The sequence below is a fragment of the Capra hircus genome, chromosome 18 (genome assembly GCF_001704415.2).
Source record: "Capra hircus breed San Clemente chromosome 18, ASM170441v1, whole genome shotgun sequence".
Taxonomy (NCBI): domain Eukaryota; kingdom Metazoa; phylum Chordata; class Mammalia; order Artiodactyla; family Bovidae; genus Capra; species Capra hircus.
In genome coordinates, this window is record NC_030825.1 from 18,525,200 (window position 1) to 18,668,418 (window position 143,219).

Below are 143,219 nucleotides of genomic sequence, written 5' to 3' on the forward strand. Positions count from 1 at the left end.
GTCACTGCCCAAGACCACAGGTCGTGCTTATCCCCGAAGGTGAGCTGGTGACATGAGCAGTGTGCGGTAGTGGTCCTGCAATCAGATTCTGGAGTTGTACAGCCTGGGTTCAAGTCAAAGATCCACTCTCTAGGCGACTGAATGGACTTTGCTGAGCCTGTTTTCATGCCTGTACGTTAAATATACAAATCATCACACCCATCATCGTGGGGTTGCTATAAGAATTGATAGAAGTAGTCAATTAATAGATAGAAGTAATCAAGTAAATCGATGTAATTGATAGAAGAAGATTCAGTACCTGATTTAAAGAGGTACTCAGTCTCTATTCGCTTTTATCGTTGTCTTTCCTCCCAGATACTGTCCTGAGGGTCGGTGAGCAGACACCTAAAAGGGGCGGAGCTTTGGGGGATAGTTCATTGACCACCTCCCCCAAGGCCCCGCCTCCATCACCACAGCCACAGCTGATTGGACAAGAGGTGGGACCTGGCCCAGGAGAAGCCATCTATTGGCAGTTGAGCAGAGCCTGTCAGATTCTTCCCGGAGAATTTGAACAGGGAGGGGTCAGCCTGTTAGGTAGGGTAAGTCAATGATTCTCTGAAGAAGAAAAGCAGAGGTGAGAGAAACAAAAGTTTCCTCAGAAAGATATTGGGAGTGAGGGCCCCTGGTTTGGGCTTCCCACGTGATTTCCGAGTAGGCAAGGCTGTTGGGAATCTCCTGACTTTGGAGCCTCTGAGATGAATCCTGCAAAGAAGCACAAACATACATACACACATGTGCACTCCTTTCTACTTTTTCTTTGCAGTTCCCCTCCCACATCTGAACAACTTCCAAAATGGTAAATCCCAAAGGAGACTAAATTTGTTGAGTGGGTGCAAAAGCTGAGAAACAGAGATGAATCGTTCTGGACCACAGAATTTTTGGAGAGGGCAGAGAGAAGAGGTGGCTGGCTTTCGGAGAGAAAATACTGGTGCACAGATCTCATGGGGAATTTCATAAAGTGTCTGCACTGTGGTATGAGATCTTAAGAGCAAAACTTCATTAAAATCACCTCATTCACCATCTCAGTTCTGCTCGCTTCCTTGTCAGCTCCGTTCTTATAGGGTCTGCCCTCCATGGCTGGCAAGACAGCGGCTGCAACAGCTCCTAGAGCCACAGCAGCCCTTAATCACAGCCAACAGGTGTCTTGGTTTGGGCTCTCCCAGAAACAGACCCTGAGACGGGGATTTGAATATGAGTGGTTTATTGGGAAGTGATCACAGGAAACAGTGGTCGGAGAATGGGGAAGTGAGCCAGGGAAGGAAAAGAAGCCAATAAAGGGTGTGTTACTGAGCCAGTTATCTCCGCAGACGTCCAGAGCCTAATCTCACTGGGGAGCTGTGAGAAACAGGGCAGAGTGTGCACCCAGAAGGAAACTGCAACATTTGTCGACCAGCCCCCATCAGCCGTTGGTTGAGGGCTGCTCCAGCGCTGGGCCTAGGACTCCTTACATTTTGCACACGAGGCATGCTACTCTTCTCATCCCAGCCCCAGCCGCTCCCTGGTTACACTGATTCTGTTACTCAGGCCTACAGCACAATGGACTCAGGCAGAGTTCCATGAACTGGCAGTTGGAAGTTCAGCCAGTGTTTATGGAAATGACAGATGCCAAGGGGCTCTGGTAGGGGCACAGATAGTAGCTACCCCAGCAAAAGTCTCACTGTTATCTTAAAGGTTCTGACTGGGTCATATGTTAACCTCTGAACCAATCACTGAGGCCAGAGGGCTGTGCTATGCTAATTACCTTAGGCACGGGAACAGGGAGATGAGAGGGTAGGAGGCGTGAGAAGTTGGTGAGAAGGTGTTCCTTCTGTATTTCATTGAAATGGGTGAGGGTGGACACCAGCAGCTCCCAGAAAATAAGGTGAATGGATGCTAGGCGGCCAGAGAAACAAAAGACGCGCGGGACCACTCCTCAAAACTAAATTGGAAGGTAAGAAAGTTGTGTTTGGCTTCTCAGAAGTGATTCTGACCGAGCCTCTGAGCTGGTCACTTGCCCTTATCAAAGGATAAAACATTAATTGAGGAGGACTTCCCTGGTGGTCCAGAGGTTAAGACTCCACTTTGCAGGGGACACAGGTTCAATCCCTGGTCAGGGAACTAAGATTCTACGTGCCACAGAGCAACTAAGCCCTACAACTACTAAGTCTATGCCACAACTAGAGGGTCTGTGTGCTACAACAAAAGACCCCACGTGCGGCAACTAAGACCAGACACAACTAAATAAATAAAAATAAATATTTAAAAAGCACTAATTGAATACTGACTTTTTCACTCTGCCAGGCTCTGAGCGTGCACACATGAAAAGGTGTCACTTGTGGTCTCTGAGAGCTTCTGGGCAAGGGTAGCAGTGGGGGGGTGGGGGTGAGAATGACAATGACTACTGTTTCAACTACCATCTCTTCATATTTGTTCATGATATGGCCCTGACTGCAATACACACAGTTTTTATGACCCATCAAGCAAAACTTAAAACCACCAGTTAAATTATGTTATACCATGGGTTGTGATTTCTTCCAATTTCAGGAATAGGAAATGTTAAGAAAAAAAAAGTCCATCTTAGCACTGATGGATTTCAGTAACACTTTTATAGTTCATAAAGGGTTTTTCACAGACATTATGCTGTCAGATGCATGCTATTAATACAAACCTAGTAGGGGTAATATCATCACTATTTCCATCCCAGGAAACCATCAGAAAGATCAAGTGACTTGCCCAAGGTCCTTAATAAGCTACTAAATGGTGAAAATAAGATTCTGTCTAGTGGCAGAGCCAAGATATCATCAAGCATGCTTGGCAAACTTCTTTGAGTCCTGACTCTTCTCTTTTACCAAAGGTGGACTCCTCCCACCTTAGATTCCTTCCTGGTCAAAACTGACAGGAAGCCCAACCAGCAGCACACCACCCACCCACATACCTACACTTGAGATATTTCCATTTCCAGAACCCTTACCCCTTAGAATATCTTCAATTAGAAGTGCTTGGTAATGGTTTATTTGATAATTTCCTCACACATTTGCCTAAATGATCTCAGGTTAAAAACCAGGGTTGGCTTCGTGAGCAAGCGGTCCCAGGATAGATGGTTATTCTACAGGACTGCCACCAGAGGGCAGCTCTGCCTGGCGACAGTGGTAAACAGGAGGTTAACCGCAGAGGGCTGCACATGTCTCCGGACCCCATCTGAGAACAGCAAATGATGCTTACTGCCAACCCTTACTAAGCCAGTTTTGTACTAAGTACTTTCCATGCATCAACACACTGAATTATCACCTATGAGGTCGCTATGTTTATTACCCCATCCTACAGATGAGAAACCTGAGGCTTTGCAGAAGTTAAGTAAGGGGGACAAGGTCATACAACTAGAAAGGGGTAAGCCATGTATCTGTTCTATGAAACCCCGAGCCTCCTGATGTCAGGGCTGTGTCTTATTCTTGTCTGAGGCCCCCACAGACTCTAACACAATCACTATTTGCTGGATGAAAATCTGTTGACGTGAGAGTCTTGGGGCTCAGGGGCTGTCACTGCACCCCCCACCCTCCCGCCCACTAGTCCCTGCCCCCGGAGGAGATCTCTAGGCTCAGTTCAGGCAATACCTCCTCCAGGTGTGCTGCTCATTCGATGGCGATTCTTAGCGCTTGTCCAGGCTCTGTGGTGCCAGAATCTCAGGGACCACAACTCACCAGCAGAAGAGAGAGCTTTAGATTTGTCAGTGGCTTGGCAGTTCTGAACTCTCATCCCATAGGTTGCGATCTCTGTCACTTGAACGAGTGGCTGGCTATGCAGTTGAGGGGGCAGGGTGGGAGAGCACATGTAATGAGCACATGTAATTCAGCAACCATCACTGGGTGTCCACTGTGAACAAATACCAGGTAAGTACCTTGAGGGAGATAGAGGCAAGGGTGACACAACCTCCTCACCCCAATCCCCTCTTGGAAGAAGAAACCAATGACAGCCAGAAGAAGGAACACAGAAGGAAGTCCTGCCTACCTGAAGAAAGAACCCCAACCCTCCAATCATTTGGGCAACAAAAATGTATTACGCACATGCTAAGTGCCAGCTGCAGGGGACCTACCAGTAAACAAAACACCTCTTGGCCTCATGAAGCTCTCAGTCTAATGGGGAGACATAATGCATAAATATGTCGTTGCAAACGTGATGTATTTAAAAGAAACAGGAAATGCACAGAGTGCTATGAAAGAAACTAAAAGGGACTCGTGTCAGCAGGGTTTAGGGGGTTATCTTTCTGAGAAAGATAAAAAAGAACTTACTGTATGAAAAATGTGGAAACAGCTTTCCAGAATAAGGGAAAAGCAAGTATGAAGGTCATGTATATAGAAGAATGTGGCATGTTCAAGACTAAACTTAGGGATATTGGGTGGGAGGTAGGCGGGAGGTTCAAGACGGAGGGGACATATATATATATATATATATACCTGTGGCTGATTCATGCTGATGTATGGCAGAAAGCAGGAGGTAGGCGGGAGGTTCAAGACGGAGGGGACATATATATATATATATATATATATATATATATATATACCTGTGGCTGATTCATGCTGATGTATGGCAGAAAGCAGCACAGCATTGTAAAGCAATTATCCTTCAATTAAAAATAAATAAATTGTTTTAAAAAGAAAAAAACATTAGGGATATCATGTCTGGAGTGTAATGAGTCAAAATGGATTGTGGCAGAAGATTGGGTCAGAGAGGAGGGCCCAGGGAAAATACTTAGGTTTTATTTTATTTTTTTCTACTATTTTTGGGTTGCACTGAATGGCATAAGAAATCTTAGTTCCCTGACCAGGGACCAAACTCATGCCTTCTGCAATAGAAGTGCAGAGTCTTAACCTTGGACCACCAGGGAGTTCCCCCCAAAGCCGAGGTTTCATCTGAGTGTAAAGGAAGGCCACCAAAGGGTTGTGAACAGAGGGATGGTGCAGCCCAAGCTAATCCGTGTTTATCAGGTCACTCTCGCGGTCAGGGGGAGAATGGATGGAGAGTGAGGCAGAGTTGAAGCTGGGAAACATGGCAGCTCTCATAAGTTAATGTCAAGGACGTATAGATGAGTGGGCTGTTTCCTCCTAATAGGGGATCTGGGGGAAGGCTTTGAGGAGGGGATTTTACCCCGAGTGAAAGCTGAAGAGGCAAGAATAAACGAAAAGGCTGCATTCCAAGTTTTTTCCTCTTGAGTAAAGGGAAAACTTGTTTTTCCTTTTTCTGCCTCAGAAATGAAAAAGAGATGGGCGTTCATCAATCTGTACTTTCCAAATCACCTACATGGAGATTTAAACAATTATAACAAAGCATCAGCGGTTCCAAGTGAGAATAACATGTCAAATGACAATGTCAAATTTGGCACAAACAGATCTGGCTGAGCCTCACAAATTTTATCCTGGGGCTGACAGTGTCAGCAATTCCAAGTCTGATCCCCAGCTGCCTCTGAAAGACAAGATCACAGGAGAGAAAGAGGCAGAAAAAGCCTCCCTGGTTGCATTTCCCTGAGCAAACGGGCACGTTTGCCTCTGGGGTGAGCAGGGCAGTATCGACTAAACCAATCAGAACATGATTAGCCAGAAAGAATCTGTCAGCTCTTCACTGGTGACCAGTCTCATGAGGGCCAAGAGTTCACATTTTGTGAAACCTGTTGGGTTCACTAAACATCTAATGTTTTGGTTCACCTAGGTATTGCCTGCCAGCCAAGTCTGCACAGCAATGTGCCTCTAGCCCACATCCCTCTCAGGACAGGCACTAGCCCTCCTTGATGTCCGTGTCCTCCCCTCACTGGGCCCTCACAACAGCAGTCCCCTCAAAGCAAGTACAAAAACTGAGTTTAGAGACTATTTTGTTTTTGCTTCTAATGAACTGCTTTGCCTATCCAGCACCCACTCTCCAATCCTGTGATAACAGCATCCTAATTTTTCTTGGGGACCTCAACTTAAGCCACGTGGATTAGGAGGTACAGGCCTCCCATCTAAATCCCAGGGGTGGATTTATGATCTAGATTTGACCTGTTATTGAAATCCACCACCATCAGGGCCACCTCCTGCCCCTTCATAGTGATTGGTTCAGAGTAGGCACGTGATCTAAATCCATTCAGTCAGAAAACCCCATGACTTTTTGCTGGACCCCTGGGGGAAGGAGCACTCTCTTTTCTCTGAATTGGGGTCTATGAAGATGTCAGCCTGGAGCTGCTGGATGGAGGTCATTAGGGCCTATCTGAGAACAGGACCAGAACAGAGGAAACAGCCCAAAGACAGAGAAAGCCTCTTACCTTGTGACATCATTTGAGCTTCTGAATGGAGCCATGCTTAAAGCTTAACCTCATTAGGGGTGGGTTTCCGACACCAACAAAGAGCATTCTGATTCCCAGGTGAAGGTTAAGGAATACAAGGATAAGGACTAGACCCTCTGATTTCTATCCGAGGGGCTCTCACCCTGTATCATTTTCCAAGTAACTTTATCCAACCACATACCCAAACCTGACTAATCTGTATGGCTTTACAATTTACTGAAGATGGATATTTTTAAAACAAAAACATCTGATCACAGCATTGTTTAATCTAACTGGATCACAGAGCCATGGAAGGGCCCCTGGAGATCATATCATTGAGTGGTTTTCAAAGATTTTTTAGCAACTTCTTATTTCAAATGAAATATTAAGCAGGGCTCCCTCCTGTGTACAGGAAATAAAGCAGTGTCGTGTTACTGCAAGTGTATTTTATCTTTTAAGTTAAAAGTGTTAACATTTAACGTTTACTTTTTAATAATCAGTGACCTAAATTTCAATGTGTTTGTTTCTAAGTTATAAAAATTGGTTAAATAGGAAATCGATAGAAAAAATCAATGAAACAAAAAGCTTATTCTTTGAAAAGATCAATAAAACCAATACACCTCTAGTCAGGCTAGTAAAAAGAGAAAAAACACAAATTACTAATGTCAGAAATGAAAGCGGGGCATCATTACAGCTCCTACAGACATTAAAAGGATAATAAAGGGATACTATGAACAACTCTATGCCCACAAACTTGAGAGTCTAGATAAAATGCACCAATTCCTTAAAAGACACAATTTTGCCAAACTCACTAAAGAAGAAATAGACCATCTGAATAGGTCCATATCTATTAAAGACATTGAATCAATCATTAAAAGCTTCCAGAAGAGAAAACCTTCCAGAAGAGAAAGCCTCAGGCCCAAATAGGTTCACTGGCCAAATCTACCAGACATTTAAAGGAAGAAGTTATACAAATTCTCTGCAACCTCTTTTAGAGGACAGAACAGAGGGATGACCCCCTAACTCATTCTATAAGGCCGGCATTATTCTAATAACTAACACCAGTCAAAGACATTACAAGAAAAGAAAACTACACACCAATATCTCTCATGAACATAGATATAAAAATCCCAATAAAATATTAGTAAATAGAATCCAATAATAAATAAAAAAATTATACTCTACAACCAAGTGGGATTTATCCCAGGAACACAAGACTAATTCAATCTTCAAAAACCACTTAACATAGGGGACTTTCTGGTGGCCCAATGGTTAAGACTTTGCCTTCCAATGCAAGGGGTATGGGTTTGATCTCTGGTCAGTGAGCTAAGATCCCACATGCCTCTCAGCCAAAAAAAAAAAAAAAACAAAACAAAACATAAAACAGAAGCAATACTGTAACAAAGTCAATAAAGACTTCAAAAATGATCCACATAGAAAAATTTTTTTCAAATCACTGAATTGATGCTTTTGAACTGTGGTGTTGGAGAAGACTCTTGAGAGTCACTTAGACTGCAAGGAGATCCAACCAGTCCATTCTGAAGGAGATCAACCCTGGGATTTCTTTGGAAGGACTGATGCTAAAGCTGAAACTCTAGTACTTTGGCCACCACATGCGAAGAGTTGACTCATTGGAAAAGACTCTGATGCTGGGAGGGATTGGGGGCAGGAGGAGAAGGGGACAACAGAGGATGAGTTGGCTGGATGGCATCACCGACTCGATGGATGTGAGTCTGAGTGAACTCCAGGAGATGGTGATGAACAGGGAGGCCTGGTGTGCTGAAATTCATAGGGTCGCAAAGAGTCGGACACGACTGAGCTACCGAACTGAACTGAACTGAACTGAACTGAACATAATCCATCAAATGGACAGGCTAAAGAAGAAAAATAACATCATCACATCAACAGACAGAAAAAAAAAGCATTTGACAAAATCCAACACCCATTCATGATTTTTAAAATCTCAGTGGGGATTTCCCTGGTGGCTCCCCTTGTGGCTCAGTTGGTAAAGGATCTACCTGCAGTGCTGGCGACCTGGGTTGGGAAGATCCCCTGGAGAAGGAAACGGCTACCCACTCCAGTATTCTGGCCTGGAGAATTCCAAGGACTGTATTGTCCATGGGGTCGCAGAGTCGGACATGAATGAGCGACTTTCACTTTCACTTTCCAGTGGTTAAGAATCTACCTGTCAATGCAGGGGACATGGGTTTGATCCCTGGTTGGAGAAGATCTCACATGCCACAGAGCAACTAAGCCTGTGCACCACAACTACTGAGCTCACAGGCCGCAACTACTGAAGCCTGCTCGCCTGGAGCCCATGCTCTGCAGCAAGAGGAGCCACCATAATGAGGGGCCTGCACACTGCAACTAGAGAGCTGCCCCCCACTTGCCACCACTAGAGAAAGCTCCTGCACAGCAATGGAGACTCAGTGCAGCCGCCACCATAATGAGGGGCCTGCACACCGCAACTAGAGAGCAGCCCCCCACTTGCCACAACTAGAGAAAGCTCCTGCACAGCAATGCAGACTCAGTGCAGCCACCACCATAATGAGGGGCCTGCACACCGCAACTAGAGAGCAGCCCCCCACTTGCCACCACTAGAGAAAGCCCCTGCACAGCAATGGAGACTCAGTGCAGCCAAAAAAAAAAAAATAATAGATTAGTAAATTCCAAAATAAACACGTAAAAATTTTAAACTCTCAGTAAACTAGGAACAAAGGGGAACTTCTTCATCTTGACAAAAACTATCTACCAAAAAATCGACAGCTAACAGCATACCTAATGGTGAGACACTCAGAGCTTTCCCTCTAAGAACAGGTACAAAGCAAGGATGTCTCAACACTCCTTTTCAACATTTGTATTGGAAGTTATAACCAATGCAATAAGACAAGACAAGAAAATACAGATTTGGAAGAAAGAAACTGTCTTTATTTACAGATTACATGATCATCTGGGTAGAAAATCTGAAAGGACTGAAAAAAAAAGCTGGAACTAATAAATGATCATAGCAAGGTTGCAGGAAGCAAGGTCGATATACAAAGGTCAATCCTTTTCCTATACACTAGTAATAAACAAGTAGAATCTGAAATTAAAAACACGAGACCATTTATATTAGCATTTCCCCCCAAATGAACTACTTACATATAAATCTAAAAATATATGTACAAGATTTATACAAGGAAAACTAAAAAACTCTTATGAAAGGAATCAAAAAAGAACTAAATAAATGGAGATATATTTCATATTCACAAATAGGAAGATTCACTATTGTCAAGATGTCAGTTGTCCCCAAATTGATGTATACATTCAATGTAATTCCAATCAAAATTGCAACAAATTATTTTATGGATATTGACAAACTGATTCTAGAGCTTATATGAAGAGGCAAAAAACCCAAAGTAGTCAACACAATACTAAAGAAGAACAAAATTGGAAGACTGAACAACTCAACTTCAAGACTTACCATTAAGCTACAGTAATCAAGAGGGTGGGCTTCACAGTGGCTCAGCAGTAAAGAATCCACCTGCAATGCAGGAGACACGAGAAGATCCCCTGGAGGATGGCATGACAACTCCCTGCAGCATTCTGGCCAGGAAAGTCCCATGGACAGAGAAGACTGGCAGGCTACAGTCCATAGGGTCACAAATAGGCAGGACTGAAGCCACTGAACATGCATGCACGCAGTCAAGTCAGTGTGATCTTGATGAAAGTACAGACAAATAGATCAATGGAACTGATAACACAGAAATAGATCCACATAAATATAACCACTGATAGGAGGAAAGGTAGTAAAGTGGAGAAAATGGTCCTAGGACTTCCCTGGAGGTCCACTGGTTAAGATGCTCTGCTTCCAATGCAGGCAGAACGAATCCCTGGTCAGGGAACTGAGATCCCACATGCCACACAGCATGCCCCTTCCCCCCCCAAAAAAATCCCTAGAACAATTGAACAGTCACATGTTTGTTCGGTGAAAAAAATGAATCAGGACACAGACTTTACATCCTTCACAAAAACTGACTTTGTGTTTTCTGTTTGATCAAGGGTTCTGGGTTTGTCATGGCAGAAGTGTTAGTCACTGAGTCGTGGGCCATTCAGTCTCGCTGTTTGAAACCCCATGGACTGTAGCCCACCAGGCTCCTCTGTCCATGGAATTCTCCAGGCAAGAATACTGGAAAGGGTTGCTGTTGCCTTCTCCAGGGGATCTTCCCGACCCAGGGCTCAAAACCAGGTCTCCCACATTGCAGGCGGATTCTTTACCATCTGAGCCGTGAGGGAAGCCCTGTCATGGCAGAATCTGAGCCCAGATGACTTTTGGGTTATCAGCAATGGGCACCATGGCTTGGACTCATGGCACTTGAGCAGCTCTGGAGCCACGAGGACAGAGGCAGCCCAGGCTCTCTGCAGGGACAGATGCCACCTGCCACCTCTCCTTTGTTCACTCAGAGGCAGGCGCCTGGGGCAACTCCCTGTGACCGTGAACAACTCTGAGAGTTGCACTGTCAACAGCCTGCCACAGCGAATCACTTCAGGCCACTGCATCCCCAAAGATCTGCCCCCCGACCCCACCTCAGCCCCCTCTGGGCCTCTCCCAGCAGCAGGAACAAGCTGATGCCAGGTAAGCCCGTCCCTGCTGCCAAACCGGAGCGTCTGCTGCAGCCCCTGGGGCTCTGAGCTTGGGAAATGCCACCTCCCTTCCCTTCCTACAGGGACAGAGTACAGGGCACACTCAGAGCATCCAGGAGAGTGGGCCCTTTCCCACCCGTGACACCGTGCAAGAAGCCTTTTCACGCCTCACTTACCCTGACCCTCCCACCCACCACACAGACAGTGCAGGTCTGTTTCTACCCATTCCTCAGAGGAGAAAACTGAGGTTGAGACAAATGAAGAGAAGAGAAGTGTAGCCCGAGGACTATTGGTCATGGGAGTTCCTCGCCCTGCCTCACTGCTGCATGAGGGGGTCTTTGGGAAGCACAGCAGGGCAGAGGTGGGGGTCACGGGAGCCCCCGATGTTCAGGGCTTTCAGCAGAACCTGGATCAGGGGGTCGGCTCCCAGGAAGCCCTTTTCATCTGTCAGCTGTAAGGGAATTCCTGTAAAGGGTCAGCATTGGCTCTCCCAGAACTGCCCCAACCAGGGGAGGCTACACTCTACCCCAGGATGTCAGCTGTCCTACCTCAGGTATCCAGGACGTCAGCTGTGTCCCTCTCCACAGGAGTGCCAAGACTGGAAGGCCCCGCTGTGGTGGGAGCCTGGTGCACCTCAGGGTGATGAGTCTGCTCAGGGCCTGGCCTGCCTCGGCCTCAGACCCACCAGGCCACTGCAGAGAGGCCCGGGCCTGAGAGAGCGGGCAGAGGCCGTTTCCTGGGAATGCCACACCCCCCAGTGGCCAGCCTTCCTCGGTGCTCTCTCCTCCTCCTCCGAGACTCTCCCAGAGGGGGCCACCCGTTACCTCCAGTACTAAACCAAAGGAGACCCTCAGGGGAGGAGGGGGGAAGAGAATCATCATCAAAAACATTCCTTCATCCCAAAAACTACTGCTTCAGGGCCCGCGCCTAGCCCACCCCACACTGAGTGAGAGGGAGACAGGCCCAGGCCCTGTCCTCAAGGAGCTGGGAGTCCAGTGTGGAGAGTGAGGGAACGGGCACACACATGGGTAACAGATACGTGACTCCACAGAGAGAAGCCTGGCCAGGCGGGGCTGAGAAGTCAGAGGTGCCACTGTGGGTCTCCTTCCAGAAGCTTTCCTCAGGCAGTCACGCTGGAAACCAGGCCGACATAAGGGCAGGGGCCAGGCCAGGAGCTGAGGGGAGAGTGTGCTAGGAACAGGGACGGGCAGAGGCTATGGTTTTAGGCAGAAGCAAGCCTGGCACGTCAGAACCAGGGAGGGGGCTGGTGTGGCAGGACCACGGCAATGTCGGGCGGGGAGCGGGAGTTAGAGAGCTGGAAAGAGAACGAGGCCAGGTCAGACCCTGAAAGCCGAGGTAAGCGTGTGGCTCTGACTCTGAGGGAGGTGGAGAAGCATGAGGCAGTTCTGAGCAGGGGAGTAACATTATCTGAATCTCATTTCTAAAGGATCATCTTCAGTTCAGTTCAGTTCAGTTCAATCACTCAGTCGTGTCCGACTCTTGCAACCCCATGGACTGCAGCGCACTAGGCTTCCCTGTTCGGTCACCAGCTCCCGGAGCTTATTCAAACTTAACGTCCATCGAGTCTGCGATGCCATCCAGCCATCTCACCCTCTGTCACCCCTTCTCCTTCCGTCTTCAATCTTTCCCAGCATCAGGGTCTTTTCCAAAGAGTCGGTTCTTTGCATCAGGTGGCCGAAGTATTGATGTTTCAGCTTCAGCATCAGTCCTTCCAATGAACATTCAGGATTGATTTCCTTTAGGATGGACTGGTTTGATCTCCTTGCTGTCCAAGGGACTCTCAAAAGTCTTCTCCAACACCCAGTTCAAAAGCATCAATTCTTCGGCACTCAGCTTTCTTTATGGTCCAATTCTCACATCCATACATGACTACTGGAAAAACCATAGCTTTGACTAGATGAACCTTTGTTGGCAAAGTAATGTCTCTGCTTTTTAATATGCTAAGTCAGTCATAACTTTTCTTCCAAGGAGAAAATGTCTTTCAATTTCATGGCTACAGTCACCATCTGCAGCGATTTTGGAGCCCCCCAAAAATAAAGTCTGTCACTGTTTCCATTGTTTCCCCATCTATTTGCCATGAAATGATGGGACTGGATGCCATGATCTTAGTTTTCTGGGATATTTTATACTCAGTCATAAAAAGGAACAAAATTGCTACATTTATAGAAACCAAGAGGTTGTCATACAGAGTGAAGTGAGTCAGAAAAACAAATATCACATATTAACATATATATACATATATATATGCTGCTGCTAAGTCGTTTTAGTTGTGTCCGACTCTGTACGACCCCATGGACAGTAACCCACTGGGCTTCCCCATCCCTGGGATTCTCCAGGCAAGAACACTGGAGTGGGTTGCCATTTCCTTCTCCAATGCGTGAAAGTGAAAAATGAAAGTGAAATCGCTCAGTCGTGTCCAACTCTTATCGACTCCATGAACTGTAGCCTACCAGGCTCCTCCGTCCATGGGATTTTCCAGGCAAGAGCACTGGAATGGGGTGCCATCGCCTTCTCCATAGATATATACATATATATGAAAATGGCATAAAATGGTTTAGATGATCTTATTTGCAACTAAGAAATAGAGACACAGATGTATAGAAAAAACATATGGACACCAAGGTGGGAAAGGGAAGATGGGATGAATTGGGAGATTGGGATTGACATATATACACTATTGATACTATGTATAAAATAGATAACTATAGCCGTCTAGTAAAGGCTATGGTTTTTCCAGTGGTCATGTATGGATGTGAGAGTTGGACTGTGAAGAAAGCTGAGCAGCACCAAAGAATTGATGCTTTTGAAATGTGGTGTTGGAGAAGACTCTTGAGAGTCCCTTGGACTTCAAGGAGATCCAACCAGTCCATTCTGAAGAAGATCAGCCCTGGGATTTCTTTGGAAGGAATTATGCTAAAGCTGAAACTCCAGTACTTTGGCCACCTCATGCGAAGAGTTGACTCATTGGAAAAGACCCTGATGCTGGGAGGGATTGGGGGCAGGAGGAGAAGGGGACAACAGAGGATGAGATGGCTGGATGGCATCACTGACTCGATGGACATGAGTTTAAGTGAACTCCGGGAGTTGGTGATGGACAGGGAGGCCTGGCGTGCTGCGATTCATGGGGTCACAAAGAGAGGAACACGACTGAGCTGAACTGAACTGAACTGAGCTACTGTATAGCTCAGGGAACTCTACTCAATGCTCTACAATGAACTAAATGGGAAGGAAAGCCAAAAAAAGACGGGCTATAAATAAACATATAGCTGATTCACTTTGCTGTACAGCAGAAACTAACACAATATTGTAAAGCAGCCAGACTCCAACAAAAATTAATAAATAAATAAAGGATCATAGGACATTTTAAAGTTAATATTAGCAGCTGACATTTATTGAGCAACTCCATTCCAGGTCTTACTCTTGGTGTTTTTTCACCCCGACTCCCACCCAATAGCTATGGGACATAGGTGACTCCTGTCTGGTTCTGATGCTGCTCCTGTAAGACACACACACTATATCCTCCTCTAGGTGTTGCAGGGAAGACACTGAGGAAGGATCTGGGTGGGTTATGGGTGCACAGCCCATGCTCAACCAGTGTCACAGCCATTATTCATGCCCAAAGCATCAAGGCTGTGTGTTCTCAGGATCTGCTGAAGTGTGTCAGGCAGATCCACTGTGGAAAGAGAAGCCACCCACCCTGCCTCCGTGATGGAGCTGCAGCGAACCAGGCTGCAAGGGAGGTGACAGAGGCCCACAGACCTTGTAAGGTACTGGGTGGGACTAAGCAAGGTACAGAGACAGCCGTGTCCTCTCCCAAGATCGTCCGCCTCCTCTGCCACCAAGAAGGATGCACAAGAGAGAAGCTCCCTGTCCTCATGAGGGACAACTGGCTAGTGCCAAGAAGCCTCCCCTTAGGTCAGAACCATGATGCTACACAAATCCCGACATTCAGCCAAGAGAGAGTTGGGCCACCGAGTTGAGCAGTCATTTTTTACCGATCCAGTTCCCCTGGCTCCATAAACAGTAAAGTTACTTCCTTTCTTAAACTGACCTTCTGGGGCTTCCCTGGTGGTCCAGTGGTTAGGAATCCACCTGTCAGTACAGGGGACACAGGTTCGATCCCTGGTCTGGGAGGATCTCACACGCTGCTGGACAGCCAATCCTGTGCACCGCAACTAGAGCTGGAAGCCGAGAGCCTGCAAGCTGCAGCTACTGACGCCCGTGAGCCTAGAGCCTGTACTCTGTAACAAGAGAAGCCAGTGCAATGAGAAGGCCCCCAGTGAGGACCACAGCTAGAGTGTAGCCCCCACTCACAGCAGCTAGAGAAAGCCCGCACCCAGCAATGAAGACCCAGCATGGCCCAACAATAAATACATCGATGACTTACTTTATGATCTTCTTCAAGGCACAAACATCCATTTCTACATGTTTATGTGAGCACATACATCCTCTTCTGGAATTGGCTTTTATCTAACGCTCTTCCAAACAGGAAGGAAAAGACTTCGGAAATTATCCAACCCCCTTTTTGAAGAGCGCTGTGACCTAACGGTTAGAATGTGGGGTTTGGAGGTAGGTAGACAAGGATTTAGATCCCAGACAGGCAAGCTGTGTAATCATACATAAACCACTTGACTTCTCCATGCCTCAGTTTCCTCACCTGTGGGATAGGGATAAGAGTGTTCCTCTTGGGACTTCCCTGACAGTCCAGTGGCTAAGACTCCATGCTTCTAATGCTGGGGGTGCAGGTTCAATCCCTGGTCAGGGAACTAAGATTCCACACGTCCCATGGCACTGCCAAAAAAAAAAATCAATATCAAAGATAAAGACATGTCTCAATAAAACTAAATAGAGTGCTCCTCTCACCTGGCCAGAAGAGGATAAACGGGGCTAGGCAGCATAGGGAACACTCCAGCCAAGTCCTGTTCCCAGGCAACTGCTCAATTTCTGTCATTTCTGTCCTTCTGATTGAGATATGTAGTAGGCTCAGACAGTTTCCCTGTTTGCGATGATATTTGTATGAGCTTTTTATTGCTATACAACAAGCTGCTCTAAAACCTCGTGGTTCACGTGAACATACATTAATTACCTCACAGTTTCTGTGGGTCAGGAGTCTGAGCACAGCTTCCCCGGGTCTTCTGCTTTGGAGTCTCTCCAAGGCTGAGTCAGGGAGTGAGCCGGGGCTGAGTTCTCATCTGAATGTTCTGCTGAGGAAGGATTCACTTTGAAGCTCAGCGAGTTGTTGGCAGAACCAACGTCTCATGGGCTGCAGGACTGATGGCCTCAGTGCTTGCTGGTTATTGGTTGGAGGTTTCCCTTCATTCCTTGCATGTGAGCCTCTTCAACTGTGCAGCTTGCTTCACCAAAGCATGCAAGCCAAGAAGTCAACAGAGTTGGCTAATAAGATGAAACACCCGATCTTCTGGGACTGAATCACAGAAGTGACGTCTTATCACTTTGGCCACATTCTACAGTCAGAAGTCAGTCTCTGGGCCAGTCCACACTCAGCTGGAGTATGTGACGACCAGGAGGCAGGAGTCTTTAGCTCAGACAGACTGTAAAATGGCTTAGTTCAACTAGAATTTTCTGGTGACTTTTCTGTGCCAGGTACTGTCCTTGAGCTGGGAATTAAAAAGTAGATGAGCTGGGGTTTCTGTCTCCCAGGAATCTTTCTCTTTGAGGCATTTTTCTGCTTTGAGTTCTTACCCATTTTTCCCTGCTGTGAAGACTTTTGGACCTAGGTAAGATCTCTGTTGAGGGAAGGAAGGAAATTACAAACTCTTTAATGAAGTTGAGGTAACCAGACCTTTTCCCTCCATCAGAGGGTGCTCAGAGGGAAGACACATGAACCAAGGGTGAGCTGGTTCTGAGGGGCATTTGCAGCATAGTGGTCACTGTGTTGGGTACTGTGGACACAAAGGTGCCATGCTCCCCTGGTCCTAACCCTGCCTGGTGGAGCACACTGGGGGGTGGGGAGAAGGCAGGTAAACTCACAGGTTCAGCCTGGAGGGAGGCCAGATCCATAGGCGGAGTTGGCATAGCGGTCCTCCTTAAAACAAAAAAGAGTTACAGCTTTGAAAAGGTTGAAAAGCTGCACCAAAGCTTTGCATCCAGTCCCATCACTTCATGGCAAATAAGTGAGGAAACAGTGGAAACAGTGACACACTTATTTTCTTGGGCTCCAAAATCACTGCCGATGGTGACTGCAGTCATGAAATTAAAGATGCTTGCTCCTTGGAAGAAAAGCTATAACAAATCTAGACAACATATTAAAAAGCAGAGACATTACTTTGCCGATAAAGGTCTGTCTAGTCAAAGCTATAGTTTTTCCAGTAGTCGTGTATGGATGTGATCCTAAGAATTGATGCTTTTGAACTGTGCTGGAGAAGACTCTTGAGAGTCCCTTGGACTGCACAGAGATCAAACCAGGCAATCCTAAAGGAAATCAGTCCTGAATATTCATTGGAAGTACTGATGCCGAAGCTGAAGCTCCAGTACTTTGGCCACCTGATGTAAAGAACTGACTCATTTGAAAAGACCCTGATGCTGGGAGAGATTGAAGGCAGGAAGAGAAGGGGACAACAGAGAATGAGATGGTTGGATGGCATCACCAACTCAATGGACATGAGTTTGAGCAAGCTCCAGGAGTTGGTGATGGTCAGGGAAGTGTGCTGCAGTCCATAGGGTTACAAAGAGTTGAATATGACTAAGTGACTGAACTGAACTGAACTGAACTGAAGCTTTGGTCTACACTAGGGGGCATTGGTGGCTTGATTTTAGAGCAACAGAGGTTCCCTTCTCCAACACAACCCCTTTCCTCCACTCTGACCTCTGCCTCAGAGATGCCAGAGCAGATTGTTACAAAGAGGTAACAGATACAAACTTTTATCCTTTGTAAAAAAAAAATCAGTTCCCCTCCTCTAAAGCAACCTCAGCTTCCCTGGCTAACCACTGGACTCTGATGGGGACGGCCAGTCACAGACTCTAATTCCTCTTAGCCATAGGGATGGACTTGGTATCCAAGCTTGATCCATCTCCCAATCCTTTGCCTATAAAACATGTGACCCAAACTAAGCCAATCAGGGACCTTCCCTGGAATTTTTTCCTGGATGATGCTGACAGGGAAGAGACCCTTTTCCCAATCAGTCAGGATAAAGCTGCTGGAAACTATGTTTTCAGTCATGTAAGAAAAGAAAATGGAGCCCAACACAGAAGGATGAGACAAAGAAAGAGAGTATCAAACGCCTGGCTCCTATTTTTCTTCAGGGAAGCTTTACTCCTCCCTTCCTGGACATGTGACCCACTAATCTTTTTATTCATCTGAAATAATTCAAACTGGGTTTCTATCATTCTTTGACCACAGTTCAGTTCAGTCGCTCAGTCGTGTCCGACTCTTTACGACCCCATGAATTGCAGCACACCAGGCCTCCCTGTCCATCACCATCTCCTGGAGTTCACTCAGACTCACATTCATCGAGTCCGTGATGCCATCCAGCCATCTCATCCTCTGTTGTCCCCTTCTCCTCCTGCCCCCAATCCCTCCCAGCATCAGGGTCTTTTCCAATGAGTCAACTCTTCACATGAGGTGGCCAAAGTACTGGAGCTTCAGCTTTAGCATCAGTCCTTCCAAAGAAATCCCAGGGTTCATCTCCTTCAGAATGGACTGGTTGGATCTCCTTGCAGTCCAAGGGACTCTCAAGAGTCTTCTCCAACACCACAGTTCAAAAGCATCAATTCTTCGGCGCTCAGCCTTCTTCACAGTCCAACTCTCACATCCATACATGACCACAGGAAAAACCATAGCCTTGACTAGACGGACCTTAGTCGGTAAAGTAATGTCTCTGCTTTTGAATATACTATATAGGTTGGTCATAACTTTTCTTCCAAGGAGTAAGCGTCTCTGACCACAGGACCCTAAATTACAGGTCTACCACTTAACCGTTGCAGTTCAAGTGAAAGCTACACATCTTTCTGGGAGAAGTGATCCAGAGGTCGAAACTCTTAAGTATAAATGACTGATGTCAGTTCCTTTCTTGTGAGTATAGGTTTATCTGGAAACACACAGTGCACTGTAAGCCTAAACATAGAGACAGTCAAGACGCCTTTCATCATATTCACAAATAAAAAGAGCTTATGATTCAGATTTAGAAAACCTGGATTTGAATCCTGGCCCTACCAGTAAGCGGCAACTTAGTTCATTTCTCTGGGCATCCATTTCCTCATGTGTAAAATGGGAATATATTTCTCCTTTTCTACCTTACAAGGTTGTCATGTCAAAAAATATCAACATTATTTTGTCTCTCTTCAGCCATCATCCCTGGGTGCGGTCTCTTAAACACATCTTAATATTCAGGTAAATGCCAATGAGCAAAACTGTGAATAACTCATCTCATGAGTAGGGTTCAGCATCTAAGCATAAAGTCAAGGAGAAGCAGGGCTTAAAGCAGGAAAGAGGAGTGGACCTACATTAACAGATCAGTAGTGTTAGTCTGGACCTCTGCTTCGTGGGGATCCAGATTATTTTCATCATTTTTTCAATCTAATTTCTAAACTTTCTTTCATTTCAAAAAATAATAAATATGCAAGTGAGAAAATTTTCCAAAAATATAGAGAAGCGTAAAACCAAACCAATCAACTCCACTCAGTCCTAGTCTCCTGAGATAACCACTATTAACAGTTCTTGTGCATCCGTCACAGCCTTTTTATCCAGATACCAACGTTTATTTCCATAAATGCACCTTACTGAATACACTCTGCTCCATACTTTGTTGGTATTGTTTTAATTAAGGTCTTGAAGGTCTTTACATATCATTATATAAGTTTGTTTTGTTCTGTTTTAGAGATTAGAATCCTTCCGCTACCAATGTTCTGGGTTTCCTGGGTCTGGCGTCCAGTACAGGATTCAACAAACGTTAAAATGAAGATAGACGCTAGGGAAAGCGGGAGAGAAGGGAGGAGTCAGAAAGGAAGTAAGGGGATAAAAAGATAAGAAAAAGGAGGAAAGGAAGCAGGGGCAAAGAGGAGGGAGAGAGGGAAGGAATCAAGACAGGAAAGGAAGAGATAGAGAGGAAAGGAGGCCGACAGAAAAACGGGGATCTCAGAGCGGTGGACCCCGCCCTGGCCCCACCCACGAGCCGGACTCCGCCCCCAGGCCTCAGGGTGCAATGCCACCTCCAGCCGCGAGGGGCCGCCACGCCCAGCCGACCACTCTCTGCGCGCGCGGCAGGCCCTCTCTCCCGCTTCCGCGCCGGCCGCTCGCCAACCTGCCGCCGCTCTGCGGCTCCGGCTGGGTCTCGCGCGCTCGGGCGCGGCTGGGTCTATTTGTGAGGGGGCCTCGCGCCGCTGGGCGCACGCCGTCCCCCTGCCTCGCGGCGCGGGGTCTCGCGGGCCCCGCTCCCGCCCTCCGCTCGCCTGGCCCGGACCGGAAGCGGCGCCGCACGGCCTGGGCCTGGCGCGGGGGGCGGGCACCGGGGCCCGATCGGACATGGGCAAGAAGCACAAGAAGCACAAGTCGGACAAACACCTCTACGAGGGTGAGGAGTGGGCCACGTGGGGGGCGGCGAGCCCACTGCCCTTCGGTGGAGTTTTCATGCCTTCGAGACAACTCTCCAGCTTCCGAGGCGGGCCGGGGGTCGCACCTCCCGCGGGCAGGCCTGGGCCCGCGAAGGGGGCGCGGCCCGCCTGAGCCGCGCCAGACCCCCCCAGGCGGGGCGGCGTTCGAACCCGGGACCTCCGGCCGGGGCGGGTCTCCGGTTGGGAGGTGTGAGGCGGGCCGGGGAGCGTTCGGGGCGTCCACTTGGCGAGTGTCCGTCATTCAACAGGTGCGTCGAGGGGCGCCCACTGCGTGCCATTGGCCGCCTCTGCCTGTGCGCCTCAGACTGACTCTCCCTACCCAGTTTTACTCTGCGTTGTGGATACTGCCCGGAGAGGCTCTCCTTTAATCGAGACTCTTTCGTTTCGTTTAAGAGTATGTAGAGAAGCCCCTGAAGCTAGTCCTCAAAGTGGGAGGGAACGAAGTTACCGAGCTCTCCACGGGCAGCTCTGGGCACGACTCCAGCCTCTTTGAAGACAAAAACGATCATGACAAACACAAAGAGAGAAAGCGGAAAAAGAGAAAGAAAGGAGAGAAGCAGATTCCAGGGGAAGAAAAGGGGAGAAAACGGAGACGTGTAAAGGTAAAATGTCGTTGCGTTGCTTCAGCTTTGAAGGTGGTACTTTTCTGAGCGTTGCCGCCTCCCCCTGCCAACCTCACTGTATTTTTCCTTTGTGTCAAATGAGATGCTGAAACGTCTATAAAATCGGGCTGACTTTGAGGGCAGAATAGAAACATGAGTCATCTATGAGTTTCAGGTGAGTGAACAGCTAAGTCCTCATTTTCAGGAGCTGCTTCAAAGAGTGGTTTTTCCATCTAGGAAAGGTAAAAGTCATGCTCTAGCAAAGCTTAGTGTTCGACGTTTGTGGAAAACAGTCATTTCAAAATTAAATGTGTTGTCACAGAGCACCAGATTTGAGCCCCCTGCGTCATACACCAAATTCCCACTGACTGTCCAATTTTACATGTGGTAATGTAAATGTTTCAGTGTGCTCTCTTAATTCACACTACCCTCTTCTTCCCTTTCTCAGAGCTGGGAGGGAGGTTCAAGAGGGAAGGGATATATGTATACCTGTGGCTGATTGATGTTGATACGGGGCAGAAACCAACAGAATATTGTAAAGCAATTAACCTCCAATTAAAAATAAATTTTTTAAAAAAGTATATGGGGTCTGCTGCTGCTAAGTCACGTCAGTCGTGTCCGACTCTATGCAGCCGCATAGACGGCTTCCCACCAGGCTCCCCTGTCCCTGGGATTCTCCAGGCAAGAACACTGGAGTGGGTTGCCATTTCCTTCTCAAATGCATGAAAGTGAAAAGTGAAAGTGAAGTTGCTCAGTCGTGTCCGACTCGTCTCAATTCCATGGACTGCAGCCTACCAGGCTCCTCCGCCCACAGGATTTCCCAGGCAAGAGTACTGGAGTGGGGTGCCATTGCCTTCTCCAAAATGGGATTCAAATTTTGTTCTGAAATACCGTAATGACAAATACATAATGAACAACTTTCAACTTTTAAGACAAAGTCTGAGTCTGTTGAAGAGATAATTTGATCAGAAACCTTCAAGGGATATGACAGCAGTAACAAAAATGAGCATTTTCTTAACCATATGCAGTTACTAGAAAGGAAGAAAGAAACTGACTGCCATCTCTGTTTGTCATCTGGATAAAATAGTAATAATAAACTTTCCTTCCAGGGATGATCACATATGTACCTGGAATTCTCCTCGACTACTTCTGCACTTCCCAAATTTAACCTGTCACCAAGTGACTTATTGAATCATTTACTGAACTTGAAGCTAAATTTCTGTAGACTTATTTTTATATTTTTCTAATATTTATATATACAACAGGAATGTTCTAGACCATGTGATTAAACACATTAAGTGAAGTGAGTGAAGTCGCTCAGTCGTGTCCGACTCTTAGTGAGCCCATGGACTGTAGCCTACCAGGCTCCTCCATTCATGGGATTCTCCAGGCAAGAGTACCAGAGTAGGGTGCCATTGCCTTCTCCAAAGTCTCTTTTTGGAATTTCCTATTTATGTCTTTCTGCTCCAGTGTTTATTGCCTTTGTCTACCTGCATTGGAGAAGGAGACTGTGACAATACATAGAACTTTCAAATGTTTTTTCCCTAAATTGTAAAAGCCATGTATGCATATGATTTTTTTTAATTCAAGTAATACAGAAGTGAACAAGAAGGACGAGAGAAAAAGTTTTCCTCACTCAGGTATCTCATTTAGTCATTTCTCTCCAGAAGTAACCAGTTTTGTTGTGGGGGGATTGTTTTTTAATTATTCATTATTACAGGATAAAGTAGTTTATGAGCATAGTTTTAAAAAGTCAAGAGTACTATTAATACATTTAAACAAAACCAGACTCCTGTTCCATCCTTCCCAAACTTTTTAGTTTTTTCTTTGGATATTTATCTCCATTTCTAAGTGTTGGTTTATGTTGCTGTTTACTAATTTTATTTGTACATCTTTTATTGACATTATGTTACAGAAGATGAGAATTTAAATTAATGTCCTTATATAGCTCCATGCCCCCAGTTTCCCTTCCTGCATTCTCCCACTGTGGATACATCTCAGTTCTTAGTAAATTCAGTATTCAGTGTTCATTTCTAATTATTGTTTATTGGAGACAAATGTAATATACAAATACAAGTCTGCTATTGACCAGTTGGCTAATTGCTTTCATTTGTTTGGTTGTTAAGTACTAATTCTTCAAACTCTTAACAGATTTGTAAAAGCCACCTAGCTTCTGTTTTTCACGTGGGCAAACACGCCCCCCTTTTTTTTTTTTTTTTTTTTGAAACATCCGTCTTGCATCCATCCATCTCTGTCACTACCTGCTCTAATCTGGATTAGTTGATTAGACCTCCTGGAACTCCTTTTCCTGCTTTTGGATCCCATATCTTTCTCTTGATTTACTCCTTCGTTGTGGTGGAGTCTTAACTGTACAAACCCCCTAAGAAAGCATTCATAGAAGGTAGATAAGTTCTTACGTGTTTGAAAAATTTTATTGTACTCTCATTTACTCTCCTCATAGATATTAATCTCTATGATTAATGGTTTGACTCAGCATGGAACTCCAAATTGGAAGTTATTTTATGCCTGAATTTTGAAAGCATTGCTTGTTTTTCACTTCCAGATTTGCTGCTGAGAAGTCTGTTTCCTTCAGATTCTTAGTTCTTTGAACATGGCCATTATGTGGTCTCTGAAAACGTTTAGAATCTTTCCATTGTCTTCAGTGCTCTGTTACTTTCGGTTCCGAGATGTTTGCTTGAAGTATTTCTATGATAATTTCCTTTCCTCCGTTCTCTCTCCGCTCTTTCCAGGGCCCCTGCTATTAGATGTTGGACTCCTCAACTGGTTCTCTAATTTTCTCGTGTGTTTTCTTTTTTCTCCTCTGCTTTTTTGTGTTCTTCTTTCAAAGAGAGTTCCTGAACTTTGTCCTCTGGCTCTGGTCTTCAGTATTATTTCAGATCTTGTATTTTGAGTTTCCAAGAACTTTTTCATATTCTCTAACCATCCTTGTTTGAATAGCATCCTGTTCTTTTTACATGTGGTATCTTTTTTTCTCTGATATATAAATTGATGGGGTTTTTTTTCTTTTAAGTTTTCTTTTTCTCCTTGCATTGTCTCTATTTTCCCCTCAAGTTCCTTCAGTTTATTTATTCCATCTCTTCCTTTAGCGTCAGAACCATCATTTAGTTATGTTAGGCCTTTGTAATCTATTTTTTATTTAAATGTGAAGCGCAGAAGGGCAGATTATGTGCTTTGTGCCTAGACAAAGTTTGTCAGCTGATAGACTTCACTGTGGGCATCACTAACAGGGACCTGATCACTTCAATCAGGAACCACCAAAGTTTTACCCTTTCCCAGGTTTCTGGGGTTAGAACTTTTTTCACAGGTGTCTCCTTCCTTGCAGGCAGGAGGTATCTTGTTTTCTCTGATCTGGAGACTCCTCCACTTGCCTTTCATCTCCCAAATGTGGTGACATCTTTTATCCTCTGTGGTCTCCTCTACTCTTTCTTCCCACCATCTCATTTAACTGGAAATTGAAGTAACTCCTTTTAACCACTTCTGGTTTTAGCTCTGGCAGTTACTGCTGTTATGCCAGCTAATATACTTTTCATTTCTTGTTTTATCAATTATCATCTTTTTATTAAATACACTGAATTTGATTATATTGCTGTACCATATTTTATATAACTTTTATTTATTATTTTTTAAGACATAGAAATTGAAATTTAGTGCTTTATTGCTGAACAAAAACATAATTGAGTTCTTTATATATACTATTTACCAATATTGTTCTTACCCACTGAAACCTACAATGAGTTTTTTTTTAATATAAATTTATTTATTTTAACTGGAGGCTAATTGCTTTACAATATTGTATTGGTTTTGCCATACATCAACATGAATCCCCCACGAGTGTACACGTGTTTCCCATCCTGAACCTCCCTCCCACCTCCCTCCCCATACCATCCCTCTGGGTCATCCAAGTGCACCAGCCCCGAGCATTCTGTATCCTGCATCAAACATGGACGGGCTATTCGTTTCATATATGATATTATACATGTTTCAATGCCATTCTCCCAAATCATCCCACCCTCTCCCTCTCCCACAGAATCCCAAAGACTGTTCTATACATCTATGTCTCTTTTTCTGTCTCACATACAGGGTTATCATTACCATCTTTCTAAATTCCATATATATGCGTTAGTATACTGTATTGGTGTTTTTCTTTCTGGCTTACTTCACTCTGTATAATAGGCTCCAGTTTCATCCACCTCATTAAAACTGATTCAAATGTATTCTTTTTAATGGCTGAGTAATACTCCATTGTGTATATGTATCACAGCTTTCTTATCCATTCATCTGCTGATGGACATCTAGGTTGCTTCCCTGTCCTGGCTATTATAAACAGTGCTGCGATAAACATTGGGGTACACGTGTCTCTTTCAATTCTGGTTTCCTCGGTGTGTATGCCCAGCAGTGGGATTGCTGGGTCATAAGGCAGTTCTGTTTCCAGTTTTTTAAGGACTCTCCACACTGTTCTCCATAGTGGCTGTACTAGTTTGCATTCCCACCAACAGTGTAAGAGGGTTCCCTTTTCTCCACACCCTCTCCAGCATTTCTTGCTTGTAGACTTTTGGTAGCAGCCATTCTGACTGGCATGAAATGGTACCTCATTGTGGTTTTGATTTGCATTTCTCTGATAATGAGTGATGATGAGCATCTTTTCATGTGTTTGTTAGCCATCTGTATGTCTTCTTTGGAGAAATGTCTGTTTAGTTCTTTGGCCCAGTTTTTGATTGGGTCGTTTAATTTACTGGAATTGAGCTGCAGGAGTTGCTTGTATATTTTTGAGATTAGTTCTTTGTCAGTTGCTTCATTTGCTATTATTTTCTCCCATTCTGAAGGCTGTCTTTTCACCTTGCTTAGAGTTTCCTTTATTGTGCAGAAGCTTTAAGTTTTAATTAGGTCCCATTTGTTTATTTTTGCTTTTATTTCCAGTATTCTGGGAGGTGGGTCATGGAGGATCCTGCTGTGGTTTATGTCGGAGAGTGTTTTGCCTATGTTCTCCTCTAGGAGTTTTATAGTTTCTGGTCTTACGTTTAGATCTTTAATCCATTTTGAGTTTTATTTTTGTATATGGTGTTAGAAAGTGTTCTAGTTTCATTCTTTTACAAGTGGTTGACCAGTTTTGCCAGCACCACTTTTCAAAGAGATTGTCTTTTCTCCATTGTATATTCTTTCCTCCTTTGTCAAAGAGAAGGTCTCCATAGGTGCATGGATTTATCTCTGGGCTTTCTATTTTGTTCCTTTAATCTATATTTCTATCTTTGTGCCAGTACCATACTGTCTTGATGACTGTGGCTTTGTAGTAGAGCCTGAGTCAGGCAGGTTAATTCCTCCAGTTCCATTCTTCTTTCTCAAGATTGCTTTGGCTGTTTGAGGTTTTTTGTATTTCCATACAAATTGTGAAATTATTTGTTCTAGCTCTGTGAAAAATACCATTGGTAGCTTGATAGGGATTGCTTTAAATCTGTATATTGCTTTGGGTAGTATACTCTTTTTCACTGTATTGATTCTTCTGATCCATGAACACGGTATATTTCTCCATCTATTGTCCTCTTTGATTTCTTTCATCAGTGTTTTATAGTTTTCTATATATAGGTCTTTAGTTTCTTTAGGTAGATATATTCCTAAGTATTTTATTCTTTTCGTTGCAATGGTGAATGGAATTGTTTCCTTAATTTTTCTTTTCTCATTATTAGTGTATAGGAATGCAAGGGATTTCTGTGTGTTGATTTTATATCCTGCAGCTTTACTATATTCATTGATTAGCTCTAGTAATTTTCTGGTGGAATCTTTTTCTATGTAGAGGCTCATGTCATCTGCAAACAGTGAGAGTTTTACTTCTTCTTTTCCAATTTGGATTCCTTTTATTTCTTTTTCTGCTCTCATTGCTGTGGCCAAAACTTCCAAAACTATGTTGAATAGTAGTGGTGAAAGTGGGCACCCTTGTCTTGTTCCTGACTTTACGGGAGATGCTTTCAGTTTTTCACCATTGAGGATAATGTTTGCTGTGGGTTTGTCATATATAGCTTTTATTATGTTGAGGTATGTTCCTTCTATTCCTACTTCCTGGAGAGTTTTTATCATAAATGGATGTTGAATTTTGTCAAAGGCTTTCTCTGCATCTATTGTGATGATCACATGGCTTTTATTTTTTAATTTGTTAATGTGGTATATTACATTGATCGATTTGCGGATATTGAAGAATCCTTGCATCCCTGGGATAAAACCTACTTGGTCATGGTGTATGATCTTTTTAATTATTTTATATAACTTTTAAATGTTACAGGTAATGCTGCAGTGAACCTCACTGTTCACATCTCTTTGTATCCTTTTATAGGGCTATCTTCAAGATAGGTTCCGGCAGGTCTCTCCCTCTGCCCTTTCTTGACTGTGGCTTTGAGTGTCATTAGCCACCTGTATCAGAGAAGGCAATGGCACCCCACTCCAGTACTCTTGCCTGGAAAATCCCATGGACAGAGGAGCCTGGTAGGCTGCCATCTATGGGGGTCGCACAGAGTCGGACACGACTGAGCAACTTCACTTTCACGCACTGGAGAAGGAAATGGCAACCCACTCCAGTGTTGTTGCCTGGAGAATCCCAGGGACGAGGGAGCCTGGTGGGCTGCCGTCTATGGGGTCGCACAGAGTCAGACACGACTGAAGCGGCTTAGCAGCAGCAGCAGCCACCTACATATTTTTATTTCATTGCAATTTAAGATGCTTTTGCATCTACCATTTCATGTGGACATAATACCCTGCAGAGTAGAGCAGGTAGGTTAATGATTTCCCCTGTGAAAGTGAAAAGTGAAAGTTGCTCAGTCCCATCTGACTCTTTGCAACCCCGTGGACTATACAGTCCATGGAATTCTCTAGGCCACAATACTGGAGTGGGCAGCCTTTCCCTTCTCCAGGGGATCTTTCCAACCCAGGGATTGAATCCACATCTCCCGCACTGCAGGCGGATTCTTTACCAGCCGAGCCACCAGGGAAGCCCAAGAATACTAGAGTGGGTAGCCTATCCCTTCTCCAGGGGATCTTCCTGACCCAAGAATCGAACCAGGGTCTTTTGCATTGCAGGCGGATTCTTTACCAATTGCGCTGTGAGGGAAGCACTGTATAAAGGGTAAAGTGGAAACTCAAAGAAGTGAAGTGAATTTGCCCAGGTCCCACTCTCCCAGGTCTCAGGGAGAACCATGAGACATTTCTGGGGTGTCATTGGTTCTGTAGAAGCTTTTTGGGTTATCCCTTTTTTTCAAACTGGACTGGGGAGGGGGACGGAACACTACAGAAGAACACCTCTCTCCAAGCTGTGCTCTGGATCTCCAGGGAGTTTTAGTAACAGCAGCTACCCCTGTTTTTTTCTTGGGGAAGGTTAGCTTCGTGACACCTGTGGGTCTGAAAGGGGCTAGAGTATATGTGGTTCTGAGGAACTGGTGGCTCTTCTGTCAGTTCCAATAGCAGAAAGGAGGAAAGGCACAAGAAAAGAATAAAACATGCCCTTGCCCTTTTCTTTTTTTTTTTTTGAGGATAATTGTTTTATAATATTGTGTTCGTTTCTGCCATACATCAACAAGAATCAGCCACCTAGGTGTGTGCGTGCTCAGTCATGTCTGACTCTTTGTGACCCCATGGACTGTAGCCTGCCAGACTCTTCTGTCCATGGGATTTCCCAGGCATGGATACTGGAGTGGGTTGCCATTTCCTTCTCCGGGGATCTTCCCGACCACAGGTATACATACGTGCCCTCTCTTCTGAACCCCCTTCCATCTCCCTCTCCATTCCACCCCTCTAGGTTGTCACAGAGCACTGAATTGAGCTTCCTGTGTCACACAGCAAATTTCTACTTGCTATCTATTTTACATATGGTAATGTAGATGTTTCCTTTCTATTCTCTCAGTTGGTCCCACCCTCTCCTTCCCTCACTGTCCTCAAATCTGTTCTGTAAATCTGCCTCTCCATTGCTGTCCTGCAAATAGGTTCATCAGTACCATCTTTCTAGATTCCATTTACATTCATTAATGTACGATATTTGTCTTTTTCTGACTTCTTTCACTCTGTATAATAGTCTCTAGGCTCATCCACCTCATTAGGACTGACTCAAATGTGTTCTTTTTTATGGTTGGATAATATTTCGTTGTATAAATATACCACGATTTCTGTATTCATTCATCTGTTGATGGACATCTAGGCTGCTTCTATATCCTAGCTTTTGTAAAAAGTGCTTCAGTGAACATTGGGATACATGGGTCTCTTAATTACGATTTTCTCAGGGTGTATGCCCAGTAGTGGGATTGGTGGATCACATGGTAGTTCTGTTCTGGTTTTCTAAGGAGTTTCTATACTATTCTCCATAGTGGCTGTATCAACCTACATTCTCACCAACAGTGCAAGAAAGTTCCCTTTTCTCCATATCTTCTCTACCATTTCTTGATTGTAGTTTTTTTAATGATGGCCATTCTGACCAGTGTGTGGTGATACCTCATTGTAGTTTTTATTTGCATTTCTCTGAATAGGCAAATGAGCAATGCTGAGCATCTTTTCATCTGTTTGTTGGCCATTTGTATGTCTTCTTTGGAGAAATGTCTGTTTAGATTGTCTTCCCATTTTTTGATTGGATTGTCTGTTTTTCTGATATTGAGCTGCATGAGCTGCTTATATATTTTGGAGGTTAATCCTTTGTCAGTGTCATTTGCTGTTATTTTTCTTCCATTTTGAGGGTTGTCTTTTAATCTTGTTTATTGTTTCCTTTGCTGTGCAAAAGCTTTTAACTTTAATTAAGTCCCATTTGTTTACTTTCGTTTCAATTTCCATTACTCTAGGAGGTATGTCAAAGAGGATCTTGCTGTGATGTATGTAAAGAGTGTACTGCCTATATTTTCCTTTAAGAGCTTTATAGTTTCTGGCCATACATTTAAATCTTTAATCCATTTTGAGTTTTTTTTGTGTGTGGTTAAAGTGTTCTAGTTTCATTCTTTTACATGTAGCTGTCAAGTTTTCCCAGCACCACTTATTAAAAAAGCTCTCTTTTCTCTGTTGTATCTCCTTGCCTCCTTCCAAGATAAGTGCCCATAGGTGTGTGGTTTATCTCTGGGCTTTCCATCTTGTTCCATTGGTCTATATTTTTATTTTTGTGCCAGTACCATACTGTTTTAGTGTATCTTTGTAGTATAATCTGAAGTCAGGAAAGTTGATTCCTCCGGCACCATTCTTCTTTTTCAAGATTCCTTTGGCTGTTCAAGGTCTTTTTCATTCCCATACAGATAGTGAATTTTTTTGTTCTAGTTCTGTGAAAAATACCATTGGTAGTTTTATAGAGATTGCATTGAATCTGTAGTTTACTTTGGGTTATCGTCATTTTCACCATATTGATTCTTCTAATCCAGTAACATGGTATATCTCTCCATATGCTTGTGTCTTCTTTTATTTCTTTCATCAGTGTCTTATACTTTTCTGCAAACAGGTCTTTTGTCTCTTGAGGTAAATTTATCCCTAGATATTTTATTCTTTTTGTTGCAGTGGTGAATGGGCTTGTTTCCTTAACTTCTCTTTCTGATTTTTCATTTTTAGTGTATAGGAATGCAAGGGATGTGCCTTTTCCCTTTTAAAGTGTTTTTCTAAAAGGCATTCATAACTTCTTGTAATTCATCATTTAGCCACTCTACCTGCTAGGAAGGTTGGGAAATGTGTTTTAGTTAGGGACATTATATCCTAATAAAAATCAAGACTCTTTTACTTAGAAAAATACGAAGATAAAGTTTTAGGGAAGCACAGATTTTACAACACAAAACCCTGTAATTTTTCAAAGATGTCTTAAAATTTAGTAATGTCCTTTTGAGTAGTAAGGCACTGATAAAATGCCCAACAGATGGAATCAATAACGTTTCTTCCTATAAAGCAATAGTCTTTAATACCATCCACTGCGTTTAATTACTAAGAACTACATATACACTTCACAAATAATAACTGGTAGTTAAAAAAGCAACTGTTACCTTCTAGATTGTGTGCTTAGTGCTTTATATATGTTTTCTCACTTTACTCTTTACCGTAATCCTGTAAGTCTGGTATTATCGTCTCTCTCTTTTTTAAAATTGTGATAAAATACATACAGTGTAAAATTTACCATCTTCATCATTCTCAAGTGTCTGGTAGTGTTAAGAATACGCACATTGTCGTACCACCGATTTCTGGAGCTTTTTCACACCCATGAAACGGCTCCCCATTTCCTCCTACGCCTCCCCCTCACCCCTGGTAGCCACCATTCTGCTTTATACCTCTCTGAATTTCACTGCTGTATATACCTCGTATAAGTGGAATACAGTAACACAATATTTGTCTTCTTGTGACTGACTTCTTTCACTCAAGGTGTACTCATGTTGTGGCATGTGTTAGAGTTTCTGTCCTTTTTAAGGCTAAATAGTATTGCATTGTGTGGATATATCACATTTTATTTATCCATTCATCCATCAATGGATATTTGGTTTGCGTCTACCTTTTGGCTATTATAAATAATGTTGCTATGAACATGGGTTTACATGTATCTCTTTGAGATCCTGCACTCAATTCTTTTGGATGTATATCCAGAAGGAGAATTGCTGGATCAAATTATTGTCTCTTTTAAATAGATGAGAAAACTGAGGCTCAGAGAAGTTAAGTAACTTGCTCAAGGACAGAGAGCTAGCACAAGAACTCAAATGCTGCTCTTAAAAGAGCTGTTTAGTCTGAAAGAGTTGTTGAAATGGACCCCAACCCTCAATCCCTTTACAGTATATGGAAACATAAAATCAGTGCCCTAACAGAGGCAGAATTTTAGTTCTGAGAGTCCTAGATTCCTTGGCACTGAGGGGAATAGAAAGGAGCATTGGAGCTGGTATTTAGAAATCAGAGTATAGTGATGTTACACTACAGTCGATTTAGGGTCAGCTGTATATTCTGAGAAGAAGGCAATGGCACCCCACTCCAGTACTCTTGCCTGGAAAATCCCACGGATGGAGGAGCCTGGTAGGCTACAGTCCATGGGGTCGCTAAGAGTCGGACACTACTGAGCGACTTCACTTTACTTTTCACTGTCATGCATTGGAAAAGGAAATGGCAACCCACTCCAGTGTTGTTGCCTGGAGAATCCCAGGGACGGGGGAGCCTGATGGGCTGCCGTCTATGGGGTTGCACAGAGTTGGACACACCTGAAGCTACTTAGCAGTAACAGTATACCTGTAGATTTTTGCATTAAAATTTTTTTTTTATTGAAGGATAATTGCTTTACAGAATTTTGTTGTTTTTTTGTCAAACCTCAACATGAATCAGCCATGAATATACATATATCCTCTCCCTTTTGAACCTCCCTCCCATCTCCCTCCCCATCCCACCCCTCTAGGTTGATACAGAGCCCCTGTTTAACCTAGAATCCCAGGGACGAGGGAGCCTGGTGGTCTGCCGTCTGTGGGGTTGCACAGAGTCAGACACGACTGACGTGACTTAGCAGCAGTAGCAGCAGTATATTCTGAGCTATTATGTAGTACAGTAGAAATATTCTTTTCATATCATACAATTAAATATAAGGGATCATATGAATAAAAGGCCATGAGTATTATATTTCATGGGCTACTTAAGGTATTTTCAAAGATAATCGAACAACCCAGTTTTCATTTATATGCTGACTTGAGAAGCTGACCCCTGAACAGAATGTTGCATTACTGTGAAGGTAAGGAAGCTTACACACCCAGGAGAGAATTAAGAACAGTAGCATGATAGTGAGCAGATGTGAGGGTATCTATAAGGGACATAAGTAGTTCTTTTTTAAAGCACAGAATCCATGAAGAGCAGTATAGGATAAGATCCAAAAGGTGGTTGAGATGTCAGAGTATGGAATTTGAACTTGAATATGTAAGCAGTGGAGAGTCAAAAACTTACTGAGTGAAAGATAAAAAATTGACCCTTAGTAATGATAATCTGTTAACAGTATTAGCAGATATTGAAGAGACTAGTGAGTGTAGGGAGATTTTTTCATTGAAATAGCTCAGACGAGACGTCTGTATTCTTTTATTGGAACTCAAACCTGTTCTTCAGAAAAGCATAATCTAACCCAAATTCTATTTTGACTGCTTTGCAAGTCAGCTTCAGGTGTAGATACTCAAAGAATTTAGGCTAGTCCTGTTACTAAGGATGTTATCAGAATAAAATGACAAGTGTTTTTCTTTAATTTTTTTAAAGTTATGGGCATTAGCAAGGAGAGGTAAGAAAGCCTTCCTCTGTAAACAATGCAAAGAAATAGAGGAAGATGCTAGACTGAAAAAGACTAGAGAGCTCTTCAAGGAAACTGTAGATACTAAGGGAACAATACATGCAAAGATGGGCACAATAAAGGGTATGAACAGTATGGACCTTACAGAAGCAGAAGATACTAAGAAAAGGTGGCAACAATACACAGAAGAACTATACAAAAAAGATGTTAATGACTCAGATAACCACGATGATGTGATCACTCACCTAGAGCCAGAAATCTTAGAGTGCGAAGTCAAGTGGGCCTTAGGAAGCATCACTACGAACAGAGCTAGTGGAGGTGATGGAATTCCAGCTGAACTATTTTCAAATCCTAAAAGATGATGCTGTTAAAGTGCTACACTTAATATGCCAACAAATTTGGAAAACTGCACTGGCCACAGGACTGGGAAAGGTCAGTTTTCATTCCAATCCCAAAGAAGGGCAGTGCCAAAGAATGTTCAAACTACCACACAGTTGCACTCATTTCACATGCTAGCAAAGTAGTGCTCAAAATTCTCCAAGCCAGGCTTCAACAGTACATGACCAAGAACTTCCAGATGTTCAGGCTGGATTTAGAAAAGGCAGAGGGGCCAGAGATCAAATTGCCAACATCTGTTGGATCATAGAAAAAGCAAGATATTTCAGAAGAACATCTGCTTCATTGACTACGCTAAAGCCTTTGACTGTGTGGATCACAACAAACTCGGGAAAATTCTTCAAGAGATGGGAATACCAGATTACCTTACCTGTCTCCTGTGAAACCTGTATACATGTCAAGAAGCAACAATTAGAACCACACATGAAATAATGGACTGGTTCTGAATTGGGAAAGGAGTACATCGAGGCTGTATATTGTCACCCTGCTTATTTAACTTATATACAGCATACATCATGCGAAATGCCAGACTGGATGAAGCACAAGCTGGAATCAAGACTGCTAGGAGAAATATCAATAACCTCGTATGTGAAGTTGATACCACCCTTATGACAGAAAGCAAAGAGGAACTAGAGAGCCTCTTGATGAAGGTGAAACAGGAGAGTGAAAAAGTTGGCTTAAAACTCAACATTCAAAAAACTAAGATCATGGCGTCTGGTTCCATCACTTCTTGGCAAATAGATGGGGAAATAATGGAAACAGTGAGAGACTTTATTTTCTTGGGCTCCAAAATCACTGCAGATGGTGACTGCAGCCATGAAATTAAAAGACCCTTACTCCTTGGAAGAAAAGCTATGACAGCATATTAAAAAGCAGAGACATTACTTTGCCGACAAAGGTCCATCTAGTCAAAAGCTATGGTTTTCCAGTAGTCCTGTATGGATGTGAGTTGGACCATAAGGAAGGCTGAGTGCTGAAGAATTGATGCGTTTGAACTGTGGTGTTGGAGAAGACTTGAGAATCCCTTGGACTGCAGGGAGATCAAAAAAGATCAAACCAATCAATCCTAAAGGAAATCAATCCTGAATATTTATTGGAAGGACTGATGCTAAAGCTGAAGCTCCAGTATTTTGGCCAGCTGATGCATAGAACTAACTCATTAGAAAAGATGCTGATCCTGGGAAAGACTTGAGGGCAGGAGGAGAAGAGGAGACAGGGGACAAGATGGTTGGATGGCATCCCTGACTCAATGGACATGAGCTTGAGCAAGCTTCAGGAGATGGTGAAGGACAGGGAAGCCTGGTGTGCTGTAGTTCATGGGGTCATGAAGAGTCAGGGTGAGTGACAAAAACAACAAGCATTCATAGGACATTATTCACAATGCTAGAGTTAAGTGAAACTTATTTTTTTATTATTGTAACAGAACATCAGTTTCATTGGTCCAGCATTATATTTTGTCTTTTGTGTACATTATAGCATGCTCACCACCAAAATTTACTTCCCATCCATCACAATACAGTTGATTCATTTTATCCCTTTCACCCTCCTCCACATCCCCCTCTGGTAACCACTGCTATATGCTTTGTGTCTTTGTGTTTGGGTTTTTTGGTTTGGTTTGTTTTTTTCATTTATTTTGTTTTCTTTTTTGTTTTTTATGTTCTACATATGGGTGAAATCATAACAGTATTTGGCTTTCTCGGTCAGACTTATTTCACTTTAGCATAATGCCCTCAAGGTCTATTGATGTTGATGCAAATAGCAAGATTTCATCTTTTTTTTTATGCCTGAGTAATATTTCATTTCAGCATGGCATTTTCTTTCCGTTCATCCATTGATAAGCACTCAGTTTGTTTCCATATTTTGGATATTATAAATACTGCTGCAATGAACATAGTCTTACGTCTTTTTGAATTAATGTAAATAAAACTTTTAATGAAAATTTAAACATTCCTATACAGTAGATTCCCGTTTTATTAAAGTCTTGTACTGGGTCCCAGGAGGCATATATATTCGTAAAAACTGACTTTTGAGTGTTTATGCTCAGCATTCTGAGTTCTTTACTATTTAAATACTTCACAGTTTTATGGGGTAGGTACTATTAGTATCTTATTTTGTTGCCTAGTTAACTGTAAAATAGGTTATTACTCAAGAGGAGATATGAATGACGATAATTGTTGAAGAAAGTGGGAATTCTGTCAAAACACAGTTCCTTGACTTCTTTTGTGTGAATCTGCCACACCCAGGATCTCAGGGCTGCTATGGCTTATTCCAGTCAGCAGAAAATCTTCCCCACTTTACCCCACTTGGCTGTTCTTTCCTGAGGTGATCCTCTTAGTCACACAGGATCTTCCAAGAGAAAAGGAGGACTCCTGACTAAGGACATAAGAGTAGTATTGGCCCTGTGATAGAAGGATTTTTTGTTTGTTTATTCAGCAACTATCTGCCAAAAACCTGTTACATATAATATTAGACTTAAATAATAAAGATAAAGTACAGTTCCTACTCTGTAGGACCTCAGAGTTAGGCTGGGGAATCAGACACAAAAAGATAAACTTCATGGCCTGGTAAATTCTAACAGAGGTATGATTGAAGTGTTCTGGGAGTACAGAGGATGGTGTTCCTCATTCTGCCTTGGGGACTAGGGGAAGTATCTAAGGGCTAAATTGTGGGACAGGTGCTGTTTTCAGCGTAGGGCCGAAGATGAAGTATAGCTTCAAAGTAATAAAAGTGATTTTTTTTCCATTGAATTATAAAGTCAACTGTTAAAGCAAAGTTCTGAAATTTTTTTCCAGTTTGCACTGGAAGCAATATTCGGATATAGGCTTCCCTGGTGGATCAGATGGTGAGGAATCTGTCTTCAGTACAGGAGACCCAGGTTCACCCCCTGGGTCAGGAAGATCCCCTGGAGAAGGGAATGACTGCCTACTCCAGTCTTGCCTGGAGAGTTCCATGGACAGAGGAGCCTGGTGGGCTATAGTCCACGGGGTCAAAAAGAATCGGACATGACTGAGCGACTAACATCAATACCTATGAATGTTGTTGTTGTTGTGAAAGTCACTCAGTCGTGTAAGACTCTTTGTGACCCCATGAACTGTTAACTCACCAGGCTCCTCTGTCCATGGAATTCTCCAGGCAGGAATACTGGAGTGGGTTGCCATTCTCTTCTCCAGGGGATCTTCCTGACCCAGGGATTGAACCTGAGTCTCCTGCATTGCAGGCAGATTGTTTATCATCTGAACCACCAAGAAAGCCCAGATATCTATCTATACGTCTTCTAAAAAGTGACCAATCTGAAGGATAATACCTAGAACTTCAGCTGATAATTCTCATGCTTTCTTGTTCCTTCTTCATGCTATCTCTTAATGATTAATTAATCTACAAATATTATGTATTAGGCATTATTGAGGTTGGGGGTAGAGAGCTGAATAACATTTGAACCCCTCCCTCCCCACCAGGAACTCCAGTGAAACAGGCAAGCGTGTCTATCTGTAACATAGTGCAGTGAGCTAGTAGTAACAATATGAGCGAAGATTTACTTCATTCAGTAAAAAAAAAAAGTTTTACAAATCAATAAAATAACTTAACCATTGAGTCATGGATAAATAGGAATCCGGTTTGATATAAGTGCAGTGTGCTTGTAGTTACAAAAATAGCTGCTGTTTCTCTCTTCTGCCTCGGGCCTACATACACTCAGAATATTTACTCTCCCTGGAATTCTGTTTCCACCTCCACCCTGACTTCCACCCCCACACTGGCTAAATTCTCTCCTTCAGATCTCAGCTCAAATGCTACTTCCTCATAGAAGTCTTCCCACACTTCTCCAGTTCTAAATTAGACTCATCCAGCAGTTATTCTCTCCTTGAAATCTGTTTGCATTTTTTTTACCAAGTTGTTTAATGTCTGCCTCATTTTACACTGTCGGCTTCCTAAGGGCAGGGCTGTGTTTGTTTATCCACCAGTGTGTGTCCGCACAGTAGAATGCCATTTACTTATTGAATGCATGAATGAATATTTACCATGTGCCCATGTGGTAGGCACTGTGCTAAAAATTCACATATACTTATTAATCCTCAAGACAAGCTTCTAAGGTACATATTGTATATATTATTGTGTCTATTTTAAGAATGAGGAAATTAGGCCCCTGCTCCACCTTATGTAGTTATTCCATGACCTCATAGCTAATAAGTGTCAAAGCCAGAATTTGAACCCATTTTATAAACTATAATTAGAAACCCTCCTACCTGAAGTTAAATGGCTCTAGTACTTCTGTTTAGTTTTCTCTGTGTAATTAGCAAAATACGCTGTATTAACCAGACCTGTATTAACTTCTGGTTTTACATATCTTACTTTCAGTAAGTGACGTTAACAATTGGATTCTGTTGTATTTTGGAATCATGAAAAAGAAAATTGGAAGGTAGGAATCATCAGAGCGTTAGGTGGAGAAAGTACTGTAGGGATCAAAGCCTCTTGTTTTATAGGTGAGACTGAGACTGAAACAGTAGAAGAACTTGTTCAAGTTTACATTCTAGTAAATTAGAAGCTAGATCTCCTAATTTCTAGTCTGGCAATAACATGTTAGAATATCTCCTTTCACTTTAGGATAGTTTCCAAGTATATGTTATTTATATTCTATTTCTCTTTTGGACTCTAGCCCGGAAGGCTATATTCTCTTGCCATACCAAATAGTAAAGTGCTTACTGTAGACCAGGCTAACTAGATGAAGTTACCAGATAGGGGTAGTTCAGAAACATAATACCTTCCTTTGGTACTTTTTCAGCTTTTCTATTTCATGGTCATTTCACCATCTCATAAACTGTTAAGTTAAATAAATATCAGCAGTTGAATCACTTATCTTGTAGCTGCTAAAGAGGCCTAGTGAAAGTCAATGAGTGCCTGAGAAGGTCAGAGTGTGTTAAAGATGAAGCTAGAGCAAGAACTTGAGCCTCTAGACCATGTGTCAGCAAACTAGAGCCAACACCACTTGATTTTGTAAATAAAGTTTTATTAGAGCACAGCCACACCCATTATGTTGTCTGTGGCTGCTTTCTTGCTATACTGGCAAAGATTAATATTAATAGTTGTCACTGACATTATGGACCACAAAGCCTAAATTATATGTTACCTGGTTGTTCACCAAAAAAGTTTGCCAATCCCTACTCTAGACTTTTTGCACTAAGGCCTTAGTTCTTTCCACCTAGGAGAGTGCTTAATTGCCTTTCAAGCTGTCCTTTATCCACTGTTTACATTTAACAGGAAGAGATCTTCTCTCTGAGGTCTTTTCCCATTGAACAGATGTTCAAAACCTGCCAACCTACAAAAGATTAATGCCAGTTTTTCTGGGGAAAAGATACAAAACTTCCATGAGTCAAAAATTACTGCTCCAGAATATGTCATAGGGCTATAAAAAAAGACACCAGTCAACTTAATGGAAACTGACCTCAAGTGCATAGTAAGTACAATTTATAACATTGTTCTCTGGAACTTCAACCAGTCATATTTTCTGTATTAGATGCTTTGGACTGTAGAATGTGAAGCTCTGTATCACTGATGTTCCAAGTGTGATCCCTGCATGGGCAACACCCACATAGCCTAGAAACTTGTTACTAATACAGATTCACAGACTGTACACTAGACCTACTGGATCGGTAACTCTGGGGACAGGGCCTAATCACTAGTGTTCTAACAAGACTTTCAAATGATTCTGATGCACGCTGACACTTGCGAACCTTCATGAGACCTCAGAATTTGCATTTCTAGTAATTTCCCAGATAAGGCTGATGTTGCTAGTCTGGGAACCACACTTTGAGAACCACCGCTTTGGATACTAGAAAAAGAAATTAGGATGTAGACCAAGCAAATAAGATCCTATTGAGAATCTTGATTCTCAGGAGTGTAAAATAGATAGTTTGGGGCAATTTTACTCTAAAATTTAATTTTTAAGATGCAAAAAACAGGATTTTTTTTTAACCTTTTTCCTGGATGCTAACCATTCAGCTTTAGCAAAACATAACATTTTGCCATTTGGTTGGTTTTATGTTTTTTTAAAGAAATCAGAGTACAGACACCAGTGAAGCTTTCTGTGTATCCTCCCAGAATCCATTCCTCTTCCTCATTCCCTAGAGAGAACCATGAATTTGGTGTGTATAACATGTAAACTTGTTTTATAATTTTACTACTTCTGTGTATATTTGTAAAGTACACTTTATATATTTTCAAAACTTACTTAGCTGATCTTGTAACAGTTCTCAACTTTTTCCTCTAGAAATTATTTCTAAACATAGTACATGCTGATACAGTGTAACTTTAGCCTATTAATTTTACCTGCTATGTAAATATGCCATAATTTATTAATCTATTTCCTTTTAGTAGGATTTTCCTCTTAACAAGTTGTTCCTAATTTTTACTATTTCACAGAGTGCTGAAGTAAATATTCTTGTGCATCTCTTCATGTACAGTTGTGAAAGAAAGTTTCTCTAGGGCATATGCCCAGGAGTAGAATCACTGAGAAGTAGGGTAAAAGGTGGTTGTGGGTTTCCCTGGTGGGTCATTGGTAAAAAATCCACTTGCCAATGCAGGAGACGCAGGTTCAGTTTCCGGCTTGGGAAGATCCCCTGAAGAAGGAAATGACAACCCACTCCAGTATTCTTGCCTGGGAAATCCCCATGGATAGAGGAGCCTGATGGGCTGCAGTCCATGGGGTTACGCAGAGTCAGATACAACTAAAGCGATTTAGCACACACACATGCACTGCAAGGTATGAGAGCCCATTCTTTTCAAAACTTGACATTTTCAGACATTTTAATTTTTGCCACTCATAGAGATGTGAAGTACCTTCCGGTTTTTAAATTCATAATTCCCAGAGTTCCAGGGATCTTGAAGCTAGTTTTCATGCTTCTTAACATTTCTAGGTGTCCTTTCTGGGGCTTACCTGTGATTTCCTTTACCCATTTTCTATTGGGTTATTTGCCTTTTTACATGAATTTATAAATGCTCTTTATGTAATCTTTACTAATATTTTGATTTATTTGTGTTTCTCAGTCAGTAGCTGGTCTTTTATAGATAAAATCTTTCCGTTCTTAAGTCATAAAGATTCTCTTACTTTATGTCGAGTTTTAAAATCAAGTCCTTAACGTATCTAAAACTTATGTTTGTGTGTGGTGTGAGGTAGAGCTCTAACCTCACGTGGACGACCAGTTGGCCTAGCACTACCCTTTCGTAGCTGATCTATCGTGCCGTCGGATGGGGCTCGACCGAGCTCTAACCCCACGTGGATGACCAGTTGGCCCAGCACTGCCCTTTCGTAGCTGATCTATCGTGCCGCAGGATGGGGCTCGACCGAGCTCTAACCTCACGCGGATGACCAGTTGGCCCAGCACTGCCCTTTCGTAGCTGATCTATCGTGCCACAGGATGGGGCTCAACTGAGCTCTAACCTCACATGGATGACCAGTTGGCCCGGCACTGCCCTTTCGTAGCTGATCTATCGTGCCGCAGGATGGGGCTCGACCGAGCTCTAACCTCAGGTGGACGACCAGTTGGCCCAGCACTGCCCTTTCGTAGCTGATCTGTCGTGCCGCAGGATGGGGCTCGACCGAGCTCTAACCTCACCCCCACCCCCTCGACTGTCGTCCCAGGATCCGACCAGCCTCCTCCGGGCCGCCCAGCACTGCCCTTTCGTAGCTGATCTGTCGTGCCACAGGATGGGGCTCGACCGAGCTCTAACCTCACATGGATGACCAGTTGGCCCAGCACTGCCCTTTCGTAGCTGATCTGTCGTGCCACAGGATGGGGCTCGACCGAGCTCTAACCTCACATGGATGACCAGTTGGCCCAGCACTGCCCTTTCGTAGCTGATCTGTCGTGCCACAGGATGGGGCTCGACCGAGCTCTAACCTCACATGGATGACCAGTTGGCCCAGCACTGCCCTTTCGTAGCTGATCTGTCGTGCCACAGGATGGGGCTCGACCGAGCTCTAACCTCACATGGATGACCAGTTGGCCCAGCACTGCCCTTTCGTAGCTGATCTGTCGTGCCACAGGATGGGGCCCGCCACCCACATGGATACCGCCCAGCACTGCCCCGTACTGATCTGTCGTGCCACAGGATGGGCTCGACCGAGCTCTAACCTCACATGGATGACCAGTTGGCCCAGCACTGCCCTTTCGTAGCTGATCTATCGTGCCGCAGGATGGGGCTCGACCGAGCGGCCTCGCTTGCACTCTCTGATCTGTCAGGACTTCTCTGTGTGCACAAGTCTGGCTCTGGCTCTCTGGTCTCTGTTTCATAGGTTTGTTTGTCCCTGTGTCAGACCCACATTGTCTTGTCACTTTATACAAACTGATAGCACACATTTTATTGTGACCTTTTTCCAACTGTTCTGACTGTACTGATGATTCACTCTTCAAGATAAATTGTATGACTGGCTTGTCAAATTTAATGGAAAATCCTGTCTTACAATTTTGATAGGCTTTGCATTTTATTTATAGATTACTTTGGAGTGAACTATCTTTCAGTTCATGAACATGGTATATCTCCTTTATTCAGGTCTTTCACAATGGCCTTTCAATAATGTTTCACAATTTTTCCTAAAAGGTAATTGGTCATCTTTTATCAGATTTACTCCTGGTGTGTTATTTTGCTTCTATGAATAGTATTATTTTTCTGATTAGTTAATTCTAGCATATAGAAGCACTTTCCCCTCCCACTTACGAACGTGATATTCTCTTATTTCCCAGTAGATGGCAGTAAAATAACATTAAGACTTCATTATTAATCATCTTCAGTGGCATCTTATTTTTTTCCACTGAAATCAAATGATTTAAAGGAATCAATTCTGAAATATTTCTAAATTATCTCTTTTTGTTCCATTTAGGAGGATAAAAGAAAGCGAGATCGTGACCATGTGGATATTGAGGCAGAAAAAGACCTACAGTGTCAGGCCCCTGTACGATTAGACTTGCCTCCTGAGAAGCCTCTTGCAAGCTCTTTAGCCAAACAAGAAGGTTGGAATAACTCTGAATTAACTGTCCTGAATGAGGAAGCTGAAATTATTTTAAGGATGTTAGCCAGAGAAAGTTAAAAGTTTCAAAGCTATTAAATTAAAATTTGTTTAAAAAAAATTTGTTTACATTTTCTTATATTACTGCTTAAGAACTTTAATTTCTTTTTCAAACTTCTTGTTCTCTTCAGCATATTTGAAAAATAAATGGAGTTTCTGTATGAGACAATTTAATGATGGGTATGAGATAAGTCATGTATAGAAAATAAGCTAAACAGTACCCTCTAGATCTTCTCTTTTAAAACGCTCTTCTTTCTTTGCTTTAGAAGTAGAACAGACACCTCTTCAAGAAGCTTTGAATCAACTGATGAGACAACTGCAGAGGTGAATTTTTTTCTAGCATTTTTATAACATGGAAATTGAAATGGGAAATAGAGGATCCAAACCACTTCTTTTTATTATTATTATTTCAAATCACATATTGTGGCCTATATCCAAATGTGCTTGATTTTAAAGTGGATGATAAATATTTTGCCTGGCAATAGGAATACTCCAAGAGGCTGACTTTTAGATGTTCTCATTTGGTTTGTTTTAACTGGCAGCTTGAAGAGTGTTACATAATCCTCTTAATGGCAGATTTTTCCTTAATCTAAAGTAACTTCTGATGTTAAAGCTTTAAACCAGGATTAAATAATACCGGTATTTCCATTTTGCTAATAGATCAAAACACCTTCTATAGGTCTGTGCTGCTTATCACTGCTGTGAGTGTTCAGTAATTACCAAGTCTGGGAGAAGAAACAAAATATCATAAATAAGATTTGTACCCTCTCTTAAATGCAGAAATTTGTTCTAAAAAGTATAGTAACTTGAAAAAACCAATGTGAAGTTCTTAAAAGAGAAAAGAATAACTTAATCCTTGTTAAAAATTTATTTTGATACCTCAGTTCACTCAGAATTTAAAGTTTTAGCCTAAAGACATCTACATTATTAGCAGAGGATTCATGGATATAGGGCATGCATTCATACAGTGAGATTTCTTCTGACTGTGTTGGACTTATATGTCAACCCCAGCACTTATCATAAATACTTTTTAAAATAAAGCTATCTGTATTCAATACCTATTCAGTTTTGCAGTGAAAATCAGAAATCAGTGACCTCTCTTCCTTTTTTGGTGTTAAAGAACAGTTGAGAAATTTACATCTCAAGTCTTTACACTTGAATAAATCATTCATTGCTTGTCCCAAAGGAGTAAACAGGTAAGTACTGAGCATTCCAACTCAATTAGAATTTTTGACTATAAAGTGTTTGGCTACCTTTTAATTTTGTTTCTTGCAGTACAAGACCAGAATATAAGTTAATGATGTCTCCGTAAGAGAAATCTACTTGTCAGTCTCTCTCAGTCTGAGAATGTTCACATTGCTCAGAACATTATGGGAATTAGAACTCAGAGCCATATTTTTTTTAATAGCCTTAGTGATTCTTGGTCCTTGAGGCTCAGTGCAGATACTGGAAAAGAATGTAATTGACCAGGTTTAGTAATAGCATCTTTGGTCAAACCAAGTCGGACTCTATATTAAAATGACTAATTTTAGGGAGTCTAGATAATTTGCTCTGAAGAGGTCCACCAGAGATGCTTCGTGGTGTTATTCAAGTAACTTCTATGGATAGTATGCATTTGGATCTGTAAGTTCCAAACTGGACATTTTTGCTTATTCTCAATATTTTACTGTTACAGCTAGGTGTCCTGCTGGGAAGAACCAAGGCAGATACACACACACCTGAGTTCAGATTCTAACTCTGTATTTTGTCAGATTTATGACCTAAAACAAATAATTTGACCTCTGAGCCTCAGTATCCTCATCTCTAAGTGAGAATACCAGCTCCTTGATGGCTTTTGTGAGCATTAGATATAAAAATACATCAATTCCCTACCACTGTGCCTGGCATGTGGTAAATTTATTTTTTAAATTGCTTCCATTATTATGACTTTTTAATCATTATTAATGCTGTGGTTATTTGGAGTAAGAAAGCTTTGATATGCCAAATTTCCAGAGGAAAATAACAGTCTAATGAACTAATCATATAGAGCAGTGGTTTTCAACTCTATCTATCCTGTAAGTACCAAAATTCAACCCTAGAAAAACCAGTGCCTGGACCACTCTTCCTCCCGCAAGAGATTCGCGTGTAGTGGGTCTAGGGTTAGCCTCCCACCACACTGGAATTCTTTTTAAAGCGCTTCTCATGATTCTCATGTACAGGCAGGGTTAAGAACCTATGATAGAAAGCACTGGGTCTCAAGTTTGGAGGTATTATAACCTTTTTAATGTCCATTTTTTGAGCAGTCCCCTACACACATGATAGGAAGTTACACCCATTCATTTAAGAAAATATATATGGTTGTCCTTCGGTATCCACATGGGATTGATTCCAGGAGCCCCCATGGGTACCAGAATCCAAGGATGCTCAAGTCCCTTACAGAAAATGGCAGCAGTCCAGTGAACAGTCAGCTCTCATATCCACGTTTGGGAAGCCCACAGATACAGAGGGCCAGCTGCGCTCATGAGGACGCAACAGCTCTGTGGCCCGCCTAGAGTCCAAGCCCAGCTAGAAGCCAGTGTGGAAGGCTGCAGACGTGCGTTTTAGTCACTGCTTCTGCCTTTTCTCTGGTTAATAAAAAATACATAGTATTAATCTCCCAGAGTACAAGACATTTTTTAGTTAGTCGAGATTTCTTATTTTGTTTCATCTTTCCCTGTGTTGGAGATGTTGCGAATTAATTAAGCTGCATATTTTAAAAGATTCTGTCTTAAGGGTACAATTTATATGTAAAGCATCTGAAACTTATTAAATAGTTATTAGTCTTTAAAATCATTACTTCAGTTTTTAGTGAAAAACATATTAGCCTGCTACAAATTCTACATCTGAAGGATTTCCTCTGACTTAATACTCCTTGACCAGTAATTTTGTTTGTAGTAGAAATAAAATTTGCTTTTTCCCTGTCTTCACAGAAAAGACCCAAGTGCTTTCTTTTCATTTCCTGTGACTGATTTTATTGCCCCCGGCTACTCCATGATCATTAAACACCCAATGGATTTTAGTACCATGAAAGAAAAGATCAAGAACAATGATTACCAGTCCATAGAAGAACTGAAGGTAACTTGATATTTATGTTGTATTGGAGAATAGACTGAGCTATGCTACAGTATCTATTCAATTAAGAGTCAAACTTTTGGACCCTGTGTATGGGAAGTCTTTGTAGCAATGTCTGGTATTCAGAATCATTCTCAAGTTTATGTTAATATCCAAAAATCTGTATTTTTTTTGTCTTAGAAAACATGTTTGAGCTTGGTGATAGAAAATCAGACAAAATAAGTCATCTGCTGTCTTTATTATTTTGTGAGTTTTGGTAAAATTTTGAAATTCATGTGTTCTATGAAATATTTTCTCAACCTTTAAAATGAAAATGTTTGATTTTAAATTTCAGATGAATACAGGTAAAATTGATAGTTTTTTAATTAAAGTATAGTTGATTTACAATGTTGTATTGGTTTCAGGTGTACCACAAAGTGATTGGGCTGTGTATTTTTTTCTTGATTATTTTCCATTACAGATTTTTACAAAATATTAAACAAAGTTAGTATCTTAATGGAAGTTGATTTAGAGTAGTTCTGTTTCTGGACATGTAAAATAGAGAATAAATCGGCTTGTCAAGAAATACCAAGCAGAAGTTTAATTACGTTATCTAGTTTGATGAAAGTGAGTTGCTCCCTGAATTCACTTTGGCTGTATTTTTTTTAGCATATTTTCTTCAACATTCAGCAATAAGAAATTTTAAAATTACAAGTAAAGAACCTACAAGCCACGAAGATGATACACATGCCTAGTGTTATAGTTGACATTTTTCTATCTTTGAATAGCCTTGATGTAGATGCTGGTTTCAGAGTTAAGCTTTTCATTTTAATCATCCTAAGGAAAGGGGCCATGTGTTTTCTGTTTTAATTTGCTCTGTACCAAACCACCACAAACTCAAGTGTTTAAATAGTGTATCTACTCTACCTTTGTTTTTTTTTCTGAATGAATATTGTAGTGTTCTCATCTGACCCAAGGGCTAGACCCTAATCATTTATAGAAGGAAAATAAGACAGTAAATGTTATCTTTACTTGGTCTCTTTTTTTTTTATGCACATTGATTAGCTGAATTTTATGAATAATACTAGCATTTAGTTCTGTCTTTACTATCAGTTTGAATGTATATTTCACTCTGAAAAACCTGAATTATATTCTCTTGTATACAGAGAAACAGAAAATTTTCTCAACTTTTCATCTGGTGAAAATTAAGCTAAAACTGTTTATTTCAGCGTGTTTCTGATCTTATTATTGCTTAATGGAAAATTTTTCAGCTTTTTTTCCGTTCTGTGAATAACTTTCCTTTGATCTTTCCCTTACGATGACAAGAGAGAGTAGAAGTATGCCCACTAAGTGTTTTTGAGCAGATGGTCAAGATTTATCATAATTAAAATGAACAAGTATTTTTAACTTTGGAGTTTTCTGTATAGCTGTATTTTTTTCTCAAGAAATTTCAATAGCCCCATGTAATGTTTAATTAGCTTATCCAGCTCATTAAACTGTTTGAGGTTTTTGGTTTTTTTTTTAATACTTGGAAGTATGCAGAAAGGTCATTCAACTTTATGAAAGAACAATTGCCATTACACAAAAATCCAGTAAAGTCTAGCACATGACAGTTAAGATTCATGGAATAATAGGGCTTCCCTGGAGACTCAGTGGTAAAGAACCTGCCTGCCAGTGGAGGAATGAGAGTGAAAGTCACTCAGTTGTGTCTGACTCTTTGCAACTCCATGGACTATACAGTCCATGCAATTCTCCAGGCCAGACTACTGGAGTGGGTAGCCTTTCCCTTCTCCAGAGGATCTTCCCAACTCAGGGATCGGATAGGAGATGCAGGTTCAATCCCTGATCCGGGAAGATCCCACATGGCGTAGAGCAGCTAAGCCTGTGCACCACAGCTGTTGAGCCTGTGCCCTATTAGGAGAAGCCACGACTCTAAGAAGTCCACGTATCACAACCAGAGGGTAGCCCCTGTTCTCTGCACCTAGAGGAAAGCCCACGCAGCAACAAAGACCCAGCACAACCAAAAAATGATACTAGATGAATAAGTAATTTGTAAAAGATTCATGAAGTAATGGATCAGACCTGTAGTCTGTAGAATGATCCAGTACATTTTCCAGTTATAGGACCAGTGGTCATTTAGTGTGGTAGTCACCTAGTTTGTCTCCCCTCGTTTGCCTCTCCTTCCCCAAATATATATTTAATAATTTTAATGAAATGAAAGCTTTTCAGAATATCTATAGCAAAGGTTCCGAACCTGGGGTCTTTTGGGTAGCCATGGATGAGCCTTTAGAGGGATCAGGAATTTTATAAAATTATAGGGAAATTTTGTGTTCACCTTTGTATTACATGTGTGCGCTTGAGGAGTAGATCCATAGCTTTCCTCAGATTCCTAGAGATGATGACCTAACAAAATCCTAACTGATTAGAGACTTGGCCAAGAACTGAGGATCCACATACACTTCATCTGCTTTAAATTTAACACCAAATTTATTGTGACACTTGACTCAGTCTTCTCATGTACTTTTAAATAATATTCAGCTCACCCATTTTCATTACATTAAATGTTTTAGGCTGTCATCACTAGTTATTAAATAGTGGGGCTTAAATGTTTTTAAATTTAGAGGAGGCTGAGGGTCAGATTCTTTTTTGTTGAGTTTTTATAATTTTTATTTAGTAAGGCCTTGGCATAATCACTCTCATATTTATACAATGTAAAAATTACTTAACCATGAAAATACGTAGTGGAATTGAGTTCCCTAGCACATGTGCCTACTTTGAAATTTAAAGCAAAAGTACAGTTTTGATAGTTTGCCTACTCTGGTTAAATGCTGTAAGTCTTTGAAGTTGTATGGTTTATTTCAGGTTGGCATGATTTTGCAACATTCTGCAAATTATATTTAGCTTATAATAGTATCCAAACACTTAAATTAGTGTAAATGTTTTGCCATTTTTGCTCAGTTAATTTGACTCTGGTAGGAAATATTGTTAGGATAATTTACAGTTGTCCCAGTTTTCAGTCAAGATCCAAAATAAAATATTTAATTCATCAGTGGATAATTAAGATGTTTGTTTTTAAACTAAGGATTTTTCTAATTAAATGAAATACTCAGTAATTATTAAATGTAAGATAGAAGTATTTTCTAATCCTCTCTGTGTGCAATAAGATTATACTGAAGAAACCCATTTTAAAATTTTATCTCAGAATCTATAAAGTTTATGTAGTTACTATAGAATGTTTAGAATTTGTAAAGGAATGTAGTCGGACGTTTAAATTAATTTTGCAGTATTTGTTTTCTTAGTTTTAAAACTTAATAAATTGCTATTAATGTTGTTTAGTAAACAAAAGGAAAGATGGTGTTTTTTTACTGGTTTGTTTTTGTTTGTTTGATGGTTGTTGTTTTGAGCTTTTTGAGGACCTGCGTAATTTTAGACCAGGACAGGAGGGTACTTTGTTTTGTCTTAATGCATTCCTTCCTAATATTTTCTCTGCAGGATAACTTCAAACTAATGTGTACTAACGCTATGATTTACAACAAACCAGAGACGATTTATTATAAAGCTGCGAAAAAGCTGTTGCACTCAGGGATGAAAATTCTTAGCCAGGTAAAGAAAATTCTTTGTCATAAATAATAATTATTATAAAATTTATATTCCTTTGATTTTGGTCATAGTGATACAGATCAATACAGTTCAGGTTTTATTTTATAGACAGGTTATATTAAAGTAGGAAATATTAAATTTAAAAAATTTTTAACATGAAGATTACAGCAGGAAGACTCTCATTTGGAATTATACAAATAAATATTGGCATCACTTGTAATTATTTATTTGGAAGCTGTTGAGTTGGTATTCATTAGATAGACTTATATTGACTGTGAAACAGACATCATCTTGAATTCCAAGACAGGATAGATTATATGAGTTATGAAATCTTTTGGAAGGAGAGCACCCTGTTTCCCTTTGCAGGGGTGGAAGCTAATGTTCTGGTGAAGCGCAGGATCTCCTTCAGGTAGAAAGAAAGGAAATAGACAAATGAGCAATCACTGGTAATTGTCTGAAAGCCACCTCCCCATAGGAGCAGATTCTCCCTTGAAGAACAAGAACCGATTGATAGTAAAGTGTGTGAAGTGGGAGAAATGTATGTAGAGGACACATCATTATCATCAAGCTTCATGAGGAAGCTTACACAATAACTTACTCAAAACAAAGATGCCATAGATAGTGGCAGAGACTTATAGGAGTCTCATTGCAGAGCAGTGGCTGAGGAAATTGAAGTGATCACTTGCATCTACTGGAAGAGGAGGAGAACTCACCAGATGAATCACGTCTTGTGAGGTTTTACTCACAGCTCTGAATAGATGGAAAATTAACTGAGACAAACCTTATCTTGGCAGGAAGTCAGAAGACTGGGTTCTAGTTTTATCTCTTTTCCACTAACTTGTGGACCTTGGGCCTCTGTGTTCTTATCTGTAGAGAAGAAGGTCTCTAAGATAAGTGCTAGCATTAATATGCTGATTTTAGATAAGAGCTAGAGTAGGGAGTATACCAAGAAGAACAAGATAGAATGTTTTTGCAAAAAAATAAACAGGTATGAGGAAGAGAAAGAAATTGGAATCAAGAGCTCAGGCTGAAATTGAGGGGAGTTGGAGGATAGCAGAGACAAGTCGTCCGCAGGTGCACGTGGTTTTCCAGTTTTTGTGGTGATCATCTGTATCACAGTTTTACGTTTAAAGAATTGCCTTGGGGTGCAGATGTCTTGGTGTCTGTGTGCTTGGCTCTGAAAGATTGTTGGATCCACTTAACTGAGGAAAGAAAAACATTTAGATTGATGATCATTCTTGCACTCCTAATATTTAGACAACATCAATTTCCACTCTTTCCTAAAGACTTGGGAAGCTGTAATGTAAGCCAGTTACCCATCTTTGGCAAAATATGCAGAGGAAAGGGGAATATAAAGTGTTTATACCATCCTTTGCAGAAATACTCAGAATCCAAGACCAAATTTTTTTAACCTGCAAATATTTATTTTTGTATTTGAAGTAAAGGTGCACCCAACAAATGCAGTATTTTCTCCAGAATATGCATGTTTAATTTTTCGAATAAAGTTTGATTTTCAAACAATATATCCAAGTAAATTTTTCAACTTTGATTTACCACTGTTTTCTCATCTTTAAATAATGTAGTTAATACAAAATGCAGATGATTCCAGAAGCTCTTGCATTTTATTGGGGGTGGGGTGGCTGCAAACACAAAAGAAAACCTTTCCACTTTCCCCTTTCTCTCTCTGTTGTCTTCCTTTCCTTCAGATCTCTTCCTGTTGAGGAGCCCTACCCATCCTGTGTTACTGCTTCCTGTTGACTATTCTCTCCACCCTAGATGGGAGAGATTCTTACAACAGTGATTTTTAAATGTTTAAATTTAGACCTTCTGAGTTACTCTTTTAATAGCACATCTCCCAAGAGAGCCCAGCACACCCTTCCATGAATGGTGTCTTTTCAAAAATAACTGGTTTTTAATTCAGTGTAAAAGTTGTAGAGCAGTCATTCATCATTTTTTTTCAGTTAAACACAAATAGTGACTATTAGTAGATGTGTTATTTTTATAAAGAGTGGACATATGAAGAATAACTGTTTGATCTCCTAAATAAATACTAAATGCTATATTATATTTATAGTGACCTTGGGTCAGACTAATCAGATTCCAAGTGCTGGCTGTGCTGTTGAGACACTGTGTGACCTTAGGCAGGCCATGTAACCTTTCTCAACTGTTTTACCATCATGTAGAATGGCATAACAGTAGCGCTTACCTCACAGAATTATACCTCATGAGTGAGAGCTCAATAAGTATAGGTTTGATACCTATACCTATAGGTTACAGGTATACTGTTATCCCCTTCTCCAGGGGATTTTCCCAACCCAGGAATCAAACATATAGGTATAACAAAATAGATGTTAGCCATTAATAATAAATGGCAAAGAATCAACCCTTTAATCATCTGTAAAATGGAGAATTGATAAACAGTATGCTGATTTGGAGACATTTTGGTTACCAAAAAAGGAAGACACTGCTTTTAAAGTTCAATTCTGTTGCTCAGTCATGTCCAGCTTTTTGCGACCCCATGAACCACAGCACGCCAGGCCTCCCTGTCCATCACCAACTCCCAGAGTTCACCCAAACCCATGTCCATTGAATCAGTGATGCCATCCAACCATCTCATCCTCTGTCGTTCCCTTCTCCTCCTGCCCCCAATCCCTCCCAGCATCAGGGTCTTTTCAAATGAGTCAGCTCTTCCCATCAGGTGGCCAAAGTATTGGACTTTCAGCTTCAACATTCAGCTTTTAAAGTAAAATTAATTAAACTCAACTTTTTTCCATGACTCGTGTTGAAATTTAGAAAATTCTTTTAATTGAATTATTTTAATTTGATGCATTGTTTTTTCTGAGTTTGAAAATATTCCTAATCTAGGTTCTGCTTTATAAAATTCTAGAATGGAAGTTAAAAGGTTACCGAGAACTTTGTGATCCAAGCCCATTCATTTAACCAACACTTACTGAGTACCTTCTATATGCCAGTCTCTGTTTCAGGTACTAGAAGCAGATGGGTAAAAAAATGACTTAAGTGACATACACAAGAGGAAACACAAATGGCCACTAAATGCATATAGAAATAATCAAACTAACATTTTTAAGTACATATTAAAATAAGACCTGTTTTTAAAAATCAGGTTTTTTTTTTTATCCCACCCCTAAGTTCCAGGGATTGAACCTGAGCCACCTGCAGTAGAAGTTCCAAGTCTTAACCACTAGACTTCCAGGAAAAGTCCAGTATTTTTTTATTTTAATGGTACTAATCAGTTTGCCATCAGAGGGCAGACACACTGAAACCATACTCACAGAAAACTAGTCAATCTAATCACACTAGGACCACAGCCTTGTCTAACTCAATGAAACCAAGCCATGCCTGCGGGGCAACCCAAGACGGGCGGGTCATGGTGGAGAGGTCTGACAGAATGTGGTCCACTGGAGAAGGGAATGGCAAGCCACTTCAGTATTCTTGCCTTGAGAACCCCATGAACAGTGTGAAAAGGCAAAATGATAGGATACCAAAAGAGGAACTCCCCAGGTCAGTAGGTGCCCAATATGCTACTGGAGATCCATGGAGAAATAACTCCAGAAAGAATGAAGGGATGGAGCCAAAGCAAAAACAATACCCAGTTGTGGATGTGACTGGTGATAGAAGCAAGATCCGATGCTGTAAAGAGCAGTATTGCATAGGAACCTGGATGTTAGGTCCACGAATCAAGGCAAATTGGAAGTGGTCAGACAAGAGATGGCAAGGGTGAACGTCAACATTCTAGGAATCACCAAACTAAAATGGACTGGAATGGATGAATTTAACTCAGATGACCATTATATCTACTACTGCGGGCAGGAATCTCTCAGAAGAAATGGAGTAGCCATCATGGTCAACAAAAAAGTCCGAAATGCAGTACTTGAATGCAATCTCAAAAACGACAGAATGATCTCTGTTCGTCTCCAAGGCAAACCATTCAATATCACAGTTATCCAAGTCTATGCCCCAACCAGTAACGCTGAAGAAACTGAAGTTGAACGGTTTTATGAAGACCTACAAGACCCTTTAGAACTAACACCCAAAAAAGATGTCCTTTTCATCATAGGGGACTGGAATGCAAAAGTAGGAAGTCAAGAAACACCTGGAGTAACAGGCAAATTTGGCCTTGGAATACGGAATGAAGCAGGGCAAAGACTAATAGAGTTTTGCCAAGAAAATGCACTGGTCATAGCAAACACCCTCTTCCAACAACACAAGAGAAGACTCTACACATGGACATCACCAGATGGTCAACACCGAAATCAGATTGATTATATTCTTTGCAGCCAAAGATAGAGAAGCTCTATACAGTCAACAAAAACAAGACCAGGAGCTGACTGTGGCTCAGACCATGAACTCCTTATTACCAAATTCAGACTTAAATTGAAGAAAGTAGGGAAAACCACTAGACCATTCAGGTATGACCTAAATCAAATCCGTTATGATTATACAGTGGAAGTGAGAAATAGATTTAAGGGCTTAGATCTGATAGATAGAGTGCCTGATGAACTACGGAATGAGGTTCGTGACATTGTACAGGAGACAGGGATCAAGACCATCCCCATGGAAAAGAAATGAAGAAAAGCAAAATGGCTGTCTGGGGAGGCCTTACAAATAGCTGTGAAAAGAATAGAGGAGAAAAGGAAAGATATAAGCATCTGAATGCAGAGTTCCAAAGAATAGCAAGAAGAGATAAGAAAGCCTTCTTCAGTGATCAATGCATAGAAATAGAGGAAAACAACAGAATGGGAAAGACTGGAGATCTCTTCAAGAAAATTAGAGATACCAAGGGAACATTTCATGCAAAGATGGGCTTGATAAAGGACAGAAATGATATGGACCTAACAGAAGCAGAAGATATTAAGAAGAGGTGGCAAGAATACACGAAAGAACTGTACAAAAAAGATCTTCACGACCCAGATAATCATGATGATGTGATCACTAATCTAGAGCCAGACATCTTAGAATGTGAAGTCAAGTGTGCCTTAGAAAGCATCACTACGAACAAAGCTAGTGGAGGTGATGGCATTCCAGTTGAGCTATTTCAAATCCTGAAAGATGATGCTGTGAAAGTGCTGCACTCAATATGCCAGCAAATTTGGAAAACTCAGCAGTGGCCACAGGACTAGAAGAGGTCGGTTTTCATTCCAATTCCAAAGAAAGGCAATGCCAAAGAATGCTCAAACTACCACACAGTTGCACTCATCTCACACGCTAGTAAAGTAATGCTCAAAATTCTCCAAGCCAGGCTTCAGCAATACGTGAACTGTGAACTCCCTGATGGTCAAGCTAGTTTTAGAAAAGGCAAAGGAACCAGAGATCAAATTGCCAACATCCACTAGATCATGGAAAAAGCAAAAGAGTTCCAGAAAAACATCTACTTCTGCTTTATTGACTATGCCAAAGCCTTTGACTGTGTGGATCACAATAAACTGTGGAAAATTGTGAAAGAGATGGGAATACCAGACCACCTCACCTGCCTCTTGAGAAATCTGTATGCAGGTGAGGAAGCAACAGTTAGAACTGGACATGGAACAACAGACTGGTTCCAAAAGGGAAAAGGAGTACATCAAGGCTGTATATTGTCACCCTGCTTATTTAACGTATATGCAGAGTACATCATGAGAAACGCTGGACTGGAAGAAACACAAGCTGGAATCAAGATTGGCGGGAGAAATATCAATCACCTCAGATATGCAGATGACACCACCCTTATGGCAGAAAGTGAAGAGGAGCTTAAAAGCCTCTTGATGAAAGTGAAAGAGAGCGAAAAGGTTGGCTTAAAGCTCAACATTCAGAAAACGAAGATCATGGCATCTGGTCCCATCACTTCATGGGGAACAGTAGAAACAGTTTCAGACTTTATTTTTGGGGGCTCCAAAATCACTGCAGATGGTGACTGCAGCCATGAAATTAAAAAAGGCTTACTCCTTGGAAGAAAAGTTGTGAGCGACCTAGATAGTATATTCAAAAGCAGAGACATTACTTTGCCAACAAAGGTCCGTCTAGTCAAGGCTATGGTTTTTCCTGTGGTCATGTATGGATGTGAAAGTTGGACTGTGAAGAAGGCTGAGCACCGAAGAATTGATGCTTTTGACCTGTGGTGTTGGAGAAGACTCTTGAGAGTTCCTTGGACTGCAAGGAGATCCAACCATTCCATTTTGAAGGAGATCAACCCTGGGATTTCTTTGGAAGAACGATGCTAAAGCTGAAGCTTCAGTACTTTGGCCACCTCATGTGAAGAGTTGACTCATTGGAAAAGACTGATGCTGGGAGGGATTGGGGACAGGAGGAGAAGGGGACGACAGAGGATGAGATGGCTGGATGGTATCACGGACTTGATGGCTGTGAGTCTGAGTGAACTCCGGGAGATGGTGATTGAAAGGGAGGCCTGGTGTGCTGCGATTCATGGGGTCGCAAAGAGTAGGACACGACTGAGCGACTGAACTGAACTGAACTGAACCAGTTTGCCAAGGAGTCAGAGAAAATTTCAAACACTGGTGGGATGCTCAAACACTAAAAACTGTTAAAACTTTTCTGGGAAGCAGTTTAACAGTAAACATCAAAAGCCTTAAAAAATATTCATTGCCTTTGACCTAGTATTTTTACTCATGTGTTAGTCGCTCAGTCGTGGCCAACTCTTTGCTACCCCATGGACTGTAGCCCACCTGGCTTATGTCTCCATGGGATTCTCCAGGCAAGAATACTGGAGTGGGTTGCCATTCCCTTCTCCAGGGGATTTTCCTAACCCAGGGATCAAACCCGGGTCTCTTGCCTTGTAGCAGATTGTTTACCACTGAGCCACCAGGGAAGCTGTTTTACTCCTCTGATTTATTCTAAAGAGATAGGGATTCCTAGAGATTTTTATTTATAATAACAGAAACTTGAAAATAAGTTAAATGTTCAGTAGGGGGTCATTAATTAAACCATGGGACACACATGGGATAAAATACTGTACAGTTACTTAAAATATTTTAAAGACTAATGAAACAGAGGGGAGATAGTTTATTAACTGAAAGAAAATTTGCTTATTCAGTATAATTCTGATTTGCTAATATGTGTAATGCTTAGAAAATACTAGAATTTAAATCTGTTAAAACTTTTCCTGTCTAGTAATAAATTAACAAGGTTCTTATTTTCTCCTTTACCCATGTCTTTGTCTACTTAAATAGTTTTGACATTATTTTAAAAATTATGGTGATTTAGTCGCTAAGTTGTGACCAACTCTTGCAACCCCATGACAGGCTCCTCTGTCTATGGGATTCTCCAGGCAAGAATACTGGAGTGGGTTGCCATTTTCTTCTCCAGGTGATCTTCCCAACCCAGGAATCAAACCCAGGTCTCCTGCATTGCAGGCAGCTTCTTTACTGACTGAACTATGAGGGAAGCTGTCCCTCTATATATATGTGTGTATATATATATATGTGCATGGGGTCTCGAAGAGTCGGACACAACTGAGCAACTTCAACTTTCACTTTTCACTTTCATGCCTTGGGGAAGGAAATGGCAACCCACTCCAGTGTTCTTGCCTGGACAATGCCAGGGACGGGGGAGCCTGGTGGGCTGCTATCTGTGTGGTCGCACAGAGTCAGACACAACTGAAGCAACTTAGCAGTAGCAGCAGCATTTGTATGTTATATATGTATTTATATATATATCATGTATATTTTAATATAATTAAAAATTATAGTACAGTAAAATTAGCAGGGTCCATTTCCTGAGGCTGTCACAATCTGCACTGCTAACACAGCAGAGTATGATGAGAAAAGGCCCCATCATGAGATCCAAGAGGCCTGCTCCTAGTCAGTGGTTCTGAGACCTTAGTTGAGTCATTTAGCATTTCTGGGCTACATTGCTCTTATCTGAATGACCTCTGGTCCTTTCCAGTTCTAGTTTCTGTTATTCTGTAGAAGTCTTCCGTGCTGTTACTATGTAGCCCTAAGGAGACTACGCTCCATATTTTGTCCATTGACAACACAGAATTAAAAGGCAGAGTAGTTGCTAGGAACAAGTCTGCCTCTTTAACATTTGTCCAGAAACCACAGGCCATAAGGGATGCAGTGGAAAATTCAGCACATGTTTCACAGAATAGAAACAGTACTTCTTTGGTTAGAACATTATGAGTTCTTAAAAAGAAACTATGCTAGCACCTTTTCTCTTTGAGGCGTGTTTTCACACAGAAAAATGCCAGTCCTCAGTGATCATCCCAGGATACCAAAATGTAAGAGATCTTCCCATGCTCATTTTAAATATCTAATAATTCTTAAATTTCAAAAGATGAACTATTTCTATTAAATATGAAGTTTTAACACACTATTAAACTTCAAATTTACTACTGCTAAGAATATTTAGTCTTTATTCACACATTCTCTCCTGTGAACTTTTTGATGATGCAGTGAAGTTGCAAAGCCTTCTCTGATGTTGGAAATTACCTGAATTGAAGGAATAGACTTTGTTGTCCTGGTTCCTAACTATTCTGTTCTCTTGGTAGGATTACATTTAATTGTTTTTCTTCTCTAATTAATGACAGGATAAGTGTAAACTCTTATGGGGGAAAATGCGTTACTTTACAAATGAATGGCAAATATACAATAAGAATATTGCTGAATATTTTTAGGAGAGAATTCAGAGCCTGAAGCAGAGCATAGACTTCATGGCAGACTTGCAGAAAAGTCGGAAGCAGAGAGACGGGACAGACACCTCACAGAGTGGGGAGGACAGCGGCTCCTGGCCAAGAGAGAGGGACGATGCTGGAGACGCTGAGGCACAGGGCTTCAAAAGCCCCAATAAGGAAAATAAAAAGTAAAGAATCTTTGGAATATAATGGTTAAGCTGTCTTTTCCACGCCAGTAATGAGAGAAAATACAATTCGGGGGCCTGCCGTGGGTCCATGGTTGGTTGGGTTTTGTCAAAGTCCATTTTGATGATCTCACACCCCTTTTCTCATACAAAGCACAGTTTGTAATTGTCTAAACACAATTCAGAAAATAGTTCTGAATGTCCATTCTATAGGGAAGTCGTTTTAAAACCAGTAAATAGTCTCGAGGGACTCATGCTGTCATTGAGTTTATATTAATAGAGCTATTTGTTTAAGAAAAAGTTGTACGTTCATTACCTCATTGCACAAAGGGGTCGAGCCCGCGCTTAAGCTTAAGCACAGTTAAAGCTGCCTTCTAAACAGACGGGCTGTCACTGAGATGTGTGCATGTTCTCCACTGAGTGTCAGCTGGTGGGAGCAGTGTGAACCACGGTCCTGCCAGCCCTCAGCTGATGTGGCCTGACTCAGTTGCGTACATGTCCATCCCGCTCAGCTGCTGCCTTACCTGCCCTGTCGCCCAGCACCTCGCTGTCAGCTCTGGGAGAGAGGTTTAGTTAGCAGGTTGGGACTTCTGCTGTTAGTGAACTTGTGACAGGTTTTTCTTATATTTCTAAGATTTATACATTGTAATATATGTTTATTTTAAATTTTAAAAGTTGGACTTCAGTGTACCAAATTGTAGAACAAATTGTACACCCCTCTGCAATGGCACCCCACTCCAGCACTCTTGCCTGGAAAATCCCATAGACGTGGAGCCTGGTGGGCTGCAGTCCATGGGGTCTCGAAGAGTCAGACACGACTGAGCAACTTCTCTTTCACTTTTCACTTTCATGCACTGGAGAAGGAAATGGCAACCCACTCCAGTGTTCTTGCCTGGAGAATCCCAGGGATGGGGGAGCCTGGTGGGCTGCCATCTATGGGGTCGCACAGAGTCGGACACGACTGTAGCAGCAGCAGCTGCTGCTTTTAAAATATATTTGAGGTATGGTTCATTTTTATGAATAAACTAAGAAAAATGTGTAAAACAAATAATACTGAACACAGGGAGGGAACTGACCAACTACTTGGCTTGCCTTAGTATCTGTGTGTTATTGGGGCCCCTTCCCAGGTCATTAGGGAACAAAGTTTTAACTGGTGTCAGTAGCACAAATTTCTCCACTTTGGTTGTATTCATATTTGGAATTACATTTTAATGTTTTCATCTTCTCCTCTTCTTTTCTTTTTACTTAGTATTAATGTGTGCTTTCAGGAAAGACAAAGATGTGCTTGAAGATAAATTTAAAAGCAGTAATGTAGAAAGAGAGCAGGAGCAGATTGACCGTATCGTTAAGGAATCTGGAGGAAAGCTGACCAGGAGGCTTGTTAATAGTCAGGTGATGGAGCTTTTCCTTTCTTTTCATTACCTACTGATTTGGGTTGTCTGAAACTTTTAGTTTTTAAGTTGCTTGTGTACTTTGAATGCATATCTGCCATAGAGCTCTTCAGGACAGCACTCACAGAAGAAAAAGTAGTAATATACTTGTTTTTAAAGTACATAATTCATATTATCCTCTGTTACTGACTAGAAGGGTTTGGGTTTTTTTCAAAGGACGTTAATGTGTTCAAATGGAGAAGGCGATGGCACCCCACTCCAGTACTCTTGCCTGGAAAATCCCATGGACAGAGGAGCCTGGTGGGCTGCGGTCCATGGAGTCGCGAAGAGTCGGACACGACTGAGCGACTTCCCTTTCACTTTTCACTTTCATGCATTGGAGAAGGAAATGGCAACCCACTCCAGTGTTCTTGCCTGGAGAATCCCAGGGACGGGGGACCCTGGTGGGCTGCCGTGTATGGGGTCACACAGAGTCGGACACGACTGAAGTGACTTAGCAGAGCAATGTGTTCAAACGTTGGAAAATGAAGCACATACTTTTAAGAGTAAAAGAAGACGTGCACGGTCTTTTGAAGCCATGTTTAGCACCTCGGTTCTAAAACCAAATGAATTAATCCATGGCTTCAGGTAAGTCACTTCCCTTCTCTGGTTTTCAGTATACTTTTTAAAAATAGTTTAAACAGAATTTGGTGGCCTTAAGCACCCACACAGCTCTTTTAAAATTCTGAGATTTTTCTAACCTTTATTTCTTTAACCCATCAGCACCTGTATATATATGTGAAAGTTGATATGAGTATGATGATAGCCACCTGTAACATTAGTTTGATTAAACTAACGTGAGGTTTTCTGGTGAGCAACATACATATGTATCATGTATAAAACTGTTTATGCCATTTGAATACTTTGGGTCTTTGCAGTGTGAATTTGAAAGGAGAAAACCAGATGGAACAACAACATTGGGACTTCTCCATCCTGTGGATCCTGTTGTAGGAGGTAGGTTCACAGAATTAGATTGCGCATGAACTTGATGCTAATGTGGCAAAGAGCAGTCACCTGGTGACCATTTTAGAGGAGCAAGTCTGAATGCTGATAAACCCAACTATCATCATCTAGAAAGAATTTGGCTAGGTATCCTGTACTTCATACTAACAGCCAGACTAACTTTATTTCATCCCAAAATAAGTACTACAAAATCAAGTTTTCTTTAACATATAAAGTGCCTAGGACGTCCCTGGCAGTCCAGTGGTTAAGCCTTTGCTTTCTAATGCAGGTGCGGGTTCAGTCCCTGGTCGGGGAGCTAAGATCACACATGCCTTGCAGCCAGAAAACCAAAACGTAAAACAGAAGCAGTGTTGTACAAATTCAGTAAAGACTTTTTAAAATGTGGACCACATTAAAAAAAGACTTAAGTATATCTAAATAGCTGGACTATCATATGCACCGTTAACAAACCCAAAATATTAGGCAGTCATTTCTAGCCCTGGTTTAAGAGACTGGCACTTTTTGAGATACCTCAAAAAGACTCAGGCAATGTCTCAAAACCTTCAGACTATGGCATAATAAAATTTAACAGACTTTTTAACTTTAGAGAATAAAATTAATATATATGCCATGTAGTAGTACCTTAATGGTAGTGGAATAATATATAGTAAATGAATTATATCTTTCACTGTGATTGATAGATTATAAAGGTTAGGAAATCACTGTTTTAGAACATCAGTCATACTTTTATTTTTTCAAATGATATTTTAATGGAAATAGAATAGGGAATATTTTGAAATTTGATGTAAGAATGGGAAATATGTATCATTTATCTTAGAGGGAATCATGTTGTGATAAGCATGAGAATGTTTATTCTATAAATAACTTTTCCTGCTACCATTAGGAGGGAGATAATTGGGGATACAGAAATGAATAATGACAAAATTCCAGGAAATAGTTTCCAATATTTATTATTTGCATTGAGGAAGGCACTGTCTTAGGAGCTGGAGGTGGAGCTAGGTGTAAAAGGGAACGAAAGAGGAACAGACAAGTCCTTTCCTCTTACATTCATTCTATGGGGTGGGGAAAGAATAACACAGAAAGAATCAAGAGATGGCAGCCTGTCCACCATGAATCAGTGCAGCAGGGGAACAGACCAGCAGAGTAGTAACAGTGTCTGGAGGTCAAAGACGGCTTCCTTAAGAGATGTTTAGGTTGATCCCAAAGTGGTGAGTAAGGGATTGGGGAATAACAATTTTAAAAAAAACCTTGAAGCAGAGAAGAGCTTGATGCCAGCCTGTCAATGTTTCCTTTTAGCATTGCAGTACACTCTTGAAATGCTGAAGTAGGAGAACATTAATAGGCTCCTTGACTTAGAAGAAAAGGAACTGGTGCCATGATTTCAAGACAAAACTCTTTCACTTTTTTATTTATTTACCCTGTGAGGCCCTGCAGCCCTCCCAGGTTGATGCAGAGGTACAGGCCATGGACCGGGCCTTGCTGCTCAGGCCGGAGCGGCCGCCCCCGCCGTGGCTGTGGCCGTGCAGCACCACTGCCCACACCCCACCGCTGCCGCCGCCACTACCCACAACTTGCTCTTTTCGCTCTGGCCCCATTTTTTACTTTTATATGAACTTTTCATAGTAGAGTTTTTTAGAGTCTTGGGTCATAGAAAATGCCACAGGATTGAGAACATTGCTCTTTCTGATGTATCAGTGATTAAAATTTGGTGATAAGAGATGCAGCTAAGTTGATTTAGGTGAAAGCTTTCTAAAAGGCACAAAGATCTGCCCCTTTCTTTGTACCTGGGGTTCTGGACTCTGCTCTTGGCCTGGTTTTCTGGGTTTCCAGCTCCTGTAGACATTTTCACATGCGGCCAACACTGACTTAATCCTCACACTCAACAGCTGCTCCCCCAGGAGGCCAGTTTACTGGTTTAAGGTGGAAGATGCTCCTGCTCGCGTCTCAGCTTCATCCTCCTGGTTGGAGGTACTAGTACCAGTTAAGACACCACATGCTTACCAAGGAAGGAAGATTTGGTTCAGAGGTTTGGAGTTTCTCACAAGTGCTTCTACTTTGTCACACTGATCACATGTGGAAGTAGACTCTATTCCAGGGTGGTCTTGTTACAGAAACCAGAGCTCGTCTTCAGAAGAAAACAATCTTTTCTGTTGGATTTTGTTAGAGACCACATTCTCTCCTGACGCCATCCCTCTCTGTTCTTAGGCTTATATCACAGATTTCCAACATCATCACAGCGGTTCATGCCTGGTTTACAGGCTTTTCGTCTTTAAAGGTTGTTCGTCCCTGCAGTACAAGTCTGCCTCTTGTAGAGATTAATTTATCCTGAATGTATTATGAATTCTTGTCTTTAATCAGGGATTTCCCCTTCTTTTACTCATCATAACACTGAAAGGTCCGACTTTTAAATGTTTTTTAAAGTGAAGTGCAACATGATTATAGAGAATTCCAGGATGCTGCAGGGTATGATGAAAAGGACCAGATTTGGATCCTGGGTGCATTCCTGCCTGTCTCAGCTCAGCTTTTTTTGTTAAAAATGGGGTTAAAAAAAAAAAAAAAAAGGATGGATATAGTAAGGGCTGCCCGGAGTCAGGTGGATGTCGTGAAGCAGTGTGTCCACAGACACTCCGCAGAGCGCCATGGGGTCACTGCCACATGAGCCGTCTCCACCATGCTGCTCTTACGTTTTAGAACCAGGCTATTGTCCTGTGAGACTGGGGATGACAACTGGAAGACTGCAGTCTGGAGTGAATACATTGCAGGGGTTCAAAGAGGATAAAAGGAACAAAGTAACTCCAGGTAAGGCTCCCCTGTGGTGGTAAAGTTTTTTCTCTTCTCATTTTCAAGGAGTGAGGAAAAGAAGCATAATTACCATTACTTTAACTCTATTTATAGTATTTTTGCAACATTAATTAGATATTTTAAAGAAGAAACTGAAAAATCAGTATTAATATTCAGAATGAGTTTTCTTTCTTGTTTTTCCCCTCCCCATTGTGAGAAAAGATTCACTTGAGTTGTGACTTATAAGTATATATTTTGGAGAAAATAATTTACCTTGGATTTGTTTGCCAGTCAGTGAAGTAGCAAAGTTAGAAGGCAATAATCTTTAATAATTAGAAAAATAGATTGACATACAAGTTAAAGAATGGTATTGTGGTTCTGTGTGTGTTTTCATCAACAGTGTTATACTTGAGTTATGGACCTTACAGTTCTTACGCACCACATTATGACTCCACGTTTGCAAATATCAGCAAGGACGATTCTGATTTAATCTATTCAACCTATGGGGAGGACCCTGATCTCCCCAGTGATTTCAGGTGAGTCGTCACTTCATTGGTACTCTGAGAGCTGCATTGTCCTAAAACACTGATACACATAAGGGATCTATTGATAGACCTAAAGAGTTATTCAAATGGTAGGAAATGTGTTCAGTAATCTTTTTAATTGACAATTAAACAGACCCTTAGTTATCATCATTCTTTAGTGGAAAGTAAATATTTTAAAGAAAGCATTGTCTCCCTAATGTTTTCTGGTGTTGGCATCTGCAGTATTTTAATTCTTACAAAAATATGTTTTTGAAGATGTTTTGTACTTCTGCTTACTAAAATTCAGGAGCTTGTTGCTTCAGAATGTTGGTGTGCCACCTGCTTCATTGTAACATGTTTGTGCATCTGTGAGTTGTTCCAGATTTGATCGTTGTGGGGGATCAAATCAAAGTCAAAGCCACCACACATTTCCCCAAGATAGGAGCTAGGACCTGGTTTGATCCAAAGCCGACCCCCATCCAAGCCTGTTTGACCCATCAGGTCCCAGTAGACTCTGGCAGTTCCACTCCACCAGCCCTTATCACATGGTTCTGTGAGAAGGTAACTTTGTGTTCTTGTTTAGGATGCTGGGTACTTTGCATGCCATCAGCATAATGAGATAACCATCCTGACTTACTGGCATTCTGGCTTGGGTTATTCCTTCTTGGCAGTGGAATTTTGTAAACTTTCATTATGTGTAAGATTTTAACCCAGTAGATTAACCAGTCTCCTGGTTTTCTGAAAAAGAGGGAATTGTTCACTTTTATATATGTATGGTGGTAGTGGTGGCAGTGTTTTTACAAGTTAGTGACTGTGGTTTCAGATCAAGCCACTTGTATCCTTTAAACCTCTTCTCACCAGCTTGAATAAATCCTTTCTCAGTTACTCATTCATCCATGCATTCCACATGAAGGTATTGCTGGTGCCGTATTTTCCAGGCGTCAGCCTAAGTAGGATTTCTTGACTCACTGAAGTGGGGTGTGAGAGAAGAAAGTCATGGAGAATTCCAGGGTTTTAGATGAAGCCTAGAAGATGACATTGCGGTTACAAAGAGGGAAGATTTTAGAAGGACTGCTTCAGGAGGAAGATCCAGCAATTCAATTTTGGACATTATGAGGCTATTTGACCTCCAAATGGAGCTTCCAAAAAGTGTGGTCCAACCTGGAGGTGTAACTTTGAGAGTGTTTTAGTACATACGAGAGCCCTGAGGCAAATACCATCAGGACGGGGGAGCCTGGTGGGCTGCCGTCTATGGGGTCACACACAGTCGGACACGACTGAAGCGACTTAGCTTAGGGAAGGAGTGAAAAGAGAGAAGCGAAGAATTCCACTGACTGAGCCCTCATCCCCACCATCACTGAGATCTTATTTTTCTTTGAACTTTCCCCCAGAAGCATTTCCTTTTCATGGTGTTCTTGATATTAATTCTCTCATGATGATAAATCTGTCACTGGTAAATATGTAAGTATAATTGTGTTCTGTCTTGATGGAAAGTTTCACATCATGGGCGTAAGTTAAAGGCATCTAATTAAACAGTTGGCTGTAATAGGAAGAAAACACCAGTGGAGATCATTTATATGAAAGTGACTCTCCCAACACTCTTTTTCAGCATCCATGAGTTTTTGGCCACATGCCAAGATTATCCATATGTTATGGCAGATAGTTTACTGGATGTTTTAACAAAAGGAGGACATTCTAGAACCCTGCAGGAGTCAGAGACGGTAAGAATGCTGCTAAAGAAACAGGATGGTTTATCGTTGGTTCTCCAGTGTTAGTCATCAGTGTTATGAAACCATGGGATTAACCAGTGTGGCAGCTGAACTCCATTCCACTGAAAAGACAGCCCAGCCCGGGTGGAGCCCATGGGTGGAGGACAATGAACGGAAACAAGTAACTCGGCTACCAGGATCTGTGAGGGCCAGATGATTGTCATTATCTCCTCATCTTGGAAATGTAGAAATCAAAAATGGGGGTTATAACCCAGAAGTCAGCTTGTGTTACGTACCTGAACAAAAAAAAGGAAGTCTGGCTCACTGGCTTGACACTGAGTTGACTAAAATGACAAGGAATGTCCTTTTCCTTATGTAGTAATAATACAGTGGTGGAGCCTCAAGTAAAAAAGTAAAAAGCTTCCTCATTGCTGTCTTTTGTTAACACTTGTAAATTAGCTCCAGTTCAGTTGGACATAGTTCATAATCCAGGGTAATTCAGAGACTTGACTCAAAGATGAGAACCAGAAAACATTTGTTCAGTGGAGAGGAGAGATGATCTCCAGAATGTCCGTGTCATCGTAGTTAGAGGAGCCCTGTATCTTCTGAGGGTTATGACTCTTGCTGGTGGCTGTGTCTGCAGCCTCAGTGCGCTCTGCCTTCCCTGTGCCTGTGCATGCTGAGTCAGTGCCTGAAGTTCAGTGAGAACTGCCGTACGGTCTTGTATCTTAGCACAAAACTGCTTTCTTTACATCACCTAAAAAACATTCAGCTTTACATCAGTTCAGAAATATTTTTACTGTATACTTCCCATCAGTTAATCTGAATGAATTAAAGGGCTTGAACTAAAATTGCTTATCTTTCATTTGGTTGATACAGCAGTACATTTCAAATTTAAAATGTCTCTGCCCTTTGATCCAGCAGTTCCTCTTCTCAGAATTTATACTAGAAAATAAGACAGAAGTTATATGTAAGGAATACAGTTTTTGTAATTTTTTAAAACTAGAAATCAGTAAAGTAAATCACAGTATAATCTTTCAAGAGGAGATAACAGATCATCATTGATTTTTGCACATGATACATGTGTTGTTTATATATACGCATTATCTCTGAAGACTAGGGTTATGGGAAGTTTTCACCTTCTCTGTAGCATTTGAATATTTTATACACATCTGCTGCTGTTTGAGAATATTGCCTCTTCGTGTAGAATACACTAGGAGTTCTCCTGTCTTCTGTTTGTCAGAGATTTTAGCCACCTGATGTTTTCTTTAATAAAGTGTTTTTCTTTATCTTTATAGTCATCTCCTGAAGATGAAGGCCAGACTAGGATACTTGACACAGCAAAAGAAATGGAGGTGATTATATTTCATTTCTTTACAAGAAATATTTAAATGGCAAATAAGCTAAAAAGCCTAAATGATAAAGCTTTTATTTTTTAAAAACAAAATATTTATTATCTCCTGAAATCAAAGAACTTTTTTTGCCTGTGGAGAAGGTTGCAGCAGTGAGTACGGTAAACAAGCGTGTAAACAAGGGAGCCAAAGCCCGTTACTGTACAGTATAAGCGTACATGTGGGAACACAAGCTGGAGGAGCCAGCTGCTTTGGACAGTTGGTGAGACCCTCCCAGAGAGGCTTCCAGATGAACTGGGTCTAGAAAGATGAACAAGGTTCTCGCAGCGCAGGGCCAGGTGTATGAAGTGGGTAGACCTCCATGTGTAATGACATAATCTGAGCAGGCAGGGCGAAAGAGCACCCAGCAAGTGAGTGACCACAGGCCACCAGGAGAGTGGAGGATCAGATGACAAGTTGTGTGTGCAGTGCTAAGAAGCTGAGATTTTTCTCCTCAGAGACTGCTGTGATTCGATGCAGAGAAGGGGGTGCTGGAGGGAGCGGACCAGTGAAAAGCTATGGGACTTAAGCTAGTTGTCTTTTGCTTAGACAACAATGTAATGGAAGAGAATGAAGATGTACAATAAAGAAAAATACAGTAGAACTAAAATTGATAGGGCCTGATGCACAAGGTAGATACTAGCATTGTTAGCTTACGTCAGATGTACAGGAAAAGGAGCAACCTTCATCAGGGAAAGAAATATCTGGTTTCAGGGCTGGTGAGTGTGGTTTGGGACATCACTGGAGGTGTGTTGATCTAGAGGTCATTAGTGTCATGGCAGAATTATTGTAGGTATTAAATGAATGAGACTGTCCAGGCAGAACACATAAGGAAAAGGCAAAAAAACCTTGGAAAGACCAATGGTTAAGATAGGAAGAGCATGGCAGAGTCGTGCAGGAAAGAGTCCAGCAGTGTCAGATGCCACACGAAGCCCTCTAGGTCATGTCATTTGTAACCTAAATCAGTGTAATTTCAGTAAAATGGTGGGGACAAGATAAAGATGCCGTGAGTTATGTGACTTAGAGAGTTGTAAGCCTTTTGACAGGAAAGAAAACTTGAAGATGGGAGATCAAGTAAAGATAGATGCAAATGTACATGGTATTTAAAAAGTCATGTCATTTTCCAAGAAAGATTAGCCAGGCAAAGTCATGTACGTGGTGAACAGGTAAGAATGAAGGAAAGCTGGAGACTGGGAAGGAAAGCTGGGTGAGAAGTGTTTTGAGTTGAGTTGTGAGAGCCCAGCTGAGGTGACAGACCCAAGTATGTACTGATAGGGTTTTCTCCACCACACTTAGCCCATGCGTCTGAGCTCAGAGTGCAATACCAGAGTATAAATGGAACCATTAACTTTGGGTTACTCATTGTCACAGTTGATCATTTCCTAAAAACCAGTGTTAGGGTTATGGAAATTCTGAGTCTTGAGATTCCAAAAATAAAACTACCCATTTTAGGATTTTGTTTCTCCCATGCAATACTAACAGCCTGACTTTGAGGCCCACAGGAGAACCCAGGAAGTATCTCACGTTCAAGTTCTACCATAAGGGAGTGCCAGTGTTTGGACTAAAACATTGCCTGTGAGCCTCAGAAACTGCAGCACCACCACAGTCACCAAAAGGGCAGTGACAAGGCTTTTATCCTTAGAGCGGCGATGAAGCAAATAACACAGTGTTTAAAACACACCATTCCATTACCAAGAAGTGTGAACTTAGGGACACGTCCACCAGGATTTAGGAATGGCATTTTAAAGGTTTTTATGGCATCAGAATTATCAGTCTAAATAAGTGAAATAACTTGGCTTATAAACACAAGCCATCTTACTAACTTCTCATTCTAGCATTGTCAGGGCTTAGCAAGCTCAGATAACTTTTTTTTAAGCAGGTTACAGAAGTTGAACTAACAGGGCCTTTGGACTCCAATCATCAAGACAAGTTTACAGCGCTGAAAGCAGTCACAAACTTTGGAGCTCCGGTTGAAGTGTTTGACTCCGAAGGTGAGTGTCTCCAGAGGACTTGAAGGAAACACTTCCTGACACAGGCAGGCAAGATGTAATGTCAAAGGAGCACAGGTTAGCATAGCCATTCACTACAGGAACATGGTGACTGGCCAAGCTCAGTGAATAGTGAAGCGTGTCTGTGGTGTTGATTTCATTTAGGGGGGATTCCTCCTTTGAGGAGAGATGACTAACCAATAAATGGCAAAACCCCAGAGCATAGTATTCAGTTGGTTCACAGGATCAGATACAAGATGTTTGTGATGTCTTTAATAAGCTATTTTTCTCACAGAAGCTGAAGTGTTCCAGAGGAAACTTGATGAGACCACCAAACTGCTCAGAGAGCTCCAGGAAGCCCAGAATGAGCGTCTGAGCACCAGACCCCCTCCCAACATGATCTGTCTCTTGGGTCCATCGTACAGAGAAATGCATCTCGGTATGTGGTACCTCTTGGAATCTGAGCCACCAGGGCAGCCCAGGAATACTGGAGTGGGTAGTCTATCCCTTTTCCAGGGGATCTTCCCAACCCAGGAATGGAACCGGGCTCTCCTGCATTGCAGGCAGGTTCTTTACCATCTAAGCTACCGGGGAAGCCCCTAGTTAGAGAAGCAAGCCGCTTAAAGGGAGCATTGCTTGAGTAGTGACACCACTATGAAGTCTCAACACTGAAGGGAAACACCATGGACAGTTCATTTTCTGTTCATGTTTATTGGGCTTTTTTTTTTTCAGTTATCTAAAGGAATCACATTTCAGTACCTTGAACTCTCTTTCTGTTGCTGTTTTTTTCCCCTAGCTGAACAAGTGACCAATAACCTTAAAGAACTTGCACAGCAAGTAACTCCGGGTGATATTGTAAGCACATATGGAGTCCGAAAAGCAATGGGGATTTCCGTCCCCTCCCCGGTCATTGGAAACAACCTTGTGGATTTAACAGCAGGTGCGTGCCCTGTGTCTCTGGAGAAGGGAGGGCGAGGGAACATCAGTCTTCTCCCTCCAGCAACATCTGCAAGGTGTTGTCTCTGATGCTAACGTGTGAACTGGGCGAGTTTTCTTTCCATCTTGTCTAAGGAATAAAGACCTCACACACTTCCAGGAAAAAAAAACTATAGTGATACACCTGCCTAGTCTAACCTTGAACATAGTGAAGAAGGGCTGTCAGCAGTCACTCTGTCTTACTGTCACATCCCCTCTTTAATTAAAAGGAAAAAAGGTGCTAAGTAAAGGGTGTGTTGTTTTTTTCTTTCAGATTTTGAAGAACCTAAAAAGACTGATGTTACTGAGTGTGAACCTGATGGGATTTGAATCTGTCTGGTATTTGATTATATATTATGTATATATTTTTTTCATTAACTTGGAAATGCTTTTCAGAAGATATTAAATATTTGTAAATTGTGTTTTTAATTAAACTTTGGAACAGTTGATTTTAATGTTCCAGAGGTTGAACTTCTATTAGGTAATAAAGCTGAACCTGGACTATGACCTGTATTGTACATATCACCTGAGTTACCCCTTCACCTTTTCCTGGAGCCGAATCTGAGGATGAAGTATTAGAGAAGAGTTTGGAGAATAAAATAGCCTTTTTCCTGACCATCCATTAAAAAGTTGCCCAAATCATTGAAATCCCTCATTTTCCCATATTTGCCTTTCTTCTCATTAAGGAAATTATAACCAAATGGTTCCTGACTTAGCAGATTTCACTTTGAGGATTTATTCAAAAAGGGACCTTGTGAGGAAGGAATGATTCGGACCTATTGGAATACTGAGCAGAAAGTGGATGGGAGTGGACCTAGGCAGAGTTCTTGCAGAGGAGTGATAGTGCTACTTCCTTATGTTTCACAGGCAGGACCATGACTGAGAAACCCTTCTTTAAAATTACCATCCAGTGAGATTCCCATTGTTATACCATGAAAACAAATTCAGCTTTAGAATTTACTAGCATGTCCCCCATATATGTGTTGAGGACGATGTCCTTATGTGGAAGGAGCAGGGCTTCCCACCACGAAAGCAAAACGAAATAAAAATGTGTTAGGAGTTTCATAGCACTAACTTGTCTGGTGTTCCTTTTTGGTTTATTTTTGCCATTTGTAGAGGGGTTTTCCCAGTATAATAAAAAGACAAGCCAAATAGGATACAAACTAAATTGTCCGTGAATATGAAAAGGAAATCACCAAGCTTAAAGGAAAGTTGATGTTTCTATTTACTGTTTTTCAACAGGTCACCTATGATTCTGCCATGCCCCCTAAACTGATACTCATCTACTTTTATCTGAAAGGCAAAGGTTAAGTTCCTGAGCAGTTTATTTAAGTAGGAAATGATACGTGGTCCTTCCTCTTCTATGACCAGGCACTAGACTGTGACCTAATTCAAGGAACAAATTAGGTTTAAGACCCTACTCAGACTGTATGGAGTCCTTCTGTAAAACATCCAGACTGGAAGCTATTTTATTATTTTCTTGACTTTGAAAACTAACATGTAACAAGTTAGGGTGAAGGAAAATTGAATCTTTCAAGAGAGTTAAGATGACCTAATCTTTCAAAAACATACTTGAAAACATATAGAAGAATTAAAGAATCCATTCAAATATGTATTTATCAATATTTATCAAGTCTTTTTAGAGTTTGTCTCTCAAATATAATTCAGGTAGCAACCAGCTCTTAAAACTTTCAATCTATTTAGCTAAGTAGTTCCCAAAGACCAAGAAAACATTTAAATTCAAAACACTCCAGAACAGGTTTTCCAGATTGCTGCTTTAATCTATGAAAAGCTAAACAAAAGAGAAACACTGGTACTTTATAAAAATGAAATATAACATTTTGAAACAAATGTTACAGATCTATAAATATTCAGTGTGTCGAATAACCCCTAGTCGTTTCATGTACTTTCTCAAAGCCTATTTTTATACATATACACAATGTATACAGTGGTTAATGATCTTTTCTGTTTAGGAAATTTTCTTAAGGAAACCAGAAAACTTCACTAGCATCAGTGAGGCCACCTTAGTAGAGATATGAAGCATGTCCCTGACCCATAGAGAAGGTCAGTGTTGGGAAAAATACTTGTCTTGTCAAAGCAAAATGACACCTGTGAACAAATGACTTGGTAATTGGAAAATGAATTTATAACAAGTAACTAAGTGATTTTTATGGTCAGTTATACACTATGATCTGAATGTCAGAAATTCAGAACTTAATATTATTCTTATCTGAGCACAGTGAAAAAAAAATACATAAATGGTAACCAATTATTTTTTAAACTCCCAATTGGGATTTCTTTGCTGGAGGCAAACAGTAATTTGTATGTTGTAGGAGTAGAAGCATGTCCACCTCAGAGAGGCCCAGCATACTGATGTGTGTCTACACTGGATCAGTGACAGAACCTTCGTGATTTCCCAGGAAAGCCCAGTCACTCCTGATTTTAAGGGTATAGATTTCAGCGTAGTACTTAGATGAAGAACTGGTATGTGAAAAAGGCAATCTAAGTAAGGTTTATTTCCCTTACCAGCGTTTTCACCGTGAAATTCCTTTAGGACAGCAAGTTCTTGTGATTTATTCCCACTTGTTCTAGTGATGCATCAGAGCTGCCACTAGCCCACCCAACCCCAGGACTCAGCACTGGCCAACAGCAGGTTCGGCTCCAGTCCCCTCCCTGCCGTGGCTCACTCCACCGCCCCCGTCCCAGGCAAACTCGGCTCCTTAGTCACCTGTCTGCAAGGTCGTGTCATCTTTTAAAGCCTCACGTATGCAAGACTTTCTGTATAATTTCAGGGGAGTTCATGGATGACTTGTGGCTAGAATTCCTGCTATATAGTCAAGTTCAGCTGTATTAGAAACCCTGGTGATACTCTGGTTATGACGCAGTGAAGGCAGTTTGGAAAAGGGAATGGGCAGTTTGGTCTTTCCTCATGTTAAAACACGGATTGACTTTCAGTTCTTTTGGAGCTGAAGTGCTATAAGACACCACACCTCAAAAACCTGGCTTTTTCACTTGCCTGGCTTCAGTCAGCTCAGAACATCCGAGCATTTGTTTGTGAGAGGCCTGGCTTCCAAGATCCGGGAACCTCTGCACATGCTGATGCTGAGTAGGTCCTCTTCAGAGCTAGCTGTGAGGACTGAAGGGGAGAACTGCAGCCTGTCAGCTTCTCTCGCACAGGCCACTCCTTTCCAGTATAAAGCTAAGACAGACTGCAAGGTTGCCGGGGCGCTCGGAAATGCATGAGGAGTCAAGGAAAGGCTGAGAGCGTACGCCTTCTTTTCTAAGGCTTTTCACTTATTAAACCTAATCTCAATTCTGGCTTCAAAGTTGTCTGATTCAAGCCAAGGCTCTGCCACTTGCTGCCTTCCTGTGGTGAATCACGCTCCTCAGAGCTCCATCCCACGGCTGAGCTGACCCCGTGAGCTCACACAGGACAGTGGTCCCACTTGCGTGTCCATGGTTACCAAGGAAGAGGCTACACTGGAGGGAAGAGAATTTATCCAGCATCTCAGAAGCCATTTAGAGGGTGACACCTCAATTAATAATGTATCCATTTTTAAACAGACACATGCCAAAGAGGATAAGAAGTAAGTGTCCACTGTGGGGCTTTCTCCCTATTGATTGAACCCATTTGTAGATGTAAAACAATCTTTCAACTCCATTTACCAGAATGCCTATATGAGAAGTGTGTGCTCTTGTAGCTGGTGTGCTGGGGAAGAAAGGAGCTCCCACCCATCCTGGACGAGAAAAGACACGTTCCACGTGTGCAGGTCACAGGCCGTGGGGGGTGGGGCAGGCAGGTCTCCAGGTCATGCTCCAAGGTCTCCTCCACAGCACCTTGGGGATGAGTGCACGGCCCACAAATGAGCTGTTCCCTGCTGGCCTGGAGGCCGCCCTGCAGACTCGGACAGCACAGAGGTTCTGGCTGCCTGTGTGTAAGGCCGGGTGACTGCCCCAAGCTGACACGTCCCCTAGTGCAAGTCCAAGGAGGCCACGCACACACAGCCACCTGCTCAGGTGGTGATGACCAACCCCTTGGACTGCCTTTGTGCCTGGTGTGGGGCTGGGCCTTCCGCCTGGCTTGCTTCAGAGAAGGAAATGGGTTTCCAGCATGTCTGGCACCTACCAAAAGCCCTCAGTTCAGCCCCAGGCCTTGGAACTTAGCGGTATCTGTACAGACAAAGTAAGTCCTCAGTTCCCCTTTGCCTTTGACATTAATCAGCCCGCGGCACTCACAGGAATACCCTAGTCCCTGGAGGATGGTACATGTCTCTTCAGTAACCTGAAAAGGAAAGAAGCATAAGTCCTCAGAAGAGAGAAACCTGCTGTGGCGGGGACGAAGAGAAATTGGCCGACAGGGTCTGGTTTCCCTCCAGAATTTGGTGGCTAGAATCCCCTGGCAGACTTGACAGCCCAGGCTCCCTCACCTCCACTGGGCACAGGTTTCCCCAGGTGAGCTTTTACCTGGATTTTTCCAAGTTCTCCAGTGCTCTCCATTCGACTGGCAACATTGACCGTGTTTCCCCAGATGTCGTACTGAGGTTTTCGTGCCCCAATCACTCCAGCAATCACAGGCCCATGGTTTATGCCTAAAGATGTTTGCAGTTGGCATCATAGAGACAGAGCCTCCAGCTATAGGGCTACAGAATCCACCCAGCTACCATGGAAAGGATTGGCAAAACCACGAAAATGAAGGTAGGGACCGCGCTTCCTGCACCTGGGACAGGAGATGGCACTCGAGATGGGAGGGGAGGGCTCCCTGGGCAGTTCCCTTTCAGACTTGACTGGATGTGGAGCCTGAGTCCAGTGTTAACACTTCCTTTATCTGCTTTGTGTGTGTCAGTCACTCAGTCAGGTCTGACTCTTTGTGACCCCATGGACTGTAGCCCGCCAAGCTCCTCTGTCCCAGGGATTCTCCAGGCAAGAATACTGGGGTGGGTTGCCATTTTCTTCTCTAAGGGATTTTCCCGACCCAGGGATCAAACCCGGGTCTCCTGCATTGCAGGCAGATGCTTTACTCTATCTGTATCTGCTAATCACCTCTTAAACAGTGAATGGGTTTTGGGGACTGACCGTATTAGTTGTCGGTGACTACTTAGGTTAATAATTTCAATTTGTTTTCAGGATATTTCAGGGCACCTGTTTACAACTGGGGATTCCCCATGGTAATATATATTCCTGGTTACTTAAAACCTTCAAAGAAAAGTAGTATGCAAGGAAAGAATAATTTCCCAATCACTTGGTTGTAAGATCAGAGAGGGATTTCTAAAGTTTTTCGAAACAGATGGCAACACACACCCCACTGAGAGTGGGGCTGCCAGGGCTGCGCAGCCCTGCCCTGAGCCACAGCCCACCCCACCTTCCCAGGGCCTCACCAACTCGGAGGCGAAAGGAGTTGAAGGAGTGCCGATTGATGCCGTCCAGCTTGCTCATCAGGGCGGTGCTGAACTCCACCATGATGCCGATGTGGGCGTGCTGCCGCTCCAGGTCCTGCGGGATAGAGCGCTGTACGTGGGGCCGTGGGCAGTGTTGCTCCGCCTGCCTGCCTCCAGAGCACCCTGACCCGGGGAGCACCGTGTGCCAGCCAGGGCATGAAAGCCACGGGGGGGCCACTGCTGGGCAGAGCTGTACCGACCAAGCCTCCTCCACAGGGTGTCCAGGACCCGAGCACCCCCTTAGACTCCCCTCCTGGCGAGGGGCCCCCTGTCCCAACTCCTCCAGCAAATCGTCCCTCAAGGCTGAGGCATGAGCTCCTTTGCCGCACCCTCAAAGGAGGGATTGTGGAGAGGACAGTGTTGGCCTGGGGCTGTGCCCACTCTCCCCTCCTCTGGGGCTGCGGCGCGAGGCCAGCAGGTAGGCTGAGTACCTGATTCTCAGGCCCTGAGGGGATGCTGAGCCCCGCAGCGGCCATGTACGTGCTGCCGATGGTCTTGATCTTCTCCACACCACTGAACTTCGGCTTTAACAGCAGCTGCAGGACAAAGGGAAGCAGGGCCGTACAGGAGGGCTGCAGCCTGGGCCTGTCCCCGGTCCTGAGAAGGGGGTAGGGTCCTCTCCCACCACCACTTCTGAATGCAAACATTTCTCCCGCTGGGCCTTTGCCCTCTGAGTTCACACCTCCGTACAGGTGGGCACAGCCTCTGGGTTCTCTCCCTGCCCCTTTCTTCCCTGACATTCCTTGTCTTTTTTCATTCTCGCTTCTGTGTGCTTAGTTGCTCAGTCGTGTCCGACTCTCTGCGGCCCCACAGACTGTAGCCCGCCAGGCTCCTCTGTCCCTGGGGATTCTCCAGGCAAGACTAATGGGAGTGGGTTGCCCTGTCCTCCAGGGGATCTTCCCAACCCAGGGATCGAACACAGATCTCCCGCATTGCAGGCAGATTCTTTACTGTCTGAGCCACCAGGGAAGCCCAGTCTAATTCCTACTAAGACGCAAACACCCCACTACTCAACAGAGTCTACACAGGCATGCGGATTATTTGCAGCTAAGACTTAAGCCCAAACTGAGTGACTAACTCTGCAACAGACTGCCAGCACAGGCTAAGCAAGAAATCAAACAACTCTACAACCTGAATCTAAGCAAGCACAGAGAAGATAACACATTACATGCTGAAGAGACAGAAAAGGCAAACGTGTGTGTTCTTTTCATAATCTGTGTGATGTGTGCTCCCCCCGAGGGAGCCGCAGTGCACGCGTAAGCTGGGGCTGGGGCACCCCGGGCCCGCCCCGCACTCTCCAGGCTGCGTGGAGGCCCTACCTCATCAAAGTCGGCGATGATCTCGTTGAGCAGGCGCAGGCACTCCAGCCCTTCCTTGTTGACGTCGCACTCTGTGTAGAAGACTTTAAAGTCCGGCACCGACGCAAACATGACACACACGCAGTCGTAGGACTGATGGTACCAGTCCTGGATTGGGGCGGGGAGACACAGGACCCCATGGCCACCCGGCCTCCTGGGAGCAGGGCAGCGAGCGGACTGGGGCCGATCCCTCCTCATGGGAGCAGGTGTTGGCGGGGGTGGGAGGGCCCAGGAGGGGCTGGGCAGTGGTTCTCCACCTGACTACATGAGAGTCAACTGGGGATCATCACCAAACAGGAGGTTCTAAATCAGCTTGTTGAGGACGGTGGGACTCAGGTTGGTTTGGGGCTCCTTTAGGTCCCCTGTGTCTGCACAGCTGGGCTTGAGAACCCCTGGTTATAGATGGTAACAGTCAGGAGGCCTGGGTTCTCTGCTCGCTGGGCCTGAGTTCCCATAGACAGGAAACTCTGCTGTACAGAACTGGTAGAAATGCGTGTTTTCATCAGCAGATGGTCTGGATTACAAATACCTGGACATGTGCTCCTTGCAACAATTCTGCCAGCCAAGTACCATCAGCCCCACTTTACAGATGTGAAAATCAAGGCCCAGGGCGGTGAGACCTGAACGCAGGTCTCTTGACTCTGAGGCCTGTTTTCTTACAGCTCATGGCACACACAGTCTCCTGGGAGCATCGGTGAGGCCAAGTGCCATGGGGACCAAGTGCAGAAAGCAGCCTCCCTCCAGGAACCACACCTGTGCCTTGGGGCTCCCTGCCCAGAGTGACTAGTCCCTTCTTGTCCCCACCTCGTTTAACTTGTCACCGATGAAGTGGGCGGCCACGTGTGCGGGCAGGACATTCTCTAGAAGAAGGCGGTTCACGTTCTCCATGGTTTCAAACTCCTCATGTTCCTTCTTGAACTTCTTCTTCCACAGACAGTCCAGGCGGCAGTAATAGTCAATCTGTGGACAGGGGGATATCCGAGTCCTGACTGCAGTGAGCGAGGGCAGAGGGCAGAGCACACTCATAACCCCAGGGGCCACGGAGCCTCCCTGTGCCTCTGGCTGACATCGCCAACTCAAGGGCCGCCCTGCAGTGGCCTTGAAACCCCTGTCAGCCGAGACTTACAATCCTCAAGTGACCCACACGATTAAATGTCACTCAAGTCCTGACGAGAAGTAAGGACACTCAGGACCCCTGACCCCGGGAGCAGAACATCCTGAAAAGACTGCATCTTGTGTGCGGCTCCAAGTCCGAGGCCGCCCCCACCCACCACCCGACCCCCAGCCTCTCTCCAAGCAGAGGGGCCTCCCGGGCTGCACCTGTCTGGAGAGCATGATGAGGGTGGTATAGAACAAGACCAGGTAGAAATTGATCATCGTCTTCAGATGCCATGAACAGGATGAGGAGCTGCTGGACACGAGGAGGAAAGGCAGACGTCACCACCACTTCCCCCGGAAGCACCCCAAATGCGGGCCCAGACCCAGTGCTAGCCCCGGGAAAGTGAGCCAGATGGAAGGGTGCTGCCCTCAGAGCTCGTGTGCGCAAGGCTGGCAAACAAGATGCTTCAGGTTGTAAAGTAAAGAGGGAGGTACAGTGGAGGCTGACAGGGAGGTGACATCGGAGCTGATACCTGGTCACAGGGAAGGGCCATGGCAAAGTCAAGGAAAGCACTGTAGGCAGGTGGGGGGGCAGCCAAAGGCAGCCCACGCTCCTCAAGGTGAGCAGGGCTTGCAGGAGGAGTCGCAGGTGCAAGCCAGGCCCGTGGGAACAGGCCTTGTTCTGGGTCCCCTGGTTTCTGCCTTTTAGCTCAAGGCAGCCAGGTCTCTCTCCTTGGCCCACCTGAGCCCCCAGCCCCAGAAGCAGGCACACACCAGCCCCTCCATGTGTCTGGGAACAGACCAGAGACGACCACTCTCTGCAGAACTCTGAGACCCAGGACACAGCTCAGAGCCGGGTGCTGGGCTAAGGGCTGCAGCCTCCACCTCCCACCCCAGACTGGCCTAGAGACAGGAGACCAGGTGACCTCTGGGGACCGGGGACACACCCCCTGCCGATGAATCACATTCAGTCCTGAGCGCTGCAGACCCAGGGCCATGGCTTCCCCTTCTGTAAAGTGGGAACCACGCCACCTGCCAGTCCAGCCCACAAGCTGTCTGCTCCACAGGGGACTGTGGCTGCAAAAGCACCCGAGTTTGAAACGGCACTGAGACAAAGCCAAGGGCGCTGCAGCGGACAGAGTCAGGACGGGCAGTGGGCGGCGCCTCACCTGAGGGTGCCATTGGTCCCGGTGAGGTTGCCCATGCTGTAGCCACAGCAGTCCCACTGCCAGCTCGGGGAGACATTGAAGAGGGCCAGGTAGGCCACCAAGGCCATGGTCAACAGCACGACCTTCAGCTCCAGGCTCATCCGCAGGAAGACAGAGCAAGCGATGAAGGCCAGGATGCAGCTGCAGGTGTAGTCCTGGGGAGACAGGGCTGCCGGTCAGCCCCCTACCTCCCGTCTCCAGGCGGCACCTCCCGGACCAGAGGTCGCCGAAAGGAGGGGCACCTTTAGCCACAGGGTACTCCATGAAGAACCAGCGTGTTTTCAGCATCACCCTCCTGCCTCCCTTAACAAGGAGCAGGCAATGGAACCTAAAGCTTTCTGTAATTTGTTGTTTTTAGCATAAGTTTACTTCCACTTACAGCCAATGAACTCATTTAAAAGGAAAAAAAAAATGTAGTAAATGAAAATGCCGGTGCCATGTGGCCGTGACAAGGTCTTGAGTTCTGCCGTGAGCTGGTCCCTCCCAAAGTGCATCTCCGCCCATGTCGGTCTCCTGCTCAAGATCCTGCTGTGGCTCCCCAGCGACCGCAGCATAGAGACCGAGCGCCTCACCCTGGCCCTTGTGCTCTGCCCAGAGCTGGATCTAACCTACCTCTGGCTCCATCTCCCAACCCTCCCCCACCTCCTCCCTGTGACACAACCACCTGAAACCTACTGTGCCCACCACCCGCCTCGGCTGTTTCTCTCGGTCCCACCTCCTATCTCCCTGCCGACCCATGACCTTTCTGCCCTTCAGAGACCAGCTCAAATCCCCCACTGCCCCCCTCAAGTCCCACCACCCTCATTCTGTCCAGGAGGGCACTCCAGGCACTCCCAGCCCTGGCTCCACTGCCTCTGAGGCAAACCTGTCCCCCTCCCCACGCCACATCCCCATCCACGAAGAGAGAGCATGACGGACGTGGTGGGGGACAACCTTCTCGCCCTGGATGCAGGCGCCAGCACCCACCCTGCACTCTCACCTCTCCTGGGAGAGCCCATGGGCTCCGGAACTTAGCCCCCTCTGAGCGTGCAGGGAAAATCCGAGTGAGGGCACGGGGCACGCGGAGGGACACACTCACCGGGAGGAGGTAGCACGGGCTCATCTCACAGCCGCTCACAGCCCTCAGGCCTGTCTCATTCCCAACAGGCAGCCCCCAGTCCCGGAAGGGCATCAGCGGCTACGGACAAGACAAGGGCCCTGTGAGAGGTGGTTTGGGGACGACCCAGGGTCTGCTCAGGCCAAGCAGGGCTGGGGGCAGAGGGCAGGGCCCGGGGCTCCGTGGCACAGTGAGCATCTCCTGCCAGGCGCAGCTCTAAGCCCAGCCCAGAGGCACGGCACCCCGACCTCCTCCCACCGCGGCCACAGCTCCACTGCAGCGGATGGCACGTGGATCCTGCCCCAGGGCCCCCGGGGCTGACTCGGGGAGAAGCTGGGAGCAGCGTTTTCAGTGAGTCCCCTTCTCCCCGGATGATGCTGAGGGAGGTGGTCACAGAGTCCCAAGTGCAGCGGACACGGAGGTTGGGAGGAGATGCGACTCTAGATGTGGGAGCAGGCAGGACCAGCCAGGACAAGTGCTGTCTGAGCACGAAGCATGTGAGCCCAGCCCACAAAGTGGGACCCACGTGCCCCCAAGCGCATGCCCAGGGCAGCTTGACCCCAGTGAGGAGATGGGTCTCAGAGAGGCTGAGACAGGACCTCCTTGGGGGCTGGAGAAAGACTGGCACATCAAGGACACAGTGGTGGCCGGGTGAGCGCTCTGGGGGCCTCGAGTCCTTGTGTGACCAAGGCAGGCTGAGGACCTCGGAGCCACCACGGGGGCTGCCACAGGCCCGGCCCACCAGGATGTGGATTATGGCCACATCACATGCTGCTTTTAGGCAACAGGATTATGGGATTCTAGAACCTAGAGGTTCCCAGGGTTGAAGACTGGCTCCCTCCTCCCCAAAGTGTGCTCAGCCTGAGGGGTCCTGGCCAGGCCCACCAGCCCCGGCACCCACCAAGTTGATGACAGCGATGACGAGCAGGCTGCCGATAGTCAGGATGGCCAGGGACACCCGCAGCAGGGGCTGCGTCTCCACGCTCTCGGTGATGGCTCGGAGCTTCCCCCGGGCCGGGCAGCACCTCTGTGGAATCACAGTGTCATCACAGAGCACCCGCAGCACCCAGGCCCAGCAGAGTGAGAGCTTCCGAGAGCTCTGAGCGGGGATCAGGGGTGCTGTGCCTGTGTCCAGCCCAGAGCTCAGGACACATGTGGTGAGCAGACAGAAGGGACATGCCCACCCTTGCGGCTGGGACAGCCATGGCCGCTTGGGGACCACTAGCACCTAGGAAAGAGGATCCTGGGAGGAGCCTCCAGGGCACTCAGCATTGTCCTCCAGGAAGGGGGGCAGAGCTCGTGGGGAGGGGCTGGGGCCACCACCACCCTGCCACCTGCTAGGGCCCGGCCAGCACTGTCAGGGGCTTCCTGCTCACCAAGAACTCATAGGCGAAGCACAAGGCTAGTACCAGCCCGAGCACGCAGGCCACCAGCCCAAAGGACACACCCAGAGTCTTTGCCCTGGAGAAGAAGGAAAAACCTTAGTCTGAGGGGACCTTCTGCCCAGGGCATGTTCCCCACCCCCAACACCTCAGCCAAAGGGGCCTCTGCACACTGTGGTCCGGCTGCCCCACGAACAACACACAAGCCCAGGATCAACATCACGGCACACTCCACCCCCCGCCCCCCGCCATTTCTGGGCCCAGTACACAAGAAATAAGTGATTACGCAGCCTTTACACTCCTGTCCAGCAAGCACACAAGCACATCTAAACATGTTCCTTATTCCATCTTTCTTACGCACATCCTGAACCTCTGGCCTAAGCACACTTCCAGAGGCCACCGAGGAGCTGATCCTCCTCTCTCCCAGGACCTCAGCCCCCTGTCCCTGTCCGCCCCCTCCTCTGCCTCCCCCTCATCAACAGAGACCCCACCTCTACCCCAGAGCCTTAATCTCCCACACCTAAGAGGGAGATGGTGGCAGTTACGATTTTAGGAGTTGGCCCTTCTACAACTCCAAACACCTAGGGCAACTGAAATGCCTCCAGGGCCACACAGATAAGGTGACTGTGGTGGTGGGAGGCATGTGGGAGTGGGGAGGCCTACAGCACGAGAGAGCAAGCACCTTCAATTAAAACGAAAAACTGCCGTGGCTGATTCATGTCAATGTACGGCAAAAACCACCACCATATTGTAAAGTAATTAGCCTCCAATTAAAATAAATAATTTTTTTTTTTAATTAAAAACTGAACATTGGCAACTCCAGGTATGGGGACCACTGCACCCAGGCTGGTTTCTGCAGCTCGAAGGTCTAAAGTGACTAGAGTTACCCACAGCCAGCCCCTTCTCCCAGGCTGGGATCTGCGGGTCCCCAGCCCTCCTCGCCTGACCCTGGTGGGCCTGACCATCCGGCCCAGCCCCCGACTGACCTGGACAACAGCAAGACGTGGATGAGCAGGACGCAGACGAAGACGAAGCTGGCACAAGCGAAGTAGTAGCGGACCCGGGGGATGGGCGCCAGGCGGTACTGGGGGCAACAGAGACTGTGAGGGGCGTCGGGCAGCCGAGGCCCCACCCACAGAGCCACTTGCCCCGACCCCTTCCCAGCTCCACCCTGGCTCTGGTTGATCATCTTTTTAAAAAAACACCCTTACCCCACCTCCTTGACTTCACCATGACGCTGTTATGTCATCATGAATAAGCCATTCTCATTTGTTTCGGTTTTGCAAATTCTCTTTTATATTCAGAGGCAACCCCTTCCCCTCCCCAGCCCGGCTCGGGTCTCCATCTTTATTTCCCAGGTCCCTGAAAATCCCGTAGCCCAAGTGAGCTTCGGGGTTACTGTGATGGGGGCTACCCAACCTGAGCAGTACAACCAGGCCTGAGCCCTGAGCCCGGGGGTGGGGGGCCCTGTGCTGTCTGCCCCTCCACACCAGGCAGATCTCTGCCCGTGGGGCTCCCACCACGGGTGAGCAAACCGAGGCTCAGGGAGCGGGCAGCCCGTCTGGGTCTCCCAGCAGCAGGAGGCCACCAGACAGCTCTTCTGATGACCGCACCTGCCTTCGGGCCCCAAGCTCCTCACGCAGGGAGACCCCTGGAGGCTGAAACGGGCGCTATGGGCTGGGCCACCCTCTCAGGCCTCACCCGATGCCAAGACGCTCTAAACGTCAGAGTCTGTGAAAAGGGTACTAGCACCCATCTCGGCCAGCAGGTGAGAGTGAAACGACCACGTGTGGGCCTTGGACGCTGCCAGAACTCATAGGCCCTCAATAAATAAGTGAACGGGGACTTCCCTGGTGGTCCAGTGGCTAAGACTCTGTTCTCCCAATGCAGGGGTCTGGGCTTCAATCCTTGGTCAGGGAACTAGATCCCACTTGCCACAACTAAAGATCATGCATGCCTCAACAAAAGACTGAAGATGCTTCATTCCACAACTAAGAACAGCACAGCCAAATTAAAAACAAAATGGTCACTAGCGGGACACAGAATGGTTTTACGGCAGCCATACAGACCAGTTGGGCCCCATTAGACCAATACTAAGTTTGGGGCTTTTCCCTAAAAAGGTCAACACTGTCAACCACTGTGTGCCCTGGAGCCATCAGCTGAGGTCTGGCATATAGGGAGCAAAGCCTCCCAAACCCCAGTAGGCGAACCACTCCCGGGCATGGCAGGCAGAGTGGTGAGCCAAGAGAGACCCCAACAGGCTGGATGGACTCCTGACCCCACCCTGGTGGCAGCTGGAATGATTCCCCAGCACCCTCCCCGAGCAGACCTTCCGAGGGTGTTGGCTGCCCCTGTCCCCCGCCCCCAGACCTCAGAGCCCACCTTCCTAGGGCTGCTCAGAGGTCCTCACCTCTCGCTCGAAGCCCTTCTCCAGGAAGATGGACCCAAAGGTGGAGAAGTCATCAGACTTGGAGCAGCAGGGTCTGTGGGGCGGAGATGCAGCAGGAAGAGGTGAAGCCTGGAGGAGTCGGGGCGGGGTGACTGGGGCCACCCTCAGAGGAGAGGGGGTGGGGCGGAGCACAGGGCCCACCCTCAGGTGGCCGCCCCGGGGACACAGCCCCTGGGCACAAGGCACAAGGAAGATGGCCCCTGCTTGAGGGAGGCAGGGGTCTCAAGAGCCTCACCTGGTAGAGCTGAGCCCCTCGATGGCTGACAACATCTCATCGTCGTATGAGTCGTCCTCTGACCGCCCCTTGGGGGACGCGCTTCTGGAATCAGACACCCACAGCAGCATCAGCCTGGGGACCTACAACCACTCACCCAGAGGCAGGGGTGTAGATGAGATGACTCACTCAAAGTGGGGTTCCCAGGTGCCCACAGGAGGTCCCAGAGCCTCATGCAGGATGGAGGAGGGTCGGGCCGGACCCACTAAGGCCCAGAGAGGGCAAGTGAAGGCCCAGCATCACACAGCATCACCCAGCAGCAGCCCAGCAAGAAGCAGAGGGCCGATCCGGGCCCAAAGTCTGTTCCACTAAACCCCAGGTATCCCTCACACCCACCCCAACAACCCTACCACAGGGTGAGTATATAGCAGGCACTCAATCACTGTGAAGTTCTGGTTCCTAGAAACACTTTGACCCAAACCAAGGCAAAATCCACAGTCAAGGCTGAGCCTTGTGGAGCTGCCATTCAGGACAGAGGCCAGTCAGGGTAGACTGCCTGGAGGAGGTGACTGGGGCAGGACTTGGCCAGGAAAGCAGGGGACAGGGCACAAACCTGTCAGGGGTCCGGTGGCGCCGCAGGGGAACGGCCTGGAAAGGAAAGGAGGAGAAGCTTATTCTCGAGGACATGAGCCTGGTGCAGGTCTTGGGACTGGGTCTATCATCTTGGGTACCCTCGGATGCATGGACCGTCCAGGCTGCAGGCACCTGGGACTGAAGCTGAACTTGGTCTGGGGAACCAGGAGTCCAGAGACATCCCCAGTCCCCTGGAGCATTCTCCAAATGCTCTCATTTCCCCAAGGGCCCCAGGAGGCAGGGAGGCAGAGCAGAGCCCAGAACCATCCTGCACGTGCAGAGAGTGAGGCTCAAGATGGAAGGACCCCTTAGCATCTGCGCCCCCTGCCCTTTCCCAGGGCCCCGGCTCCCAGCTCCCTGGGAGGAGGGTCCTACCTTGGGCCTCCGCCCGTGGGACACAAGGGTCTCGCTGCTGCTCACGCTCTCGCGTTGGTTGAGGTGCGCGAAGGGGCGAGCCGCCCCCCAGGACTCCAAGTAGCGCGTCATGCGCACGGACGCCCGCATCTTCAGGGTCGCATCCCCCTTGTTCTTGGAGTTGTGCTGGCTGGGCTGAGGCGGCTGCTGGCTCTGAGAGCAGACACAGACACAGCCTGTCCCACCCCTCCCTTCTCAGCCCAGGAAGGGGCCCCCACCCACACCCTGCTCCCCAAGAAAGGGGATGTTGCCCAGAGCGCTGGTCCATCTGGAGAAAAGGGAAAATGAACAAACTGCTGGGGCTCCAGCCCCTCGGGGATTGGTGGAAGCCCAGTGCACTCACCAGCTAGGCTCCAAGGAGGCCCCAGCCCACAGGGACCTCTCCCCACCCCATTCACAACTGTGCACAGCCCCTCAGACCCACCTCCGCCTCCCCAGGGCAACAAGTGGGCTAAAGTCCAAAGCCCAAAGGCCCCGCTTGGCCCATGAAAGTCCATCGGCCCCTCCCAATGGAGGTACCTCAGGCAGATGGCACCCAGGGAAGCCACAGGCATCCTGCCTGGCCCACCCTCATGTGGCTGGCACATGTCCCCTGGCAGCAGCGGGAGGAAGGGGAGTGCTGGCCAGCAGCCCAGAGCGTCGGCCAACCCAGAGCTGAACCCACACCCCCATGGGGCAGCACTCCAGGGAGTTCCATTCGTACAGCCCTCAGACTACGGCATGGGTCCACCATCTGCCACACGCCCTCTGTACCCATGCCAGGGATGTAGTGGCTCATCCAGGCCCCGAGCAAGGGACCCACCTTCCCCTACCTGGAACAACCACCTGCCTGGGACCATCCAAAAGGTCACCAGGGACAAGCCTGAGCCATCTTGAGTCCTCCCCCCACCAACGCTCCTGCCCTCCAGGAGTCCCAGTCTGCAGGGGTTCCCACAAACACCCACATGGACTGGCACCTACAGCCACAAACGCTTGTCAAGCCACAAGCAGCAACTTTCCTGGAAGCTTCTTGCCTCCTTCTGGGATAGAAACATTCTTAACCCCTGAGCCACATCTGTCTGCCCAGTCAGAGGAAATAGCACGGGGTTCTGTCCTTGTGAGGAAAGTCCCAGGGTCCGGAAAGCGAGCACTGCCCTGCAGTGAGTGACCTGCCCTGGAAGTCAGGTGGGTGGGGAGCGGTCATATTTCTCTGCCTCCCCCTTCACTGTCAGTAGCCCTGCCTACTCGGCACTCAGCTCTTCAAGTTCAAGGTCACTAGCACTTTCTCTCTTAGGGCAGGGAAGCCAGACACTGTCCCTAAAAGTTCAATGTATACCGAAGATCCATCAGTTCTGAGTAAAAATGCACCTGTTCACAAGGGCCCAGGGAGAGCTCACAGGCCCCCCTTCCAGCAACCTCTGGACACTCATCCGTTGGGGGGACCTCACACACATAAGCCCACAGAAGCCAGAGCTGGGAACCAGCCTCCCGTTCATGACCGGTGATGAGCCTGAGCATCCGTGTGGTGTGCGCTGCAGTCACCAGAAGAGATGAGGGTGGTCTCTGCGCACAGAAGGGAAGGTCTCCGAGCTACACTGCAAGGTTCGCACTGGAGGTGGGAGGAGGGGGCGCTATTCGAGGGCAGAGTTCTTCCGTCTACTTAACCACATAGACACCTCTGGAAGGAACACACTCACCACACTGGCCCCCTCTAGAGGGGACATGCCAGCTCTAGACAGGGATGAGTGGAAAACTGTCTACAACACGCCCCTCACGCTTTCTGAATTTTTGACTACATGAATGAATAAATTAAACAAAAATGGGGGAAGGTAGGGTTGCCAGGTAAATTACAGGAAGCCCAGTTAACCCTGTATGAGACACTCATACTAAAACCTCCTTCGTTCATCTGGAATGCGACTCAGACTAGTCGTCCGTTGTTGTACCTGCTGACCCGGCAGCCCTGAGGGGTGGGTTTTGGGGCCATGCCTACCACCGCCTTGGGCTCAAGGGCTCTGCTTCATTCATTCACCAGCTGTCTCGGCCCCAGCGCCATGTCAAGCGCTGTTCGAGGACCCCGGGTTGCAGCCCAGAGAAGAGGGACCCCAGCCCAAGCCTGCCCATGTGGAACTCACACTGACAATAAACAGTAAAAAGGATAAACAGGAGCACTTGGGACAAAGGGAAGAGGGCTCTGGGCGGAGAGAGCATCAGTGACCTGGCTCCTGACATGGAAAGAGCCTGGCGTGGAGGGACTGGAGGCTGGCACAGGGCGGGGGAGGAAGTGCGGGCGCTCCGAGTGGGCGGGGCCCGGTGGGTGGGTGGGGCCGTAGGAGTGGGCGGGGTCAGGGAGTGGGCAGGGCCCAGAGCGTCAGGGTGAGGGGCCGGGTGAGGGGCCGGGTGAGGGGCCGGGTGAGGGGCCGGGTGAGGGGCCGGGTGAGGGGCCGGGTGCGGGGCCGGGTGCAGCCCCAGGGTACCCAGGCGGGGTTCCCCCAGCTGCTAACTCAGAGTTGCTGGCCCACCGAGGGTGCCCTGGGAACGTCGGCAGGATGAAGTCGAGGGGGGTGAGGAGAAGTTCAGAGACTGGCCCTCAGCCCCCCTGGAGACTGGCAGCCGGGTCAGCCCTGAGGACAGCCAAGGCCAGAGTGAGAGGGAGCCGAGAGAGCCGGCCTGGCCGACATTCTTGAGCAAGCCCCAAGGATGACTCACCGAGGGCGGCCAGACGAGCGGGCCTCCCACGGGCGGGAAAGAATGGCCCTTGCAGGCGCGGGTGGGCTGGGGCAGGACCCGGGCCGGGCGCCTGGAAGGAGCCCCACAGCCCCACACCCTGCCCTGCCACGGGGCCCAGAGAGAAAGAGGGGCCCACAGAGAACACAGAGGCGCCGGCGGGGCAGGCCGACACGGCAGGTCAGACACACGGAGACTCCTGCCTAGCAGCCCCTTGGCCGACCCCTGCTTCCCCTGACTCCCATCCAAGGCGTGTTTTTAAAATGTGCCTTGAAAATCTGGAAGATTAGTGACAACCTCGTGGAAAACAAACTAATAGTGACTAAAATGTCACTAGAGTTTGTTCGAGAACGTTGACGATGCACCCAGCTCACAGTGAAGGCTTCAATCAGACTGGCTTTTTCTCCTCCTGAGGTAGGCACTGCTGCCATTCCCATTTCACAGAAAAGAACATTGAGGCCCAGAGAAGATGTCACCTGGGGCCTAAAACATACCTGGTGACAGGATGCTCACTCTTCCCACCTCTCTCTCTGCGGGCACCATTCCCCAGGTGCAGACCCCGGCTCCTGCACGGTACCCACCCCATCCTGCCGCAGCCGAGCCTCGTACCCGGGGGTCGATGACCAGGTAGGTGTGGATGTTCATCTCTTTGAGGTAAGGGTCCCGCTGCTGCCCGTGCCCGTCCTCCACCTCATACGCCTTGTCCAGGTGCTTCAGCGTCGCCTCTGTGATATGCACCCGGCTGGGGGAGACCAGAGTCACACAGCAGCAGGGCCCCCAGAGAGGGTGGGGGACCCGCCCAGGGGTGCACAGCAGGGCTGAGCAGACCGGAGCCCAGGTGAGCGCCCCCCCCGCCCCCCGACTTCGGGGTCACTGACTCCCTCTCTGAGCCCATGCTGACCCCCCGCCATGGCAGCCCACAGTCAGCCCCGTGACCTCTGACCCACCCGCCGACCAGCTGAGCCTTACCCAGGGACTCCGGCCGCCTCCATCCTGTTGGCCAGGGACACGTCGTGGGACCACACGTCATACTGCCACTTGCGCAGCCCGATGACACCACACAGCACGTTCCCCGAGTGGATGCCCACGCGCATGTTGATGTCCACGCCTGTGGCCTCACGCACCTGCCTGGGGCAGAGGCCAGCCACCCCACCTCAGCCAGGGCTCCTGAGAGGCCCTAAACCCTAGGACAGGCTCAAGGTCCCTGTACAGGGTGTGAGGAGCGTGTGGGGACAGGGCAGGCCCAGCTCCCAGGAGAGAAGTTTCTCAGCCTGAAGGGCTGCCTCCTTGAAAGGGGATGAGACCCCCATCCCCAGGAGTGTGCAAATGGATGTGGTCACCCCCAAGTTCAAAGGCTACTAAAAAGAGGAAGAATTCCAATTGTCAGCGGTCACCATGGCTCGTGGGGAAGGCCTTAAGAGTCTATCACTGGGTGTTCCCCTGCCCGGCAGCCCCAGCTGGGGTCTGCAGAAGGATCCAGGCACCACCCAAACCCAGCAGAAACACAGAACACGGGGACAGCCTTGGGGGGCCTTACACATCCCCACCTCTGGGAAACAGGAGCACTGAGGATTGCAGCAGCACTCAGTACAAGGAGCCCCCACTTAGGCTTCCCTGGGGCACAAGGCACCCTCAACATGAACAGGGCTCTCTGGGGTCCCTCTGACAAGTGGGAGAGGGTCCAGGAAGCAGCCAGTGCCATGTGCCCACCAATGGGCTAGAGACGGACCAAGCCTGCTGGGGTCGGAGCCAGAGGGAGCAGAGGGCCCCGCACAACATCCACATTCTCCAGGGAGGGAAGTGACCCCCGAGAGTGCAGCGCCAACCTGTGATCACTCAGGCGGTGACGCAGAGCCAGACTGTGACCTGGACCCCTGACTCCCGGGCAGTGATTTGTTTGGTGAGATTTCAGGAGGAAGACAAGCTGGAGCTGGGTTTGCACAGGAGCTGTGCACTTGCCAGGCAGTCCAGCCGCGCCCTGCTCTGTCCTTGAACACTGGCTGGGGTGGCCAGGCCTGCCTGGTGTGGGACACTGGGGGTCTCCCTGCAGCTGAGGGCTAGTTCCCCAACTCCCAGGGTCTTCACAGGGGGAGCAGGAAGCAGATGGAGGCCTGGAATCAGACCCTGTGTTGGCCAGCTCCCCTGCCACTGCAAAGGCTCAGTGCCCAAAGAAACAGAGTCCCCCACCCATCCTCATGACGACCCTGAGCTCTGAGTTCCGGAGGCTCTCTGCTACTCGGAGTCCCAGTGGGGCCCAGAGGGAGGGATGAAACACACTGCTGAGTGGTCCAGGTAAGCCTTCTGCACCCTTGCAGCCTGAGTTTCTCATCTGGAAAGTAGGGATAGTGTGTTCCTCACCATGCCTTGGGGAGCAGGAAGGGCCTGTTGTGGGGACAAGCCCCCGGGCCCTGGACCTGCCCGTGTTACCTACTTGATGGCCTCACACATGTCCAGCCCCATCTTCACACAGTTGCGGGCATGGTTGGGCAGGGACACAGGCAAGCCGGACACACAGTAGTAGCAGTCACCCAGGATCTTAATCCGCATGCACTCGTTGGCCTGCAAGCAAGGGAGAGGCCTTGTCCACCGATGGCCCACGGGCCAGGGAGCAGGCCTGTCAGCCACCTCCCCACACTCTCCAGAGTCAGCCAGGCTCTTTTCTGGCCAGAGGCTTTTACCCCCGGGGCACCAAACACCAGCAGCTGCTTCTGGGCCTGGCAAAAGGACTGGGGACACAGGAGCTCTGTAGGAGGAACCCTAAGCAGGTGTCAAGGATGAAATCAAGTGTTAGGAAGGGCGGCCACCTGAGTGCCTCTAGGGAGCCACTACCTGTGGTTTCATTCACCCATGCACTGTTTGAGCTTCTCCTGAGTCCCCTGCCCTGCCCCAGACACTGGGACACAGCAGTGAGCAAAACAGAAAACAACCCTGCAGCCAGGGGCAGGGCTGGACACTAAACTAGATGAATAAAATCGATAGACACCCCTGATGATAAGTGCTATGGAGAAAAAAAAGAGGAATGAGAAGGAAGAGGAGGCTTCCACGAGGCCAGAGAAGGCCTCCCAGTGAAAGTAATTTCGAGAAAAGTCCTAAAGGAGCAAGTCCTAAAGTCCTAAAGGAGGGAGCAAGCCCTGTAGAGAGCTGGAGGAGGAGCATCCCGGGCAGAGGGAAGCAGACTGTGCAAAGGCCCTGGGGCCATGAAGCTGTTGGAGACACAGCACAGCAGTCTGTGCGGATGAAGTGGAGGGGGTGAGAACAGAGAGGCAACAGGAGCCACAAGCTCCAGGGTCAGTAGGTGTCAAAGGTAACCAAGGAGACAGCTAAGCTGCCAGGGACACAGGGTTTGGGGAGTGGGCAGAGAGCAGAGAGGAAAGATGGGCGTGGGGAGAGAAGGTGGAATCATGGAGGAGAATGCTCTTGGAGGGGAAGGGGAGGCCAGGCAGGCTGTCTGAGGTCCCATCCGAGGTGGTGCTACAGCCACTTGACCCTCATAAGCCCTGAGCAAAGGGGGCCACACACACCAAGGCCTGGGAGTGGGGGTTGGGAGAACAGGAAGGAGGAGCTGCCTCCTGGGCTGCACGCTCCACGCTGCACCCCAACTGCATGCTTTATTTGCAGAGACCCCACCAGGAAGCCCTGCCCTGGCTCCCTCCTGCAGGGTCCCAAAGAGCTGGTTCCTGGAATCAGGACACACTTTGTCTGCAGACCCAGTGTCCACTCCCTTGCATGCCCCAAGGTACCTGGAGGTACCCTCCTTACCTACCTGCCAGGCCTTTGTGAGCAGTCCCTTTCCTAAGCCCGCCCTCCAAGGACCCCTCTACATGTGTTTCCCCCTTGCTTCCCGCTGGGCTGCCCCGTCTGGCACACGCTGAGCTCTGCATGACCTAAGTAGCTGGGTGAGGACACCACTTTCCTAGAAAGCAGAAGCTTGTCGAGGGCCGGGACACCCAGGCACTGGCTCAGGGAGCCGCCGCTCTTATCTCCTCCAAGGCCAGGTGCAGGATCCCAGTCTGGATCCAACTCCACTGTCAAGAGGCCACACTCCCCCGGCTGCTCCTCCCACAGCCTCTGACACTTAGCACTGGAGGAGCTGGGTCAGTGCGCTGGGGGCGGAAGTGGCTGAGCCCAGAGGCAACACAGAAACCCCTGAGAGCAGGCCTTGCCTCTCGCCAGGAAGTTACTGTTCTGGGATCTGGTGGCTGAGGGGACAAGAGGCTGGAGCCAGCCCTGCCTGCTGCATCTGCCCAGGGACTGGACGCTCTGGCCTGAAGACTGGCCCCTGCCACAGCCTCCCTCTTCTCATCTGTACAGTGGGGCTCCCTCATGAGCCTGCCACAGAGGGCAGGCTGTGCCCAAGAAGGCAAGGGCAAGGCCTTGGCTTTCTGGCAGGTAAAGAGCCAGCTATGGCCTCCAGCCTCTGAGAAACCCCACCTGCTGGTTCAGGGAAAATCATGAAGGAAGGAAGCTCCTGAAGAAAGGCTCCCAGCTAGACAGGCCCTCAGAGTCATTCATTCATTCAACAGGACCCAGGTAAACAGTTCTCCAGAGCACCCCTGGCCAGTGGTGTCCAAGTGTAACTTGATTACCTCCTGTGATGGGAAGCTGATCCCCCAAGATGGCACCTACTGCCCACTCCTGGTAAGGCAATCTCTCCCAAGAATGAGCAGTTCTTCCTAGTGTGGGTGCAGAACTTGCCTCCCATCAAACTCTAAACCACTGATTCTCTGCCCATGGAGTCACCCAGGAGGCTCTTAAAAACTCCCAAGGGTGTGGGCCATGGGTATTGGTGCTTCATTTAAACTTTTCAGGTGATTCAAACAGGTGGCCAGAATGGAGAGCTACTGCCCTAAATCTTACACTTGAGTCTCTACTCAGTGGCCACCACTTCCAGGAAGCCTTCCTGACCACCTGAGGCTGGGCTAGGCACTACCCAGTCCCACCCTCTGTGCCCCTCTTCCAACCAGGCAACATGCAGACTGGGAGCTACTTGAGGGCAGCCTGAGGCCCCATGTGAGGCCAGGGCTGACCCTCGGCTGATCTTAGACCATGTGCTAAATTAATGAAGAACTGAGACTCCTTCACAACCCCTCTCCCCCGGACACACACACTGGGAGCTGTGTGTGTGAAGACAGTGAGGTCCCAGCTCAGCCCTGTTCAGTCTCCAGACCCCTCCTGCCTTGTCTATATCCTGGAGACTCCCCTTGTCCAACACTCTCCAGGTGTGGCACCTGCTAAGGGTCCTCAGGGGTCCTCCAGTCAAGGCCCACTCCTCACCTCAGTTGTCAAGTCCCTGCATGTCTGACCCTGTGACCATGCGCCCCCATGAACACACACTGTCCCATTGCCCATTGACACGGAGCCACTTTCCACATGTGGGCACACAGAGCTCTCTTTCTACTCTAGGCTTTTGCACATTTGGTTCCCTCTGCCCATAACACTGTTCCCTTTCCTCTTTAGGTTTCTTAGACTTTAATGTGCAGGCTCTTCACCCAGGATACTGTCAAAAGGCAGATTCTGGGTAAGGCTCCCAAGTGAGGCTCCCAAGTGAGGCAGAGGCTGTCGCCCTCGTGTAGTGAGAACGGAGCCACCTGCTCCTCCAGGCAGCCTCCTCTGAGCTCAGGAAGCCCAGTGCCTTCCCCAGCGTGCACTGACACACTCTGGGGGACAGGGTCCTGGCTCAGCCTCCACTCCGACACGGGGCACTTGGAAGCATTTGCTGACTGGATGCTGAAATTCAACCCAGGCCTCCCTGTGCCCGTCTCCAAACAGCACTGGACACAGGACACCCTGTGGGTGCAGCGGGAGGCGTTCCTGACTTCACTACTGGAAGAACGGCGGCAACACGCTCACCTTGGCGATCTGGTCAAACTTGCCGAAGAGCTCGTTCAGCACCACCACCAGCTCTTTGGGGGAGCAGTCACTGGCCAGTCGCGTGAAGCCCACGATGTCAGCGTAGAGGATGCTGGGGGTGGGGTGGGAGAAGGATCAGGGCCAAAAGTGCCCAAATATCTGCCAGCCCTGCACTCAGTCACACCTGCAAGCCCTCCACCTCCACAGGGATGGCAGAGAAGCTCCCTGTCATAAAGACAAATTAAAGGTCCAGAGGCTTCACATCAGAGCCAAACGGAGCAAGCCCTGGTCTGCAAGGCCCTCTGGAACCCCTGGCCCCTTTAGAGCCCTCACCATAGATGACTCAACTCTGCCATCACGGGTGGATTCTTGGGCCCCTGGGAACTTCTCACCCTCCCCACACCTGATTTCACCAGACTTCGGAACTAAAACCTTGGTGAAGTGAAGTCGCTCAGTCGTGTCTGACTCTTTGAGAGCCCATGGACTGTAGCCTACTACGCTCCTCCATCCATGGGATTTTCCAGGCAACAGTACTGGAGTGGGTTTCCATTTCCTTCTCCAGAGGATATTCCTGACCCAGGGATCGAGCCCAGGTCTCCCACACTACATGTAGGCAGACGCTTTACCGTCTGAGCCACCAGGGAATCTCAGCTACTCTTAAGAGTCCCTTGGAGAGCAAGGAGATCAAACCAGTCAATCCTATAGGAAATGAACCCTGACTAGTCATTGCAAGGAATTATGCTGAAGCTGAAGCTCCAATACTTTGGCCACCTGATGCAAAGAGCTGACTTATTGGAAAAGACCCTGATGCTGGGAAAGACTGAGGGCAGGAGGAGAAAGGGGCTACAGAGGATGAGATGGTTGGTCGGCATTGCTGACTCAATGGACATGAGTTTAAGCAAGCTCCGGAAGATAGTGAAGGACAGGGAAGCCTGGTGTGCTGCAGCCCATGGAGTCTCAAAGTGTCGGACATGACTGAGTGACTGAACAACAACAAAGAAGTGACTGGATGCTCCCTCCAGGCGAACTCCACACCCAGTGCCTTCACACCTCTCATCCTCACACTGCCCTTGGAGAACCCCCATTCCGCAGATGAGCAAACTGAGGCCCAGGGAGGTGAAGACACGCTGGGAAGCCAGGGCTGCATTTTGCACCAGATCTCCCGGCTCCTGAGCATGTGGTTCTGGACCATCTGCAGCCCAGACAGAGGCCACGGGCAGCCTCAGGGGTGAGGCTGAGCTACAGGCAGAGGGCCGGAGTGGAGCTCACGGCACCCGCATCTACACTTCACTCAGGGCAGCGCCATCGAGTAAGATTCTGCAGGCCCTTCAAGTCTTCAAGTCAAGATCAGGTGTCAGGACTGGGGGGCCACGAGCGGTCACCCGAGGGGGGCTTCGCCTCCTTGGAGGGGATCCTGTGCCCCATGGAGAATCACCTGCAAATGACCCCTTCCTTCCCTGCAGTCACGTCCGTTCACAGAGTCTGACCATTTTAGTGGGGAGAGGATTTCCTCCAGTACCCATGTAATCCAACCTCACTCTCTGGGGGAGCAAGCGGGGAGACTGAGGCCCGGGGAGGGGCCTGGATTTACCTCTCCCCAGCCTGGGGGAGTCTGCTGGGCCTCCAGGTAGGAGGGTAGGGGGCTCCCCGGGAGACACTGGGGCACGCGGGCCTGCCAGCCACCCACCTGACATTCTGGTGCCTCTTGACATAGAGGTTGTGGAAGTTGTTGTCGGGCAGGTAACGGCGGTCCCCACGCTCCTTGAGCCGCTCGATGATGGCCAGCTTCATGCCCATGGAAATGTGGGCGGGCAGCACGGACAGCAGCAGGTTCTCCTGGCCCACGGGCACAGGTGGGACGGCATCAGGCCCCCGTCCTCTCTGCGCCCTGTGCACCTCCCAGCAGCTGGTGCATGTCCTGCACCAACCCACAGGCACACACCTCCCGTGGCCCGGCAGCCCCCGAGGGGACGCTGGCACAGGTGTCTGGTCAGGTGCCCCGTGTACACACTTATTGTCAGAGAAAGGACACAGGGCCTGGGGCCTGGGGGACAGCAGGGGGATGAGGGGCGGCAGCTCCTTACCTGCTGGCGCTTCTCAATGCGCAGCTTCCGCCGAATCTGGATGCACTTCACGGTGTAGGTAAAGAGGTCGTGGGAGGCGTCCTGCATGTGGTGCTTGTGGAAGGCGCCCATGAGGTTCCCGCACAGGAAGACCACCGCAGTGGCCAGCAGCTGTGGGTAGGCCACAGCGGGCTTGGCATCAGGCCTGGCCCATGCCCCCAGGACACTGGCCCCCTTGGTGGGCTGATGCTGGGACCCTCTCCCCGATCCCTGGCCTCCCAGGGGGTGCAGGTAGGGAAACTGAGGCCCAGACAGGGATTGGTCCCCAAGTAAGTCGCTGTGACCGCAGGACGGGACTCAGGCCTGTGTCTGCATCCTCCAGGCATCCCCTAGCGCGAAGGGCTCAGGACCCAGAGCCACTAAAACAGAGGCAGGAGCATGTCTCCTCACAGAGCCCAGGGGGCTGCCAAGGACAGTCACGGAAGGCACAGCGCCTGGTTGGCTGCCCGGAGCTCTGGCCTTCACCTCCCCGACTGAACACACAACCGACCATCCCCACTGACCATTCATAATCCCTCAACACGAAGAGAAGACAGGGTGTCCACCCCTGTCCAGTGGGGCTCTGACATGAGCAGGGGAAACCTCTGAACAGGGTCTCACCTAGCACAGCTCACTGGACCCAGGAAGGACCCCGAAGGTCAGGGCTGGAGGGAGAGGCTGAACCCTGGGATACCCCAGGCTGGCAAAGCAAAGGCTGCAGGGCAGGGCACCTGCCGACTGGGATAAAGCCTGGCCTGAAGGCTGCCTGTCAGCAAACCTCTGTCCCCAAGGCCTCCAACTCTCCCACACCAGCCTCAGCTGCCCTCAGCCCGAACCACAGCCCCATCCGAGGCTTAGCCGGCCCCATGCCCCTCACCTGCAGCCCCAGGTGGACATTGAGCTCGGTGAAGGCTTCCGCCAGAATGGCAAGCACCAGGAGGTGGGAGGCGCTGGAGACGAGTCCGGCCGTGACGGCCTCCCACATGCTGAAGGGCAGCAGCGTGTACACCACGAAGACCACGAACAGGAAGAAGGGGACCTGCACAGAGCACGTCATGACGCGGCCGCCCCACCACCCCCACCCAGCGTCGCCCGCTGAATCGTCAGCAGCCCGTCCAGGACCCTGGTGCCCTCTGCCCTCAGGCTGGCCCCTTCCCCCACCTTGTGTGGTGAGAAGCGGCAGCAGACACATGGGAGAACGGGAAAAAGTCAAAAACCTACCCAGCCAGCATCATGTCCTACGAGCTGATTCAGGGTCTGGGGCCAAGGCTGAGCCTACCCAGCCTGAGCCTCCACTGCGCTCGGGGCCCAGGGAGCCCTTGCCTGGTGCTGGCTTCCCCCAGCTCTTCCTCTGCAAAAATGGTAACTACTGGAAGGCTGGGCAGGGCCCGTTCACCTGCCCCGTCCACTCTCAGAGCTGGCCTGCCTGCTCGCGCCCTTTGGGGAGCAGTGCCCATCCCCACGCTTCCATGCATGGCTTCCATGGTCAGATTGGCCCCAATGGTCATATTGGGGCCAGCCCCTGATGACAATGACCATCCAGGGCTAGGCGCATGACCCGGGCCAGCCAGTGCGACTCAAGCTGGCTGAGAAAGGGCTCCCTCTCTTAGCCAGCCGGGGCAGGCTGGTGGACGGCAGCCTGGAGGTGCTGCAGTCATCTGTGTGCTGAGCTGGGGATGGCCAGACAGGAAAGCAGAGCTGGAAGGAAACAGGATCTGGCCAGCCTGCTGAAGCCCCAGACTGACCCCGGGCCTTTCCTGCCACCTGAGCCAGCTCGGGCCTCTTTGCCTCTTTGATTGGGGATGTGTCATTTCCAGAAACGCCACGGCCAGACATTCAGATGGACCCTCCTCCCACCTTGCTCCCATCTTATCAGTGCAGAGCGGGGTGAACAAGACCAGCCCAGGGCCCATTTTCAGTCATAGAACCACAGCCCAGAGAGAGGGGAGGGCCTGTGGCCGGTACACCCAATGCTGATCAGCCTCCAAGACGGACCTGAGGCCCAGGGAGTGCAGGAGCGGCCAAGCGCACCCAACCCCAAGGGGCGCCAGGGTCCCCCGCCCTCTTACCTGCTCCCGGGCACAGGTGTTCTTCCTCTGCAAGTCGAAATCAAACACCAGCACGTAGCCCAGCGTCATGAGGCAGGCCCAGATGAGCAGCGCTGAAACCCTGAGCCCCCGCCGGTGGAGGCACTCAGCATACACCAGCGCGTAGAGGACCACAAACACAGCAAGCGTGAAGAACGCCGTCCCCAGGACGGCCCGGTGTCTGGAGGGGTCCTGGGTGGGGCAGACACACACAGAAATGCCATCGCTATCCAGCAGGGTATCACTTCCTCCAGGAAGCCTGCCAGGTTAGCCTGGCCAGCTTGCCTAAGCGAGGTCACCAGCGGCTCCCTCCTTGTGGGCGGTGCCCTTCCTCCCTCTAGACATCAGGGTCTGTGTCCCCTCAGGCTTGGCGCCGTGGCCTCGGCTGGGGGTGCCTGCACCGCCTCCTTTCCCCAGTTGCCCTCAGCACCCTCCCCGGCCTGGCCCTGGGATGGTCTCACTGCCCACTCCCTCTCCCCCAGCGACGCCCCCCAGGGGGCCCAGGGGCTCTGTGCACAACTGCAGGGCACAGGTATAAGCACACAGAGGGGGGAGGGGCCACCGCTCCTAACTTACAGGAACGAAAGGACCTTTAAGGGGAAACGATGCCCAAGGGCATCCGAGACGGGGGAGGCGTGAAGGAGAGGCGCAGACGTGCGCCCTGCGGGGAGGAGGGTAACAGGGCCGACCACGCACGGGGGGCCGGCACCTGGTTCCCCCAGGGGCCCCTAAGCAAGACGAGCACAGAGACTGATCTGGGGCAGGCCCACAGCGGTGCACCAGCTGCCGAGTGGCCAAACGTCCCTGAGTGTACACCCACAGAGACACAGACAGCACCGATGGAGCACCTACCAGGCACTGGCCACCTTACCTTATTCATACCGCTCCGTTAATACCCTTTAGTCTCTGCTGTTTTCTCCTAGAACCTTACTGTCCTGTACAGCAACCACTAGCCATGTGTGGCTATTCAAAATTAAATTCCCACTAATTTAGAAGTAAACTTAAGGGGCTTCCTGGTTGTCCAGTGGCTAAGATTACGCACTGCCACTGCAGGGAGTGCAGATTCGATCCCTGGTTGGGGCACTAAGATCCCACATGCCGCAACCAAAGCATGAAAATAAATAAAAATGAAACGAAACAGAAAATTCAGTTCTTTAGACATATTAGCCCGATTTCAAGTGCTCAACAGCCACACACAGGTCATGGCTGTGGTGTCTGCCTGGACAATTGTGCTGAGAAGGACTCTGAGACCATGGCCAGGCTCCCTGAGCACAAGTGCTGGGATTGATTCATGGTGTGTGCCTTGGTACCAGAAGTGGGAGCAGGGACACAGCGGCCCTCCCTGACTTAGACCTTCAACAGAATCAAAGTCCACTGTGGAGAAAAGTGATGGTCATTTATTTGCCCAAATTAACGTACCATCTAAAACCACCCCAGACCTAAAAATTTAAAAAAAAAAGTGTCTTCCTCCAGCCTAAATCACTGCAGATGGTGACTGCAGCCATGAAATTAAAGGATACTTACTCCTTGGAAGGAAAGTTATGACCAACCTAGATAGCATATTAAAAAGCAGAGATATTACTTTGTCAACAAAGGTCCATCTAGTCAAGGCTGTGGTTTTTCCAGTAGTCATGAATGGATCTGAGAGTTGGACTATAAAGAAACCTGAGTGCCAAAGAATTGATGCTTTTGAACTGTGGTATTGGAGAAGACTCTTGAGAGTCCCTTGGACTGCAAGGAGACTCAGCCAGTCCATTCTAAAGGAGATCAGTCCTGGGTGTTCATTGGAAGGACTGATGTTGAAGCTGAAACTCCAATACTTTGGCCACCTGATGCGAAAAGCTGACTCATTTGAAAAGACCTTGATACTGGGAAAGATTGAGGGCAGGAGGAGAAGGGGACGACAGAGGATGAGATGGTTGGATGGCATCACCGACTCGATGGACATGGGTTTGGGTAAACTCCGGCAGTTGGTGATGGACAGGGAGGCCTGGCATGCTGCAGTTCATGGGGTCCCAAAGAGTCGGACACGACTGAGCGACTGAACTGAACCAGCTTAAATATGCTCCATAACACTTTACAGATGTAGAAACTCAGGCTTAAAGAAAATAATGACGTGCCCAAGGCCTCACGAGTACAGAGCGTCAGAGCCGAGACCTGGACCCCAGGGAAGCCCCAGCACCCACGGGCTGCCCCGACTCACCCCATAGCTGAAGGTGATGACGATCAGCGTGATGCAGGCAGCGATGGCCACCAACAGGAGCATCAGCAGGAGCGGCCCATGCTGGCTGGTGAGGCGGTACTTCTCGTAGAGCGCATCCTGGTCGGGGCCCTCCTCGCCCTCGTTGAGGAAGTAGCGCCCCTTGGCTGGCATCCTCCACCTTGGCACACCCACCCAGCAGTCCACGCAGGAAACCCCACGGCCTGGGGAGCATTTGTCTGCTGACACCCACGGCTGCGTGCCTAGGCCTCTGGCCTCTTCCAGCCTGGCAGGTGGGGCTGGGAAGGTACCCCCTCGGCTGGCAGCTCCATGGGCACACGGGGCCCGCACTGTTCCCGCTGCCAGGCCTGGCTCACTGCACTGCCAGCATCCGCCTCTGCATTCAGGTCCAAGTGAATGGCCACTCGGGGTCCTCAGCTCTGCAGAGACACAAAGAAGACCGAGATCTGACCTGGACTGGAAAGGCTGGGCATCGGGGGAGAGCAAGGTCAGGACTCACGCCCAGGTGTGATTAGCGACCTTGGCTCAAACCTAACTTTCAGGTCTTGTTTAAAGTCTGGCCCACCCCAAGGTCATAAAGCTAGTTTCCTGTATTTCTTAGAACCACACCGTCTGACACAGTAGCCACTAGCCACACATCACTGTCAAAAGTTAAATTTAAATTGATTAAAAGTGAAATTAGGACTTCCCTGGTGGTCCACTGGTAAAGAATCTACGTGCCAGTGCAGCGGACTCGGGTTCAATCCTTGGTCTGGGAAGCTTCCATGTGCCACGGAGCAGCCAAGCCCATGAACCACAGCCACTGAGCCAGTGCTCTGGAGCCTAGGAGACACAACCGCTGAGCCCAGCGCCTCGGCCACTGAGCCTGTGGGGACAACCGCTGAGCCCAGCGCCTCGGCCACTGAGCCTGTGGGGACAATCGCTGAGCCCAGCGCCTCGGCCACTGAGCCTGTGGGGACAACCGCTGAGCCCAGCGCCTCGGCCACTGAGCCTGTGGGGACAACCGCTGAGCCCAGCGCCGCGGTCACTGAGGTGGTGCATTTAGAGCCCGCGCTCTGCGATGAGGAGTGATCCCTTCCCCAGCTAGAGAAAGCCCACGTGCAGCAACGAAGGCCCGATGCAGCCAAAAATAAATAGATTTTTAAAATTTTTAATGAAATGAAAAATTCAGTCCCATATAGAGGCCAACTGGAGAAGGTAAATGGCAACAGGAGGTCGCAATCAGCCAAATCTAAGAAGTGGGCTAGTCACAACAGCAGTGGTACCCAGGTGAGATCCCGGGGGACGGGCGAAAACACGCATCGCTGGGCTGCAGTCCCAGTGCTGCTTCAGCAGGACTACATGGGGTCTGAGAAGAAACGGGCATTTCTCACATGTTCCCAGGAGATGCTGAAGCTGCTGGTCCACACTTTGAAAACTACTGATCTACAGGACAAATAACCCACTATTAACCAGTCAGTGACATGAGAGACAGCGGGGATGTTACATGAGAAAATAAATTTTAAAATCTTCCAAAAAACAAAAGAAGGTATTACTTGCTCAGTCATGTCTGACCCTTTGCGACCCCATGGACCTGCCAGGCTCCTCTGTCCACGGAATTCTCCAGGCAAGAATACTGGAGTGGGTTGCCATTCCCTTTTCCAGGGAATCTTCCCGACCCAGGGATCGAACCTGCCTACCCTGCAGGCAGATTCTTTACCAACTAAGCCACCAGAGAAGCCCAAAAGTCTTACAAACCCAATATAGTGGACATTATCTAGACCTTGATTTTTAAAAACCTGCAACTACAGGGACTTCCCTGGTGGTCCAGTGGCCAAGACTGCACACTCCCAATGCGGGGGGTCCAGGTTTGTTCCCGGGTCAGGGAACAAGATCCCACATGCTGCAACTAAGACCTGACACAGCCAAATAAATAAAATTTTTTAAAAATGCACAACTACAAGAAGTTGTTTTGAAACAAGTGGTGAAATCTAAATGGGAACTGAGACTTCCCTGGTGGTCCAGTGGTTAAGAATCCACCCGCCAAGGCAGGGGACACGGATTCGATGCTTAGTCTGGGAATATCCCACATGCCACAGAGCAACTAAGCCCAAGCACCACAACTACTGAGCCTGAGAGCCCTAGAGGCCCTGCTCCACAGCAAGAGGAGCCACCGCAATGAGAAGCCTGAGCACCGCAACTAGGGAGAAGCTTCTGCTCGCCGCAACTGGGGACAGCCCGTGCAGCAGGGAAGACGCAGCGCCCAGATAAATACGTGTGAACCGAAGGTGGGACTAGGTTAGTAAATTACACTTGATTTTTTGAGCATAATAATAGCGTGAGAGGAGGGCATGGCAACCCACTCCAATGTTCTTGCCTGGAGAATCCCCGTGGACAGAGGAGCTTGGTGGGCTACAGTCCCTAGGGTCGCAGGGTCAAACGCAACTGAACGACTAAGAACAGCAACACAACAGCATGATGATCACACAAACATCTCTAAAGGGAAACAAAGCCAGTCCCTCAGTCGTATCAGTCACACTTCAAGCGCTCAGCAGCCACACACAGCTAGTGGTTATCACATAGGCCAGTGCAGGTATGGAGCCCCGCTATCATCTGGAAACTTCTCCTGGAAAGCACTGCTCTACTACATGTAGGCCTCTGTTCCATCTCACGGAATTTTGGGGTACAGTATGATGGGGGGGTCAAGCTCCTTTTTCTGAATGGGCATCTGATTACCTTACTGGCCTTAAGTGAAACCACATTCTTCCCTCAAAAGTGTCATGGAGCCACGTTTGTCCTAAGTCAGGTGGCCACACGCGTGAAGTCTGTCTGCAGGATTTCTTCTGCCCCAGCGGTTCTTGTGTGAAGACCTCACTCACTCGATTACTGGAGCTTTTCAGTGAGTCTTAGACCCGAACACCAGCTTCACTCAGAGCACCGCCCTTGCATTAATATTACGTTAAGTTTCCACCTAAGACTGAACTTTTCTAAAAGGACCCATTGACAAGCTAGCAAGTTCCACTTCATAGAAAAGAAAACTGAACCTCAGAGAAGAACACAGTGGCCCCTTAGCGACAAAGCTGAGAGCAGACCCCAGGCTTGCAATGCTCAGCCCAGAGGGTCTCCCTCTCTCTCCAGCACCTTTCATATATTTACTCATTAGTTCATTCCCAAAAGGCTTGCTAATCATGCCTATGGCACACCAGGCCCACTTCTCTCGCCTAGGGCTCCCAGTCTCCAGGGAGAGAAAGTTACCCAAAAATCTGCAATCCCTAGATGCAGCCACTGGAGCCTGGGGCGGCTGCCACGCTCTCAATAGGAATCTTGGGTCAAGGGAGCGGACCGGGAGTCCAGGCCCCCAACATCGTCCCGGCCTGCCTCAGGGACAGGAGCCAGGGCAAGGAAGGTGACAGGGGGCAGGGAGGCAGTCAGACGCGGGAAGGCTCAGGGCAGTCACAAGAGCTGCAGATGGCCACTGGGGCAAGCTGCAAAGGAACATCAGTCCAGGGACTCCAAAGATAGAACAGCAGGGCACCCAGAATCTCAGCGGCTAAGTGAAGACCCTCAGTGAGCACCAGCTGCCTTGAGTAACCCGGGGCCACCTTGAATCAGGACCCACTTGAGGCATCATTCCATCTGGGAGCTCCTGTTCCTCAAATCCTAGGTACAAAACATAAAAACCACATACTTGGAGGCAGAGGAAGGGGCTCTTTGCCAGAGGTCCAGGCCCCTGCGCTCCTCCTGGGCCCAGACAGGTGTCCACAAGCCTTGGCAACCACCTCTTTAACCCAGGCAACCCTGAGGGGGTTGAGCCAGGGCTGCCAAAGTGTTCAAAGTGCCTGGACAAGCTACAAATCTGATTTCTACATGAAATACCTGTCTTCAAATGTTGATAGCTAATTTTTAAAATTTGTGTGGTATCAACAGCCGAAAGTGACAAAACAACCCAAACATGGAAACAACCTAAATATGCATCAACAGATGAATAAAGAAGATGCTGTACATACTCACAATGGACACTACTCAGCCAAAAAAGAAAAAAGAATGAAATAATATCATTTGCAGATGCAGATGCAACTAGAGATGATTCCACTGAGTGAAGTCAGAAAGAGGAAGACAAATGCCATATGATGTCACTTACATGTGGAATCTAAAATATGACGCAAACAAACTTATCTACACAACAGACTCAGAGACATGGAGAACACACCCGTGGCTGCCCAGGAGGCAGGGGGAGGGAGAGGGGGCACTGGGAGTTTGGGGTTACTAGATGCAAGCCATCATATTTAGAATGAACAAACAACAAGGTCCTGCTGGACAGCACAGGGAGCTATATCTCCTGGGATAAACCATAACAGAAAATAATATCTTAAAAAGAATGTCTATATGTGTATAACCGAGTCACTCTGGTATACAGCAGAGGTTGGCACAACACTGTAAATCAACTGCGGTTCAGTAAAAAAAATAATTCTAAAATTCACGCAGCACAGCCCACGCGTTTGCCACCTCTAAATCTACACTCACTAGTCTTTGTTCCAGCACAGGCATGTTTGAGTACTAACCAGCCCTGCGCCGAAGGAGTCACTAAGCAAGATGGGGTGCTTGCCCCGAGAAGCCCCCTCTCCAGGGCACGTGAAACAGCTGCAACAGCGCCACACCAGGTGCCCGCACGCACATCTCCACTCTCACCCTCTTAACCTGTCAGGCAAAACCGAGCCCAGAGAGGCTGAGCGGTGCCTAAAATCACACAGCTGGAGCTGGTGGGCAGAAGGGCTGGGACTCAAGCCCGGGGCTGCCAGCTCCCAAACCAGGACCCCTTGGCCCGGCCTCATGGTTTCAGTCAACAGGGAAAGGCTTCCCTACAGAGCTCCTTCCAGAAGCAGCAGCTCCCAGGGACTGAACCAGCTGCCAAAACTATTCACAACGCTGTCTCTGTGGATGGGTGCCAACCCCAGGGCACCAGGACTGCCAGCCTAAGAAACCCAAACTCCAAGGGGCCAAGGCAACTCTCCACCACTGCTCCATCCCCCCGGTGCAGCCCCAGAACAGACTGCAGGTGGCCAGGATGTGCACAAGTGCACCCCTACCCACATGTGTGTGTACTCATACATACAGACATGCACGCACGCACGCACACACACACACACACACACACACCCCACAGGGCCTTTCACCCTCAACGCCAACCTGCCCTTCCAGGCACACAAAGCCTGGCTGAGCCAGGCAGGGAGAGGGAGGGATTAGCTGAAAGAATCCTCAGAAACTCAGGCCCGGTAAACACTTCTTTTGGGGATCTAATTAGGCCACCTCCTGGGCAACAGCAGGCGGGTGAGAAGGTGGACAATGGGCGGCATGGGGACTGGACCCACCCAGGGATGCCATCCAGCTTCTGGAACAAACGGAGCAGTGCAAGGCCAGGCTGGGAGGAAGGGCTATGGTACTACCTCCCACAGACAAGCCAGCACCGATGGGTATCTCTATAGGCCATGTGTGCATGCTAAGTCACTTAAGTTGTGTCTGACTCTTTGAGACCCCATGGACTGTAGCCCGCCAGGCTCCTCTGTCCATGGGATTCTCCAGGCAAGAACACTGGAGCGGGTTGGCATGCCCTCCTCCAGGGGCTCCACAGGCCAGCTCCTCCCCAAAATGAGACCCAGAGGCCTCTCTGTCGGGGCAGGTTTCAAGGCTCTCCTGCCAGTGCCAGCTCAGCTGGCAACTCGGGGGCCCCTCTGAGCCCCTGGATGAACTCCTGCCGCGTCTCCAACAAGCATTTCTGCAGCCTCAGCTCGAAGGCCTTGTGACAGGAAGCTCATCCCCTCTCGGGGCAGTTTCTCCAGCACCGGCGCTACTCGGGCTGTAAGTCTGACCTTAGGCCAAGCCAGGCCCAGCCCACTCGCCTCCGCACTCCCTCACCCCTGTCCCCCGGAGCCTGTGTGAACTCCATGGACACCCGGAGCAGAGACCTTGAGGCCCCGTTACCTGGAGGTGCTGGAGTCCCAGGCTCCCCTCGCTGTCACTCCCACCTCACAGCAACGCTGGTGGGGGAACGGCCACTTCTCACAAAGGAGGGGGAGGCCCCAAGGGTCCAGTGGGAAGGTGTTTCCTGCTTCTGCTAGGTGCGCTCCTCTCCCCCTCCCCCAGCCCTCAGTCCAGGGGGCACGTGACCCAGGTCTGGCTCATCAGCACAGGCTCTCCCAAGCCCCAGCGACTGGTTTAAGGATGGTGTGTGCATGCGTGCTAAGTCGTTTCAGTCATGTCTGACTCTGCGTGACCCCATGGACTGCTCTAGGCTCCTCTGTCCATGGGAGTCTCCAGGCATGAATACTGGAGTGGGTTGCCATGCCCCCTCCAGGGGATCTTCCCGAGCAAGGGCTCAAACCTGCGTCTCTTACGTCTCCTGCACTGACAGGTGGGTTCTTTACCACTAGCGCCACCTGGGACGGACGTGGGACCAAACCCAGTGCGAGTCCTCGTCGGGACTTCTGCTGGCCCACGAGGGAAAGATGCTCGCTTTGCCAGTGGCCTGAGCTGGCAGCCAAGGGAGCCAGACAGTGACAGATGTGGCAAGGAAGCCCACATGGAGAACTGGAGAGAGATGGAGCCCTGCGTATAGCCCCGGGGCCCCCGGATCCAGCTCTGTCAGAGGCGCAAGCAACCCCAAGAGGCTGACTCACAAGGGACAATCAACGCCCCGCTACGGCTGAAGCCAGAGTGAGCTTCAGGCACTTGCAACCAAGAGTCCCAAGGTCCATGCTAGGCCTCCTGCCCCAGTGTGCTGTGTCTGGAAAGCCCTCATGGCCCCTTGAGGATCCAAGCCAAGAAAAGTTGGTTCAGAGGTGGGAGGAGGCCCCTGAGACACAACAAGTCCCGGCTGAGACCTCCTCTGGGGGACCCTCCACACCCCAACCTGGGTCTTATACCTTGGCCACCAGGTCCCTGACTGGCCGGAGCAGCAGGGGGTCCAAGGCTGCAAGAGGCAGGGTGCTCCCTGCTTCTTCTCCAGTGCCCTCCAGAGACTCCTGTGCAAGAGGAGTTAGGGAGCCCAGGGATATGCTTAGGCAGAAAGTGACAGCCAGGGAATCAAGCTTGCTCCCCCAAGCGGCCCTGGTGGGCTCCGCACTCCCTGCATCCCCAGGGCCTGTGACTGAGCGGAACAGACCATCAGAGAATCTACTGGGTGCTCACTGTGTGCCCAGCGCTGTCTGAATCCGCATGCCTGCCCTGTAGGTGAGACTCCTATGTCTCTTTTATGGATGTGGGAACTGAGCACAGAGAGATTCAGTTACTTGCCTGAGGTCACACAGCTAGTAAAAGAGAGCTGGGATTTGAATACAGGCCATCCAGGGTCCTACCCATCTCCCTAGCAGTACTGACATCCACAGAACCCAGAACATCTCCAAATGCCAACCCCTTCCAGCCGTCCCCGTTTTCAAGGCTCCAGAGAGAGAGTGGGGGGCAAAGTGGACTCTGTCAAAGTCCCTCCCTCTGCCTTCCAGGGGCAAGATCAGGCAGCCATGCCAGGGAGCGTCCTCATAGCCAGCAAGACCAGGAGGGCCTCATCCTCCAGGAAGCCCTCTGAGCTACCCTCACACACCCTCTTCTCCCTTCCCTGCAACCAAAACAGGACTGGGGTCTTCCTGTCAAATACTGATGGGCAGGGGTCCACATTCCTCAGCTAGAGGAGCTGGAAGGAGGGCGCTAGGACCTCAAATTATGACTGCAGGAACCGGCCCTCTGGGTGCTCAGGAAACCCTTCCCCAGCAGAACGGGCTGATCTCGCAGCCCCCTCCCAGCCCTGCCACACCCCTGGGGGAGTGCTAGCCCACCCCAGCTTTCACAGACACAGACAGGATACCCACTTCCTCACCCAAGCAGCACTGGCAGGAACCCAGCCCGGCTTCCTCTGGCCCTGCCCTGGCAGGCCCCGTTGCTGCGCAGCGCCTGGTGGCCCCAGAAAGGGGAAGTGGGGCCTCGGGGTGTGAAGCAGGGCAGGCAGGCAGGCCTAAGGAGAGGAGAGGCCCCACTTGGGCCTCCTGGACCGGTCCCTGCGCCCACACTCTGCCCACGTGACCATACTGCGGCAGGCAGGAGCCCCCCAGCCCAGTGCCCTCCAGCCCAGCGCCAGGTGACTGGCAGGCTTTCTGAGCACGTTAATGTCACCTCCCTCAGGAGACCCTGAGCTCTGTGAGGGGAAGCCAGTAGCCGCTCTGCCAGGCCCAGCACAAAGAGGCACCCTCTCCAAGCCATAGCTCGTGCAGGAGCCCAACCTCCCTCTGCCTACCATTTTCTCCCGGCACTCGTCCCTGTCGAGTTCTTCCAAGATGCCTCTCAAACATCCCCGCACTGCCTCACCAAACTGATGTGGAATTTGAGTCCATGTCGTGCAGCTGGGCCCTGGCGGGTGCTTGTGAGACAAACAAATGGATGAGCCAAACTGAGCCTGGCAGAAAGCTGGCAGAAAGCAGGCAGGGCGGCTTCGGTGGGGGTTGGCACTAAGGCATAAGATGGTGAAAGCAGGCAGAAAGGCCTCCCGCAGGACAGGCAGCACCTGCCACGGCACCCCTTCGCCAGGTGATCTGCGCCCGGGAGGGAGGGGGCCTGGGTTCGAGTCCCAGCTCTGTGCCTTTGCCCATGTGAGTGGCAGAGGCTCTCAGGCTCCACGCCTGTGTTCTCACCAGCAAGCTGATGGCCAAGGTAGGGGAGAGTGAGGCACGGGTCCTCGTGGCCAACAGGCCAAGTTAGCAAGGAGAAAACAGCACATGTGCCCAGAAGCAAGCTCAGGTCCTAGAGCCGAGAAAGCCCAGCCATTAGTCCCCACAAGAGAGACCGAGGTGCAAAGGGGGCAGAGTCCCTAACAACCCTCTACCTGACCTCCCCACCTCCCGGTGACCGCCAGAGTGCCACCAGGCAGCAGCAGAAGCCAAAAGCCCCAACAGCATAAGTCCCCAGCCAGCCCTGCCCAACAGGCGGACTCCAACCCAGCCTCCAGGGAGCGCAGGCGGCCACTCAGTCCTGGGGTCCAGACACCTGAGTCCCAGCCCCCTGGCTCTGCCAACATGCTCTGTGACCCTTACCCGATCTGGGCCATGGTTCTCCTCTTGCAAAGGAAGTACTTAAGTCAGATCTCAGAGGCCCAACAAAAAGAAGTGTTGTCACTTGGCCCCAGAGGGCTAATCCTAGGGGTGGGGTTGGGAATTGTTCTTTGTTCCTGAAATCTGCCCTTCTGCTTCTCCATGGATTAGGCATGACCTAGCCAATCTCTAAAACACAAACAGCCCCAAGGTTCTAGCCGCCAGGGATAATAAATCTGGCCTGCCATCTCCTGCACCAATTCTAATGAGGGTTAGGGACTGCCTGGAAAGAGTCCATCTATTCATTCACTCATCTTGACAGAGATTTACGCACTCAGGGCTTCAGCAGATGTGCACCAACACCTTCTGTGTGCCAGCACCCAGGCCAGAGGCCAAGAGCAGACTCGGCTCCAGGCCCAAGTTTTCAGAAGGCAGAGACTTCAGTGCCCCCTCCCCCTAGGTGTGCAAAGGGCTCTGCATATAGTGGGTGTTCAGGCAGCAGTGTTGATTGACTGACTACTCAACCAGGCTCTCATATCGGAAAGAACAGCTATATTTCCTCCGCACTCTTGCCTGAAATTCCACCGTTAGTGATTCATTCCTTTAAGCCCTACCTTTACTAGGCTCCCCCTTTAGACTAAAACACTTTCATGCCCATGTTCCATTCCTGTTCCCTTTCCCCTTGATAAGGAAGAACAGAAAGGGGAAGTCTAGCTGGCCTTCAGAGACCTCATGTGGTGCTAGTCCTGCCCAAGGAGTCAGAACAGTGTGCTTCCCATGACCCACCCAGTGCGTCCACTGGTAATGGTGGATTTAACCCAGAGTAGCCACTGTCCTGGAGACGGCAAGAAAGATTTAGGTTTAAGTCTTAACTCCAGCACTGCTAGTTGCCTGTTGAAAAAGTTAGCAAAACCCAGAGGAGGGAGAGAAAGCTTGAGTCATAATTTATACTAGGATGATTTCCAAAGAGCAAGAAGCAATGAGAGAATTCTCAAATAAGGCTGCAGTGACTAAGTCCTTTCTAACCCGACATGAAACCTAAAAGTCATAATGAAAAGACTGATAAATTCATTACAATTAAAATTTTTTTTCTATATAGTAAAAGCTATCAAAAGCAAAATCAAAAGATGAGCAAAAGATTATGGAGACATTTGCAATTTTTATCCCAAGGAGCTAATTTCCCTCATATGTAAAGAGTTCCTACAAATCAAAAAGAACAATAACCTAACAGAAAAATGGGAGGAGGGTATGAACAGAAAATTCACAGAAGGACAATCTAAATCTTTCAAACATTTGGAAAGAAACTGACTTCACCCATAATAAGAGAAATGAAAATTTAAAATACTATGGAAAACCATTCTTATATATCTATTTGGCAAAGATCAAAGCGTTTCACAAATCTGTGTTGGCCAGCCTGGGGGGAAGCAGACTTCACCCTGGCAGGCATCAGATTCAGCACCACCTCTGGGGTGGGCATTTTAGTCATACCTCACCAAGTGACTAATGTACACACACAGCTGTTGACCTGGCAAACCTATTTCAAGTAATTTATCCTACAAACACTTTCACACGTGTAAAATTTGACGTTTACACAAGATTATTCATGGCAGCATTATTTGTAAGTAGGAGAGACTGAAAACAATGTGTGTATCAGTCTGGAGAAGATAAATCACAATACGTTCTTACGGTAGAATACTATGCAGCTGTCAAAAAGATACAGCAGCTTGAACTGTACCATGGCAGGGCATCCTGTGAAAGAGCCACACGGGGAAGGTTGCGCCTGGAATGGATCAGGACTGAACCAGGACACAGAAACACCAAAACTGCTGCTTTAACAGAGTGAACAAACTTTCTCATTTTCAGCTTCTTTTTCTATGGTTATAATACAGCTTGTGTAATTTTTAAAGTTTTCAATAGAAAAAAAACAAGATCTATCGTATACACAGTACCGATCGTTAACAACACTGCACTGGATACTTAGTTTTCAACATGGTAGATTTTGTGTGCACCCCACTCCAGTGCTCTTGCCTGGAAACTCCAACAGGTGGAGGAGCCTGGTGGGCTGCAGTCCATGGGGTTGCTGGGAGTCGGACACGACTGAGCGACTTCACTTTTACTTTTCACTTTCATGCACTGGAGAAGGAAATGGCAGCCCACTCCAGTGCTCTTGCCTGGAAACTCCAATGGGCGGAGGAGCCTGGTGGGCTGCAGTCCGTGGGGTCGCTAAGAGTCGGACATGACTGAGAGACTTCACTTTCACTTTTCACTTTCATGCATTGGAGAAGGAAATGGCAACCCACTCGTGTTCTTGCCTGGAGAATCCCAGGGACGGGGAGCCTGATGGGCTGCTGCCTGTGGGGTTGCACAGAGTCGGACACGACTGAAGCGACTTAGCAGCAGCAGAAGCATAAAAATAATAATGATAAATTAAAAGTGGGGAGGAAACTTTGGGCTGTGAGGGACAGGCACACAACAAAGATTGTAGTGATGGTTTCGTGGGTGTATACATATCTCCAAGCTTATCGAGTAGTACACAATTAAAATGCACAGCTTTTTGTATGTCACTCATACCTCAAAAAAGAGGTTTTTCATAAATACATAGAGTAAAAAATCAAGGAGAAACTCAAAGGGCACTATAAAGCGATTGATAACTGAAGTGACACCCTAAATATATTAACATAGATGTGTTCCTGGAGTTTGCCAGAGTGGGTGTGTATGTGTGTGTGCACAGATATATAAACACATATGTGAATACCCCAAACATAAATGTATGTGTTAGTCGCTCAGTCATGTCCGACTCTTTGCGACCCCATGGGGTGTTGCCTGCCAGGCTCCTCTGCCCATGTGACTTTCCAAACACTCAATAGAGTGTGTAAATCAAAGAGCTTCCCAGGTGGCTCAGTGGTAAAGAACCCGCCTGCCAATGCAGAAGACGGAGAGATGCAGGTTCAATCCCTGGGTCAGGAAGATCCCCTGGAGGAGGGCATGGCAACCCCCACCGGTATTCTTGCCTGGGAAATCCCATGGACAGAGGAGCCTGGCTGGTACATTTCATGAGGTTTCAAAGAAATGGATACAATGAGCAAGCGACTGAGCATACACACACACAAACAAAATAAGAAAAACATAAACACGAACCCCAGGTTCGTCAGGACCCTGAAAAGTCACCTATCCCTTTTTGAGCTGCAGTTTCCTCATTTGAAAAAAAATGGGGGAATAACCTGACTCTCTAACCGGTGCCTTGCTGGGCTCGAGAGAGCACCTGTCCACTGGGTCAAGGAAGGTGGGCCCGAGCCAGAGAGAGCCTCCAGGCAGCACCGGGTCCTCACCCCCAAGGCCTCTAGGGCTGCGGAGAGGAGAGAAAGCACAATACCCCTACCTCTAGGCATGCTCTGCACACCCCGAATCCGACTGGGAGACAGAGGGCAGGAAACCAGCCCATGGGCGTCCCTGACCCGCCAGCCTCTGAGCACCTGCTGCAAACAGGCGAAGTCCCTGCCTCCTGGCCCCCGGGGCGGGTTAGGGCTGCTCTCACTCTGCTTTCAGCCAGGGGAACCAACTCTGCGATCGCAAGCTGCTTGTCCAAAGCCTCCTAGCTGGGATGTGAACTCTGAGCTGCCCACTCCAAGGCCCAGGCTCCTTCCGAGCCCCACATGGGCATCTCCTGATGTGTGCTCTGTCCAACCGCAAGGCCGTCAAAGGCACACACACAGAGCTGCGCACGCGGGGCCTCATACAGCCCAGTCCCTAGTCACCGGCAGCGCTGGCCTTACCATTCTCTTCTTTCTCTAAAGATACCCAAGACTTAGTTGCTCTGTCATGTCTGACTCTTGCGATCCTATGGACTGTAGCCCACCAGGCTCCTCTGCCCACAGGATTTCCCAGGCAGGAATACTGGAGTGGGTTGCCATGCCCTTCCTTCTCCAGGGTATCTTCCCGACCCAGGGATCAAACCTGGGTCTCCCACATTGCCGGCAGACTCTTTGCCAACTGAGCCACCAGGGAAAACCCAGAATCTGCCTGCAATGTGGGAGACCCAGTTTCGATCCCTGGGTCAGGAAGATCCCCTGGAGAAGGGCATGGCTACCCACTTCAGCATGCTTGCCTGGAGAATTCCATGAACAGAGGAGCTTGGTGGGCTACAGTCCATGGGGTCGCAAAGAGTCGGACATGACTGAGCAACCACCACTTTCACTTTCAAAGATACGCTGTACACATTAGTGGATTACAGATTCTGAGAAGCCCTGTAAGAAAGCAAAGCTGCTGAATTAATAAACACGGCTAAACACTTGCCAGTCTTCTTGGTTCATGAGGCTCTTTTCTCATTAAATCTCTAATGAATCCTCTTTGGGAAATGCTGACTCCAACATCTCAACTCAGGGACCTTCCCCCAAGAAGCATCATGAACAGAGGTCACTCTCTGCCCCTTTCCTGACAGCCTGGGAGCTCCCTGAGGCTGGGGCCCAGCTCCCCCACCACCACCTGACCCTGGGCTGGGTTGGATGGGCACACGGGGACCAGCCCTGAGTCTGACCTTCAGAGTAGGGTGCAGGGAAGACGGGAGGAGACCCTGCGCTCAGGCAGTCTCCAGCTGGGGAAACAATCCGCCCTGGGGAAGAGAAAGTGGAAGAGAACACTAACCAACCAGGAGAGACCCTCCTGTCCTACTTCCTGCCTCTCCCGTGCCTTGCTTCAAAGTGCCCCTGCCTCAGTCTCCCCACCTGCTGCAAGCAAAGCAGTGCAAGGGACACAGACCTAAGGAGCTCTGCCTCTAAGCCCTCTCTGGGCCTGATTCCTCCCAGGGCAGGAAAGGCCCCCAGGGCCTGCGAGGTCCCTCCTCACTCAGGTGACCAGAAAAGTTAGCTGCAGAGAGGTGAGCGGGACAGGCAGAGGGATAGGCACCCCCACACAGAACTCAGCAGGCCCCGCGGGGCTCGCAGCCTCCCCTTGCACCCACGGAGCCCAGCGAGGCATCATTGCTGAGTCCGGCTCCCGAAGCCACTGCCCAGAGACCCCCACCAGAGAGCCCAGCCCTCACCCAAGGTGCCGAGACCCCCCTTCCTCGAGGCTTCCTGAGAACGGTGTAAGGTCAAGGGGGCACATCAGGGGGGAGAAGGGGGAGGGCTGCCTGGTGAAAGCCCAGCCCGGAGCCCGGAAGAGCCCTTCTGCAAGGGAAGCAGCTACAGCCGACCTTCTCCACACCCCCTGAAACCACAGCCCGGCTTCCGGAGCCGCAAACACAGGGGCTCAGGAGCCCCTCCCCACGGCTCTCCCCTGAGCCCAAGCGGCCTCATTCCTAGCCCACCCCTTCCCTTCACAGACTGGTCTTCCAGAGCCAGGCTCCCCTGGGCACTGGCAGTCGCCGTGATGGAGCCTAAGTCCACAGCAGCCACATGCCCCCCCAAACCCAAGCCTCCCCTGGGATCTTCCCCAAGGCCTCCCCTCACCTGTCTGCTGCCCCACGGACAATGAGCTCCGTCCTACTCACCCCTGCCCAACACGGTCCTCCAGCACTTCCTGAGGCCCTCTTTGTGGCTGTGAGATTTGACTTTTTTCGGTTCCCCAAACAAGCCCCACCCTTCTGTCTCCAGGCTCAGGCAGCCTAAGAGCGCTGCCTACCTCTCCACCCCCTAGCTCCCTCTGCCTGGCAAACTCCTGCACGCCCTGCAGAGCCAGGCTGAGTGCCCACCTCCTCCAGGAGGGCTGCCCAATCTGGACTCAGAGCCTGTGCGTCCCACCACAGCACAGAAATCCTGGCCTGTCACTGCCTCTCCCAAGGCCGGTGTCTGGCCACACACTGCCCCGCTCTCAGGACCCAACACTGCCTGGCACACAGAGGACACTCACACCCCAAACTCACGAACTGAGTCAAAAACAGCCTGCCCTGAACTGCGGAGCCTGGGCCCCAAGCCTGGTGTCACTAGTCCTGTCTGCATGAGCTTTGGCAGGTCACCTGCCTCTCAGGTCTCCCGATTCTCACCTGAGCGGTGGAACAAATACATTCCCTGGCTCCCCGGCCTGTTCTGGCAGTGAAATGACCTAATAGCTATGAAAACTCCTTATAATATCCAGAAACTTCTCACGGGGAAGGGGGCTGACCTTGCGGTGCTGTTTCTACCTCAGCCCAAGGCCCGTGTGCTGCCACCCAACGGGTGCTCACTGAGCTCCTGCTCACACCAGGTACCAAGTGAGGTGCTTGCTGGAGCTACAACAAACACGATGGGTGCCGGGTCCCTGTGAGCCCCTGCTGCAGGGAGGGCAGAGACTAGACGCAGGCCACATAAGCCCCTCGAAGCGAAGAAATGCCAGGGTGGGCGAGGGCAATTGTGAACCCAGGAAAGCCTAGTGGTCAAGAGCACAAGCTCTGAGACCCAACAAGTAAGAACCCCAGCTCCACATCAGAGGGGCTGGGTGACCTGAGGCACATTCATTGACCTCTCTGGGCCTCGGTTTCCTCATCTGCAGGATGGACATGTGATGGTACCTAAGGCCCAGGGGCCTGACCCAAGAGGCTGGCACCCAGGGAGTACCATTACCTGGGGCCACCCCAGACAGCTCCACACAGAAGGGGTGGGCTGGAGAGACTGTTGTCACTCCCACTCCGTCATCCAGCCCAGGAGAGAGAGAGAGAGAGAGAGAGAGGTGGGCCTTGTGGGGCAGGAACACAGCTGAGGACCAGGGTGCCTGCAACAAAGACCTCACAACAAAACCTCACTTGCCGTCAGCCCCCGAAAGGCAGCTCCTGTCTTCTCTCACTCCCCTGCCAGAAAGCAGACTGGCAGAGAGATCCCAGGGTGCCAGCCCCTGACCCAGGCCTGCCTGGGAGGCGCAGAGGCACCCCTTCCCCAGGGAACCTGGGCAGCAGCTCCAGGGAGTCTGGGTGTTTCAAAACAAGATGCTTCCCCATTAGGCCAGGGCCCCATTAAAGTAATGCCTCCAGCCAACTTCAAAGAGCTCCTCCTCCCAGAGCCAGATGGGGGCTTGAAGGAGACGCCAAGGAGTAGGGCTCGGGGCGCAGGGATGGGCAGACCCGTGGGTTCCCTGGCCCGCACGGCAGGGAGGTGGGTGGGAGGCAGAGTCAATCTGCCTACTGCAGAGATGGGGAGACTGAGGCAGGAAGACGGGCTGGCCAGCCCAAAGCCACAGCTCCCCGCTGAGTGTGGCCAGGGGAAACGCCTCCAGCACAGCTCTGACGGGGGAAGCACACCAGCGTCTGGGCCTGTTTCCCCACCGGTGTAGGGAGGGGGCCACACCTGCCCCTCTCCCCACTCGGCCAGCCCGTGATGGCAGGAGCCCCGGACCCAAGTCGGCTGCACCTGAGGTGGTGAACTAAGCCATGTTCAAGGGCAAGGAGGCTCGGATCCTGAAAACAGAGCCCTTCACCCAGTACTCTGGGTCCCAAAGATGCGGGGTGGCACCACTGCCTGCATCTCCCCTGGGGGCCTCCTGATGCCTGAAAGCCAGGCCCGCTTCGCTGCTCCCCACCCACAAGTGGCACGAGTTCCCCCTGGGTCACAGGCACCCCGCCTCCATCACTCCCCCAGCCCAGCTCAGCAGAAAGCGAGAGGAGGCGGGCCTGGGGGCCAGGACCCCGTCTGAGGACCAGGGTACCCGCAACAAAGGCCTCAGTTTGTTTTTTTCCATCAGTCACGGCTGCAGGTAACTTCCTTCGTGGTCCAGGGGGGTGGGCGGACAGAGGCACAAAGAGGAGCGGGGAGCAAGGGGGTGGGGGCTCCTGGTGCCCGCGTCTTCTCCTGACCTCAAGGACTCCTGAGGCGGGAAGAGGTGACTCAAGGCATGAGAAGGGGGCTGAAGCGGGGAAGCACTCTGCGCAGAGGAGGCTGCAGCTGCTGCCCAGGTCAGGGACAGGCCCAGAGTCTAGCAGACAGAACCAGAGGCGGGGGCAAGGACTAGGGGGCGGGGAAGGGCGAAAGCCAGGAGAAGGGGTTTGAGCGCAAACGGGACAGGAGGAATTGATCCATCTGTGTGTTAGGGGAACGCAGGAACACCACGGGCCTCGTCTCCAGGCCCAAGGTCAGCTGTCCCGGCCCCCCTTCACCCAGGGTGGGCTCAGTCTAGCCACCAGCACAGCACTCTGCTCAGAAAACACCGATGGAGCAAGACCATCAAAGATATCAGCAGACGGAGGGAGAAAGGGTGACCCTGGGCGTCGCGGGGAGAAGGTCGCCAGAGAGGCGACTTTCAGCCATCTTTCGGTGAAAAGGTGACTTTTCACAAAGGGGGCTCATTCAGCCCGCCCCCCCCCACCCCGAGGCCCTGTTCTTCTAGAGGCACAGTGGGTGGGGACGTGGGGAAAGGGGTGTGTGGGGAGCAGAGGTGCCGCGGCCCCGCAGGCCTGCGCAGGCACTGGGCAAGGCCCCGGCCGTGACGGAGCCCCTTGCGAAATCCGTGGGCCATGGCAGGCTGAGCTGGATGCCGATGGCTGTCAGGTGGGCACCGGGCCACCCTCTTTGGAAGGTGATGGCAGGAGGAACCACAGGCGGGCGAGTGAAGACTCCACAAGTGAGCCTGGGCTGGGAGGGCGGGGACAGAGCTGCTGGGCCCCTCGGGCAGAGGAAGGGGGGCTCGCCACTGCCGGGAACATCGAGGCCTGAGTTTGCTGGTCTCGGATGCCTGGGAAGCATTTTTCAGGCCTTTAAGTTTACCAGCAACCTGCCTGGGTGCTGCCACTTTACAGAGAAGAAAACCGAGAACCCAGAGACTGTGACTACCCCAAGGGCTACAGGGAGGCCCCTCAGCAATACTCTTCAGCCGGCCCTGCCCAGCACCCCCTCCCTTCCCAGGTTCCCTTCTTCAAGCATGCCCACCCTCGCACCCAAGGCAGGAAGGGGGAGAGAGCCCCAAACACAGCTGCACTCCAGTAACAACGGCAAACACTTCCCCGTGGGCAGCGGCTTCTGCGTGCCGGCCACGCCATGCACGCCCCTTCCTTTAATTCTACAGCTACCCAGCACGTTGGGTACCATGCGTGACCCATTTCACAGATGCAGGAGACTAGCTCAATCCCCTGCTCATCTTGTACACTGCCAGGAGAAGGCGGAGCGGGTACTGAACCCAAGCCTTAATCCAGCTCTGCCTGGAGGCAGGGGGCTGGACCCGACGGCCTCCAGAAGACCCTGCTTCTCTGGCTGCTGCTCCGATACCAAGGCCTCACTCACCGAGCCAAACTACCTCCCAGCTCTTGGCGACTGAGGTCTTTTAAAGGGAAGGAAACGCCGTTGGCACTTCCTACTCATCCCTAAGACCTGACCCCACCAAAGGCTGGACATGGCCACACTGACTCAGATGGGGGGACCCCTCTGCCGGCTTCCTCAGAGACCCTGAACTTCCCCGGCCGAGTTAAGCACTGACCTCAGCCTAGGCAATGAGATGTGGATGCCTGCCTTTAGCTCACTATAAACGTGCCCACGGCAGGAGGAGAGAGGTGAGGGACAGGCCCAGCCACCCCTTGGTGACCCAGCAATGCCGGGATGGCAAGTCATGGAAAATGCCAAGGGCTGGGTCACGCACCTCCCCACGGAGGCAGGAGGCAGGACGCCAGCGCGCGTCCAGGAACGCAGGCCCCGCCGAGGCGAGAGCCCTGACTCAGCCCCGGGCACCCCAAGCTGGGGGCAGACAAGACCCTCTGCCAGGAAGGCTCGCCCCACCGGCCCTCCAAAGCCACCCAGAGCCTGTTTGGCTGCGCTCCCCCACCAGCCCCTCCAAAGACGAGGCGCAGCGTCCCGACCCCCACGCCAGGCCTCAAATGTGGCGGCTCGCCCTGAAGGCAGCGCACGCCAATGGATGCCCCGAGGGCCGACTCCCTGTGTGACCCAGGACAAGACCTCGGGCTTCCCCTCCACAAACGGGGGGCAGACGACACTACCCACCGGGCGGTGGGGGTTGGAGGGGGTGGGTAGGCAGGGAATGGGTTAAACCAATAATCACAAACTGTAAAAGGGGCGCCCGTCCCCAAAGCAACATCAAGTCGGGCCTCTGGCTCCTCTGGAAAAGCACCTTTGGCTTTTTGGAAGCCCCATTTTTGCCCCCAACCCCCACCCCCACTGCACCAGCCCCCATCGCCAAAGGGCCCACAGGAAGCCTGCCTGTCCCCAGACCCACTTCTGGCAACGAGGCCCCACGACTGCCCTTCACCCCCTACCTCACCCCTGGGAAAATGGTCGCCAGCAAACAGTCACTTGTTTTCAGCAAATTACCCCTGGAGACTCCCCCACGAAGTTCACACCTTCCCCGCTGAGGGCAGACACGGCACAACCTGAGAGTCCTCCTCCCCCACACCCGGAGCCACAGGAAAACTCCAGGAAGCCCGGGGCCCATCTGGAGGGGGAGGCCCGCGGCCGGGTCAGAAACCAGGGCTCTCAGATGAGCCTTCCAGACCCCGCGCCCCTGGACGCCCACACTTCCTGTGCAGCCGACCCTGCTGCACTTCCTCTTAAGTCTCCCCGTTTCATTTCTGTGTCTTCTTTAGCCCTGTCCAAGCCAAAAATACATGCATGAAGTAACAGGTCCTATTTACAGATTTTTTTTTTTCCTGAAACACATTAAAACGAATACCTACATTTTAAGCACGTTCATCCATATGGCTAAAAGCAGCTGAGGAGCAGGGCCCTCCCTAACCTTAGGAACGGTGGTCTAGTCACCCCTCACGTGTCCGTGGTGGAGAGAGCCGGTGACAGCCCACGGTCACACAGCTATTGCAGGCAAAGCCAGTCTGGGCTGCGGCCGCCCATCCAGGCCTTGGAGCCAGGGGGTCTGTCTCCTGGAGGTCAAGCCCAGCCCTCCGCTTTCTCTCCCCCTCCCTATCCTCTCCCTCAAGGGCTGGCCAGGCGGCGGAAGCCTGCAGGGCCTGCTGTCCTGACCCCTATGTGATGACATGGACAAGAGGGCTTGCTTTGCCCTGTGTCTGTGTCTGGATGAATGGGCAGAAAGATCCAGGAGGACCCACTCCCCATGGTCCCTATTGCTCGCCCCAGAGCTTTGGGCTGAGAGGACTTGGAGGGAAGGAGACGCTGCTCCGTCCACTTTCTTGAGGCGTCTTGGTTGCCTCTCAGGCATGCGTCACTTTCAGAGTGTGGCTTTGGTTTATTTCTGTTCTTTTTTTCAATCTAACAAAATAAATTCAATTGCTCTTCCCTCATTCACTTTTACTTTCACTCAGAAAAGTAAAGTGTACTTGTAAATGTACAGCTACATCCTTGAAAAGAAAGGCGGACACCTGAGAGTCTGTGGGTCACGGCAGTCTAGGTGGGCCGAGCCAAATGACCCCCACCACAGCCATAACAGCAGCTTCTTGTCAGGCTGAGACACGTCAGTGACCTTGTCCAGGAGCCCCCACACCTGGCCATCCAAGGCCTCCCCTACCGCCAGTCCAGATCGTGTCCACCCATGCCCCGGCCAGGCCTGCCTCGTGGGGAGGGGTGCTGCCCAGGGGCCCCAGGCTTCCAGGACAGATGGCGCCCCATCCCCTCTGCCCTCTTTACCTGGCTTTCTTCCAGGGGCCCCCCAGCAGCTGGGCCAGGGTCAGAGCCCGCTCAGAGTTGACCGTCGCCTGCCCCTCCTTGGCCAGCGTCCAGACTCACACACGTGAAGGCTCCTTCCACCGGCTACCTAATGAGAGTGACTCACATCTGGACCCACAACTTCCTGCCCTGGTGGTGGGAGCAGCAGAAAGGCTAACGTTGAGCCCTCAGCTCAGCCCCTCTCCCAGCCACAGCAAGAGCCCTCGACAGGAGTCGGGGGGAGCCGTCAGGCCAGGCTCTCAGCTCCAATGACCTCATGGAAATTGGAAGCTTTAAACTGGAACAATTTTCATAAAGTAAAAATAAAACAAGCACCCAAAGCCTGCATTAGAAGCCTGGTGACGCTGGCTGGAGGCAGGGGGCGAGCGGCACCTTAATGAGCAATTAAGAGGCGACAGAAACCTGCCAGGGAGCCTCTTCCTGGCTCCGCCTCTCACACAGGGCCCTGAGCCTCAGTTTCCTCACCCACACAGTGAGGGGGCCTCATCCCTCTCTGAGAGGTCAAAGGTCTCCAGTCTGGCTTGCCACCTCTCCATCTCACAGCTGCACCCCGCCTCGTGCTGGGGCCAGGCCAGGGGCCGAGGTTAAGGCCCCGGGTTGGAATCCCTATTCCAAAGAGCCCCCAGACAACCCCAGCACCCCTGCGTCCCTGGAAGCCACGCATCGGGCTCCAGTTTCCCCTTCCACTTCAGGCCTCAGCTTCCCTTCTGGAATGGTGGGGTGCTCAGCGGTGAGGCGGGAGATAGGAAGGGAGCAGGGTGCACAGACGGCCCCAGATGGAGGGGGAAGCACCCCCTGGTCCGCAGGGAGTCCCCTGAACATGTGATATGGGGACCTGGGGTCATTTTCTACCTTGTATCCTGACAGTAAGCCCTATTGTTCAGTAACAAAGAAGGGTGTGCTAAATCGCGTCAGTCGTGTCTGACTCTTTGCAACCTCATGGACTGTAGCCCGCCAGGTTCCCCTGTCCAGGGGATTCTGTGGGCAAGAATACTGGAGTGGGCTCCTCCAGATAAGAGAATGGAGCCCAGTTTTCCCAGCCTTGCCCTCCCCAGGTCTCCCCTCCAGCTCCTTCCTCAGAGGAGGCACTCTTCCCTGCCAGCCTGCGGCACCCTGAGCCCCAGTCACTGGGCACTTGGCACCCCACCCTCACACCAACTGCGAGGTCCCAGCAGGCAGGACCTGGGGTCAGCATTTAAACAGTGTGCTGGGCACCACGCCCAGCCTCAGGAGGAGGTCCTGCTATCATGCCCATTCTGTAGAGAGAAAACTGAGACTCAGGCTACTCACTTGCTCAAGCACACACAGCTGAAAAAAAAAAAACAACAACGGAAGAGCCAGAACTGAATCTCAGGTCTGTCTGACTCTATAGCTGGTGCTTTCAGTCATTGACATCGTGACCCTCCCCAGGGGCAATGAATGAATGGCTTCCCTGGAGACAGGCTGCTCCTGCTGGAGAAACTCCCCCCAGGGAGCGGCAGCTGTGGGCTTCCTCAGCCTCAGGCAGGGAAGGCTGGCTTTCCTTCACTCAAAGTGCCAGGCGCTCAGCACAACTCGCCCCTCCCCCTCACTCCGCAACATCCCCCCTCCTCCCTGTGGGCAGGACCCCTCTCGGGTGCTGGGGACACAAGCGTGACTTGGACACACCCCCTGCCAGGCCCACTTTGTGACAAGGCACAAAGATCTGGGAGGGGCATCCTTGAAGGTGAGATACACAGTCCAGAGCTCAGGGGACAGAGACCTCACCCACCTAGAGGAGGAAGAGGCCCACAAAAGGGTGTCTCAGGCCAGGGAGATGGCCCACTCAGTGCCTGGCTGCTGCGTGGGAGCCACCAGTCCACACACAAGAGAGTGGCCAAGCCGTGAAACGGTGGGCAAGACAGAATAGAACTGCAGCAAAAACAAGGCAGGCACGGTTGGCAGTCGGCCAAGAGACAAATAACGCCGAGCGCTGAGCAAATAGTTTGGCCCCAGTTGACAAACCCAGGTGTCAAGCCCTTCCCCCTAGGGAAGAAACCCCACAGCACCCCAGGCAGATGTCTGGGAGGGAGTGAGGACAAGGAAACCATCCCTACGAGAGCTACCACACCCCAGAGGAGCCCTGAGAAGGGTCCAAGCAATCAGGCTGGTGATTCACTCTCATGACAGTCCTTTGTCCCACGAATACGGGATGAAGAGGCCGAGAGCTCTGCAATCAGAGTCCCCATCGAGTGACCTTGGCCCAGCTGCATTACCTTGGCCCATCGTAAAGTCAGGGTGACATCATCCAGTGCCTTGGGAGGCTGTGAGGGTTAAGTGAGAAACGTGTGTAGGGTACACAGTAAGTGCTCAATGATAGCCGAAGATAAGGAAGGCCAGACAGAGGGTGTTCTCCAGATCCTGGCTCTACTGCATGCCTGCCCTGGTCAGAGACCTTCCACGGCTTCTCGGTGTCTCCTGAGTCAAATCCTGGCTCCTCCACTTGACCCACCCCCACGCCTGGCCCAAGTCATCTCTGCGGCCTGATCTCCCGTGACCCCACGATCCAGCTGCCTCACCCCACCGTGCCCTGGCTCAGGCCTTCCTGCCACTTGGGATGGTTAAAATGCTACTCATCCTGCCAAGACAAGGACAAATGCCACCTTTCCGGAAGCATCCCATCGTCACCTCCTCTGGACCACAGGGCTCTCCTTAGAGGATACACACTGCCATATTCCTTCCGTAGCTTCCACTTCCAGTAACAGCTTCCTATGGGTAGTCAGCCCTTTGGCTGGGGGGGGGGGGGTGGGGGTGGGGGGGACTCCTGGTCAGTGTCCACTGGGGAATGGGCAGGTGACTCTAAATGCTCAATTCTGGGACTTTTGTAGGAACTCAATGGAAAAAAAAAAAAAAAAAGACGCTCTCATTTCACTAGGCTGGGAGAATAAGAGCTGGAAGCTGCTGGGGCCACAGCGGTAGGCAGCCCCAGTGACCCTTGCTTCCTGGTGTCCATGCCCTTGTATGGTGCCCTCCCACATCACCTGGGTGACCAACAAAATGCCATAGACATCACATGCTTGTCTTCCAGTTATGAAAGATACTGTGGCTTCCACCTTGCTCCCCCTTGGATTACTCAACTCTAGGGGAAACCAGCCAGCATGTCATGAGGACACTCGAGCAGTCCTGCGGTGAGAACTGAGGCCTCCTGCCCACAGCCACCATCGACCTGCCACCCACACGTCTGAGCCACCTCGGAAGCGCACCCTCCAGCCCCTGTCAAGACTGCACTGACGCGCTGTCTCTGCAGCATCCCTACTGATCGGGAGTGACAGGGGGAGGGGTCACCTCTTCTCTTCCAGCACACCATCCCCCCCCAAGCACCAGGCACTCAAGAGCCCTTTGTACATTTCTGCCAAACTGATCTGCCCCCAGAGTCTTCTAACAAGAATGCAGAGCAGAGAAATAGAGCCCACTCTCCGTGCAGACAGCAGCACTCACTTGGCCTGGAGGACAGAGCAGTCTGGCCCAGTACTGGCATCAGGCCTCCGGGCTGCCCCTCCTTCAGGCCCTCAGCTCTTCCACGCTCTGGGCCAGGGGGACCAAAGTGAGATCCCCAAGGAGACGGCCTCGCTGAGGCAGGCACGAGCTTGCGTCACTCACGCTCCTCCGAGATGGACTCTTCCCACTGCTGGGCTGGGGCCCGAGGGGGCTGCATTCTGCTGCAGCGACCCACCTCCGGCGCCTCTGCCTTCCTCTTTTCTGGGCTGACTGCAGGCCCAGAGATGTGCTGAGATCCCTTCCCTGCTCAGGCGGGAAGCACATGGAGATGCTCTGGCTCACTCCTTCACTTGTGTCCTCCAAGTTACAAGATGGAACAAGGGCCTTCACTCCTAATCAGTGGTGGTCCTAAGGGGCGACTTGGGGTGAACTACCAAACCACTCCAAAAAAAACACATGTGCTAAGAAGTAAACAGCATCTTTGTTCCCAAAGTCAGCTCCCTTAGCCACTGTCCCGCCTGTGTAGAGATCTAAACAGCTGCTGCTTGTCCCAGGTCCAATACCAGACAAGGAAAGATGAACAACTGTGCATCTGGTGGGTGGCACAGCCTACCAGAAGGCAGGGGGCTGGCTCCCATGACCACCTCCGGCCCCAGCCTCTGCCAGGCCTCTGGGACAGGACTTTGGACAAGGAAAGGGGTAGGCCCGGTCACAGGGTGTTGAGCAACTGCAGAGACTCCTAAAAGAACAGATGTGAAAGCAACTGCCCTGCCAACCAAAAGTCCTTATTTCCTTTGAAAACCTCGGCAGCTGGGCTATACCCGCGGCCGCCTGTCCTTCCCCACACCCTGCCTGGTGTGAACCACTGAGGGACAGAGAGAAAGACCACGTCCCTCCCTACAGATCCTGGGAAGGAAGTTATGGAGATTCCACAAGGTGAAAACAGACGCGTGTGTAAAGTTCCACCTTTCATTTAACAGTAGCACAGACGTACATACACGTGTGTGTGTGTGCGTGTGTGTGTGTGTGTGTATGTATATATATATATATATATTTTTTTTTTTTTCCCCACACAAGAAAGCCTGAAAGGATATACTCCAAATCTTAGGAGTTATCATTAGGTGATAAAATTCAGCATAGTTTTAATTCCATACTTTTCTTGTTTATGCCTGTTTTCTAATTTTCTCTAATAAAAGTATACTACCCATGTAATTAAAAGATTAATAGGGAAAAGCAACTACTATGGAAAAAAAGCAGGAACAAGGAAAAACAACGGCCTGAGACTGGAAGTTCTTCACTCACTCAGCACCACTTGTAACCAGGTGAAAATGAAAGGTTTTTATGATAATGAGAAGTCCTACTATCTCAAAGCCGCTGAAGATAACAGAAAGAGATTGTCCCAGACAATGCAAGCTTCCCAGCAGAAGTTTCCAACCTCCTCTCCAAAGTGCTTTTGCGGTGGCAGCAGGGCGGGGTGGGCGTGTGCTGTGCGAAGCCGCTCAGTCCTTTCCGACTTTTCGCGACCCCGTGGACTGTAGTCCTCCAGGTTCCTCCATCCATGGGATTCTCCAGGCAAGAACATTGGAGTGGGTTGCCATTTCCTACTCTAGGGGTGGGGATAGTTGAAGCTAAAGTAGATTAAGGCTAGAGACACAACTACCAATTTATAGGAGGGTGGTGGATAAAAAATGTGCTGATCATTATAGAGAGCTCAAAGAAGCACAACATCTGGCCCGAGAGACAATGAATGAACATCAACACTACCGGCTAAAGAGGACTTGAGAAAGACATCAGCCCATTAAAGACATCCCATTACGTAGACCTCATTTGAATTCTGATTTTAAAAACTAAAAATTTTTTTTAAATTTTATTTTTGACCTGTATGAAACAATTGAAACCTGAACACAACACACTGACTGGATAGCTATAATTTTAAAGAACACTGCTAAGTTTTAGATGTGGAGATAATTCTTTTTTTTTTTTCTTTTTTTCACGCCTTCTCTCTCAGGAATATAAACAAGAATACTTCCTCAGAATTGCAGGCTCAGTTCCAGATCACCACAATAAACAAATATGTCAACAAGGTGAGTCACACACATTTTTTGGTTTCCCAGTGCATATAAATGTTATGTTTACACTAGACAGTAGCCTGTTACGAGTGAAACAGCATTATATCTAAGAAACGTACATACCTTAATTTTAAAATACGTTACTGCTAAAAAATGCAAGCCATCATCTGACAAGACAAGGTGGCCACAAGCCTTCAATTTGTTTTAAAAAAAAAGAAAAACGAAAGAAAAACACACACACAGAATTTACCTACAAAGCACAATAAAAGGAGGTATGGCTGTACTACCATCTCCACAGATGAAGTGCCATGAGGCCTGGAAGGGGGAAGTGTGTGGGAGCAGAGATGACTCCAGGGTGGCCCAGGGCTGGAAGCCGCGGCATCTAGGGGCTGAGTATGTGTGGGCAGGCATGCCATTCTGTCTTCCTTCGTGGGTGTGTAGTTTCTCCATAATGAAATGATGAAACAGTCACTGTCAGGGCTCTGGCATCTGCTCTCTCATCTGGGTGTCACTCAATGCCGGTATCATTCCCAGCCCCCTTCCTAGAGATGAAAGATGTCCCCCACCCCCAGGGAGTCTCAGAGCTGGAAGCACAGAATCAGTCTCAGTCCGGCTCCCTGGAAGGGGTAGGAGAGAGTTCACTGCCCTGTCCCCCAAATCACAAGGATGCGCTCCTGGCCTGACCCCCGAGCATGGGCACGGACGACCCCAGGCCCCTCTGCGGAAGCAGAACAGGCTGCGGGGTTGCAGGCGCCACCACCATGGGCCAGCCTGGAGTGCAGGCCACCTTCTCCTTCGCCTCCACCCACCTCCCCCACAGGAGCTTAAAGGCTTCCAGTACAGCCTGGATGGCGGCACCTTAACCCCTCTCCTGGCAAAGCCCTCCAGTGGGCACCCCTCCCTGTCTCATCCTCTGACCGCAAAGCAGTTTATGGAGGAGGGGGTTGCTCTCGGCGCCCAAGACCTCCACGCCCCCAGACACAGCCCTACCACAAACCTGCATCTAGCCTTCAAGGTGCAAAGTGGACCTGTCTTAATTCACCCTACAGAAAAGAATCCCAAGTGTGTACGAAGACTTAGCTATGGGCTCCTTAGCACAGAGATCTAACTGCAGAACTACTGGAGAAAACCTAAGTGTCCAGCAAGAGCAGGGCTGAGAAAATCAGTCCGGGTTCCTAGCGTACGAAATGCTGGGGTGAGCCCAATACATGTCTTGGAAACCCAGCACCTCTACTCCCAAAGCCTGGGAGTAAGCGGGACAGAATAAGAAATGTGATATTCATTTTTTTTCTTCTTGTCACATGCTGAAAAAAAAACAACACCACACAAGAAATCATCTGGAAAGACTACATCAAGGCACCTTTGGGTTACATTAATGAGCACAGATTCTGGTTTATCTCCCCCACTTAACTGCTTAGGTTTTCTGCTTTTTAATAATAAATGAGAATTATTTCTGTAATTAACACAAAATCCAAGCCATCTGAAAATAAGAAATGAGCTGATCCTCTCCTCCTCCCCAGGAACGCAGCTCAGGGTCTTGGCCCAGGAGGCAGAAGCTGCCTGGCTGTGTGGGACTCCCCTTCAAGGTCACCCTGCCTCTCTGAGCCTCAGTTTCCCCATCTGTCAGACACCAAACCCACCAGGCGAGCCCCTCCCACCTGGCGACGGGGCCTGTGCCCTCCTCTGTGAGACTGAGGGCAATGAGGCACAGCCACAAGGCCACAGGAACAACACCTTCCCAGCCTCCCTGCCCCACTCCCTCTGGACCAGTGCCCTCTCTCCCAGCCTTTGCTCATTCTGCTGCCTCTTGGGAACCAGGGGCATCAGAGGCCAAGCGTAGAGTGAAACAGTGAAAGAAGAAGAAAGTGAAGTCACTCAGTCCTGTCCAACTCCTTGCGACCCCATGGACTGTAGCCCACAAGGCTCCTCTGTCCATGGGATTCTCTTAAGCAAGAGTACTGGAGTGGGTTGCCATTTCCTTCTCTAGAAGATCTTCCCAACCCAGGGATCGAACCCGGGTCTCCTGCATTGTAGGCAGATGCTTTACCATCTGAGCCACCAGGGAAGTCCTACGACCATATCCCGAGACCCCCACCTGATGTGCCAGCCTCCAACCTTCTGACCACCCTTCATGGAGGCAGTACAGCCTCATTTTACAGAGGAAGACCAGAGACTCAGAGAAGAGAAATAATCACCACCTACATACACCAACCCAAGACGAAGAGCGCACGCTGGGGGCCCTTCGGGCAGTTCCTCACGGGGTATCAGCAAACCACCCTTTACCCCTTCTGCAGAGCCAGGAGCGCTGCTGAGGCTGCAGGCAGGATGAGGGGAGACAGGAACTTGGCAGGACAGAGCGGGCGGGAGCTACACACCTTCGGGCTCCTGCTCCGCCGGCCTGCAGCCCCCGGCCTCTCCCCACACACCTGGCAGGTGCCCGTGTGCAGGCTGGGCCAAGCAGGTGCACCCACTGCAAGCGGGAGCGGGTGGGGCAGGGGAGAGCCCCAGCCTCCGGGCCTGGCACCCTGGGATCGGGTGTGCACTGACACTCCCCTCAGACAGCAAGCTCAGAGCCCCCAGAGGCCAGAGGGGACAGTCAGGCGGGCTGGCTGGCTGGGCACCACGGCAAACTGGAAGCTCTGTGTGAGGACGCTCTGCTGCCAAGCTTCACCCAGCAGCTGTCACAAAGGAGTGTGGCCAATGCTGCAAGCCTTCTGAGTTATCAAAGGAAATCAGAAGTCTGGGTTTTTACAGGAACAGACTCACAGGCCTGGAAAACAAACTTACAATTCCCAAAGAGAAGAGGCAGGGGGTAAATTAGGGGTATCAGATTAACAGGGGGCTTCCCTGCTGGCTCAGTCAGTAAAAGAATCTGCCTGCAATGCAGGAGACCACCTGCAATTCAGGAGGCTTGGGTTCAATCCCTGGGTCAGGAAGATCCTCTGGAGAAGGAAATGACAACCCACTCCAGTAGTCTCGCCTGGAGAATCCCTTGGACTGAGGAGCCTGGCGGGCTGCAGTCCTTGGGGTTGCAAAGAGTTGGACATGAATTAGCAGCTTCATTTTTTTGGTTTGTTTTAGGATTAACAGATACACACTGCTATATGTAAAATAGATAAACAAGGATTTTCCGCATAGCATGGGGAACTATATTCAATACCTAGTAATAATCTATAATGGAAAAGAATCTGAAAAATAAATAATTTATATATATATATAACTACAAATATGTTAATATATATAACTAAAAAAAAAAAAAGAAATCTGGGTTTTTACATAAAATCTCATGGTTTCAGATGCTGGCGATTAATCCAAAATAAATTTCAAGCAGTTCTCCTATAGGTTCTCTGGACTTAATGCTGTGTGGCCCTGAGCAAACCACTTAACATCTCTGGGATTCAACTGTCATCTGTAAAGTGGAAAAATAGCCCATGGTATTGTAACAAGGAGACAAGATACACTTTGTCCATATTAATGATAATAAAAGGCAACAGTAACAACAGCAGTTAAATTCAATGAGTACCAGGCACTAAGTAACATGAGTTAATGTGGTTTCATTCAAGCTATTAGATAGGCATTCTTTTAACTTTGTATTTTGAAATAGTTCAAACTTTTAGAAAAGTTACATGAAAACTACAAAGAATTCTCCTATAACTTAATTCAGATTTGCCTATTTGTATCATTTTTGCCTCACTTTTATTATGTTTATACATATGTTTCTCTTTAATATTGAGTGGGCTGCTTATACAGTGAGCTTCTAAATACTTCAGTGCATATTTCCTAAGATCAAGGCCCTATATTTGGTCCTTAATATTAATTTGGTCATTTAATATTAATACACTCTAATCTAAAGTGTGAGTCACTCAGTCACGTGTCTTTGCAACCCCATGGACTGTAGCCCACCAGGCTCCTCTGTCCATGGAATTCTCTAGGCAAGAATACTGGAGTGAGTTGCCATTTCCTTCTCCAGGGATTTCTTTCTGACCCAGGGATCGAACTCAGGTCTCCTGCACTGCAGGCGGCTTCTTTACAGTCCGGGTCTAATCTACAGTCCATACCTAATTCCGTCAGCTGTCCTAATGATGCTCTTCATGCAATGTGTTTCAGCACAGACCCATATTTGCATTTGGTTGTCATGTCACTTTGGCCTCTTTTAATCAGAAGCTGTTCCTGGCTTTTGAGATAAGTATTCTTATTCCATCTCCTTTTCATTGATAAGAAACTGAAGTTCAGAGAGGTTGAAGCACCTGCCCAAAGTCACAGAGCTAGGAAACGTTAAGGCTGGACTCAAGCCTAAGAGATGCCCTCCAGAGCATGTGTTCTTGTCCTCCAGGAATAAAAGCTTGCAAATACTAGCCTTTGTTGTTAACAACTGAAAACAGTGCCTCTCTCTGCAAACAGGTAGATAGCTGCTCACAGCCACCTCACTCAGCAGGTGGTCATTAACTGAAGGGGTGGCCTCCTGTGCACAAACTGGCTGGACCTCCCACTGCCAGCTCCCCACACTTGGCAATGGCCCTGGCCCAATGCCCACCCTAACCGGAGAGGCCCCATTTAGCTCCCTCTATACAAGCTGAGCAGTGGAGAGCTGGGAGGACCAGCTCCTGCCTTTCTAGTTCCCCTCTTAAAGTGACAGTCAAGGTTCAAATGCCCATGTCCAAAAATCTCAGGAAAACAAACACCCAAGGGGGCAGAGCCTGAAATCAAAAGGGCCCCCAAGCCATGCCCCTGGCCCACACCATCCCTGGGGTCACTTGTCCAAGAGGGGATTGAGCATGTCCTAACATACATGACAGAGTTGACTGGAGAAAAGGGTTTATAGGAAGGAGGAGGAGCAAGGGCTGGAGGTGGGAGTGGAGTTCTCACCGCAAGAAGCAGAGAGGACTCAGGACTCCAGGGCATCACCCAGCCTGTGTTACATGCAGAGAGGAGCAGGAGGCTGTGGGCTGATCACGCTCAGGAAGTAAAACTCAGCTTCCTCAGTGAGGACCCCCAGAGATGTGGACTCATCCACTCTTCTCTGGCCACAGCGCCTGCCCCCAATTTCAACCCAGACCAGGTGGCATCAGCTTAGGAAACCACTCTGTTTGACTCCTGGATGGGTGTGGCTCAGGGCTGGAAACTGCCACCAACCTTGCCTCCATCACCTCTGGCTCCTGTCCACCCGCCAGCCAGGCCCCATCAGACAGCTCTTCAACGGTCAGCCGTGAGCCACAAATACCAGCAGACTCGCAGCAGGAGAGGTGACGCCGCCAATAAGCAGCTTTGCAACAGATCCAAGTGTCGTCTACTGCCTGAGTTCCAGGCCACTCTAGAGGCTAATTTGTGCTGAAATATCTCAAAATCCTGGCACCTTCCTTTTGCACACACTATTAAATGTGGAAGTTTACAGACCTCACCTGCAAGCCCAATTCAAAGTTTCAGAAGCTAGAATAGCTCTTGAAACACCTCCAGAACAAACAAGAAAGTTTTGCTTTTCTTCTTCACTGTAGACAATGTCGAAAATACAGAAAGCATGAATAAACAAGAAAAGGACCTATTAACAGAGCCCCCCTCAAAAAAGATATCGCAGCGAAGACTCCTCCATCTATCCTTCTAGAGAGATGGTCTGCCATTCTGTGAGCCTCTCTCTACAGAGGTGTTTGGGACTAAACTGAAACCACTCTGTCACTCCTATTAGCCAGCAGGCTTCCGACTGCAGGGACCACGTCTAACTCGCTTTTCTGCCTCCTGCCCAGGCAGGCCATTCAAGGCTCCCTTGCTGGAGTTGCCATGGAGGCTATGTAAGTCTTTATCCCCATATTAGCAGTCCCTCTGAGCCCAGTTACAAAAGCAGGGGTTCCAAAAGGTAGGATCAGTAGCAAAACCCCAGAGCATCCCTCAGTGGGGGGTAGTAGGAACAGGAAGAAGGATGAGTTGGGCAGGTAGGTGGACAGGCAATATGTTTCACTCTTGAAGGGGATTTAACAGGCCCACTTGAGACTGCCTAGGGGATGCGATCAGGCTCCTAGTGGGTACTGAGACTCCACCAGAACCGGGCCAAAACTGGACAGGAAGACCAGAAGGCCAGGCCCTAGTCCCCACTCCAGGCCTAACTTGCTACAAGCCCTTTGAAGACTTCAGCTTTCCCACTCGTAAATGGTGTAGATCATTTCTGTCCTAACTCACAGGATCAAACGGTACAAGAAACACCCCACAGCTCTGTAAGCCATCCGGCCTCAGCAATTAGAATTCTCTCACCTCTTCTCGCCTTCCTCCATAAAAGGCCCAAGAACAACCACGCTTATAAGCCCGAGGGCATCAAGGGCTGAGGAAGATCCAGCCACTGAGGACCCTAAACATTCAGTACAGGGGGAAGCAGATCCAAAAGGCCCCCTGTAGACCCAGCTCGCCACTCCCATGAGGCCTCCTCACTCCACCAGGGATCTGCCCCCACAGCTCCAGGTCCACAGGGGGACACTCTCCCCTCTCCTAGGAGGGTACCTGCCCACGTGGAAAAGCAGTGGCTGAATGCCAGAAGCCCTCCTCTCAGGGCCCAGAGCCCCAGCTTGTCAAGTGCCCTCAGCTTCACATCCTGAGACCACTGCAGTCCTGCTGCTCATTCATTCATTCATGTTTCTGTTGAACATCATCCTGGACCAGGTCTGAGGCTTCAGCAAGCCATGAGGGCCCTGCACCTAAGACCAGTCCAGATCTGGCCATTCCAGACACAGCCCAGCCCCTAAGGGCACCTGTGGCTCTCACCTTAAAGGCTCTACTTGTAATGAAACGGCCCCAACTCTCATTTTCCAGCTTTGGCTCTTGGCCGCAGAAAAAAGTGTTCTTGGCCTTTGGGAAAGGGGATCCAAGATATAAACCAGGAGAGAGAACAACTAGAGCCCACACTGAGAAAGCCTCCAGCATTTCACCCCAACCAGGGATGGTTAGCTTCCCTTTCACGTGAAAGATTAGGTTTCTGTCTTGCCAGCTCTCCGTCTATACACCGCCCTGGCCCCCCGCAGGCAAGGGGTTCCTGCTCACTGCTGGCTGTAGCTGGACGGCTTCCAACGCCAGCCCTTAGTCTTGTCCTTACCTGAGTTTTCTCTCTGAGTTATTTCTTACTTTAAACAGAGTACATTGATCTTCCAGGGCCCCTGCCTTGTCAGAGCCTAGGAAACCCGACAAACCAGCCCCTCTTTACCATCATAAGCCAATGGGCATTCCAACAGAGTGGTTGGAGGGTGCCGGAGCCGGGGGCACAGAGCCATGCCCCTCAGTGAGGTCGCAGTCTGCCATCCGGAGAGTGGATTGGGCCCCAGTTCCTGCGCTGGGGTCCTGTCTGGGCCAGGGTCTTCCCCGCAGTACCTGACGGAGGGTGACATCTGAGAAGACCCACCCCAAGCTCGGGCTGGAGAAAGCGGCTCCGCGGGCAAGCTGCTGGCAGGGGGGTGGGAGTCGCGCCTCTCCCGGCTCCTGAGACGGGGAAAGGCGGGCCGAGCGCGGGGCCCGGCTGCAGCCGCCCCGGCCCACACCCACCCCTCCGTCTGGGTGCGGCCCCGGCGGGCGGGAGGCGACGAAGCCGCAGACGCGCCCCCACGCCCACGCCCCGCCGCGCGGGGGTCCGAGGACCCGACTGGCGGCCGCGCGCCCCCTCGGCCCGGCCGGCCGCGCCTCTCCCCGCCGGCGCCGGCGCGCGCTCACCTGCCGGCCCGCTCCGATCCGCGCGGCTGCCGCTCCGGCCGCTCCGCCGCCCGAGTGGCCGCGCCGCCGCGGGCCGGATCGCGCGGGGCGGGCGGGGACGGCGGAGCGGCCGCAGGCGCCCCCCGCTGGCCGCCCGGCCCAGCCCCGAGCACGCGACCTCGCGGCCGGGAGGGAGCGCCGCGTGCCGCCGCCCTGCTTGGTTGCCCCCAGAAAGGCTGAAAACGCGCAGACACCCCACGGCCGGCGCCCGCCTGCCCACACGGGTGTGGGAGCCAGCGGCCAGGCGCCCTGGGAACGTGGGCAGGAAATAAAACCTTCTCCAGACTCATTTCTTCCTCAAAGTCACGCACGTGTCTGGACGCGCCAGGTGCAGCCCCACCCCACCAGAGGGAAACACTTTCTAGCAAACTCTTTCAGCTGTTTCTGCTCCGATTTCCCACCCCACCCCCACTAGCAACGCCCGTTTCTAGAAGGATCCATAGACTGGTCTGGTACCCTCCTGCCAAGATGCGGGAAACGAGTCGTAATCTACTGTTTCATTCGGGCCTCAACTCCTAGGGGGTCTGGAGGTCCGAGCCGCCCCAACGCCCGCGCGAGTCTGGCCCTTACTGACTTTCTTCTCTGGCACCAGGAAGACCAAGCCTGCCTCAGAAAGTAGTTGTCCTCAGAAAGTAGGTGTCGTAACCTCGTCATGACCCCACTCACCGCTGTCGACAACCCAGGGTGGGGCCCAAGAACTGGCAGCGAAAAAAAAAAAACACCACCACTGTGTCCTGTTTCCGAAGCACCAAGGCTGGAAGAGCAAGAAAACCCTCCTCTTGAGTCACCGCTGGGAGGGACAGAGGAGACTGACTGAAGGGGGTAATCAAGATGAGGAGGGCATTTAAGCTCACAGACCTGCGTGAGTTTCTCTCTTCCCACTTGTCCCAAGCGCCCTTATGCTCACCGTGGAACCTGGGGGCTCCCGTTTTGCTGAGAGGAATCAAGTGAGCCCCTGTTATACCCATATCTCAGGTCCAACCTCAGAGGCCAGAGCCCCACAGGAAAGATGCCTAGGAGTCTGCAACTGAACGAACCCCAGGTGATCCTGTGAAAACCTGGTTGATGAACTGTGGTCTACTTGGGACGGTGTGATGGAATCCTGGGGTCAGGTACCCAGAGGTAACCCCATGGGGAAGAAACCCTGAGTGTGTGTCACAGCCTTGACCCCACAGTGGACTTAAAACCCAGCCCAGAGGCCACCTACTTTGGAACTATTATGAGGAATCAGATGATGGGACGCTGGAAGGTGATGTCCATTTCAGGTGGCGGGTGGGAAGATCCCAGCTGAGCCCTCTGTCCGTCAGCAGTAAGCCCTGCCTCGTTCCCCAGAGACAGGCCGGGCACCGCCTTGGGCTCCACAGCCTCTGGGTGTCCAGAAGGTGGCCCCTGGTCTTATGGGCTGGAGACCTGACAGGTCACTGCTGCTTCCCCAGGGCTCACAGGGAAAGGTCTTCCTAGCGGCTGGGACTTCCCTCCACAGGAAATGGGAAGCTGGGGCAGGCAGACCTAATCCTCAGCAGAACTGAGCAGAGCCAGCTCAGAATCCGTGCCCGCCACCTCCTGCAGCCCCTCCCCCGCCACCACTCAGGAAGAGAGAGGACCCACCTGTTTGCTCCAAGGCCTCAAGAACAGTGAGTGCCTCTGCCCTGGGGCAGTGTGTTCCCTAGAGAGAGAGGCGGGGCCCTGGGCATCCGATGACCCAGCTGGGGCTTGTGTTCAGCAATCTCTCTGCAGGCTGGAAGCCTTCAGCCCCCTGCGGTGTGTGTGTGGGGGGGAGGGGGGGTGACGGGGTGGGGGAAGGGCAGGGAGCGATTCTGCGACCTCCCACCTTTTCGTGTGTGTATCATCTTTACGCAACTCTATGACCAATTCTCTTGACAGCAAACAGGAAAGCAGAGCTGGAGAAAGTGAGTTAACCATGACGCCTGCCTCAGTGCTCACCAAGAACTGCCAGGATAGTTCCATCACCCCATCAGTGCTGTGATCACCTCAGTGGCTGCCTTCTTGCATCCTAAGTCCTCGGTCAGTGATTCTCAAACTGGCCAGCATGAGAATCACCCATAGGCCTGGTGAAAACACACACTGCAGGGCCCAGCTTTGAGTTTCGGATGCAGCGGTTCTGGTGTGGCCACCAAGAGTTTTACCTTCCACCCTTTACTCTGGGGCTTCTCTGGAGGCTCAGCAGTGAAGAATCCTCTCAGAAAGAAGGAGATGAGGGCTCCATCCCTGGCTCGGGAAAGTCTCCTGGAGAAGGTAATGGCAACCCACTCCAGTATTCTTGCCAGAAAAATCCCATGGACAGAGGAGCCTGGCGGGCTGTGGTTCCTGGGGCCCCAGAGCCAGACTCGACTGAGCACAGCTCTCGGGTGACGACGACGCTGCTGGTCCTCCGGCCAGCCTGTGTAGTAAGGTTCTAAGGCACTGGTCCCCAAATATGGGTGGATCCTATTCCCAGAGATTCTGGTCCTGGGGTGGGTCTATGAACATGCATTAGTAAAAACCCCCACATGAGTTTAGTTCGTGTCAAGGATGGCACTTGAAATCAGAATGGGAAGGAACGGCTTCATCAATATAGTACTGGATGAATTGGCTACTACTGAGGCAGAATTATTATTGATAAATAGCACCTCTTGTTATTGTTGTCTAGTCGCTAAGTTGTATCCAACTCTGAGACCCCCTGGAGTGTAGCTCACCTGTCTCCTCTGTCCATGGGGATTCTCCAGGCAAGAACACTGGAATGGGTTGCCATTTCCTTCTCCAGGGGATCTTTCCAACCCAGGGGTCGAACCTATACTTCCTACGTGGTAGGTAAAGTGGATTCTTTACCACTGAGCCACCTGGGAAGCCCAAAAGGCAATATAGTATATTCTAAATTGTAAGGATAAATGGGACTCACACCATACTAAAAGAGTAGTAACAACAACAGTCACCAATAGACTCAAGATCTTTGTGCATGAAAACAAAACTTACAAAAGAAGGTACATTAGTAATTTTGGATTGGAGAAGCCTGCATAGGAAGTCAAATCCACACTGAAGGGCTGCAGTTAAAAGTTGCACGTCTCTGTCCAGGTGAGTGGGTCTCCAAATGCCCACATCAAGTAAGTTTGTGATTTTAATTATCCACAGTGTTGAAAACACATCTGTCTGAAGAGTCCCTCTAACTGCCCCAGGGGCAGTGTACCCCACCCCCCTCCACAGGGCCAGCGTCTGCTGCTAGAAAACCATCAACGTTTGTTGCCTGAATGAATTTCTATGGTAGATGATAGTTCAGGGGCCTTGTTTCACTTGTGTAAGGAGAAGAAGATTCAAATACCTAAAATAAATCATGACAGGAGAAGTTATGATTTGCCTTATCTCAGCAAACTCAACCCTTGTCCTTATCAGGCTGGGCAGGACAGCACACAAGTTTCCTGAGGTTGGTGCTTGTCATTCCAGACCTGGTCCAACTTACTCACTCATTACTGTGTGGAGCAGCATCCACCTTCCCAGCCAGATGGTCCTTGTTATTTACCCCTAAGGAAGAAGGAGCTTTCCTCCTTTCCTCACTCCCTTTAGCAGTCTTGCCATGGACAGATGCCCTGTGAGTACCTGTGTATGGGCTGTGTGGATATCAATTTTTAATTACAAAGGGGAAATGTACTTCACAGTAGAAAAATGAAACAATCCAAGGATAAGAAGGATTGAAATGCCATTCCGAGATAACTCCTTCTCAAGGTTTGGGATACAGTCTCCTACACCCTTCTCCTTGGCAACCCAATTTTACATTAGAAAACTCGCCAGGTCGAATCATTACGCTGTACCCTTTCTTTAGACTTTCACAGTGCTGCATGTCAGTTGTATCTCAATAACATTGAAGGCAAAAGACTGGTCAGAAAAGATGGTAGACTGAACCCATTGTTTACTGCTGCCCCCTTAAACCTACTAAAACAGCAATGAAAGCATTTTTTAAGTTCCATAAGAATGAAGAAAATGAGAGGGGAGGTGGAGAGTACGGATTTGGAAGGTGAAAAGCAGGCAGACCAGTGGTGCTGACTCGGCAGACATGAGAAATGGAATCTTCCCCTGGCAGTTGGGGAAACGAAGACTCAGTCCCAGTTATACTGGGATAAGCTCCAAAGTCTTGAAAAGTGGAAGTGCCAAGTATCTCAGGAAGCATGACAGAGCTCAAGTAAAGAAGGTAGTTTGAAAACCTCAGGAGCAGTGAAGACTGCCAGCCTCTCCCCCACCCTGACCACCAACTGCCCCGCCCACCCCCAGCTGAGTACCCCTCCTCATTCACACAGAAGTCTGCAGGGATTTTCTCTGGAAAAGCTAAAAAAAAGAAAAAGTCTCTGGAATGGACTACACCAAGTCCAGCTGTCAGAAAAGAGAAATTTTAAAGGCAAATTTATATGGAAAACTGAGACATAGCCAGCCTTGACCGCCGCCCACGCCCTGCACCCTGCCCTAAGCCAGCCCTCTTCCCCACTCACTCAGCTAGCTCCCAGGATGTTGGCAGCCAGACTCTTCCTCCCAGGCTGAAGGGATTCTGTGGGGAGCCCCTGAAGACCCTCCCCTGACCCCCATCAAGCCTGATCACCCTGAGAGAAGCACACAGCTGGCTGCCACACTGGGTCCAGAGTGTCCCACGAACTTGTTAGGCCCCATTCTTTACACACATGTAGGCAACAAGAAAATACCAGGAATCCGAAGAAAGCCTCTAACCCTGAAAAACAGAGTCCATGACAACAGGAGGGAGGAGAAAGTTCACAGAGACTATACAGGCAAAAACTGTATCACTAATATTTTCAGAGAGTCAAAAATTTGTCATAACCATGAAATCAAATAGGATATGACTTTTTGACAAGGAACATCTGAGGGGAAAAAAAAAAAACCACCTCAAATGAAACATGATAGCTAAAATGAAAAGCCATTAAAAAGGTTGGAAGATAAGTTGAATAAAATAAAGAGATAAGAAAATGAGAGATCAGTCCAGGAGACACAGTTATCAGAATACCTGTGGCATTCTTAAGAAAACAGAAGAGAGGAAGATAAAAAATGCAAGATTTTCCAGTAATAAAGATCATGAGATGCCAGACGGGATAATAAGAATTCAAGGCTTCTCAGTACTAAAGGCCATGTGATGCTATCTAATGCCCAGTACAGCTGCTGAGAACAGAACCACCAAAGTTCCATAGTAGTAAAAGTTCAGGCCATTGAGAACCAAAGAGAAGATCTTAAACATTTTGAAAGAAAGGGGAAAAAAAAAGGTCACAACCAGCTTTTCTCATAACAGCGAGAGCGATGAAGGAATGCCTTCAAATTCTGAGGGAAAAATGTTTTCCAACTCAGAATTCTATACCCAGCCAGCCAATCAGTTGAGCATAAATGAAGAACAAAGACATTTTCAGGTGTTTATTTTCTGTGTACCCTTTTCCAGGAAGCTACTGGTTGGTGGTGGTTTAGTTGCTAAGTTGTGACCCCCATGGACTGTAGCCCACCAGGCTCCTTTGTGAATGGGATTCTCCAGGCAAGAATATTGGAGTGGGTTGCCATTTCCTTCTCCAGGGGATCTTCCCCACCCAGGAATCAAACCCGGGTCTCCTGCATTACAGGCCAATGATTTCCCGACTGAGCTATGAAGGAAGCCCACACTACTGGGGGATGTGTGCTAATGAAAGGAGACAGTTTCCCGAAAAGAGGGAAGCATAGGATACAGAGAATAAGAGGTGCAACACAGGGAGCATGAAGGGAATGTCCAGGTGGGAAGTGGGACAGACCAGGGTGATATGCTCAGGCACAGCGGGGCAGAAGCTCCAGGGCAGATGCCTCTGATGTACCTTAGCATTTGGAGAGACTTGGAAAATTGGCAGAGTTTATGGTGAATTATGAAACTCCAATACTTTGGCCACCTGATGTGAAGAGCTGACTCATTTGAAAAGACCCTGATGCTGGCAAAGACTGAGGGCAGGAGGAGACGGGGACGACAGAGGATAAGATGGTTGGATGACATCACCGGCTCAATGGACATGAGTTTGGGTGGGCTCCGGGAGTTGGTGTTGGACAGGGAGGCCTGGCATGCTGCAGCTCATGGGGTCGCAAAGAGTAGAGCACAACCGAGCGACTGAACTGAACTGATGGTGAATTAACGTGGAAACACACACACACACACACACAGCACCAGGAGAAACAAACAAACAGACACTGTGCAAAGAAAGAGAGTTATACACCTCAGTGGATGAGAACAGCATCCACACAGTGATGATAGTGTAACCACTGTACATTGGCTAGGCAAAATTCAGTGTGACTGTTGGGAGGCTGGGGCACAGAAATTCAGGGTTAGTGGGAAGTCAGTACATAATTTCAAGTATGAAAAAAGTCAAGAGTATTAGAGGTATGTTATTTAGAGACATGCAAGCACACACTCTACTCCCCAAAAATGTGGGGAGGTAGAAAGCAGAGGAATAGAGACAAACTTTCAGAACCATTGGTTTCAAACGATGAACAAAACTGCTGCTCTGGCCTGATCCACCTGCTTCTCACCTTGGCAGGGCCCAGCCCAACCTGTCAGGACCCCCTTGTGCCAGCCTGGCTGCCTTACACACTTTCTCCATAGGCTGTTCTGTGCTACCTTGCCCCCATCACTTGGATCTTCCTGTGGAGATGCCTTGCCTACTTATGTGAAAGCACTGTTTTCTTGAAATGGATTTTAAAAACAAGATGCATGATGTAACCACCTTTCAACTATTTTGAGTGCTTGCATGAAACCACATTCCTCAAGATACCTGCTAAGTGATTTAAGTACAAAAGTGATTTGCAATCCAAATGGAGCAATAACTCTTTGGAGTATTGATTGATACACCACTTGATTAGGCCACTTGATACTTTTAACCCTCTCCTTACCTTTCACATGAATGTTGGCATTAAACATTGACATTTTTGGTCACATTGCACTTGAAATATGTGGTTGTTTTCACATCTTTTGATACTGATTTCTAACATAATTCCACAATGATAAGAGGACAGACTATATGACTTCAGTACCTTTAGACCATGACATTTTTGCACCTTTTCTTTATGTCCCTGGATATGTTCCAGTGTTTCCTGGTTTACAGTCTATGGGAACTTGAATAGAATGTATCCTGCTGTTGTGTGAAAACTGTATACATTTTAATTATGTTGAATTGGTTCATAGTGCTTCTCAGGCCTACTATATTCTACTTTTCTATTCATTCTATTAAATTTTGAGTAGTTGATATTGAAACTCCATCTAAGTCTTAATTTACCCAAATAATCGTAATAGACAGTGGAATTATATATAACTTTGCTCTGTAGTTTCAAAGTCTCCTTAAATGTGTTATCATACTTTCATAATCTTAAAAAAATTGACGTTTTTATTTCTGATGGGTTTCTCTTCAACATTTTAATCCTGTTTTCAAGTCTGAATTAGTTACTTGCTTTCTAAACACACATATAACACAAATTTATGCTATTTCCCAAACAGATGGCTTCACATATTAGCTTGGGTTGTTGATGAAAAAAGTCAGTCTAAGAAATGGTAATTTTTATTCAGGTCAAACTGAGGATTATAGTTCTCCAGAGAGCTCTGAGAACTGCTTAGGACGTTAGGCAGGGAGGCCAGCACAGATGTGATTCTGGCAAAGTGGGTACCTACAACCAAGCACCCGTCTCTGTAGAAGGTTGCTGCTGGCCATGAGGAAATGTCTTCATTAATGGTTTTCTAAGTATAGGAAGATGCAAGATCATAACATAGATATGTTGTGATGTGCATGACAAGATGCGAGGGCCATAACATTTTCACCTGAAAATATCTGAGAGCCAGTCTGTTGGTTTTTTCAGAGCACAGGGTGCCTCATGGTGATCTTTACCCTGAATCCCTTTCAGGATGTACTGGGGGTCAGCAGCTGCAGTGGTTGATGACTGGATGCTGAGTCACACTCTTCATTTTACAACCCCTTACCTTTTGGCCTTAATTTTGACCCAAGTTTTGGGAGGCATTTTGTGACCAATTTGTCTCATGGCACCAAGAATGCTTGGTCCCAAGTCAGGCGAGGATTTCGTTGATAGGCCACTCAACTTGCTGTTACCGGATGAGGCCCTGTTAACAGGAGCCAGAAACCTCTGGGCTGCCTGTCTTACTAGTCTGTTATGGCCCAGAAAGCGGTTCCCTCTTGTTGCTTCTTCCCACATATGGAGTTACACTATTAAATTATCTATTTGATCAGTTGTTTCAAGTTGCCTAAATCATCTGCTATAGTGAAGGACAGGGAAGCCTGGCGTGCTGCAGTCCATGGGGTCACAAGGAGTCAGACACGACTTAGCAACTGAACAACAATAACAATCATTAATTTTACCTGCAGTTCAGTCACACGGTTGGTAATGGAAGAAACAGTAATCCTGTAAAATAGGCAAAATACAAGTAATATAGCTAGTAACATTAATAAGGTCATAAGTTTTTAAGAACTTCCATTAGGTACAGCCCAGTATCTCTCCAGGTCATCTGACCAGTGCGTTTTGCACCAATTGGCATCTTTAAGGAAAATAATATATTGGCATCGTACATAGTCTACCAAAGATGTCTGCATGTACAAATTATCGTGACACCTTACAGGCCTGAGAAAGGAATATTGCCTTTTAAGGAGTTACATGGCTGGCACCAGAAAGAAGAAAAATGGATCTTCATGGTTCAGTAGGTATTTCTGCTCTTGGGGGTGTCTGGTTACTGCATAATGGCGATGCACACAGAGGGGAGGGAGGCGGTCCAAACAGGCAGAGTAAACTTTTACCTTTCAATCTGTGTCTTGCCATAAAATGTGAATTTTTTATCTCATTGGTATTTTTAAGTGGTTTTCTTAGATAAGAAGTATAAAGCATTTTTTTTTCATAAAAAATGGTCCCAACTTTAAAGTCGAAGTTGTTGTATTCCTAAGCTAACCTGCTAAATATAGACCATCTCATCAGACTTCACTGCTAATGAACAGACTATAGCAGCAATCCTACCATCACGATAAAAAAGTAGCACTTTAGAAAATGATAGCTCCCGGTCCCATCACTTCATGGGAAATAGATG

General features: G+C 48.4%; 2 protein-coding genes across 7 annotated transcripts; one reads left to right on the forward strand and one right to left on the reverse strand.

Annotated features, from left to right (window-relative positions):
- BRD7 (bromodomain containing 7) lies at positions 20,214 to 70,680 on the forward strand. Of its 2 annotated transcripts, none has more exons than XM_018061946.1 (17): positions 20,214 to 20,481; positions 20,915 to 21,123; positions 42,636 to 42,765; positions 43,088 to 43,145; positions 45,770 to 45,914; positions 49,383 to 49,493; positions 58,120 to 58,304; positions 59,570 to 59,693; positions 60,610 to 60,685; positions 63,386 to 63,493; positions 63,876 to 64,011; positions 65,609 to 65,720; positions 67,007 to 67,063; positions 68,976 to 69,090; positions 69,383 to 69,526; positions 69,884 to 70,027; positions 70,337 to 70,680. In XM_018061946.1, exons 1-17 carry the CDS (start codon positions 20,433 to 20,435, stop codon positions 70,390 to 70,392), a joined length of 1,959 nt encoding a protein of 652 aa, XP_017917435.1. In that variant the 5' UTR covers positions 20,214 to 20,432; the 3' UTR covers positions 70,393 to 70,680. The 2 variants fall into 2 exon arrangements, with proteins under 2 accessions (XP_017917435.1, XP_017917436.1); XM_018061947.1 differs by having other exon boundaries at positions 68,979 to 69,090; positions 70,337 to 70,569.
- On the reverse strand, positions 71,821 to 119,620 carry ADCY7 (adenylate cyclase 7). 5 transcript variants are annotated; one of them, XM_018061942.1, is made up of 26 exons: positions 119,530 to 119,620; positions 100,295 to 100,731; positions 98,074 to 98,283; positions 96,882 to 97,043; positions 95,987 to 96,136; positions 95,590 to 95,738; positions 93,903 to 94,014; positions 90,484 to 90,611; positions 89,022 to 89,180; positions 88,662 to 88,794; positions 85,311 to 85,502; positions 84,916 to 84,950; positions 84,324 to 84,407; positions 84,050 to 84,122; positions 82,626 to 82,723; positions 81,634 to 81,718; positions 81,159 to 81,284; positions 80,240 to 80,338; positions 79,123 to 79,316; positions 78,176 to 78,263; positions 77,660 to 77,815; positions 76,817 to 76,963; positions 75,929 to 76,033; positions 75,438 to 75,552; positions 74,527 to 74,651; positions 71,821 to 74,344 (listed from the first exon to the last, which is right to left on the reverse strand). In XM_018061942.1, exons 2-26 carry the CDS (start codon positions 100,463 to 100,465, stop codon positions 74,198 to 74,200), a joined length of 3,243 nt encoding a protein of 1,080 aa, XP_017917431.1. In that variant the 5' UTR covers positions 100,466 to 100,731; positions 119,530 to 119,620; the 3' UTR covers positions 71,821 to 74,197. The 5 variants fall into 5 exon arrangements, with proteins under 5 accessions (XP_017917431.1, XP_017917429.1, XP_017917432.1 ...); XM_018061940.1 differs by lacking the exon at positions 119,530 to 119,620 and adding an exon at positions 114,851 to 114,932; XM_018061943.1 differs by lacking the exon at positions 119,530 to 119,620 and adding an exon at positions 114,851 to 114,932 and having other exon boundaries at positions 78,176 to 78,266.

Excerpts from the sequence above, each read along its gene's own strand:
- ADCY7 (XM_018061943.1), bottom strand. The coding sequence starts at position 100,465 with ATGCCAGCCAAGGGGCGCTACTTCCTCAACGAGGGCGAGGAGGGCCCC. Across the intron at positions 98,284-100,294 it reads TCATCACCTTCAGCTATGGG|GACCCCTCCAGACACCGGGC; the intron begins GTGAGTCGGGGC and ends TGCCCCACCCAG. Across the intron at positions 77,816-78,175 it reads TCATCATGCTCTCCAGACAG|ATTGACTATTACTGCCGCCT; the intron begins GTGCAGCCCGGG and ends CCCTGTCCACAG.
- BRD7 (XM_018061946.1), top strand. The coding sequence starts at position 20,433 with ATGGGCAAGAAGCACAAGAAGCACAAGTCGGACAAACACCTCTACGAG. Across the intron at positions 43,146-45,769 it reads CTGATGAGACAACTGCAGAG|AAAAGACCCAAGTGCTTTCT; the intron begins GTGAATTTTTTT and ends CTGTCTTCACAG. Across the intron at positions 65,721-67,006 it reads CCCTGCAGGAGTCAGAGACG|TCATCTCCTGAAGATGAAGG; the intron begins GTAAGAATGCTG and ends TTATCTTTATAG.